Consider the following 142136-nt stretch of genomic DNA (forward strand, 5'->3'; position numbering starts at 1 on the left):
AGGTATACAATAATAGAGAGGAAGCAGCCAGACGGCAACGCATTTCTGAGTTACAATTACTTGCCTCTGCTGTGAGACAAAACCCAGCCACACCTCCTGCATACAAGAACTTCAAAATGCCTAAGCCACAGCAGTCAAGCATTCCTACAAGACTTCCTCCATCAGGATCTTGCTTCAAGTGCCAGAAATGTGGCCACTGGGCCAAGGAATGCCCGCAGCCTGGGATTCCTCCCAAGCCATGTCCCATCTGTGCAGGGACCCACTGGAAATCAGACTGCCCAGCTCGCCCAGCATCCACTCCTAGAGCCCCTAAAGCTCTAGCCCAAGGCTCTCTGACTGACTCCTTCCCAGATCTGCTTGGCTTAGCGACTGAAGATTGATGCTGCCTGATTGCCTCGGAAGCCCCCTGGACCATCATGGATGCCGAGCTTTGGGTAACTCTCACAGTGGAGGGTAAGTCCATCCCCTGTTTAATCCATATGGGATCTACCCACTCCACATTGCCTTCTTTTCAAAGGCCTGTTTCCCTTGCCCCCATAACTGTTGTGGGTATTGACGGCCAAGCTTCAAAACCCCTGAAAACTCCCCCACTCTGGTGCCAACTTGGACAACACTCTTTTATGCACTCTTTTTTAGTTATCCCCACCTGCCCAGTTCCCTTATTAGGCCGAGATATTTTAACCAAATTATCTGCCTCCCTGACTATTCCTGGACTACAGCCACATCTCATTGCCCCCTTCTCCCTAACCCAAAGCCTGCTTCGCGTCTTCCTCTCATATCCCCCCACCTTAACCCACAAGTATGGGACATCTCTACTCCTTCCCTGGTGACCGATCATGCATCTCTTACCATCTCATTAAAACCTAATCACCCTTACCCTGCTCAATGCCAGTATCCCATCCCACAGCACGCTTTAAAAGGATTAAAGCCTGTTATCACTCGCCTGCTATAGCATGACCTTTTAAAGCCTATAAACTCGCCTTACCATTCCCCCATTTTACCTGTCCTAAAACCAGACAAGGCTTAGAAGTTAGTTCAGAATCTGCACCTTATCAACCAAATTGTTTTGCCTGTCCACCCTGTGGTGCCAAACCCATATACTCTCCTATCCTCAATACCTCACTCTACTACACATTATTCTGTTCTGGATCTCAAACATGCTTTCTTTACTATTCCTTTGCACCCTTCATCCCAGCCTCTCTTTGCTTTCACTTAGACTGACCCTGACACCCATTAGGCTCAGCAAATTACCTGGGCTGTACTGCCGCAAGTCTTCACAGACAGCCCCCATTACTTCAGTCAAGCCCAAATTTCATCCTCATCTGTTACCTATCTCGGCATAATTCTCATAAAAACACATGTGCTCTCCCTGCTGATAGTGTCTGATTAATCTCCCAAACCTCAATCCCTTACAAAACAACAACTCCTTTCCTTCCTAGGCATGGTTAGTGCAGTCAGAATTCTTACACAAGAGCCAAGACCGCACCCTGTAGCATTTCTGTCCAAACAACTTGACCTTACTGTTTTAGCCTAGCCCTCATGTCTGCATGCAGCAGCTGCCACTGCTTTAATATTTTAGAGGCCCTCAAAATCACAAACTATGCTCAACTCACTCTCTACATTTCTCATAACTTCCAAAATCTATTTTCTTCCTCATATCTGAGGCATATACTTTCTGCTCCCCGGCTCCTTCAGCTGTACTCACTCTTTGTTAAGTCCCACAATTTCCATTGTTCCTGGCCCAGACTTCAATCCAGCCTCCCACATTATTCCTGATACCACACCTGACCCCCATGACTGTATCTCTCTGATCCACCTGATATTCACCCCATTTCCCCAAATTTCCTTCTTTCCTGTTCCTCACCCTGATCTTGCTTGATTTATTGATGGCGGTTCCACCAGGCCTAATCGCCACACACCAGCAAAGGCAGGCTATGCTATAGTACAAGCCACTAGCCCGCCTCTTAGAACCTCTCATTTCCTTTCCATCGTGGAAATCTATCCTCAAGGAAATAACTTCTCAGTGTTCCATCTGCTATTCTATCTGCTATTCTACTACTCCTCAAGGATTATTCAGGCCCCCTCCCTTCCCTACACATCAAGCTCGAGGTTTTGCCCCTGCCCAGGACTGGCAAATTAGCTTTACTCAACATGCCCTGAGTCACAAAAACTAAAATACCTCTTAGTCTAAGTAGACACTTTCACTAGATAGGTAGAGGCTTTTCCTACAAGGTCTGAGAAGGCCACTGCAGTCATTTCTTCCCTTCTGTCAGAAATAATTCCTCAGTTTAGCCTTCCCACCTCTATACAGTCTGATAACAGACCAGCCTTTATTAGTCAAATCAGCCAAGCATTTTTTCAGGCTCTTAGTATTCAGTGACGGACTAATGGTCTATTAAAAACACACCTCACCAAGCTCAGCCACCAACTTAAAAAGGACTGGACAATACTTTTACCACTTTCCCTTCTCAGAAGTCAGACCTGTCCTCAGAATGCTACAAGGTACAGCCCATTTAAGCTCCTGTATAGACGCTCCTTTTTATTAGGCCCCAGTCTCATTCCAGACACCAGACCAACTTAGACTGTGCCCTCAAATTACTTATCATCCCCACTATCTTCTGTCTAGTCATACTCCTATTCACCATTCTCAACTACTCGTACGTGCCCTGCTCTTGTTTACACTGCCGGTTTACACTGTTTCTCCAAGCCATCACAGCTGATATCTCCTCCTGCTATCCCCAAACTGCCACTCTTAACTCTTGAAGTAAGTAAATAATCTTTGCTGGCAGGATTATGCTGAATCTCCTTAGGCACTCTCTAATTAGATGTCCTAGGTCCTCCCAATTCTTAGTCCTTTTGTACCTGTTTTTCTTCTTCTCTTATTCCATTTAGTTTTTCAATTCATCCAAAACCGTATCCAGGCCATCACCAATCATTCTATACGACAAATGTTTCTTCTAACATCCCCACAATATCACCCCTTACCACAAGACCTCCCTTCAGCATAATCTCTCCCACTCTAGGTTCCCATGCCACCCCTAATCCCGCTTGAAGCAGCCCTGAGAAACATCACCCGTTCCTTCTCCATACCACCCCCCAAAAATTTTCACCGCCCCAACACTTCAACACTATTTTGTTTTATTTTTCTTATTAATATAAGAAGGCAGGAATGTCAGGCCTCTGAGCCCAAGCCAAGCCATCGCATCCCCTGTGACTTGCACGTATATGCCCAGATGGCCTGAAGTAACTGAAGAATCACAAAAGAAGTGAATATGCCCTGCCCCACCTTAACTGATGACATTCCACCACAAAAGAAGGGTAAATGGCCGGTCCTTGCCTTAAGTGATAACATTACCTTGTGAAAGTCCTTTTCCTGGCTCATCCTGGCTCAAAAATCTCCCCCACTGAGCACCTTGCGACCCCCACTCCTGCCCACCAGAGAACAAACCCCCTTTGACTGTAATTTTCCTTTACCTACCCAAATCCTATAAAACGGCCCCACCCTTATCTCCCTTCGCTGACTCTCTTTTCGGACTCAGCCCACCTGCACCCAGGTGAAATAAACAGCTTTATTGCTCACAAAAAAAAAAAAAAAAAAAAAAAATCACATTGTACCAATGTCCTGGTAATTATCTAAAAGTCTTCATAACGAAGTGCCCAGATAAATACCAAATGCAGTAAGAGCTATGTTGTCTTGCTGCTTTGTCTTTCACTCAATACACTTACACTGAAATAAAACATCTTCGATTATTGTTTATTTAAAACTAGGGGATTACCGCATAAAAGATGGCATAGGAGTGCCAAACTTAGGGAGAACTGGGTAGAATAGGCAGACAGAAGCAGGACTTGTGGTTCATGGTTTGGTTTTTGCAAAGAGCATTTTCTATAGTAAATGCTTGATGGTACAATCAAAATGTTTTTGGAAGAACAGTACTGAGAAAATCCCACTGGCCTCCAAGGACAAGAAAAGGTGATTTAATATGGACTCTGGGTCCTGGTGTCGCTGTTTTCCTCAGATAGTGAGAAACCGCACTTGTAGCTGTGAGTAAACTGAGGTGCTAAGAGAGATTGAAGAGAACGTAGGGCCAGCGATTAACATCTGAAAAATGTTTTTCACGGTAAGAAACATCACCACCATCATGGACAACACACATTTTCAACACCAACTATCTGACACAGCTTCAAGATTTCTGAAATGAATTTAAATTGCCTGATGCTTGCAACAAGGAAATTGTATCAGTCTCTGCTTTCTAATACAGCTTAGTAAATACCTGGATCATAGAAATCATGGCTAATTCAATGCTTAATATTTGTTGGCCCAAAGAGAACGCAATCCTACTGGAACATATTATAATAATGAATTTGTCCTGGGACTGCTCAATCTGGGGTCTAGAATCTTACCTGAAAATGACATGGTCAGTCTTTTCTGGACAAATTCTTTAAGGAACTGTTGTTTTAGGATTTTAAAGAAAGCCAACAAAAGAAATTTTAGTCTCTCATTATTAAATATCTCTGGGCTACAGTAGCTGGAATAAGAAATAATGGCTCTGTGAGTTGGGAGTGGGGGTCTGTGCCCTCCTTAAGGGCACGATGTAGGGGAGGCTGGTAGTGGCCATGGCAGTGGTTTGACCAGACCCAATAAAGGCGGTGCAAAGTGTGGTGGGAACAACCCAGGATTCCCAGGCACCCTCCCCTCTGTGCCCCAGCAGCAGGACACACCAGCGCTTGCCCAGGCTGAGGTTCAGGAGTTAACGAGGCTCCCATGGGCTGGCCTCTAGGGTAAGGAAAGAAGAGCGAGCAAGGCGGAAACACATAAGAAAGGAGGGAAAGACAAAAAAGGAAGTGCGGATGGGGCCATCAGCTGCAGCTTCCCGTGCTGGGCAGGTCTGGTTGGGGGATCAAGCCTGGGGGACCCTTGGGAAGGAAACGTCTCAGGCGATTATGCCAAGTGAAATAAGCCATGTACTGAAAGAAAAATACCACAGGATCTCACTTATATGTGAAATCTAAAAAAGCAGAACTCACAGAAGCAGAGTGGAAGGGTGAAACCAGCCCAATTGTCCCATAGAATTGATGTTTAGGGTTTTTTGAATAAACAGAAATTAACCCTCCCTGGACTCAGAACTTGAAGCTTAACATTTGTCTTACCTGAATTCCTTCCTAAGGAAATCCACCCTCTGGCAAGGAACTGAAACTCACCAGAAAACCATATTCAGACAGTGAGACTCCATACCTCTTATGTGTTATGATTGCTTCCTTACCCCTTCCTATTTCCTGTTTTCCCACACGTAGCTACATTCCTCCCATGCTATAGAAACCCCCAATTTGAGTCAGTTGGCAGAGACAGATACATCCCTGGCTGACAGCACCTGAATAAAAAAAGCCTTCTTCCTTGGCAATGCTCTTCTCAGTGACTGGCTTTCTGTGCCATGAGCAACTGAACCTAGATGGAACACCTGGCATTCGGGTAACAAAAGGACAGGAAGTTTCAGCTAGATTGGAGGAATAAGTTCATGAGATCTATTTACAAATGATGATCATAGCTAATAACAATGCCTTGTATACTTGAAAATTGCTGAGAGTAGATTTTAAATGTTCTCAACACAAAACGTAAGTAGGTGTGGTAATGAATATGTTAACTGCTTGGTTTAGCCATTCCACAATATACGCATATATCAAAACATCACACTGTATCCTATAAATATATGTGATATATGATTTTTGTCAATAAAAAAATCAGAAAAAAAGACAAAATGTATGGTAGAACTAAAAAAGAAGACAACCAAAGGTCATGTGAAATTGTGATGGCTCATTAATAAATCCAGGACAAAGTTATCACTACTCAAGCATAAGCTTTCCTAAGACTGCTGCAAAGATGTTTGATATAAAGGCTTGGGTTGAGAATGTTGTGGAATGAACTGCAAGGGACCCCTGTGGCTTCTTTATAGCAATTCTTTGGCCCTTGTTCTACTACTGCTCAAGCAAGTCCATACTGTCCTGGAAATTGGCCAGGATGATTGAGGCCAGAGGAAAGGAACAAAAGAAGAAAAAACATTGAGAAAATATATATTACATAAGGGAAACAACTGAAAAAAGGATTAAAGGAATGAACAGGCTGTGTAAAATTATGTAGCTTTAGAAGGACCCACTAAAGCTTCTTCCTTGGATATTATGACAGTATTATTTAATAAAAGCAGTCTAACCATAATGAAGAATCATGCTAGTTCTTACCTCAGTATTGTAGTAACTTCCAGTCTTTGCAGCAGAAAATTTATTGATGTCTCTTGACAGTTATTTTAAATTAGCATTTGTTATGCTATCAGTTTTTTATAAATGAAGTAGTCATTTGCCATTTTGCAGTGTATGCATTAAAATGAAAACTTCCTGTGGAGAAATATGACTTTGGATTGTTAACTCTATTTAAATAATGGCTTAAAATAAGATCCTGTTCTGGACAAAGGAAATTTAAGAATGTAAAAGTCAGAATTATCTCCTCTGAGATGAAAATTGTCCTTTAGCTCAAAGAAGTACAGTGTATTAGTCACATCTTTTACCATTATTGCTTATTTCTTATAATAGAATTATTTCTGGCTTTCTCAAAGCAAAATAATATTAACCACTTGTATTTTCTGCACTTTTCTAATTTTAGCTTTTGAGATGCTAGTAATTATCCAACATTCTGCATTTTAACCTAATATTATAAGGAGTTCTTTTGACTATGTAGAATACCACCTACTGCATATAGCCATTTCTGTACTTATAAACACTGCCATTTTCTTAGACTTCTTAAGAAGAGTAAAACTAGGATTAAAGATGGCAGTAAAGATGTCAAACATTGTAGTATTTTAGAACCAGTTTATTCTTATTTATGCTTAGTAGAAATATAAAATAATTAAAATTTCTGTTTATTTCTATTACCATTATTCGTTTTAACTCGTGGTAATTATATCACATTTTGAAATTGAACAAGGTGAAAATTAAAATTTCAAATTACATTTAAGAAACTCTTAAAGAGTACAGTTAAGTTATACTTCCAAAGTGATAAAGTCTTACAATTTGAAAAAAAAAATGTGTTGTGGATAGTAGTAATTGAGTGAGAAAGTAAATTATGTCAAAATTAGAATGTGTTTTAACTAGAAGTAAGTAGTAAAAGTGGAATGTTTTACTATTCAGTTAAGTTGTATAACTAGAACTTTTTACTATTAAACACAGCTTTTATGCTGGCTTACTAAAAATAGTTTAGAAATATTCTGTTTTCTTTGATTTTTATGGAGTACTTTGAGGAGACTTGGTATTAGTTCTTCTTTTTAAATGTTTGGTAGAGTTCAGCAGTGAAGCCATTCCTGGGTTTTTCTTTGATGGAAGATTTTTATTACTGATTCAATTTCCTCACTTATTATTGGTCTGCTCAAATTTTCTATTTCTTCATAATTTAAGCTTGGTAGGTTGCATATGTCCAGGAGCTTATCAATTTCTTTCATGTTATCAAACTTTTTGGTATATAGCTGTTCATAGTAGTCTCTTATGATCCCTTGTATATCTGTGGTATCAGTTTTAATGTCTCTTTCTACACCTCTGATTTTGAGTCTTTTCTCTTTTTTTGTAGTTTAGCTAAAGGTTTTTTTATAAAAAAAAAAAGTGGTTATCTTTTTTAAAAATTAACTTCTCTTTTTGCCAACCTTGAATTGTTGTTTGGTTTTGTGTTGTTTTTTAGTCTCTATTTTGTTTATTTCTGCCCTGAGCTGCAATATTTGTTTCTTTCTACCAATTTTGGATTTAGTTTTTTCTTATTTTTCTAGTTCATTAAGATGAATTGTTAGGTTATTTATTAAAAAAATCTTTCTTCTTTTCTGATGTAGGCGTTTATTGCTATAAACTTTTCTCTTGGAAATGCTCTTGCTGTATCCTGTAGGTTTTGGTATGATGTGTTTCATTCTTGTTTGTTTCAAGGAAATTTTTTTCTTTCCTTTTTAATATATTTGAGGATATCATGTTAAGTGAAGTAAACTAGACATAGAAAGACAAATACTGCATGATATCACTCAGAATCTAAACAAAAAATTGATATCATAGAAGCAGAGAGTAAGACAATGATTATCAGAAACTGGAGAGAGGCAAGAGGAGGATGGGGAGAGGGTGGTTAATGGGTACAAAGTGATGATTAGATAGAAGGAATAAATTCTAAATTTCTATTGCACAGTAGTGTGACTATGGTTAACTGTAAAATATTGTATATTACAAAATAGTGAGAAGAAGAGCTTTGGAATATTCCTACCACAAGGAAATAAATGCATGAGGCAAGGGATATGCTAGCTACCCTGATATGATCATTATATGACATAGATATGTGTGGAAAAAATTGTATTCCATAAGTATGTATAATTACATGTCAAATGAAAAGATAAATAATTTTTAAAACCATGGCTTTTATAAATGCATGGTACAATAATTTTACTCACTGTCAGTATTTAATACATAATTCATATTTGTCTCACCTCTTATAGTAAGTGTTAAGTAACAAAAAAAAGTCCAATAGCTCTAATTTTAAAATAAAACTAAATATTAAAATAAATATGCTTTTTAAAAAAAACAAATACATGACTCAGAGCCTCACTTAGAATTTGTCTTTTAGATATTTAAATTTCTTGCATAGGAATTGCACTAAGGTACAATTTGCTTAACAAATTTTTATTGAGATTTAATTCATTTATTAAACTTTTATTGAAAATCTACCTACTATATACTCTGTGCTAAATAGTAAGGATACAAAGGAAGTAATTCATTATTTTTGTTAATTTTATAGTTTAATGGAGGAAGATCAAGTACAGTAGATCCTCAAGAAATAAAAACAGTTCTTGTTTTTTAGATTAAAATATATATATTGTGGAAAATAATGGACTTCCAAAGAATGCAGTCCCATTTATAATAGCCACAAAAAGAATAAAATACCTAGGAACACAGTTAATGAAGGAGGTGAAAGATCTCTACAAGGAGATTTACCAAAAAAAACTGCTGAAAGAAATTAGAGGTGACACAAATAAATGAAAAAAATCTCACGCTCATAGATAAGAATAATCAACATCATTAAAATGGCCATACTGCCCAAAGCAATTTACAGATTCAACACCATTCCTATCAAACTACCATCATTTTTCGCAGAATTAAAAAATCATTCTAAAATTCATGTGGAACCTAAAGAGAACCTGAATAGCCAAAGCAATCCTAAGCCAAAAAATAAAAAACAAAAACAAACAAACAAACAAAAGCCAGAGACTTCACACTATCAGACTTCAAACTATACTACAAAGCTACGATAACCAAAACAGCATGGTATTGGTACAAAAGAGACACATAGACCAATGGAACAGAATAGAAGACTCAGAAATAAAGCTACCCACCTACAACCAACTGAAATCTTTGACAATCTTTACAAAAATAAGCAGTAGGGAAAGGACTTCCTGTTCAATAAATGGTGCTGGGATAACTGGCTAGCCATATACAGAAAAAAATGAACTGGACTCCTATCTATCACCATATAAAAAAAATTAACTCAAGATGAATTAAAGACTTAAATGTAAGACATCAGACTATACAAATCCTAGAAGGAAATCTAAGAAATACCCTTCTTGATATAGGCCTTGGCAAAAAATTCATGGCTAAGTCCTCAAAAGCAATTGCAACCAAAAATTGATAAGGGGGACCTAATTAAACTAAAGAGCTTCTGCACAGCAAGAGAAACTATCAACAGAGTAAACAGACAGCCTACAGAATGGGAGAAATATTCACAAACTATGCATCCAATAAAGGTCTAATATGCAGAATTTATAAGGAACTTAAATCAACAAGCAAAATGCAAATAACCTTATTAAAAAATGGGCAAAGGACATGAACAGATACTTCTCAAAAGAAGACATATAAGCAACCAACAAACATTTGAAAAAGTACTCAACATCAGTAATCATCAGAGAAATGCAAATCAAATCCACGATATATTACCTCACACCAATCAGAGAAGGTTTTGTTAAAAAATCAAAATATAACAGATGTTGGTGAGGCTGCAGAGAAAAAGAAACACATATATACCATTGGTGTAAATTAGTTCAGCCACTGTGTAGAGCAGTTTAGAGATTTCCAAAAAAACAGAATTGGACTACCACTTGATTCAGCCATCCCACTACTGGGTATATACCCAAAGAAAAATAAATTGTTCTACCAAAAAGACACATGCACTTGTATGTTCATCGCAGCACTCTTCACAATAGCGGAGACATGGAATCAACCAAGATGCCTATCTACAGAGGATTGGATAAAGAAAATGTGGTACATATATACCATGGAATATTACACAGCTATGAAACAGAATGAAATCATGTCTTTTATGGTAAAATGGATGTAGCTGGAAACCATTATCCTAAGCAAACTAACACCAAAACAGAAAACCAAATGCCACATGTTCTCACTTACAAGTGTGAGCTAAATATTGGGTACACATAGTCATAAAAATAGGAGCAGTAGACACTGGGGAATACAAAAGGGGAGCAGGCAAGGGTTGAAAGAAACCACCTATTGAGTACTAAGCTCACTGCCTGGGTGATGAGTTCATTTGTATTCCAGACCTCAACATGACACAATCTTCCTTTGTAACAAACCTGCATACTTTCTAAAAAGTTGAAAAACTAAATAAAAAGTAAAGTAGGTAACTTAAGTGTAACTTGGAGAATAAAAAAAGAAAATACTAAATTTTCATGTTGAAGAAACAAGAGCACAAGGCATTGATATTTACAGACATGGGCTCTATATGGTGTACACTAACCACCAAGTGAAACTTGTGTTGTATTAATCAAAGTATTAATGGTTTCTTTGGTGAATAAAGAGACTTTTATTTATTGAGTGCTGATAAAAAAGAAAGTGGGACATTAAAAAGCTGATGGGAAGCTCTTTGCACATATATGGGGCATTTTAAATATAGACAGTTTGTGGGACACCTAACGTCATTATCTTTGCGTACTTTTTCATAGGCTGGTCAGATTCTCCAAACAAGTAGGGTTGCCAGATGTAGCAAATAAAAATATAAGGATGCCCAATTAAACTATATTTTCAGAAAAACAAAGAGAATTTTTTTAGGATAAGTGTGATCCAATTATTAAATGGATTAAATGGGGACATACTTATACTAAAAAGTATTTATTCTATATATGAAATTCAAATTTTATTTGGCAACACTATAGACAAGCCTCTTGTAATCAATCTCCTTCCTGGAGTGTAGAATCCTTAGTGCCAAAATTCATAGAGTGATTCATGCAAAATACTGTGGCTACCATATTTCTTACATAACTTTTCAATTAAATGCCTCTGTTTTTTACATAGTTTCCCACCTTTGGTTTTATTCTCTTTAAATAATAAATTTCCAGTCTTCTGCTGGCATGGGAGAAACCATTTTGTAGTTTAATTTTTCTTAATCAACTTTTAGATTTCACAGCTATTTTTAGCTCTGTGTTTTCACTTATCAGTTCTACCTTCACTCCTGATTCTAGATATACCTGTTACACCCCTTTCTGAAAGTTTTGCCTTCTGAGGTGGTAATTGTGTTTCTTCTCGGCTTCTTTTGCAGCCTGTTTAGGATTCAGATTACTCAATCCATCTGACAATTATCACTTGCCCAACTATTTTTCAGCTTTATAAATCCCTTCATTTTGGGAAGGCGCAGAGGCAAATATGCATCTCCAACCCATCTTTAAGCAAAAGTCAGATCTAGATGTTTTAGTAAATGACATTGAAGGAGCAGATTATCTTTAGGAAACTCTTCCTGAGACTAAAAAATGAAAGAATTATTCTCAACTCATTTTATGAGAGAATATAATTTTGATACAAAAAAATCAGAAAGAATACAAGAAAAATATTTATGAGAAAATGCATTTTATTTTCTCACAAATATTAGGAAACAAAATCAAGCAACTTATTTTATATTACAGTGTTTGTATTAAAGACTGTAAGTATCTTTAGCAAACTGGATTTACACCAGGAAAATAAGATATTTTTAATATTAGAAAATCTGTTAATATAATCAACCAAAAGATACAAAGAAAAAAAAACTATATAAGACTGAAGAGGCATCTGTTAAATTTTCTACTGCAATTCAAAATGTAAACTCACAGAAAACTAGAACTAAAAATAGGAATAACCTGTATTTCTACCAAATATCAAGACTAAACTTGATATTTATCATTAGGAATATTCCAATTCATGTCAAGAATCAAAAAAGGGTGCCTCTAATCAAATTGTGCTGGAAGTTGTAACCAGCTCAGTCAGTTAGGAACAAGAAATAAAGGTGTAATTTTCTTTAAAAAGTAAATATAGCTCTCTACTTACAGATAAAAAGATGGTCTATGTAGAAAATCCAAGAGAATGTACAGGCAAAGTATTAAAACTACCTAAGACAATAGCACAGTAAATACACAAACGTTAATTGCAATTTTATACATTGGCAACACTTTAAAATATAGTTTTTAAACGTAGTATTTAAAAGACAGAAAAGTAGACACCAAGCTAAAATCCAACAAATGTTGTTTTCGATTATAAAAAGGGAAATATGTAGTTTTAAATTGGAAATTTGAAAATAACAAGTATGTAACTTAGCTGTTAATTAATCTTGTTTTAATGCAATCTGACTTAAAATCTCAATAGAGTTTGGTAGTTTTATTACCAAATTGAAATTGAAAAGCTGATTCAAAAATTTTCATGTGTCATTAAAGGATTAAGAATAACCATAAAAATTTAAGGATTACAAATGGTATAAATTCACCTTAGCAATATGAAGACTTCTGATAAAGTTGTAAAAATATAAAAAGGGAAAAATTGATGCAGAGTATGAATACCAAACTAAAGGCATGCAACTGATACCTAAGAATGAAACACATTTTTTTTTTTTTTTTTTTTGACATGGAATCTTGCTCTGTCTCCCAGACTGGAGTGCAGTGGCATGATCTTGGCTCACTGCAACCTCCATCTCCTGGGTTCAAGCAGTCTTCCTACCTCAGCCTCCCGAGTAGCCAGGATTACAGGCACCACCACCACACCCAACTAATTTTTGTATTTTTAGTAGAGATGGGGTTTCACCATGTTGGCCAGGCTTGTCTTGAACTCCTGACCTCAGGTGATCCACCTGCCTTGGCTTCCCACAGTGCTAGTATTACAGGCATGAGCCATCACATCCAGCTGAGACACCATCTTTTGAAGAAGCTTCATAAATTATAAAGGTGTTATTACAAATCCATGGAGGACAAATGGCCTATGAAACACATGGTGCTGGTACAATTGGGACAATAAAATTAAATCCCTATCTCATAGTACACATAAATTCATTTCAGGTAGATTAAAGACCTAAATGTGAAAAAGCAGCCCTTTAAAATATTTAGCAAAAATATTGAAGAAAATCATTATGATTTCAACATAAAGTAACCTCTCTTAAATAAGATGCAAAAAGCACAAACCAAAGGTTAAATGAACTGATAATTAGGTTTATATTAAAATTATAAATTTCTGCATTTCAGAAGATACTATAATCAAAAATAAGTTATATCTTGGGAAAAAATATTTCCATAAAAGGATTTGTATCTAGAATGTATAAAGAATTATATGTTAAGAAAAATAAAATATGTGAAATTAATTTATAATTCATAGATGAGTAAGTTCAAATTGGCAATAAAAATCTAAATTATATGATTATTAAGAAAACACAAATTAAAACACAAATATCATGTCACACTCATCAGGTTGGATTTTTTTTTTAGTCTGAAAATACTAAATGCTTTTAAAGATGTGGTGGAATAGGAACTCTCATACATAGCACTGAAGGTGGAAGTGAAACTTAGTACAACCATTTTGAAAAATAACTTGACCATATTTTCAAGATGCTCAAGACTTTGAACCAGAAATTTTACTTCTAGGTATATATGCATAAGGAAATACATGGCAATAATTTTCACTGAAGCACTGGTTTTAAGTGAGAAAGACTGGAAGCAACTTATTCATCAACTGAATAATAGATAAATTGTAGTATTTTCATACAGTAGAATTCTATTTAGCAGTTAAAGTGAATGGATACTATCACATACATCAATATGGATGATGCTCATAAAGAATATAGAGAATAAAGAATGCAAGTTGAAGAATAAAAGTACAGTTTGATGCCATTATAGAATCGAAAGACATGCCTAGCAAAACAAAATAGTTTATTGATATGCATATATGTAACACAACCATAAAATTATGTGCACAAATGATAAATACCAAATTCAGAATAGAAGTTTTGTCTGAGCAGGAAAAGAAGGGAATGGAATACAGATTTATATGGGGTTTAATTGTATCCGATACATCTAATTTCTTTCTTCTTTCTTTTTTTTTTTTTTTTTTTTTGAGATGGAGTCTCGCTCTGTCACCCAGGACGGAGTGCAGTGGCACGACCTCGGCTCACTGCAAGCTCTGCCTCCTGGCTTCACACCATTCTCCTGACTCAGCCTCCCAAGTAGCTGGGACTACAGGTGCTCGCCACCACGCCGGGCTAATTTTTTATATTTTTAGTAGAGACGGGGTTTCACCGTGTTAGCCAGGATGGTCTCGATCTCCTGACCTCGTGATCCGCCCGCCTCGGCCTCCCAAAGTGCTGGGATTACAGGTGTCAGCCACCGCACCGGGCCCATCTAATTTCTTAAAAAGACTCTGAGGCAAATATGGTAAAATATGAAGATTGACAAAGCTGTTGTTGAATTTGCATATATTATTTTATAGTTTTCTATATGATTGAAATATTTCATAATACAAAGTAGAAATAAAAGAATTAGTCCTAAAAATAAGAAACTTGGAGACGTGAGTTAAAATATTTGATGTATCACACATTACTGTAAGAACTATTTAAGCTTCTTTCTTCACTTTTTTTCAGTGGGCACCTGTTTTCAGCCTTGCCTCTTTAATGAAAATCTGGGTGGTGGAAGCTCTCATTGTATTTTTAAAATACAGATCAAATCCTGTTGCAGCAAGTGAATGGGCCGATCTAACTGTTTTTTAAGGTAAAATAAATATTTTTATTTTTTGTATTTTTAATTGATGTAAAAGATAACTTGTTTAATAATAGTAACAACGTATTGGTTGGTTATAGCACATGGATAAGTGAAATGAATAAATGCTTTACTGACAGTTTGCTTGACAGTTCTCCTCTGATTTCCAATAGTGGCTATTCAGTGCCTTGGCCACCCTTCTCCCTGATGTCTGTCAAGCCCACTCTTCCTCATTCTTGTCAGATGATCTTTCCATGGGAGGACACCAGATGGGAGTTACCTCACTCACCTGCATCTGCACCTATCCTTTCCTTTTCCCTCTAGGCTCAGAGGATGGCAGGTCCCTCCCTCTGCTTATGAACTTGGTGCTGTGCCCTTAGGCACCTCTCCAGCATTTTTTCTCTTTTACTGTATCCTCAAGCTCTTTGACTCATTTACGTTCTTAGATTCTTTTTATCTGTAAAAAGGCAATAAATACTAATTTCCAAGTGAGATCAAACAGAGAACCTGTGTAAATGTCCATTTTTTTCTGTAAAGGACCATATATCTTCAAGGAATTATATTTTATAATCTATGAGTTTTAATTTTTCTTTAAGTTCTGGGATACAAGTGAAAACGTACAGGTTTGTTACATAGGTATACATGTGCCGTGGTGGTATTAGCTAAGATTTTAAGTATGGAAAGATTATATTTACTTAAAGAAGTTCTATTCATATAATTTAGGTCCCCAGAATACCTACAGAAAACATTTGCAAAAATAAATTCATAAACAGAAACCAGGGAAACAAAGGAAAATTAAATGAGTGCTAAATGGCAAGAGGGAACCGCAGTGAAAGACATCTAAAAGTTTGTAGACATTGACTCATTAAATAGTCATTTTGGATTCTCTTCACTTCTTTTTCCCCATAAGGTGATATTTTCTTTCCCAGAACTAATCAGAAGAATGATGTTTGCGTTATGAAAATACATGGTTTTTGGTAGGTATTTTTTTTTTTTTTTTTTTTTGAGACAGAGTCTCACTCTGTTGCCTGGGCTGCTGTACAGTGGCGTGATCTTGGCTCACTGCAACCTCCACTTCCCGAGTTCAAGTGATTCTCCTGCCTCAGCCTCCCGAAAATACATGTTTTAAAATTGATAAAAGTGATGTATTGTCTCGTGTTCAAATTAGTAAACTGAAACAGCACTTTGATGAATAGCAGGCCATAAAAACACTTTTAAAAAGTATTATGAAGCATTACAGATGCTTTTTTTTTTTTTGGACTAGCTGCTCATTTTCTAAATAGATTTATTTGACAGCTTTTCTCATTTAATAAAAGGATGAATTAGAAAAATATGAACAGATTGTGATAACCAAAAATAAATGAACTTGACCACTTGGAAGAGGAGCAATTGCCAATGGACTAGAAAATAATGTAGGAGAACTTTGGCATGCACAAATTATGTATGAATAAAAAATAAAATTGTTGACATTTAAGTTTTGAACAAGCTGCCTAGATGTGAATTTTGGAAAAAATAACATTTTAATTTTCTAAAAAATAACGTTTTACTCTAATATGTATTCAACTATGTTTTACCTAATAATTTAAAATATTCTGTTTCTTCCTCTCTCTCTCTGCCTTGTCCTTTCCTTCTTCATTTTAAACATTCAAAAGTAATATCCTGATGAGGCTGACTATGATGAAGACTATAGTTCTTACTATTTTGATTCCATATTACTCCTAAAAAGGAAAAAAATTAATCTCTTGATTGAATATCTTGATTATAACTGATGCCTTTGAAAATAGAATCTTTCTAGAAGATTCTACTTTCATTCTAGCTATTTTTCATTACCTTTGTAATCTTGAGCAAATTTCTTAACATCTCTAAGATTCAGATACCTCATCTATAGGAAGAAAATAATAATTCAAGAATATTGTGATAATTAAAATGAAACAATGCATCTGACAATGTGTTGAAACTATTAATTTTATAAATTATGCAAAACAAGATATTTTACATATACATTTCACACATTATCATGTCCCCATTGGAATTTTCTGGCATCAGGTATTAGAGCTCTAGGCAATTGAGTTTTTATTTTTCATTCATTTATTTGGCATCGTGCGGAAACATCCAAACAGCCATAAACCAACTAAGCATGAATATAGTTAAGCATTTAAGTAAAATCCTCAAAAAGCTGGTTTACTCTCTTTGTATGATGGTTAAAGAAACATGGGCACAGAGAAGTAAGGGAGAAACCCAAGGGCAAACCAGCAACTTTTCTATAAGAGCAAGATTTAAGACTCAGGTGTTCCCAATCCCTCCTACTGGTAAGTTTTTACTATTTCACACAGGCTTTCTTTTCATAGGATGGACGGGAAGCCAGTGCCTATTGACATAGTGACTTAGTGATTTAGTAGTGATTATGTGACTTAGTGACATATTGACTTAGTGATTATGTGGGTTTTTCCAAACAACAAACATGTGTTGCATACTTTCTGTGATAGGCAATGAGTATTTAACGATAAATAGAGCATAACTGTTGCCCCCAAGCAACAATGTAATAAAGAAACAAATATATATAAAGAGAACTGCAAAAGACTGCAAATATGTACTTTCATAGAAGTGTGTGCAAAAGGTTTGGTGATGATACTTTAAAAGGGACCAGAGAAGTCATAGCCAGGGTTGATTTCCAAAAACGAAGATATTTGACTGATTTTGATGAGAAAGAGTATGGTGTGCGTGTGTGTGTGTGTGTGTGTCTGCACATGCGTGTATGTGGGGAGGTTAGAAAAATCTGATAGAAATGAATGAAAGAGATCAACTCAAATAAAAACGGATACATATATAGAAGTAGCGAGGAATAAAAAAAAATGGTGTAGGCCAGGTGTGGTGGCTCATGCCTGTAATCCGAGGCTGAGGCTGGAGGATCACTTGAGACCAGAAGTTTGAGAACAGCCTGGGCAACATGGAGAGATCTATCTCTACAAAAAAAAAAAAAGACCACATTGTGGTGGCACATGGCTGTAGTCCCAAGCTACTTGGGAGGCTGAGGTGGGAGGTTTGCTTGGGCCTGGGAGGTTGAGGCTGCCATGAGACATGATCCTGCCACTGCACTCCAGCATGGGTGACAGAGTGACACCCTGTCTCAAACAAAAACAAAAACAATCCCTTGGTGTGTTTGTGAAATGGCAGGCAGTTTAGGTGTCCTGGTCCAAGGTATAGAGAGTGTGTGGGAGGGGTCAGCAGGTGAGGAATTTAGAAAATAGAAGAGCTCGAGGGAGGTCAGAACAACTGAGCAGACCTGAGTTAGCATATGGGGTATCAAGTCAAAGCCACTGCACAATGTGGAGCTCAAACAATAAAAACCAATGGAAAGCTATTAATGGGTTCAATGGAGGCAGACTGGTCTCCCTTACGGTTTTTTTTTTTTTTAATTAAAAAAATAATCACCCTGGAATAGAATGGAGGAAGAATTATAGGGGTAAAAACTAGAGTGGGAAGGCAAGTTAAGAGAATATTGAGAGAAACAATGGGGGTTTCTGAAGCAGGAGGAACAGACAAAGGAGAATGGATGACAAAAAGAACAAGGCAGGTATTGATATACTCGTGCTGTAGGTAAACAGATTGAAGCTCTAAAAAGGTAATTAGCCCATGATCACACATTGGTCCCTATTGACTTCAAAGCCAAGATGGGCTTCCAGCTGTATTCCCCTGGGTGGGGCCACATTCACCTAGAGCAGGAGGACCACTTGCCTAGTCACCGAGTGGCATTTAGTACCTTGGAAGGTGTGCTCAAAGACAACACAGTCTCAAAGAGGCACCAGTGCACCAGTGTCCTGGGTTGTTTTCCTGAAGTCTTTATTCAGACATTTTACTTTAGCAATATTATTTTCTCTTTTGACAAAATTGCTATATAAGCATATTTTATCTTCTTTTTGGAAATGCTATTACTAATGATCAAGTAATATCTGAGCCAACCTGAGTCCCTAAGAGGAGAAAAGAAAATGTACTTTCCAAAACCTATTAATACAACCTGCCTTTATATTTGGATAGGCTAGCTGATTCTGAGAATTTCGTTTGTCTGGGCTTTCTCCCTTTTTTTTTTTTTTTTCATTCTCTTTTCTACTCTTCTCTTCTTCTTTTAGAGACAGGGTCTCACTCTGTTGCCCAGGCTGGAGTGCAGTGGTACAATCCCAGCTCACTGTAGCCTCGACCTCCTAGACACAGATGATCCTCCTTCCTCAGCCTCCCTAGTAGGTGGGCCTACAGGTATGTGCCACCATGCCTGGCTAACTTTTCGTATTTTTTTGTAGAGACAAGTTTTCGTCATGTTGACCAGGCTGGTCTGGATCGTTTTTTTCTTTCTTTTTCTTTCTTTCACTCTTTTTGTTTTACTTACAGAATGGCAATGGGAAAATAATCTGTAAACATACAGGTAGAAAAAACATTAATATAAATTTTGGTAAAACCAAAGTCTTGGTTAGCACTTGGATTTTTAAAAATTTTCATTTAAATAAAATTTAATTTACTGTTTAATATACCTAATATCTGATTCTGGGGGGAAACCAAAAACACAACTTTTTTCAAAATCATACAATTTGAATTGCTTAATTCAAATAATGAGATGTTTTGATCTTGGCAGACTTGAGAGGGAACAATTTTAGGAAAGACAACCTTGGTGAAAGAGGTAAAAATTATTGCAGATCTTGATTTTCATGATGACACAGAATAACACTAACAGGCTGCTTTTGTTTACAATTACTCTTAGTAATTTCTTGTCTATGGAATAAATAAAGTCATGTTTATATGGGTGCCCTCAACTATATGATGTGTCTGATTCTCTATGGACTTTGTAGTTCAGTTGCTTTGAACAGTAAGGAAGGAATTTAAGAAATAATAATAATAATAAAATAAATAAATAAAATAAAGAGTCAGAGATTCCAAGTTGATTCAAGACAAATTTGACTAAAATTCTCAGTTTTCTCATCTATAAATAAATAAATAATATCTATCTGTATTAGTCAGGGTCTTCCAGAACCAAGAAGAGGTATGTGATATAATCATAGAGTGCAAGAGTGTGAGAGAGAAAAAGAGAGAGCACAAATTTATTTTAAGGAATTCGCTTCTGTGATTGTGGAGGTTTGATGAGCCCCAAAGCCAATGATGTAGGCTGGTAAGCTGGAGAAAAAGGGAAGAGTTGCTCTTTGAATGTGAAGGCAGTCTGTTGGCAGAATTCCTTTTTGCTTGGGGAACGTCAGTCTTTTTCTACTAAGGCCTTCAACAGCGATTGATTGAATGAGGTTCACCACGTTATGGAGGGTAATCTGTTTTACTCAAAGTCGAACAATTTAAATGTTAATCTCAGCCAAAACACCCTTACAGAAACATCCAGAATAATGTTGGACCAAATATCTGGACACTATGGCTAAGTTGACATACAAAATTAACCATAATACCATCTCAAAAGAATGTCCTGAGAATTAAATGATTTAATATATGCAAGCCACTTAGGACATTTTCTGGCACATAATATTCATTAAATGTTAACTCTTGTTCTTGTTATTCAAGCAACTACAGTGATGTTGAAGAAAATAACTACTGTTTTGTAGCTTGTATTAGAAATACTTCTACTGTTCAAATAATAGGAGACATTTTAAGTAATCATGAAAAACAGCAAACGTGATGTAGAAAAGAGCTTTTTAGTAAATTATTAGATGTTCTCATTCAAATTGAAACTTTGTGTAGAGAAACACATTTATGTATCTATACCAATGCAGGTACACTGAAAAAAAAATTCTTTTATGTTGCTTTCCTTGGCACTTCTACAGATACAACTCTTTCCTTTTCAATGGTTAGAAAAAGGTCAGTTCTTCAAATCTGATCAGGAAAAGTTGCTTGCTTCCTGTTAAAGAGAAGTTTTTTCTTTATCTTTCTCTCTCCTTTTCTTTTTTGTGACTGCTGGGAAATCAGGATAAAATAAAGGCCTATCTCATAAAACCTTAGGCAGCAGCATGGTTGCATTATTCACACTTAGTTTAAATGGAGAAGTTCATTACAACTAGCAAAGTTATGAAATATATGCAGTTCCCAAGTGGACTTGGCTTTCCACCAAATAAATCATTCATGAATGTGCAAGGTTATAGCCTTGCTTTCCCTCTCTGCACCTATTTCATTGTAGGATTCTTAACCAGCTGGCTTTTGCAACTTGCACACTGATCTAACAGCTGAAGCTCAAAGTTCAGAGAGCAGTAGTTTGCCACTCTGACAGTGCAATGTTCTCCCTTTCTTCATTAATTGTGAATTTTCTCAAAGCTTTTTTTTTTAAATCATAATTTGTAAGAAACTCTGTGATTCCTGAATAAATCCTTTCCCCAAAACAATGCTGACTTCCCATTTATTTTGAAATAGTCTGAAATTACTATCTCTGATTATCAATATCCTCGGCTCTCTTTCCCCACCTTCCCCAGCTCCCCCAGCCAAGACTTTGAATTGCTTCCTTTCCCTGTGAGTCCTCTGGGAGTTTGTTCCATGTACAGGCAGTTTTTCATGTTAAGGTATGAAACAGCTGTATTCTGCTGCTTCTCTTTTGTCTCATGTTCTTTGTTTCTCAGCCTCATTGATATGATTAATCTTATGAAGGGCTCTGCTCACATTGCAGCTGTAGTCAGCCTGGGTAGGTAGTGGTGTAACCTACCCACTGAGCCTGCTAGAGTTGAGGGTGGAGTAGCTGATGTAGTCAGTACCAGCCTTGGGCAAATTGGAAAAATGAAGTGAGAGTATCTTGGGTGCCCATACCCCCAACATTGATGCTGTGCTTCTCTCTTGTTCATCCCCCCAGCCAATGCCCTTCCACTGCTGTAAGACCCTTCTGTCTCTGAGGAGCTAATTCTCATTCTGGAGGATCTCCTGTTACCTCTTAATTTCCATTATGTATGAGGGTTATTTGAAGAGAGCAATATTTAACCCAAAGAAACACAAGTTGTGGAATATCCAGCCTCCTGAGATGGATAGTGTGCCTTTTAAACCACATGATGTAAATAATTATGTACTCTATTTGTCTGGGAGTCTTTAAAGAAGGTCTCACTATGAAGTAGATAGTGCTGAATCCCCAATAAGCATGCTGAATGTAATGAGAGCTCCTAGTTTCCTACCCCGATTCGCCCTTCCTGGACTGGTATATCCGTCCTCCAGTTGCTTACAGTGTTGACTGGTAAGGACTTATGGCTGTGAGCGGTACTCATCTCTGGAGATTTCTTATTCACCAGTGGGAACCACTTAGCTTAAACATTCTTGGATGGTTATTCCTGACTCAGGAGCAGCCCACAACTGCAGCCAATGGCTGATATGCAGAACAAAATTCCAGCTGCCTCACCTAGAGCTGGAATGTCTGTGGGCTACCATTCAGGCCCCAGAACTCCTCACGGGCTCAGCCTGAAGCTAGTGTCCAGCTGAACTTGCATCCTTGTCTCTCTTCTTCCCGGACCCCTACTCTGCTTCCTTCACTTCCTTACAGGTTCCTCCTAGAAGAGCTGTCTTGAAATCACTTGCACAGAGTGCATTCTTAGTCTCAGCTTCTAGGGCATGTAAGATCCTGAGCTAAGCTTAGGGAACTGGCAAAGCATGGGACCTAAAAGAGAGGAGAGGGAAATTTTTGCAAAATTTGATATTGCAAATCAAGAAAAAATAGCATTTAAGCCCTGGTCATGGAGAAAAATTAGAATTTTTCTTTTTTTTTAGAGGTTCACATTGTTTTTATATTTTAAATGGCTTTGGGCAGGGCACCTAATCTCTTGAGTGCTTAGTTACATTACATGTCTTAAGCACTGTTAGTAGAAAAGGGTATTTATTGCATACACCAATTTGTTTTCCATTTATTTAAAGATGTATGCCTCTGTGAATTCATGGATGAAAAAACATATATAAATCACAAAGTTTACAAATTTAACTATGCAAATCTCGTAACTACAAATGAATCTTCCCAAAGAAGTGATGTGATAAATTGTTGCTAGGTGACAATTCTTTGTCTACTGAAGGCATCTTGCACTTGGCCACTCTAGGAGCAAACTCTAGTTCAGGGAGGGAGGTGAGGGAGACTCTCATATTTTCTACATATTAAAGGAGGTCAGGCTACTTCCAGGATCCAGTCAGAACCGTGAGCTTATCTTATTTCTTGAAACCTATATTAGAGGCAGAGAAAACCCAAAACCTTGGCAGCAGGCTTCTGATTAACCACAGAACTGTTCACATTTAGGTAACCCCCTTCCTTGAGTCATATCTCTTGTTTTTTACAACCCAGAGTTATACCTGTCTAAGCTCATATCTCATGTTTTAGGCAGCTATTTGCCCATGCAAGGCACACTCTAGCCATAAAAGTGACATCTTCCTTGTTCTCATTCTGCATCTTCTATGATTCTGCACTCATCTCTGCTCCTCCTCCATTCGTTCCTCTCCCCTGTCTCCTCACAGGAACTTCTATGGATGGATAATCCATTTGGGTATATCCAAGGATAACTGGCCAGCAATGGCTCATTCTCCAGCATCCAAATGCCTCACAATATTGTGATCCTAGGCAATGTCCTCAATGTATCCCTTAAAATAGAATAAGATAAACAGAACACAAGAGAAGCCACCATACAAGCAGGAGGCTTTCTACTGCCAAGATTCCAAATAGATTAAGCCTGTCAATTCTGCCACCTTTGCTCTAGGTACTGTGAGCTCCCAATGGGATGAAAGGTGAGATGCTTCCTTGAACTGCTCAATTGACCTCATCCCATCAACTGATGTTTCTTATTAGGGGAATACTAGCTTTAAAAATACCCTCTGTTCATGTAGCAATTATTAGAGCTCTAGAAACAGGGTCAAAATTCTTTTCATGTTATAACTATATCTACTGCTAGCTATCATTTATTGCACACATACAATGTGACAGGCACAATGCCAGATACTTTTGGAGTCATAATTTTTCATCCTTATCGTAGCTTGCAGAGGTACGTATTATCCATTCTGCAAATGAAGGAATTGTGGTTTAAAAAGGGTAAGATATTAAGTGCCAAATCTGAATATAATCCTATGTGGATCTGTCTTCCAAGTCTTTATCCTATTACCCTCCTTTTTATTGTCTTCTAACTTCTCACTAGACAGCTTAACAACTATCCATTTGCATAGCCCCCTCTACTAGTTATCTATTGCTGCATAACAACCTTACTGGCTTAAAACATTTATTATCTCACAGTTTCCACTGGTCAGGAGACTTGCTACGGCTTATCTGGCACCATTGCTCAGAGTCTTAAAATCTGCAATCAGGGTGTCAGCTGGCCTTTGTTCCTTTCTGGAGCTTGGTGTCCTCTCCCAAGCTGTAGGAAAAACTAATTTCCTTGCACCTGTAGGGCTGAGAGTCCCAGCTTTTTACTGGCTGTTGGCTGAAAGTTGCTCTCATCTCCAAAAGGACTTCGCATGGCCCTTTTCATAGGTGTTCACAACATGGCTATTGGCTTCTTGAAGGGCAGCAGTAGTCCCCCCTCTCCAATGTGCTATGATGGAGTTTTATGTAATGTAACCTAAGCAAAGGCATGACATTTTACCACCTTTGCTATATTCTATTTGTTAGAAGCAAGTCACAGGTCCCACCTACACTCAAGGGGAGGGAATCATTCAGGGGCATGAATTATTTTGAGTCACTTTAGGGTGTTTCTGCCATACTCCCTTGGTAAAGATCTCACAGAGCTGCAGATGATTCTCACTGCAGCTGTTACTTCCAGCTGCCATTTTCCTCCCCCATCTATAAAGTGGGGAGGTTGTTATTCATCTGCTTTGCTGGGGCAGGGTGACAATTTGGCCATAAAATGCTTTGATACCCAGAATGAAAGGCTCTTTATAAAGCCAAAGTGTGTTTTTTCCCCAAAGAGAAAAATATAGAAAGAAGTCATCTGTTGCTAGGGAAACCACAACCTTTCACTATGCTTATTTAGAAAAAAAGACATATTCAAGACTCTTCACTGTAGGAACAGAGATTGTGCTTTATGTTGGTAAGAATAAACAAAGAAGAAAAATATCATTCTTCTCAAATGAAAAAAAAATCCATTATCTTGTGTCTTGCTAAAAATATTTTATTCTCCACAGTTCAATTTGAAATTCACAGTCCCCCCCGCCTCTGCCGTTTTCATCCTGCTTCATATGAAATTCCCTTTGAAGTCAGCAGAACCTTTGGGTCTGAACGAAACATGAGAAGCTGAAAGAAGACTGGGCAAACTAGCAAAAACCCATGCCAATATGGCATGGCTAAGAGGCTATGGGATCTCTCCCTTCTGTCCACATTGCGCCTGGGCACTAAGTCAAGAAAGAGTTTCAGAAAAATTTTTTTTTAATACTCACACTTAGTACATCACCAGACTCCTTGTACTATTGCTTAAATGATCACATTTTTTGTACAGATACTGTGGTTCAATTCTTAGTTTTAAAAAAGCAGTTCTATTTTCTGGTGTCTGAAATTTTAGTTAAAATGGGTTGATACAGTTTGACTCTAAAGACCGCCTTCACAGTCCCTTTAGCTCCAAGTCTTTTTCTTTGTCACATAGTAGGATGCTTTCTCTTCAAGTGCCCTGGTGAGCACGTCACTGAGCACAGGCTTCCAATCTGCTTGGCCAAACCACCACTGTCTCCCGAGGAAATTCTATTTAGAATCTCTTCAGGGATGTTTTGTTTGTGAAAGTGTGGAGGAGACACAGGATGAAAGGAGGAGATAAGAAAACTCGAATTTTCTGACCTGGAGAAATACTGTTAAGAGTGACATTTGTATGGAGATGTGAATCCTGTTTGGCCTCCTGAAAACCTGCTGGAACTGTGGAGGGCATCACTTAAAGTCAAAAACTGAAAAGACATCTGGAAATTGAGGAGGATGTTATTTTGGGTTGGCTTTTGTGTATAGTCTATATACCACTGATTCTTCTGCTCTTAGTTGTTGTTGGACAAATACACAAAGTGGATTTTATGTCTTTTCTCCCTAGGTAAGAAGCTATTCGAGGTTGTTTCCACCCACTCCTTCAAAAGGCCCACGATCAGGAAGGAGCTGGGAAGATAGGCAAGGACTCATGAATCCAAGTCATCCAAAACCCATCTGCTGAGCAACCAGTTCATTGTAGAGAGTTAGCACGCAAGTGAGCTACCGATTATTAACTAATAAAAGGATCATTATTATAGTTCTAATTGTCTCAAATATCCCTTTCACATATATATATTTCACAAATATATATATATTTCACAAATTATATATATGTATATACATATTTGCTCTGTGAGTCTGGATGGGACAATATTTTATTCATTATTGTGGTGCTTACATTAAAGCTTGTTAATTCAAGCTGTTAAGCTCCCTGTAGGAAAAATCTCAAATGATTGCAGTCATATTTAAAACTGATCTTATGCTGAGAATCACATACAAATAAATATCAGTAAAAATGCATTTTTATTTCAAGATAAAATCAACAAGTAATATTAAAAACAGTAGTTTGCATCACTATTTTGTCATAGCCATGTGTATTATACCAAGAAAAGACTGTACTAATTAGATTTCTAATTATCATTCAACTTCAACAGGACAACAAGGTTTAAATTCATAACTTTCTATAGGAAAAAGCCATTTTAAACTCTGAATTTCCCTGCCAAGGAAATTTTACATGGGGTCATATGCATGAATTACTGAAGACTCTGCAGAAAATTTTATCTAGGGAATATAAAAAGGATGAGGATTTTTTAAATGTGAACATGTCACTGTACTCCAATTATACCAAACTAATTTTCAATATTATTATACTAATAACTTAAGAATCAAATATTTTGGTTAGAAGCAAGGAGTGAAAATGCTAATATTCTTCTAATTATAAGTTATGGGCAGCATAATTTGTTGCTAATAGCACCAGACACTTTTGTTGGTATTCAGTAGTAAAAGAAAAAAATTAAAACCACTCAGTTTGACATAGCTGCATACCAATAAGGCATAGCTGTTTTTAAGGTCTTCTTCAAAAGTGAACCTGACAAGCTACTCAAGAAATATTTACCACATTCTCTGCCTTATAGGTTTGCATGTTGCTGGGAGATAAAAGGCATCAAAAGGTAAATAAAATGGGCAGGAAGAACGAGAATAATTGGAAACACTTAACTGTAGTTAGCCTGTTCTGCCTGAATGTAACAGTATAGTGGGTTGCAGTGGCAAATTGACCCAAGAAACTTATTTGAGACTATCAGCTCACTATTTTAGATAGATTCACAGCCGATGTTACACTTGGGAGAAGTGGTTTCATAAACTAGAAAAGACAATTCTTGATTTTTAAAAATTTGCTCAGTTTGAGAAAAATATATCTTTAAACCAAAATAAGTTTAATGCTAGTTTGCACAGAAGCATATTTCTTCTTTTCAAAAATGGTTGGCAGTTGAAACAGTCATTAGATTATTTGGAAATCATTTAATTACCTTGAAGGAGGTATCAAGCCGTTGGCATGAGCTGCAGATTTAGCTGTGCTAAGACATAGAAATAAGATTCATTGATCAAGTTTCTTAGCCAGCCTATTCTAATGGTTAATAATAATGTCTATTCCTGATCGCCTCCACACTGCTGCCTATGCAGTTGCCTTGAAAATATCTTCAATAGAAATGAACAATTAAAAAGTGGAGTCTTCACTTCAGCAGCACTTACACTAAAACTGAAACATACAGAGAAGTTTTTCATGGTCCCTGTGCAAAGGATGACATGCACATTTGTGAAGTGTTCTATATTTTTATCGAATTGTTTGTGACACAGAGGATAAATGCTTTAGGTGATGGATACTCCATTCACCCTGAAGTGATTATTACACATGCTTGTATTAAACTATCACATATACCCCATAATTATATATACTATGTATCCATAAAATTAAAAATTAATTAAATGGTAGAGAAGTTTCTAACATCAGATTAGAGACTTTACTAATCTTTTTCATTGGCCCAATAATTTTATATGATTAGTCATTAACCAGTAGATTAATGTAATTACAGATTTATTGTCTCTGCCTTGTTTTGCATTGTGGAAGATGTGCAGAGATGACACCAGACTTGTATTTTTCAAATCCCACACTTATTTCACATTAATATAAATTCAGATGTAACACTTTACAATTGAAAGGGATCTTTGCAATCAACAAATGGTAGATCTGAGATTCAGAGGGGCAAAGCTATTTGTCTCAAGTCATAAAGAGAGACAGTGTGGGACCTGAAGCAAAACTGACGATTTCCTGGTTCCTAGCCCAGTGCATTTACAGTGCACCTCCAAGGCATTAGAATTTTCAAAAATTGTGTCAAGTAGATATAAAATTATTATATTTTGATTTTCAGGACTCTGTGAATTTCCATAGGATATTTCCATTTTCCAAAGAATTTTGGAAGCCTAAGTTAACACCTGCTCCTTTTAAGTAAATGAAAAACATCTTTATTCTTTAATAAATTCTCCTTGCTCCCACTATAAGTGCCAAACAAAAGTACACGAGCTGTCAGTATCTCTATTAAAAAAAAAAAAACATGAAATGGTTTTAAAAGTCTTATTAGGGAAGTGATAAACTGAACTACCACCAAGGTTTGGCTCTATTTTCTCCTCTTGGATGTAATTGGTTCCTTATTTTCAAAGTTTGAATCTTTCACATTCTTGCAGATGCTACGCTATACAGAAACATTTTAAAACTGACCCTGAAGATTAAGCAGTGATTAAGCACCAGGAAGATTAAGCAATGATTTGAACATTTTTTACTAAGTTTAGTATATTTGAAATGAAACAAAAAATACATTTGGTTAGAACTCTGTCTCTTCAGTGAATTGTTTTAATAACAATGCTAGTTCCAGTGAGTTTTGAGTGCACTTAGAAGAGTGTGCAAATACACACCAAAATTATGCAATAGCCCATGGTCACTTGGAGCTAAGTGGATAGTGCCAATGCCAAGAATTCCAGCCTGTATTTTACCCTGAAATCACAAACTCATTTGACAGTTAGAACGTGAGTTCAAGTGTGCCTTGGCAGATAGACAATCTGGCACATGGTTTGCAAGAAATTATACTGGGCAGAATCACTAGATGGAACAGAAGAGTGGTTAGCCTAATTTCTACTTTGACTTCTTGATAAAGAGTAAGTTCTTTCAGGAATTACATTTTAAGAACTGTACTGTTTGGCCCTGACAGCCTCAGGCCAAGTTGTTTTAGCTGCAAATTCCAGCTACCATCTGACTCAAACTTGCTCAGTTTTAGCCTTTTGCATGCCCAGTAACTATGCATCTCTACATCCTCATTCAATATGACTCTGATTGCAGTTAGGTGCATGGGGACTGAAGTAATATAGAATCAAGGAAAACAACTTGCAAAGCTAGGGGTTTGGAAATCTTCAAAGCTCCAAACACTTGACTACTCAAATGTCTTTTGTCGTTGTTGCTGTGTTTTTTCTGTTACCTGCTGATCATATCTATGACACAATATTTGTGGCTTTTAATTCTGAAAAATAAGGCTTTTTAAAAATGAGTAGAGTTTGATGGAAGGGACACTTTCTTCTCAATTTGGTCACCTTGATTTTGCCACTTAGTTTAATACAAGAAGAATGTACCTCAAATTTGAAGTTCGCTGTCTCATTTCAACGGAATAACAATTCTCTGGAGTGACTTCACAAAGTGGGGAAAGGCTAAGTGAGAGACATCCCAGGGGCCCACATTCCCACCATAGAATCATGAAGTCCTGGCCACGGAAGAGCCCCTCCCCCAAGCCTCCCAACCCATGAAACTAACACAGGGAGCTTCTAGGAGGCTGTGGAACAGAACTGCTCCAGGGGGGGAGCTCAGGCTGAGTCCCACACCCTTTCTGAGACCTGTCTTAGACCTAATGTGGCCACAGCAGGGCACCATTTTCAAACCTAGCCTTTGGCAGACTGCACTGGGGCACAGCAGTGTGGGAATCGAGGTATTATAGAAATTTGGGCTATTGCTGCTGCAACTGGGCGTAACCTTGGAGCAGTCATGCAGTTGGGGCTGAGAAGCAAGTGAGATGTGGGCTACAGCTGCTGGTGATGGGAAGCAAGCATTACTGGGAGTGAGACTCTGATGCCAGTGCAAATTGCCACTGGAACTTAGTTGTAAGCTAGGCAAGGGCTCTAGCAGCTGGGGTTGAAGCACAAGCTATGAAAAGGTTATCACCACCAGGGCTAGGGGGCAAGCCCCACTGGCACTAGAACATGAGAGGGATACGCATTCCCCACTTGCCAGCCCGGGCTATGGCCATTGGGGTCAGCCCCACTCTCCCCAATGGCAGGGCCTCAGCACAGCTGCTATTGCCCCTCACTTGAGCACTCTGCTTGTGACCTGAGTATTACCCTATCCCTGCCCACCATGGCTGGTACCTAATCTCACCACTGGGGTGGTTGTAGGGAGGTTCTGAGCATAAGCCTGCAAAGCCCAGCTTTATTCTCCTCTTGGATAGAGCACATAGCCTGCACTCCTGGGGATTGCCAAACCCAATCCACCATGTTGGGCACTTGAGCACTCTTCTCAGGGGCCTGAGGCTGGGCCTAAACTCCCAGCTATTACCATCTCAGCTGATAACTACCTGCAAGCACCACCCATGGGCCTGGAGACTTGCCCACCCAGCTAATTGCAGTCACTGCCAACATCATTGTACATCACTTGGGACCCAGAGAATTATCCTGCCAATGCTACTGTCATTGCCCACACCACACTGGCTTCCTAAGGCCAGGTAACTCACCCACCTACCTGGTCCATGGCTGCTATAATTGGCGTCTGAGCAAGCCATCTGGAGACCCAAGAATCTGCCCACTGGTAACTACTAACAATGTGACCAGTGGAAACTCCCATGAGGCACAAGGACAGGCATGCTTAGTCCACTGTTACCACCACGGGGGACTGAAGACTGGCCCACGTGGCATTTCTGTCCTCAGCACAACCTCACCATAGTCTCTGCTAGTAACCACACCCTAACCCACTAAGGAAATCACAGACACCACTGATGCTGTTTATGCCCCCCCAAAATCCTACAGAGATTATACTCTATACTACTGCACATACCCAGAATCAAAGTGAAAGTGCCCTGGCCAACCAATGTCATATCCATATCTTCAGGAAAAGGACTTCCCCTATGAACATAAATTCAAAAACAGGAAAAAGTGACTGTTATAGCAGATGCACAAACATCAATGTAAGGACACAGGAAACACAAAGAAGCAAGAAAATATGACACTTCCAAAGGAACACAATAATTCTCCAGCAATAGATCTTAACCAGAAAGAAATTCTGGTTAAGAATTTATTGTTTATCTTCAAGATAAATAATTCAAAATATTGACTTAAGTTCGGTGAGATACAAAATAATTCAGAAAAAATACAGGTAAATCAAAAAAACAATTCAGAATATGAATGAGAAATTTAGCAAAGACATACATATTTTTTAAAAAGAATCAAATGGAAATTCTGGAACTAAGGAATTCATTAAAAAACAAAACACATGAAAACTTCAATGATAGACTAGATTAAGCAGAAGAAAGGACCTCAGAACTTGAAGACAGGATTTTTGGAAATCATCTATCTAGAAAAAAAAATAAAGAAAAAAGACAAAAGAATGAGCAAAACCTTCATGATATTTAGGATAACATAAGCAAAAGAATATTTGAATTATTGGTATCCATGAGAGCAAAGAGAAAATTAAAGTATTATAAAAGTTATTTAGTAAATTAATAGATGAAAACTTTCTGAGTCAAACAAGACATTTAGACATTTGGATACAGGAAATTCAGAGATCCCCCAGGCAGGTAAAATGCAAAAAGGACTTCTCCATGCCACATCATGATTAGACTTTCTAAAGTCAAAAGATAAAGAGTGAATCCTAAAAACAGAAAGTAAAAAGCATCTAGTTGTTTATAAAGGAAACCACATCAGGTAACAGTGGATTTCGCAGCAGAAACTGTATAGACCAGAAGAGAATGGGATGATATATTCAGTGCTGAAAGAAAAAAAAAAGACTGATAGTTATGAATACTACATCCAGCAAAATTATCCTTCCTAAATGAAGAAAAAGTAATACTCTTTTCCAGACAAGCAAATGCTGAGGGAATTGATTATCACTATACTGGTCCAACAAGAATGCTCAAGAAATCCTAAACCTGGAAGTAAAAGGATGACATCTACCATCACAAAAACACATGAAAGTATGAACCTCACTGGTAAAGCAATCACAGAGAGGAGAAAAAAGGTACTCAAATGGTTCTACTACAGAAGTCCACCAAATCACAACAATAAGCAATAAAAGGGAAAAAAAGGAACAAAGAATGTACAAAATAACCAGAAAACATGGACAATATGACAGGAATAGAGTCTCACATATCAATAACCTTGAATATAAATGGATTAAATTTTCTACTTAAAAGATAGAATAGATGAATGAATTCTAAAACTTATCCAAGTATATACTCCTTATAGGAAACTCATATTACCAGTAAAGACACATGTAGACTGAAAGTAAAGTGATAGAACAAGATATTCTATGCAAATGGAAACCAAAAACAAGCAGGAGTAGCTACACTTATGTCAGATAAAATAGACTTTAAATCAAAACTAGTAAAAAAAAGAAAAAGAAGGTCACTATATAATGATAAAGCGATCGATCCAGCAGAAGTGCATAACAATTTCAAATATATATGCATGCAACACAGGAGTACCCAGATTTATAAAACAAATATTACTAGATGTAATGAGAGATAAATTGCAATATGATAATAGTGAGGAACGTCACCATCCCTTTCTCAGAGTCAGACATTATCTAAACAGAAAACAAAGAAAAAATGGATTTAAACTGAACTTTACACCGAATGAACTGAACAGACATTTACAGAACATTCTATCCAACAACTGCAGAAGATATATTTTTTTCATCAGCACATGGACATTCTCCAGATTAGACCATAGGTCAGGTCAAAAAACAACTCTCAAAAAAATTTTTTTAATTGGAATAATATTAAATATTTTTTTCAGACCACAGTGAAATAAAGCTAAAAATTAACACCAAGAGAAACTTTAGAACTATACATGGAAATTAAGCAACATGTTCCTGAATGACCATTGAGTCAATGAAGAAATTAAGATAGAAATCAAAAATTCTTAAAACAAATGAAAATGGAAACATAACATACCAAAACCTGTGGGACACAGCAAAAGCTAAGAGGGAAGTTTATAGCAGTAAATGCATACATCAAAAAATAGAAAGATTACAAATTAATGATCTAACAATGCACCGCATGGAACTAGAAAAGCAAGAACAAATCAAACTCCAAATTAGCAGAATAAAAAAAATAAAGATAACAATAGAATTAAATGAAATAGAGACTTAAAAAATACAAAAGATCAATGATGAGAAGTTTTTTTCTTTGGAAAAGTAAACAAGATTGATCAAACACTAGCTAGTCTAAGAAGAAAGAAAACTCAAACAAACTCAAAAATAAAAAAGAAGACATTACAACTATGTGCCATGAACATCTATTTGCTGACAAACTGGAAACCTAGAGGAAACTGATAAATTTCTGAAGACACAAAACCTACTAACATTGAATCAGGAAGAAATAGAAAACCTGTACAGACCAATAATGAGCAACAAGATTGAATCAGTAGTAAAGTTCTCCCAACAAAGAAAAGCCCAGGACCAGATGAATTCACAGCAAATTCTATCAAATGTACAAAGAAGAACTAATACCAGTCATTCTGAAACTATTCCAAAAAATTGAAGAGGAAAGAATTCCCCCTAACTCATACTGCAAGGCCAGCATCAACCTGATACCAAAGCCTGACCAGGACATCCACACACTCACACATACACCCTACAGGCCAATATCCCTGATGAACACAGACATAAAAATCCTTACCCAAATACTAGCAAACTGAATCCAGCAGCACATCAAAAAGTTAATTTACTGCAGTCAAGTGAGTTTCATCCCAGGGATGCAAGGATGGATCAACACATGCAAATCAATAAATGTGATTCACCACATCCACAGATGAAGAACAAAAACTACATGATCACCTCAATAGATGCAGAGTGTTTGAGAAAACTCAACATTCCTTCATGACAAAACTCTCAACAAACTAGGCATAGAAGGATCATACCTCAAAATAATAAATAGGCTTATATGACAAACCCATATCTAACATCATACTGAATGGAGAACAGTTGAAGGCTTTTTCTCTAAGAACCAGAACAAAATAAGAATGCCCACTTTCACCGCTCCTATTCCACATAGTACTGAAAGTTCCAGCTAGAGGAATCAGATAAGAGAAAGAAATAACAGGCATCCAAATTGGAAAAGAAGAAGTCAAACTGTCCTTCTTTGTTTATGATATGATTTTGTATCAGAAAAACCTAGCATCTCCACCCAAAACTCCTAGATTTGATAAATGAATGCAGTAAAGTTGCAGGATTTAAAATCAGTGTACAAAAATCAGTAGTGATTCTATACAGCAATAATGGTCTAGCCAAGAAAGAAATATCTAAAAAAATTAAAGTCCTAGAAATAAATCTAACCAAGGAGGTGAAAAAGCCCATGCTCATCAGAAGAATTAATTTTCTTAAATATCATTAATGCCCATATTCCCCAAAGGAATCTACAGATTCAATACAATCCCTATCAAAATACCAATGACATTCTTTACAAGGTAAGAAAAACAATTCTAAAATTCATATGGAACCAAAAAAGAGCCTTAATAGCAAAAAGAAACAAACTGTAGGCATCACATTACCTGACTTCAAAATATAGTAAAAGGCTATAGTAACCAAAATTGCATGGTATTGGTATAAAAATAGACACATAGACCAATTGCACAGAATAGAGAACCGAGAAGTAAAGCAACTTATTTACAACCAACTCATCTTCAACAAAACTGATGGGAACTTATACTGGGGAAAGGACACCCTTTTCAATAAATAGTGCTGGCAAAATTTGATAGTTGCATGAAGAAGAATGAAACTATGACTCACCATATACAAAAGTTAAATCAAGAGAGATTAAAGACTTAAACATTAGACTTGAAACTATAAAAATTCTTGAAGAAAACCTAGGGAAAGCTCTCCTGGACATTGGTCTAGGCAGAGTTTATAACTAGGACCTCAGAAGCACAGGCAACAACAAAAAAAATAAACAAATGGGACTTAATTAAACCAAAAACTTCCTGCACAGCCAAAGAAATAATTGATAGAGTGAAAAGGCAACCTGTTGAAAGGGAGAAAATATCTGCAAACTATTCATCTGACAGGTGACCAATATTCAGAATATACAAGGAACTCAAACCACTCTGCAGGAAAAATAGCAAACAATCCCATTAAAAGTAGACAAAGATATGAGTAGACATTTTGCAAAAGAAGACATACAAATGGCCAACAGGCATATGAAGAAATGTTCAGTGTCACTAATCACCACAAAAATGCAAATCAAAACCACAAAAGAGATAATCATGTTCCAGTCAGAATGGCTATTTTAAAAAATACAAAAAATATACAAAATATACAAAAAATATACAAATACATAAAAATTACAAAAAATAATGAATGTTGGCAAGGATGCAGAGAAAAGGGGTCTCTTATACACTGTTGGTGGGAATGTTAACTAGTATAGCCACTAGGGAAAACAGTGGGAAAATTCCTCACAAATCTAAAAATAGAATTGCCACTTAATCCAGTAATCTCACTGCTGGATATCTACCTCCCAAAAAAGAAATTAATATACCAAAGGGATACCCTGCACTTGCATGTTTATTGCAGCACTATTCACAACAGCAAAAACATGGAATCAACCTAAGTGTCCAACAATGGAAGAATAGATTTTTTAAATGTGATATATATATATGCATACAATGGAATAGTATTCATCCATAAAAAAGAATGAAGTCATGTAATTGGTGGCAACATGGATGGAACTGGAGGTTATCATCTTAAATGAAATAAGTCAGGCCCAAAAAGACAAATATCACATGTTCCCACTTATATGTAGGAGCTAAAAGACTTGGTCACACAAAGGTAGAGAGAGGAAAGATAGATAACAAAAACTATGAAAGGTGAGTGAGGGGGGAGAAGGGAGGATGAAGGCAAAGGTGTTAAAAGGTACAAATATACAGTTTGATAGAAGGAATAAATTTAATGTCTGATAGCACAGTAGGGTGACTATAGTTAACAAAAATGCATTGTACTCAGGTGACAAACATCCTTGGCTTGATCACTATGTATTTCATATATGTAACAACATTTCATATGTATCATATAAATTTGTATAAATAAGTAATTCTCCTTGCTTGTTTTTGTGATTTCTCAGTGTTGGAGTACTTTTTCTCGAAGGGCTAGGTAGTAAATAATTTAAGCTTTCCAGGCCATGTCATTTCTGTCATAACTACTCAACTCTGTTGCTGTAGTGCAGAAATAGCCACTGACAATAAGTAGACAAATGAGCACAGCTGTCTAGTATGACTTTATTTACAAAATCATGTGGTGAGCTGGATTTGATCTTCACACTATGATTAGGTAAACTCTAGGTGATAGTAAATTATATGACTTGAAAAAATAATGCTTAAAAAAATCCTAAGCTTTAAAGTCATTTTGCTGGACTCTTGGGAGAAGGATTCCATAAAATGAGTTTTGTAAAAACAGCTATTTGTAAGTTTATTTCAATTTATGGTATATACGGAGATATATTAAAGTTACTTGGTGTGAACCAAAGGAAAAAAAATCTACCATTATTCTTTTCATTTAACAAATTATAAGGGAGTCTAAGAATAACTCTTGCAGATATTACAAAATAAATGGAACTGATTTGTCAATGCCAAAAGCTAGAAGTGATCAATTTAGATCACGACAGTATGGAAGTCTGCTAAATGTAATGAATTATCCAGCTCATTAATTTAGGATTTGGCTAGTGTTGTGAGAACATCTCTAGTTATTGATACTCTCATTTGCATTTTGGTGAATATAAAGATAACTTTTCATTAGAACTGACCTCTAAGATCTTGAAAAAAGCATTCCCAGGCAAGATGGATGAATAGGAACAGCTCCGGTCTGCAACTCACAGTGAGACCAACTCAGAGGGCAGGTCCAACTGAGGTACCTGGTTCATCTCACTGGGACTGGTTAGACAGTGGGTGCAGCCCACAGAGGGCTAGTAGAAGCAGAGTGGGGCATTGTCTCACCCAGGAAGCACAAGGGGCCAAGGAACTCCCTCCCCTAGCTAAGGGGAGCCATGAGGGACCGTGCCATGAGGGACAGTGCTACCTGGCCCAGATACTATGCTTTTCTCATGGTGTTCACAACCCACAGACCAGGAGATTCCCTCATGTGCCTACACCACCAGGGCCCTGAGATTCAAGCACAAAACTGGGAGGCTGTTTGGGCAGACACCAAGCTGGCTGCAGGAGTTTTTTTTTCCTACCCATGGCACCTGAAAAGTCAGTGAGAGAGAACCATTCACCCTCCTGGAAAAGGGGCTAAAGCCAGGGAGCCAAGCATTCTTGTTCAGTGGGTCCCACCCCCACAGAGCCCAGCAAGCTAAGATCCACTGGCTCGAAATTCTCACTACCAGCACAGCAGTCTGAAGTTGACCTGAGACGATCAAGGTTGGTAGGGGGAGGGACGTCTGCCATTACTGAGGCTTGAATAGGTGGATTTCCCCTCACAGTGTAAACAAAGCCACCAGGAAGTTCAGACTGGGCGGAGCCCACCACAGCACCACAAAGCCACTGTAGCCAGACTGCCTCTCTAGCTTCCTCCTCTCTGGGCAGGGCATCTCTGAAAAAATGGCAGCAGCCCCAGTCAGGGGCTTACAGATAAAACTACCATCTCCCTGGGACAGAGCACCTGGGGGAAGGGGCGGCTGTGGGCATAAATTAAGCAGACTTAAACATTCCTAACTGCCGGCTCTGAAGAGAGCAGCAGATCTCCCGGCACAGTGCTCAAGCTCTGCTGAGGGACAGACTTCCTCCTCAAGTGGGTCCCTGACCCCCGTGCCTCCTGATGGGGAGACACGGCCCAGTAGGGGTGGACAGACACCTCATAGAGGAGAGCCCTGACTGGCATCTGGCAGGTGTCCCTCTGGGATGAAGCTTCCAGAAGAAGAAACAGGCAGCAATCTTTGCTGTTCTGCAGCCTCTGCTAGTAATACCCAGGCAAACAGGGTCTAGAGTGGACCCCCAGCAAACTCCAGCAGACCTGCAGAAGAGAGGCCTGTTAGAACAAAAACTAACAAACAGAAAGCAATAGCATCAACACCAACAAAAAGGATGACCATGCAATAACTCCATCTGAAGATCACCAGCAGCAAATACCAAAGGTAGATAAATCCACGAAGATGAGGAAAATCAAGTGCAAAAAGGCTGAAAATTCCAAAAACCAGAATGCCTCTTCTCCTCCAAAGGATCACAACTCCTTGCCAAAACTGGTTGGAGAATGAGTTTGATGAATTGACAGAAATAGGCTTCAGAAGGTGGGTAATAACAAAATCCTCCGAGCTAAAGGAGCATGTTCTAACTCAAGGCAAGGAAGCTAATAACCTCAATAAAAGGTGAGAGGAATTGCTGACTAGAATAACCAGTTTAGAGAAGAACATAAATGACCTGATGGAGCTGAAAAACACAGCTCGAGAACTTCGTGAAGCATACACAAGTATCAATAGCTGAAACAATCAAGCAGAAAAAAGGATATGAGAGATTGAAGATCAACTTAACTAAATAAAGTGTGAAGACAAGATTAGAAAAAAAAATGAAAAGGAATGAACGAAGCCTCCAAGAAATATGGGACTATGTGAAAAGACCAAACCTGAATTTGATTGGTGTACCAGAAAGTGACAGGGAGAATGGAAACAAGTTGGAAAACACTCTTCAGGATATTATCCAGGAGAAATTCCCCAACATAGCAAGACAGGCCACCATTTAAATTCAGGAAATACAGACAACACCACAAAGATACTCCTCAAGAAGAGCAACCCCAAGACACATAAGCAGCAGATTCACCAAGGTAGAAATGAAGGAAAAAATGTTAAGGGCAGTCAGAGAAAGGTTGAGTTACCCACAAAGGGAAGTCATTCAGACTAACAGCAGATCTCTCTGCAGAAACCCTACAAGCCAGAAGAGAGTGGGGGCCAATATTCAGCATGCTTAAAGAACAGAATTTTCAACCCAGAATTTCCTATCCAGCCAAACTAAGCTTCGTAAGTAAAGGAGAAATAAAATCCTTTACAGACAAGCAAAGACTGAGAGATTTGGTCACCACCAGGCCTGCCTTACAAGAGCTCCTGAAGGAAGCATTAAACATGGAAAGGAAAACCAGTACCAGTCACTGCAAAAACAAACCAAAATGTAAAGACCATCAACATTATAAAGAAACTGCATCAACTAATGGGCAAAATAACCAGCTAGCATCATAATGACAGGATCAAATTCACACATAACAATATTAAACTTAAATGTAAATGGGCTAAATGTCCCAATTAAAAGGCACAGACTGGGAAATTGGATAAAGAATCCAGACTCATCAGTGTGCTATATTCAGGAGACCCATCTCATGGGGAAAGACACACATAGGCTCAAAATAAAAAGATGGAGGAAGACTTGCCAAGCAAATGGAAAGCAAAAAAAAAGCAGGGGTTGCAATCCTCATCTCTGATAAAAGAGACTTTAAACCAACAAAGATCAAAAAAGACAAAGAAAGGCATTACATAATGGTAAAGGGATCAATGCGACAAGAAGAGCTAACTATCCTAAATATATATGCACCCAATACAGGGGCACCCAGATTCATAAAGCAAGTTCTTAGAGAACTACAAAGAGACGTAGACTCCCACACAATAGTAATGGGAGACTTTAACATGCCACTGTCAATATTAGGCAGATCAATGAGACAGAAAGTTGACAAAGATATTCACAACTTGAACTCAGCTCTGGACCAAGTGGACCTAATAGACATCTACAGAACCCTCCACCCCAAATCAACAGAATATACATTTTCCTCAGCACCATATCGCACTTATTCTAAAATCGCCCACATGATTGCAAGTAAAACACTCCTCAGCAAATGCAAAAGAACAGAAATCATAACAAACAGTGTCTCAGACCACAATGCAATCAAATCAGAACTCAGGATTAAAAAACTCACTCAAAACCACACAACTACAAGGAAACTGAACAACCTGCTCCTGAATGACTACTGGGTAAATAACAAAATGAAGGCAGAAATAAGGAAGTTCTTTGAAACTAATGAGAACAAAGACACAACGAACCAGAATCTCTGGGACACTGCTAAAGCAGTGTTAAGAGGGAAATTTATAGCACTAAATGCCCACAAGAGAAAGCAGGAAAGATCTAAAATTGACACCCAAACATCACAATTAAAAGAACCTGAGAAGCAAGAGCAAACACATTCAAAAGCGAGCAGAAAGCAAGAAATAACTAAGATCAGGGTAGAACTGAAGGAGATAGAGACACAAAAAAAACCCTTCAAAAAATCAATGAATCCAGGAGCTGGTTTTTTTAAAAGATCAACAAAATTGATAGACCGCTAGCAAGAGTAATAAAGAAAAAAAGAGAGAAGAATCAAATAGACACAATCAAAAACGATAAAGAGGAGATCACCGCTGATTCCACAGAAATACAAACTACCATCAGAGAATACTATAAACACCTCTATGCAAATAAACTAGAAAATCTAGAAGAAATGGATAAGTTCCTGGACACATACACCCTCCCAAGACTAAACCAGGACAAAGTCAAATCCCTTAAGAGACTAATAATAAGTTCTGAAATTGAGGCAGTAATAGCCTACCAACCAAAAAAAAAGCCCAGGACCAAAAGGATTCACAGCCAAATTCTACCAGGGATACAAAGAGGAGCTGATAATATTCTTTCTGAGACTATTCCAATCAGTAGAAAAAGAGGGACTCCTCCCAAACTCATTTTATGAGGCATCATCCCCATACCAAAACCTGGCAGAGACACAACAAAAAAGAAAATTTCAGGCCAATATCCCTGTTGAACATCAATGCAAAAATCCTCAATAAAATACTTGCAAACCAAATCCAGCAGCACATCAAAAAGCTTATCCACCATGATCAAGTTGGCTTCATCTCTGGGATGCGAGGCTGGTTCAACATATACAAATCAATAAACATAATCCATCACATAAATAGAACCAATGACAAAAACTACAAGATTATCTCAAGAGATGCAGAAAAGGCCTTCAATAAAATTCAATGCCCCTTCATGTTAAAAACTCTCAATAAACTAGGTATTGATAGAACATATCTCAAAATAATAAGAGCTATTTATGACAAACCTACAGCCAATATCATACTGAATGGGCAAAAGCAGGAAGCATTCCCTTTGAAAACCAGCACAAGAAAAGGATGTCTTCTCTCACCATTTCTATTCAACATAGTATTGGAAGCTCTGGCCAGGGCAATCAGGCAAGAGAAAGAAATAATGGGTATTCAAACAGGAAGAGAGGAAGTCAAATTATCTGTGTTTGCAGATGACATGATTGTATATTTAGAAAACCCCATCGTCTCAGCCCAAAAACTCCTTAAGCTTGTAAGCAACTTCAGCAAAGTCTCCAGATACAAAATCAATGTACAAAAATCACAAGCATTCCTATACATCAATAATAGACAAACAGAGAGCCAAATCATGAGCAAACTCCCATTCATAATTGCCACAAAGAGAATAGAATACCTAGTAATACAACTTACAAGGGATGTGAAGGACCTCTTCAAGGAGAACTACAAACCACCACTCAAGGAAATAAGAGAGGACACAAACAAATGGAAAAACTTTCCATGCTCATGGCTAGGAAGAATTAATATATTGTGAAAATAGCCATACTGCCCAAAGTAATTTATAGATTCAATGCTATCCCCATCAAGCTACCACTGACTTTTTTCACAGAATTAGAAAGAACAAAGCTGTAGGTATCATGCTACCTGACTTCAAATAAGTTGCTACAAAGAGAATACAATTGCTACAAAGAGAATAAAATACCTAGGAATACATGATATAATACATGATACAATACAAGGCTACAGTAACTAAAACAGCATGGTACTTGTACCAAAACAGATATATAGACCAATGGAACAAAACATAGGCCTCTGAAATGACAACATACATCTTTGACAAACCTGACCAAAAAAAAGCAATGGGGAAAGGATTCTCTATTTAATAAACGTGTTGGGAAAACTGGCCAACTATATGCAGAAAGCTGAAACTGGATCCCTTCCTTACACCTTATACAAAAATTAACTCAAGATGGATTAAAGATTTAAATGTAAGACCTAAAGCCATAAAAACCCTAGAAGAAAACCTAGGCAGTACCATTCAGGACATAGGCATGAACAAGGACTTCATGACTGAAACACCAAAAGCAATGGCAACAAAAGCCAAAATTGACAAATGGGATCTAATTAAACTAAAGAGCTTCTGCACAGCAAAAGAAACTATCATCAGAGTGAACAGGCAACCTACAGAATGGGAGAAAATTTTTGTAATCTATCCATCTGACAAAGGGCTAATATCCAGAATCTACAAGTAATTTAAATTTACAAGAATAAAGCAAACAACCCCATCAAAAAGTGGGCGAAGGATATGAACAGACACTTTTCAAAAGACGACATTTATGCGGCCAACAAGCTTATGAAAAAAAGTTCATCATCACTGGTCATTACAGAAATGCAGATCAAAACCACAGTGAGATACCATCTCACACCAGTTAGAATGGGGATCATTACAAAGTCAGGAAACAACAGATGCTGGAGAGGATGTGGGGAAATAGGAACGCTTTTACACTGTTGGTGGGAGTGTAAATTAGTTCAACCATTGTGGAAGACAGTGTGGTGATTCCTCAAGGATCTAGAACTAGAAATACCATTTGACCCAGCCATCCCATTACTGGGTATATACCCAAAGGATTATAAATCATTCTACTCTAATGACACATGCACATGTATGTTTATTGCAGCACTATTGACAATAGCATAGACTTGGAACCAACCCAAATGTCCATCAATGTTAGACTGGATAAAGAAATTGTGGCACATATATATCATGGAATACTATGCAGCTATAAAAAAAATGAGTTCATGTCCTTTGCAGGGACATGAATGAAGCTAGAAACCATCATTCTCAGCAAACTAACACAGGAACAGAAAACAAAACACTGCATGTTCTCACTCACAAGTGGGAGTTAAACTATAAAAACATATGGGCACAGAGAGGGGAACATCACACACCGAGGCCTGTTGGGGGGTGGGGAGCAAGGGGAGGGATAGCGTTGGGAGAAATACCTAATGTAGATGACGAGTTGATGGGTGCAACAAACCACCATGGCATGTGTATACTTATGTAACAAACCTGCACGTTCGGCACATGTATCCAAGAACTTAAAGTATAATAATAATTTAAAAAAAAAACAAACTTATTCTTTGCTGCCTGTGCTTTTGCAGTCCTATCCAAAGGAAATCTTTGTTCAGACCAAGGCCATGGAGCTTTCCCCTTATGTTTTTTATAATAGTTCTACAATTTCAGGTCTTACACAGTCCATTTGAGTGGATTTTTGTATATGGTGTGATAAGAGAGTCTAACTTCATTTTTCTACATGTGGATATTCAGTTTTCTCAATACCCATTATTGAAGAAACTATCCTTTCCACATTGTGTGTTCTTGGTATTGTAGCATCCACAGTATATAAGGAACTCAAACAACCCAATAATAAAAAAACAAATAACCTGATTTGAAAATGGGCTAAAGACCTGAATAAACATTTCTCAAAATATATATAAATGGCCAATAAGTATTTGAAAAAAATGCTCGACATCCCTAATCATCAGGGAAATGCAAATTAAATCCACAGTGAGATATCTCATACCTGTTAGCATGGCAACTACCAAAAAGATGAATGCTAACACTTGTTGGTGAGGATGTGGAGAAAAGGGAATCTTTGTACATTGCTAGTGGGAATGTGAATTAGTACATCCTGGGAAACAGTATGAAGGTTCCTCAAAAAATTAAAAATAGAACTACCATATGATCCAGCAATTCTACTACTGGATATATACCTGAAGGAAATGAAATTGGTGTGTTGAAGAGGTATCTGCCTTCCCGTGTTCATTTCATTACAACATTATCCACAAGATAGGGAATTAAGTATTTGTCAACAGATGAATGAACAAAAAGAAAGTGCTGTCATTTACAATAACATGGATTAACCTGGAGAACATTAAAGAAAGACAAGCACCATATGATCTCACTTATATGTGGAGTGTAAAAAAGTTCCAAGTCATATAAACAGAGAGTAAAATAGTAATTGCCAGTGGCTGGAGGATGGGGGGATTGGAAAGATAGTAGTCAAAAGACCCAAAATTTGAGTTATATAGGAGGAATAAGTTTAAGGGATCTATTGCATATCATAGTGACTACAGTTAAAAATAGACTATATATTGGAAAATTGCTGATAGTAGATAATAAGTATTCTCACCACACAAAAATGCTAAGTACGTGAGGAATGGATATGTTAATTAGCTTGATTTAGCCATTCCACAATATAAACATATATCAAAACATTATGTTGTATTCCATAAATATATACATTTCTTCTCCGTCAATTTAAGTAAATGAATAAATATTTTAAAATTAAAACATTTTTTAAAACTTTATCTCCTAAAAATAATCAAATTCAAATATCTCTATCATAAATCAGCAACCTTTTTCACAGCTCCCTTTGCCTTGTCATTAGTGACCAATTCTTTCATAGAGCTCATGTACAAGAGAGAGGGGACAGGGCATTAGTTTAAAAAAAAAAAAAAGATTTGGGGGGGGGATTGATCTGTTCACTCCTCATTTAAATAAGCAGCCGCTCCAAGGCTGCAGGAATATTTCAAGGCTGAAGGAACTCAAACTTTGCTCTTTCAGAGGAAGCTGATGCTGACACTTTTATGTGGCACAATAGAGGATCTGCACCCTTCTTAAAGCCTCCTGCTGTTGGTTTATAGAGACCCCACTGTGTCCACCAGGCCTATACTGGACCCCAGAGCAGCAGTTCATGCCATAGCTTCTGGATGGAGTTGTCATTCAGGAAAAGGGGTGAGTTTCTTCCCTGGATTTGACAAAAAGAGAGGGAGAAGGGCATGATGGGGGAGGGGGGGAACAGAAAGAGTGTGACTTTGAATTTGGCAGCCAAAGAATGTAATCTACTTTTGTTCTCAGCTATGAGAAATCTCCTTTTGACACTTCCAACTTAGCCTTGGACAAGGTGCTAATCATTAGCTGTGTCAAGAGCAGAGGAAAAGACATATCTACATCACATTTTACATCATCAAGTACATGTAACAGCGGTGAGGAAATTATATCTTTTTCAGAACATTCCCAGTACATTCTGCCACATGAAATCAATTTTAAAACTTTATTTAGTGTCTACTATATATCAAGCATTGTATAAAATTTTACAAATATTATTTCATTTAAAATTTAAGGCAGTTACCTGAGATGATATTTTATTCCCATTTTACGCATGAAACAGAGGATCAAAGAAAAATAATTGTAGCTTATTCAAAGTCATGTAGGTAATAAGCACTGGGTATGAACTGCATATTCTCTCTCTCTGCCCCTTCTCTCTATCTCCCTCTCTACCTCTCTGTTCCTTCCTCCCATTCTTGCTCTTCTCAATATACCTCCGAAGCTTCTGAGTTGTGTCATTTTTGTCCTAATGTGCATACCACATTCTACTGCAGTGTTAGAATACTGTCACCATGAAATTATAACAAACTCAGATGAGGCTACTCTTTGACCAAGTAAGACTTCAAATCAAGGACATAGACAGTAGGCCAGCAGGCAGAATGTAGTCGGAAGACCTGCCTTGTTTTAGCAACATGATGCTTCATTTGATTTTTTAATGGTTTTAGGCAGGTTGTCCACTTGCCAGTTTTTACATTCTACCACACCCTTCTGATTCACACTCGTGTTCTCCACACACCCTCTTCCAACACAGCTTCTGAAGACATTCGAGCTTGGAACCCCCGCTTATGATCAATCATGCAACCACCAGTCCTTCAGTTTGTCTGACTTAAAATCATTTTCTATTCCTACTGAGAAAACAAGCTCTCAGTTGGAAGACAATATGGTAAGTCTAAGAAAGAAATACACATGGAAGCATCTCAAATAAATGTTTGGGTAGGGAGAATTTAGACTTAAAACCAAAAACCAACATAGCTTCTTAAATAAGAACAACTGAGTAAACGTGAACACTACACCAACTGTTAAAGGTTAAACCTGCAACAAATTTACAAGAAAAAAACAAACAACCCCATCAAAAAGTGGGCGAAGGATATGAACAGACACTTCTCAAAAGAAGACATTTATGCAGCCAAAAAACACATGAAAAAATGCTCACCATCACTGGCCATCAGAGAAATGCAAATCTAAACCACAATGAGATACCATCTCACACCAGTTAGAATGGCAATCATTCAAAAGTCAGGAAACAACAGGTGCTGGAGAGGATGTGGAGAAATAGGAACACTTTTACACTGTTGGTGGTACTGTAAACTAGTTCAACCTTTGTGGAAGTCAGTGTGGCGATTCCTCAGGGATCTAGAACTAGAAATTCCATTTGACCCAGCCATCCCATTACTGGGTATATACCCAAAGGACTATAAATCATGCTGCTATAAAGACACATGCACACGTATGTTTATTGCGGCATTATTCACAATAGCAAAGACTTGGAACCAACCCAAATGTCCAACAATGATAGACTGGATTAAGAAAATGTGGCACATATACACCATGGAATACTATGCAGCCATAAAAAATGATGAGTTCATGTCCTTTGTAGGGACATGGATGAAATTGGAAATCATCATTCTCAGTAAACTATCACAAGAACAAAAAACCAAACACCGCATATTCTCACTCATAGGTGGGAATTGAACAATGAGAACACATGGACACAGGAAGGGGAACATCACACTTCTGGGACTGTTGCGGGGTAGGGGGAGGGGGAGGGATAGCATTGGGAGATATACCTAATGCTAGATGACGAGTTGGTGGGTGCAGCGCACCAGCATGGCACATGTATACATATGTAACTTACCTGCACATTGCGCACATGTACCATAAAACCTAAAGTATAATAATAATAATTATTATTATTATTATAAAAATAAATAAATAAATAAAGGTTAAACCTGTATCCAAGTCACAAACATCAAAGGCAGGCAACACAACTAAAATTATTAATTTGATCTTACCTTTGCTTGGTGTAAGATGTGGGGTGTCTTAATATTTAGATCTATCTCTGCATGACAGTTCAGATTCATGTGCAAGAATAATTCAAATCTTCCAGCAGGTTAAACCAGATGTAAAAAACATCCTCTGTCTAGATTTGGAGTGAAACAGCCCTGCTTATAGTGATGTCTGGTTGAACCTCTGACCGACAGACAGAGAGAACTCTTCAGATGTTGAGTATCTCTCAACATTCAGTAGCTAGACTATCTGCAGCAAGATCATTTGCCAAAACACAGATTCCTAGGTTCCCCAGGCCATCTCAATTGGAGTCTCAAAGTATGATTCTGGACTATGTTTTTCAACAAATGCCATCATATAATTTTGTGATCACTTAAACTTGGAAAACACTAATTTAGATTTATGCCATAGGTCCTCCTATCTCATCTCATTGTTCTTGACTTCCATCCTTCTTGGAACATTAGTTTTTTCCAGATTCCTCTTATTTAGCAGAATCTCAGGTACACACTCTTTCTGGCTGGTTCTATCTTATTGCTGCCCAATCATTAGCATAACAACATGATTATATTTTATAATTGCTTATACTCTCCATTCTCTGGACTCATATTCAAATAACTAACTGCCCTGTTAAGTTGTCAGGAGCAGTACCTATGAGTATAGAAGATACAAACTGGGATGCTTTAAATAGCTATTCCTTATAAAATGGTGGAAGAAAACAATTTCCAAACTAAACAAAGGAAAGTCATTTGACAAATAAAATAGATCGGCACAGACACTAAATAAATAGTTTGCTCACCTCTGAGAAAACAAAACAACAACTCGATTGAGTTTTGCGCCTGCCAACTTTTAAACCTTTATAAACAGTAATTTATTTTATGGTTTACTCCATTGAATACCTACAATAAACAAGCAAACTATAGCATTACATTTGCCCGGCTTTCCTATCATGGCCATAGAATAAATGAGCTGTTGGGCTGCCATGTATATATCTTTCTAAAATAGATTGAAAATATATGTAAATAATTCTGTCTCCTGAGCTTAGGCAGCATGCAAAGATGCTTAAGAATGATCACAATAATGCAAAATTCATGACAACTCATTTGCTATAATAGCAACTCTGAGTCACAATGAAGAATTTAAGGATACCTATGAGAAGGAATTTCCGTAGGAGAGTAACCTATGAGTACAAAATCTTCAAAGTAACAAAGTTCTCTGTTAACTTCAATAGCATAAGCGCAATGCTGTCACTTCCTCCTAGGCAGCCAATTGTACTGCAGGCCTCTCCGGGGATCTGAAATACACTGAGTTTGCTAAACATGGCATTTTGTGAAAGTCTCAAAATTGTTGTGAATCCCCAATGGCAGTGAAAAGGTTGTGTATTTTCCCAAAGTCACATCCCATTAGAACACACACCATTCCACATCAGTTGAACAAATACTGACTCTGCAAACAAAACAAACAATGATAAAGAATGACAGTATGTAGAGAAGCAAAATATCTAATTTAAAGAATAGGATTCAACCCTTTTAGAGGGTAACTTGAAAGGAGCATTCAAAATTTTAGATACATATGTCTTTTGATCTCATAATTCTTTTTGAAATGTACTAGCACTACGGAATAACAGATCAATTAAAGATGCATATACAAAGCCATTCATTTCAGCATGATTTGCAATAAAAACACCTTGAAACATTTTAAACTTCCATCAACACAAAATAGTTTAAATAAAGTATGGTATGTATTCTGTTGTGTGACCTTTTTTAAAAAGCAACATTATATGTGTTGATTGGAAAGATATCAAATAAGAAAAAGTTCATTGCAAAGTATTACCATATTACGTATATACTTGTGTATAAAAGAATAATAGACATATGTATATAATGCTTACACATGTATTTAAAATGGCTTAAAAGAGTTACCCATGATTATCTCTGGAGTTGCAAATTAGGGACCTGAAAGACTTGGGAGCTTTCACTTACTATTTCACATCTTCTGTACTATTTTAGTGGTTTTTTTTTTTTTTTTTTTTTTTTTTTACTATTAGCCTATATCAATTTGAAATACAATTAAAAGTCAAAAATGTTTATATCACACAGTGTGGGTAATGGTATACAAATCCTCATACATTTTTAGGGAAAGTGTACATTGGCAGCAGCTCCATGGAAAAAAATTTGGTAGTAGCTTTCAAAATTCAAATGCAGCCCTTCCACATGGCTGGACATGGTGGCTCATGCTTGTAATTCCAACAATTTAGGTGGCCAAGGTGGGAGGATCACTTGAGACTAGGAGTTTGAGACCAGCTTGGGCAACAAGGCAAGACTCCATATCTGCAAAAAATAAAAAAATTAGCCAGGTGTGATGGCGCATGCCTGTAGTCCCAGCTACTTGGAAGGCTGAGCCCAGGAGGTCAAGGCTGCAGTGAGCTGTGTTTCTGCCACTGCATTCCAAACTGGGCAACAGAGCAAGACGCTGTCTTGAAAAAATAAAGATAAAAATAATAAAATTCATACGTTATTTGGTCTAGCATTTCCTTCTCTAGAACTTTATCCTACAGCTATACTGACACATGCACAGGATGGTCATTCAGCGTTATAAATAAAAGCAAAAATGGGAATCCACCCAACTGTCCTTCAAGTGTACATAAATAAATGGACCACTATGTGGTTGTTAAAAAGAATCAAAGAGTTCATTTGTGTACTTAAATAAAATAATCATCGACATGTATTAGATACAAAAAGTAAGCTCAATGGAATGTTACCATTTGTATTAATAGAAAAAGTTATAAATGCCCATATCTTTATAAATGCATAGAAGAATTTATAAAAGAAGTATTTAAAAGACTGGAAATTAGTTTCCTCTGGAGATGACCCAGGGAGAGAATGAAGGAGACTTAATTTTACTGTATATCCTTTTGTCCATTCCAAATTGTGTGCCATGTGTCTGTATGATTAAAAAAACTAGTTTAAACAAATGTTTGATAAGAAATTTACATAGCAGCCACAGATTTTTATTTCATCTCAATAATAAGTTTTATACATTCATTCAACAAACATTTATCAAAAACTTATATGCCAAGCACATTTCTGGGTCCTTAGGATATACTTTGCAGTAAAACAAAATTTCTGTCCTTCTGAAGCTTATATTGAGGGGGAGGGTGCAGCGCAGAGATTAACAATAACAGATATGTAATAAATAATATATTAGATGGTATATAGCATAGTAGACAGTAGTAAGTATCATGGGAGGAAGAAGAGTAGATTAGGGTTAGGGGTATAGGAAATGCAGGGGTCAAGGGTGAAGGACAAGTTGCAATATTCAATAAGGTGGGTGAGGAGGTATCATTGAGAAGGTGAGACTGGAGCAAAGATTTGAAGAAGGTAGATATCTGGTGAGTGTCTAGAGAAAGAATATGTCAGGCAAATAAAAAAAAAAAAAAAAAAAGCTCAAGCAAAGCCCTTGATGTAGAAAGGTACCTGGCACGTTCAAGAAGCAGGAAGGCCAGTGGGGCTGGTGTGGAATGATTGAAGGAGAGTAGGAGATGAGATTAGAGAAATATTGGGGATCGCTTTGGCTAGGACTTTGTATGCCATTGTAAGAACTTCCGTTTTTACTCAAAGGGAAACAGAACTATTGTAGAGTTTGAGCAGAGGCTTGACATAATTTGGCTTACTTTTCCAAGGATCACCCCAACAGCTGCATTAAAAATAGATGGTATCTTTGGGAGGCCAAGGCGGGCAGATCACGAGGTCAGGAGATCGAGACCATCCTGGCTAACACAGTGAAACCCCGTCTCTACTAAAAATACAAAAAATTAGCCAGGCGTGGTGGCAGGTGCCTGTAGTCCCAGCTGCTCGGGAGGCTGAGGCAGGAGAATGGCATGAACCTGGGAGGTGGAGCTTGCAGTGAGCCGAGATCGCACCACTGCACTCCAGCCTGGGCGACAGAGTGAGACTCCATCTCAAAAAAAAAGAAAAAAAAATAGATGGTATCAAAACATCGCATGTACCCCAGAAGTATATACACCTACAATGTACCCACAAATATTACAAATTTTAAACATTTAAGGGGCTGAGTGCGGTGGCTCATGCCTGTAATCCCAGCACTTTGGGAGGGCAAGGCAGGTGGATCACGAGGTGAAGCGTTCAAGACAAGCCTGGCCAACATAGTGAAATCCCATCTCTACTAAAAATACAAAAATTAGTTGGGCATAATGGCACATGCCTGTAGTCCCAGCTGCTCAGGAGACTGAGGCAGGAGAATCACTTTAACCTGGGAGGTGGAGGTGGCAGTGAGCCGAGATCATGTCACTGCACTCCAGCTTGGGCAGCAGAGTGAGACTTTGTCTCAAAAAAAAAAATTAAATATTTAATAAATAGATGGTAAGGGAAAGGGTAAAAGCAGAGAGACCTTGAAAGCAACTACTGCATAACTCAGGTGAGAGATGATGGAGCTCCTAACAGCAGCCATGGCGGTGATGGTGAGAAGTGATCAAATTTGTTTGTTTGAGACAGAGTCTTGCTCCGTCGCCCAGGCTAGAGTGCAGTGGCACAATCTTGGCTCACTGCAATTTCCGTCTCCCAGGTTCAAGTGATTCCCCTGCCTCAGCCTCCTGAGTAGCTGGGATTACAGGCATGAGCCACCAGGCCCAGCTAATATTTGTATTTTTAGTAAAGACAGGGTTTCGCCATGTTGGCCAGGCTGGTCTCGAACTCCTGACCTCAGGTGATCCACCTGCCTCAGACTCCTGAAGTGCCAGGATTACAGGCGTGAGCCACAGTGCCTGGCCAGTGATTTAATTTGAATAATGCTCATGGGACTTCCTGGTGGGCTGGATATGAACTGTGAGGGAGAAGAGCCAAAGATGATTCCAAAACTCATCCAACACTTGGAAACTTTCTCACCCACCATCTTCATGTGGCTTGTATATGATAAATGCAAAGTGGAAAAGAATGATAATAATAGAATGCTAGTTGTCCAAAGGCTTACTTTGTACAAAGATTAGTGTGGGCTGTTTGTCCTCAGGAAGATGGATAATTCCCGTTACTTTGATTTGATTTGATTTTGTCTACATATTGCCAGTTTCATTTTAATAAGGCCTCTGTTTCATTTGAATTTTCTTTCATGTTTATTTCTTTATCATGTCTTCTTGTTTACCTTATGCAAAAAATGTCACAAAGTTCTGTATCATTTTCCATAATTTTTTTTCTAAAATATCCTGAGTGTTACAAATTCTATCTAAATAATCTTGTTAGATGCATCTGCTGCTAAGTAAATGTGTATCTAGTTTTATGCCATTTTCTTATTGACTAAGCATTTGTTGCTTACTCTTTGGCTATTAGTAACCCAAACAGCCTCTTCCCAATTAATAAACAAAATAACATTTCCTCCAACAAGACAGAAAGTTAAAGAAAAACTAACAGGATGATAGCTTCCAAAACTGGTAGTCCAAGATGTGAGGATCTTTTTGCAAAGGATTCCCCACTCTTGCAGGGACACATGTACACAGACTCACACTGTCTGCCTTTAGTTGCCAGTCTTATGTGGGCCCAGGCTGGTTTGACCATTTTCCCAAATACAAAAGTACATGACCATATTTCAGAGCTTTCCTTTCTGTGACTACACAAACTATGCACTGGGTTCCCTTCATCCCTAGACAAAGGGGCCTTTGGGATTTCATGCTTTGAAAATAAGTTTTCATAAAAAAGCCTCAGTAGCCAGCACCATGGAACAGCGGTAATATTTAGAAACTATTGAAAAGATAAGGCACATAGGAGAAAAACTTACTCAAACGTAGTAGTTCTTTGGTCAAAAATACAAATAATATTAAAGGCGTTCTCTGCCTTTGCAATTCAAAGCTGTCAGATGGGATAAATTGTTAAAGCCAGCATGTATTTTGTAACTATGCTGCACTTATCTTATCTTTGGACTTATTTGGATAAGTCCAAATGCACTTATTTTTGTATCTGTATTATTATTTAAGGCAAAGCAGTGAGAAGTCTCTAATATGATACCAATCTCAGATTATCCTTAAAATAAGACTTGTTATTAGCACTTTCTAACATGAGAAGTAATATTTGTGTAAAGCCAAAGATATCAAAAAGAATTAAATGAAAAACAAAAATTTATAGCAGGTGAAAAATATGAAATACAGAGAAGTTATCCTTTATATTTGTGAGAGAAACATAATTAGCTTTTAAGTAATGGAGGTTTAAAATGTGGTCCTTATGTGTCCTTATGTATTCTTAATGAAATTAAACAAAATATTAGAATGTTGTTTATTCACTTCTTCAGCAAATATTTATTAAATGCACATTTCTTTTCAGGCACTCTTCTAAGCAGGAGGAAATAGTAGTGTTTAAAACAGGTGAATAGCTAACTGCCCTCCTGGACTGTACATTCAGTGAAAGAATTACAATCCCTCAAAGTGGTTTCTGGTCCCAAATTGTAATTGGTTCTACTCTCCATAAGTAATTTTGAATAGGATAATGATGGAATTTTATGTTTCAATAATGAAGAGTAAGAGTTAGTTATCATATATTGAGCTACTCAAAAGCTATCAAAAGAGCAAAAATAAATTAGATTTTCACCCAGCAAAACAGATAATAAAAAAGAAAGCCACTCTGAATATACATTACTTCTTAGTCCATATATAGCCCAGAAATGTTCATTCTCTAGCTGTGTGGCTGTGGGCAGGTTTCTTAACCTCTCTGTGCCTCAGGTTCCTCATATATCAAATGGAGATAAAAATATACCTACCTCATAGAGATTTTAAGATCATTTAATGAGTTAATAAAAACACAGTGGCACTGAGCATAATTCTAAGGTATGAGACCACAGGGTAAGTTTTCAACAATGCAAATTCAGACTATGTAAAACACATTTCTCCACACGATGAAGTAAATAACTGGTACTGAACTAAACTTCCCACAGTAAGCAACTATAGAACTAGACAAAATATATGAAGCAACTGTTTGCAGGCAACAACCAGAGACAATACGAGGCTGCAGTCACAAAAGAGGCAAAACTCACAAGGCAATCATTGCTTTTGCTCCCACCTGCTGCCTGGGAACAATTTCCCACCCATAGCATAAAGATCTGGAGTCCACGCAAAGCATGATGTTCCAGCTGAATTGTGCAGGCAGAGATCATAACTCAGAGCAAATAAAATGCCTAGAATCTGCAGGATAGGGTGTGAAACATGAAGAAGCTGTGCAGAAGGGGCCATAGAAGTCCAAGTTGGAGGACACTCCTGTGAGTCCACAGCAGAAAACCATGCTGTATTTATTAATACGTATATTCTCCTGTGAGTCCTGGCTAAAAGCCAGCTTTCAAGATGGCAATGGCACAGCAGATTAGGTTGCTTTGTGCTTGAGGGTAGAATAGAGTTACTAGATGTGAAGCAGAGCTGGAGACAGAGCAGCTCCATGAACTACTGGAATTTGGACTGCCATAGTGGAAAGCATTGCTAGCAGGCCTGATAGGCGTCTGACACACCAAAAAGACCACGCCTCAAAAGAAAGGATCATTCTCTCATCAAACATACTCTAGACACATGTTAAGACAACCTGAAACTAAGTCCCAACATGATCTGCAAAAGACACAAATTTTGGAGGTTGAATCTTTCAAAGTTAGAGAGGCTTAGGAAATAACTTGGATTTTCAACAAATATGCACTAGCAAAGCATAAAATAAAGTCTAGGCAAGTTTAAAGGATTCAGCAAGTGAAATGTCTTCTACAATAAGAATCAACACTTTACAGAACACAACAGAATCTAGAATCGGAATGACATATTTCCCACATATTTAACATTCAATTCAAAAATCTCTGGCATAGAAATTTTTTTAAAAAAATTAGCCAGGCGTGGTGACACACACCTGCAGTCTTAGCTCCTCAAGAGACTGAGGCAGGAAGATTGTTTGAGCCCAGGGGCTCAAGGATGCAGTGAGCTGTGATCATGTCACTGCACTCCAGCCTGGGTGACAGAGCATGACACTGTCTCAAAATAAATTAATTAAAAGAAAAGAAAAATGTGATCCACAGTATAAAAAAAAAATTTTAAGCGGTCAATAGAAGTCAAACATACGATGGCCCAGATTTTTGATTTAAAAGATTGTAAGTCAGTTATTTTAAATATGTCCGAAGAATGCAAAGAAAACATCATCAAAGATGTAAAGGAAAGGAGATCTTATTTAATCATATGGACTGAATGTTTGTCTCCCCAAAATGTGTATGTTGGCATCTAATCCCCATGGTGTTGGTATTAGGAGGTAGGTTCTATGGGAGGTGATTAGGTCATAAAGGTAGAGCCCTCACACATAGGAGTAATGCCCTTATAAAAGAGACCCCAGAGAAAGACTCCTTCCTGTAACCATATGAGGCGAAGATGGACAATGAGAAGATGGACATTTTGAACCAAGAAGCAGGCCCTTACCAGACATTAAATCTACTGGTACCTTGCTTCCAGGCTTCCCAGCCTCCCAGAACTCTAAGCAGTAAATCTCTGTTATTATAAGCCACCTAATCTGTGGTATTCTGTTACAGCAGCCCAAATGGACTAAGACACTTAATGAGTGAACAGATAGGGAATCTTGACAGAGAAATGTAAACTATAAAAAGAACCAAAGACAAATTCCAGAACCAAAAAGTACAATAACTGAAATAAATAAACAATGGGATGGAGGTTGGATGGGGCAGTAAAAAAGGGGGTCATAGGAATAAAACATTGTAAGGCATGATAAAGTTTGAAAATTGGTCCTATAGTATCATTTAAAATGTCTTTCTTTTTTTCCCAACAAATATAACCTATAACTATTTTGAAAATTGTTTTTCAAAAGTTTATTTAAGGCATTTATTTATTAGATACAAATGTAAACTCTAGAATGCTTTCATTTTAAGGCACTTGGGGTGGGGGACAATAGAGTTTATCAGAAGAGAAAAAAGTTCAAAATAAGTTCTTACTCATAAGAGTAAGGTAAAATGGGTACATATATATTGAAAGTAAGAATGGTAACCAGTAAAATCTCCTCCCTCAAACTCACAATATGAAAAAGAGTAAAAACATCTGCACTTTTTGACAGCAATTAGACAACAGGAATTTATTCTAAGGAATTAATTGGAGATGTATAGAAATATTTAGATCCACAAAGTATTATTCCTAATTATTATCTTTGGTTTAGAAAAAAATGGGGAAAAATAAGGGACTGTAACAAATTGGGGTATAGGTACCTGATGCAATACTACATGGTGTTTTTAAATGGTATTGTAAAACAATGACAGAATACTCATCACATATGGGATTTTGTATTTTCTTAAAAGCACATTTTTCACATCTTAACATCTCTGAAATTGAAATATATATTAAAATCAATGGCATCTTACAATTATAATTGGCAGCTTTTTTTTCTTCCTTGGTGATCCATAAAATAATGGTGCAACTTGCAATAGATGGTGTCAGCTTAAATGAAATATGGTGGTGTTAAATTTTAAATATATGTTTCTAAATTAGAATGGTCTCTTATGGGTCAGAGAAAGGCAGTCTTGTGTCAGGAATAAGAGTGTAGTCCATGAAACAGACTGTCTGGGTTCCAATCTCACCTCTACCATTAATAGTTGTGTGATCTAGGACAAGTTTCTTTTTTTTTTTTTCTTGGAATAATTGGACTTCTATATGCAAAACAAAAACAAAAACAAATTGCATGAATGCAGACACAGAACTACTTTTTACAAAATTTAACTTCAAAAGGGATCATAGACCTAAATTGCAAAATGAAAAACTATACAACTTCAAGAAGACAAGATAGGAGAAAATCTAAGTGACCCTGGATTATGTGATGATTGCTTACAGACATCAAAAGCATAATCCATGCAAAACAATTAATAATTAGATTTTATTAAAATTAAAATGTTTATTCCTCAAAAGATAATGTTAAGACCATGCAAATACAAGCTGCAGATTGGTAGAAATATTTGCAAAACACATTTCTGACAAATAACTTGTATACAAAATATACTAAGAACTCTAAAAATTCATTGACAAGAAAATGATTCAGTTAATAAATCAAGAAAAGATCTAACCAGCCACCTCATTAAAGGCATATAAGCACACAAAAGATGCTGAACATTGCTTAAAATTAGAGGACTACAAATTAAAACAATGACATACCACTACACACCTATTTGGATGAATAAAATAAACAGACAATATCAAATTCTGGTGAGAATGTGGAACAACAGAAACTTACATTCATTCCTGCTGGGAATGCAAAATCTTATTTTTTTAATTTTTTTTTACTATTATTATACTTTAAGTTTTAGGGTACATGTGCACAATGTGCAGGTTAGTTACATATGTATACATGTGCCATGCTGGTGTGCTGCACCCATTAACTCATCATTTAGCATTAGGTATATCTCCTAATGCAATCCCTCCCCTCTCCCACCACCACACAACAGTCCCCAGGGTGTGATGTTACCCTTCCTGTGTCCATGTGTTCTCATTGTTCAATTCCCATCTATGAGTGAGAACATGTGCTGTTTCGTTTTTTGTCCTTGCGATAGTTTACTGATTTCCAATTTCATCCATGTCCCTACAAAGGACATGAACTCATCATTTTTTATGGCTGCATAGTATTCCATGGTGTATATGTGCCACATTTCCTTAATCCAGTCTATCATTGATGGACATTTGGGGTGGTTCCAAGTCTTTGCTATTGTGAATAGTGCCACAATAAACATACGTGTGCATGTGTCTTTATAGCAGCATGATTCATACTCCTTTGGATATATACCCAGTGATGGGATGGCTGGGTCAAATGGTATTTCTAGTTCTAGATCCCTGAGGAATCACCACACTGACTTCCACAATGGTTGAACTAGTTTACAGTCCCACCAACAGTGTAAAAGTGTTCCTATTTCTCCACATTCTCTCCAGCACCTGTTGTTTCCTGACTTTTTAATGATTGCCATTCTAACTGGTGTGAGATGGTATCTCATTGTGGTTTTGATTTGCATTTCTCTGATGGCCAGTGATGGTGAGCATTTTTTCATGTGTCTTTTGGCTACATAAATGTCTTCTTTTGAGAAGTGTCTGTTCATATCCTTTGCCCACTTGTTGATGGGGTTGTTTGTTTTTTTCTCGTAAATTTGTTTGAGTTCATTGTAGATTCTGGATATTAGCCCTTTGTCAGATGAGTAGGTTGTGAAAATTTTCTCCCATTTTGTAGGTTGCCTGTTCACTCTGATGGTAGTTTCTTTTGCTGTGCAGAAGCTCTTTAGTTTAAGGAGATCCCATTTGTCAATTTTGGCTTTTGTTGCCATTGCTTTTGGTGTTTTAGACATGAAGTCCTTGCCCATGCCTATGTCCTGAATGGTAATGCCTAGGTTTTCTTCTAGGGTTTCTATGGTTTTAGGTCTAACGTTTAAGTCTTTAATCCATCTTGAATTAATTTTTGTCTAAGGTGTAAGGAAGGGATCCAGTTTCAGCTTTCTACATATGGCTAGCCAGTTTTCCCAGCACCATTTATTAAATAGGGAATCTTTTCTCCATTGCTTGTTTTTCTCAGGTTTGTCAAAGATCAGATAGTTGTAGATATGTGGCATTATTTCTGAGGGCTCTGTTCTGTTCCATTGATCTATATCTCTGTTTTGGTACCAGTACCGCTGTTTTGGTTACTGTAGCCTTGTAGTAGAGTTTGAAGTCAGGTAGCGTGATGCCTCCAGCTTTGTTCTTTTGGCTTAGGATTGACTTGGTGATGCGGGCTCCTTTTTGGTTCCATATGAAATTTAAAGTAGTTTTTTCCAATTCTGTGAACAAAGTCATTGGTAGCTTGATGGGGATGGCACTGAATATATAAATTATCTTGGGCAGTATGGCCATTTTCACGATATTGACTCTTCCTACCCATGCGTATGGAATGTTCTTCCATTTGTTTCTGTCGTCCTTTATTTCATTGAACAGTGGTTTGTAGTTCTCCTTGAAGAGGTCCTTCACGTCCCTTGTAAGTTGGATTCCTAAGTATTTTATTCTCTTTGAAGCAACTGTGAATGGGAGTTCACTCATGATTTGGTTCTCTGTTTGTCTGTTATTGGTGTATAAGAATGCTTGTGGTTTTTGTACATTGATTTTGTATCCTGACAATTTGCTGCAGTTGCTTATCAGCTTAAGGAGATTTTGGGCTGAGACAATGGGGTTTTCTAGATATACAATCATGTCATCTGCAAACAGGGACAATTTGACTTCCTCTTTTCCTAATTGAATAACCTTTATTTCCTTCTCCTGCCTCATTGCCCTGGCCAGAACTTCCAACACTATGTTGAATAGGAGTGGTGAGAAAGGGCATCCCTGTCTTGTGCCAGTTTTCAAAGGAATGCTTCCAGTTTTGCCTATTCAGTATGATATTGGCTGTGGGTTTGTCATAGATAGCTCTTATTATTTTGAGATACGTCCCATCAATACCTAATTTATTGAGAGTTTTTAGCATGAAGAGTTGTTGAATTTTGTCAAAGGCCTTTTCTGCATCTATTGAGATAATCATGTGGTTTTTGTCTTTGGTTCTGTTTATATGCTGGATTACATTTATTGATTTGCATATATTGAACCAGCCTTGCATCCCAGGGATGAAGCCCACTTGATCATGGTGGATAAGCTTTTTGATGTGCTGCTGCATTCGGTTAACCAGTATTTTATTGAGGATTTTTGCATTGATGTTCATCAAGGATATTGGTCTAAAATTCTCTTTTTCGGTTGTGTCTCTGCCAGTCTTTGGTATCAGGATGATGCTGGCCTCATAAAATGAGTTAGGGAGGATTCCCTGTTTTTCTATTGATTGGAATAGTTTCAGAAGGAATGGTACCAGTTCCTCCTTATACCTCTGGTAGAATTCGGCTGTGAATCCATCTGCTCCTGGACTCTTTTTGTTGGTAAGCTATTGATTATTGCCACAATTTCAGTTCTTGTTATTGGTCTATTCAGAGATTCAACTTCTTCCTGGTTTAGTCTTGGGAGAGTGTATGTGTCGAGGAATTTATCCATTTCTTCTAGATTTTCTAGTTTATTTGTGTAGAGGTGTTTGTAGTATTCTCTGAAGGTAGTTTGTATTTCCGTGGGATCGGTGGTGATATCCCCTTTATCATTTTTTATTGTATCTATTTGATTCTTCTCTCTTTTTTGCTTTATTAGTCTTGCTAGCAGTCTATCAATTTTGTTGATCCTTTCAAAAAACCAGCTCCTGGATTCATTAATTTTTTGGAGGATTTTTTTTATCTCTATTTCCTTCAGTTCTGCTCTGATTTTAGTTATTTCTTGCCTTCTGCTAGCTTTTAAATGTGTGTGCTCTTGCTTTTCTAGTTCTTTTAATTGTGATGTTAGGGTGTCAATTTTGGATCTTTCCTGCTTTCTCTTGTAGGCATTTAGTGCTATAAATTTCCCTCTACACACTGCTTTGAATGTGTCCCAGAGATTCTGGTATGTTGTGTCTTTGATCTCATTGGTTTCAAAGAACATCTTTATTTCTGCCTTCATTTCTTTATGTACCCAGTAGTCATTCAGCAGGAGATTGTTCAGTTTCCATGTAGCTGAGCAGTTTTGAGTGAGTTTCTTAATCCTAGTTCTAGTTTGATTGCACTGTGGTCTGAGAGACAGTTTGTTATAATTTCTGTTCTTTTACATTTGCTGAGGAGAGCTTCACTTCCAACTATGTGGTCAGTTTTGGAATAGGTGTGGTGTGGTGCTGAAAAGAAAGTATATTCTGTTGATTTGGGGTGGAGAGTTCTGTAGATGTCTATTAGGTCCGCTTGGTGCAGAGCTGAGTTCAATTCCTGCGTATCCTTTTTAACTTTCTGTCTCATCGATCTGTCTAATGTTGACAGTGGGGTGTTAAAGTCTCCCATTATTATTGTGTGGGAGTCTAAGTCTCTTTGCAGGTCACTCAGAACTTGCTTTATGAATCTTGGTGTCCCGTATTGGGTGCATATATATTTAGGATAGTTAGCTCTTCTTGTTGAATTGATCCCTTTACCACTATGTAATGGCCTTCTTTGTCTCTTTTGATCTTTGTTGGTTTAAAGTCTGTTTTATCAGAGACTAGGATTGCAACCCCTGCCTTTTTTTGTTTTCCATTTGCTTGGTAGATCTTCCTCCATCCCTTTATTTTGAGCCTATGTGTGTCTCTGCACGTGAGATGGGTTTCCTGAATACAGCACACTGATGGGTCTTGAGTCTTTATCCAATTTGCCAGTCTGTGTCTTTTAATGGAGCATTCAGTCCATTTACATTTAAGGTTAATATCGTTATGTATGAATTTGATCCTGTCATGATGATGTTAGCTGGTTATTTTGCTCGTTAGTTGATGCAGTTTCTTCCTAGTCTTGATGGTCTTTACATTTTGTCATGATTTTGCAGTGGCTGGTACTGGTTGTTCCTTTCCATGTTTAGTGCTTCCTTCAGGAGCTCTTTTAGGGCAGGCCTGGTGGTGACAAAATCTCTCAGCATTTGCTTGTCTGTAAAGTATTTTATTTCTCCTTCACTTATGAAGCTTAGTTTGTCTGGACATGAAATTCTGGGTTGAAAATTCTTTTCTTGAAGAATGTTAAATATTGGCCCCCACTCTCTTCTGGCTTGTAGAGTTTCTGCAGAGAGATCTGCTGTTAGTGTGATGGGCTTCCCTTTTTGGGTAACCTGACCTTTCTCTCTGACTGCCCTTAACATTTTTTCCTTCATTTCAACTTTGGTGACTCTGACAATTATGTGTCTTTCAGTTGCTCTTCTCGAGGAGTATCTTTGTGGCATTCTCTGTATTTCCTGAATCTGAATGTTGGCCTGCCTTGCTAGATTGGGGAAGTTCTCCTGGATAATATCCTGCAGAGTGTTTTCCAACTTGGTTCCATTCTCCCCGTCACTTTCAGGTATACAAATCAGATGCAGATTTAGTCTTTTCACATAGTCCCATATTTCTTGGAGGCTTTGTTCATTTCTTTTTATTCTTTTTTCTCTAAACTTCCCTTCTCACTTCATTTCATTCATTTCATCTTCCATCACTGATACCCTTTCTTCCAGTTGGTCGCATCGGCTCCTGAGGCTTCTGCATTCTTCACGTAGTTCTCAAGCCTTGGCTTTCAGCTCCATCAGCTCCTTTAAGCACTTCTCTGTATTGGTTATTCTAGTTATACATTCGACTAAATTTTTTTCAAAGTTTTCAACTTCTTTGCCTTTGGTTTGAATTTCCTCCTGTAGCTCAGAGTAGTTTGATCATCTGAAGCCTTCTTCTCTCAACTCGTCAAAGTCATTCTCCGTCCAGCTTTGTTCCATTGCTGGTGACAAACTGCGTTCCTTTGGAGGAGGAGAGGCGCTCTGATTTTTAGAGTTTCCCGTTTTTCTGCTCTGTTTTTTCCCCATCTTTGTGGTTTTATCTCCTTTTGGTCTTTGATGATGGTGATGTACAGATGGGTTTTTGGTGTGGATGTCCTTTGCATTTGTTAGTTTTCCTTCTAACAGACAGGACCGTCAGCTGCAGGTCTGTTGGAGTTTGCTAGAGGTCCACTCCAGACCCTGTTTGCCTGGGTATCAGCAGCGGTGTCTGCAGAACCGCAGATTTTTGTGAACCGCGAATGCTGCTGTCTGATCGTTCCTCTGGAAGTTTTGTCTCAGAGGAGTACCTGGCCATGTGAAGTGTCAGTCTGCCCCTACTGGGGGGTGCCTCCCAGTTAGGCTGCTCGGGGGTCAGGGGTCAGGGACCCACTTGAGGAGGCAGTCTGCCCATTCTCAGATCTCCAGCTGCATGCTGGGGGAGCCACTGCTCTCTTCAAAGCTGTCAGACAGGGAGATTTAAGTCTGCAGAGGTTACTGCTGTCTTTTTGTTTGTCTGTGCCCTGCCCCCACAGGTGGAGCCTACAGAGGCAGGCAGGCCTCCTTGAGCTGTGGTGGGCTCCACCCAGTTCAAGCTTCTTGGCTGCTTTGTTTACCTAAGCAAGCCTGGGCAATGGCAGGCGCCCCTCCCCCAGCCTCACTGCTGCCTTGCAATTTAATCTGAGACTGCTGTGCTAGCAATCAGTGAGACTCCGTGGGCATAGGACCCTCCGAGCCAGATGCGGGATATAATCACCTAGTGGGCCGTTTCCTAAGAGCGTCAGAAAAGTGCAGTATTCGGGTGGGAGTGGCCCGATTTTCCAGGTGCCATCTGTCACACCTTTCCTTGACCAGGAAAGGGAACTCCCTGACCCCTTGCACTTCCCGAGTGAGGCAATGCCTCGCCCTGCTTCAGCTCACACACGGTGTGCTGCACCCACTGTCCTGCGCCCACTGTCTGGCACCCCCTAGTGAGATGAACCCGGTACCTCAGATGGAAATGCAGAAATCACCCGTCTTCTGCATCACTCACGCTGGGAGCTGTAGACCGGAGCTGTTCCTATTTGGCCATCTTGGCTCCTCCCCAATCTAGGACAAGTTTCTTAACCAAATGTCCCTCAGTTTCCCCAGAGTAAACAGAGATTATAATAATATCCACTTCATATGGTTGTTCGGAGGATTAAAAGTTTTCAGAATAGCATTTGGTACATAGGACACATTCCAAAAGTGATAGGTATTATTACACACAAAGCACATATATGCATGGAAAAAACTGTAAGGAAAGATATTCGCTGTGATTATCTTGGTGTGGTATGAGCACCAGTGATTTTTATTTGCTTTTTAGGGTTTTCCAAGTTGTCTGCAATACATGTGTATTGGTTATGTAATTAGAAAAATAATATTATTTTAAGATAAACTAAAACATATTAAAAAATCTTTGACATTGAAAATGTATATGGTATATGGTTACATGAAAAAAGCATATGGTGATTTGAATTTTGTAAAAGTTATATAGGTATGGAAAAATCTAGAAGAAAATATCTCTGAATAGTATGATTTATATACAGCTCTTTTAAAAATCAATCTCTATTTCTTTTTAGAACTTGCTACAATGAAGACATTATTTTATAGATTAAAAGTATGAATGCTTAGGAGATATACCTAATGTTAAATGACAAGTTAATGGGTGCAGCACACCAACATGGCACATGTATACATATGTGACAAACCTGCACGTTGTGCACATGTACCCTAAAACTTACAGTATAATAAAAAAAGAAAGAAAGTAAATGGAAAAAATATATATGAATGCTATTTTTTAAATTAAATATGGAACATTTTGTGAGGTGGCAGGTAGATTCATCAAGACAACTTGGGCAAGAGCCACAATCTACATGACCAATCCAGTAAAAATGGCTCAGACCTTAAATGAATGACTCAGTTGAATGAATCAATCTACTGTGATCTAACTCTTTCCAAACCAGCTCCTCCCCAGATGATGTCTGGCAAGCTATGTTTTCCTTAGTCACAGCTCATTCAAATCAGAGGGCTTACATAGAAGTCTTTATTATTTTTTCCCCTTGATTCTTACAAGTTCTCAAAAAGATAATTTTTTAAGTACAATAAGCCAGGACAAATTCATCAAGTTCATGATTGGAATCTGTCAAAATATTAATTTCTCTGCTCTGGTTTAACAGAATTTCTTCCTGGAATTTTGAATCCGAAAATCCTGATTCTGACTCACTTTGTCCACAAGTGATTAAATGTGAGCTCTTGATAAAGCCACTTAATCTCTCCAAGGTTAGGATGTTGTGGTTTTTGCTTCTATCTGTAAAATAAAAATAATAAAATGTACCAAACAAGATGTTCAGAGAAATAAACAAGAGAGTGGATGCCAAATACCTAGCTCATAGCCTAGCAAATGTTGAGTTGGAATGAACAACTCTGTTAAACCAAGTTTAGCCTAAAGATATCTCTTTACACATTTTAAGTTTGGCCTAAAGGTTTTTCCGTACAACGTGAATATAATAAGCGGAGGTGTAAACAGACCTTAGCCTCTACTTATGCCAATCACCGAGTTTTGGCCAATCAAATATAGCCAGCTGTTGGAACTGTGTTCAAATAAGGCAAATGCCAGCTGTCATGTAGCTGTTTGTGTACCTCACTTCCATGTTCTGTACATCACTTTCCTTTTCCTGTTCATAAATCTGCCACCACGTGGCTGCATTGGACTGCAGAGACTGGAGTCTCTGAGCCTCTCCTGCTCAAAAGCCTGCCTGATTTGCAAATTGTTCATTGCTCAATTAAACTCCTTTAAATGTAATTAGGCTGATGTTTTTCTTTTATCAACTCAGACACACTTTTAAAACCTCCTTGAATTAAAAATTCCAGAACTGGGCTTTGCATTAAGCTCTGTCCTGGCACTAAGCTTTTAAATACACTTGTTAGGTCTTACTTGGTGGTCTCATATATAGGCTACTTATTCAAATATTAACTCTAAATAGGCAATATGGGGGGCTGAAACATTTTTTAAAGGAGAAAGAGGAATTTGGAAAGCAATATTCAGGGAAAAGTTATGACAAATTGTAATGCACAGTTTATGTGAACAAGGAAAAAGCTAAGCTAATTATTTTATAATCATAAAAGTAGTGTGTGTGTTCTATGTGCTGAACAGTGTGCTAAGCACTTTATATTGAGAATCATATGTCATTATAAAAGTAATGTGGGTTACACATGTAATATCCACATTACAAACATGCACATGTACCCCCCCTGAATCTGAAACTTTAAAAAGAAATTTAATATGGGACCACTAGTTCAAGCATCTGAGATCACATAGCCAGTAAAGTGAAAGAGGGAAGACTCTTATTCTGAGAAAGTCTGTGGAAAGTGTTCATCAGGTTTTAGATAGTATTTCATAAGCCCACATCGGGCTTGGACTAGAAAATGTACATGGAGAGGGGGGCGGTTTCAAGATGGCTGAATAGGAACAGCTCCAGTCTACAGCTCCCAGTGTGAGCCATGCAGAAGATGGGTGATTTCTGCATTTCCAACTAAGGTACCGGGTTCCTCTCATTGGGGCTTGTTGGACAGTGGGTGCAGCACACCGAGCATGAGCCAAAGCAGGGGCAAGGCATCACCTCACCTGGGAAGCACAAGGGGTCAGGGAATTCCCTTTCCTAGCCAAGCAAAGCTGTGACAGAAGGCACCTGGAAAATCTGGTCACTCCCACCCAATACTGCACTTTTCTAATGGTCTTAGGAAACGGCACACCAGGAGATTATATCCCATGCCTGGCTTGGAGGGCCCCATGCCCACGGAGCCTCACTCATTGCTAGCACAGAAGTCTGAGATCAAACTGCAAGTCAGCAGCGAGGCTGGGGGAGGGGTGCCTGCCATCAATGAGGCTTGAGTAGGTAAATAAAGCATCTGGGAAGCTCGAACTGGGTGGAGCCCACCACAGCTCAAGGAGGCCTGCCTGCCTCTGTAGACTTCACCTCTGGGGACAGGGCATAGCTGAACAAAAGGCAGCAGAAACCTCTGCAGACTTAAATGTCCCTGTCTGACAGCTTGGAAGAGAGTAGTGGTTCTCCCAGCATGGTTTTTAAGATCTGAGAATGGACAGACTGCCTCCTCAAGTGGGTCCCTGACCCCTGAGTAGCCTAATTGGGAGGCACCCCTCAAGTAGGCGCAGAGTGACACCACACATGGCCAGGTACCCCTCTGAAATGAAACTTCCAGAGAAACGAGCAGGCAACAACATTCGCTGTTCAGCAATATTCGCTGTTCTGCAGCATCCACTGCTGATACCCGGGCAAAGAGGGTCTGGTGGGGCAGACCTTCAGCAAACTCCAACAGACCTGCACCTGAGGGTCCTGACTGTTAGAAGGAAAACTAACAAAGAGAAAGGACATCCACACCAAAACCCCAACTGTCGTCACCATCATCAAAGACCAAAGGTAGATAAAACCACAAAGATGGGGAAAAAACAGAGCAGAAAAACTGAAAATTCTAAAAATCAGAGCGCCTCTCCTCCTCCAAAGGAACGCAGCTCCTCACCAGCAATGGAACAATGCTGCACAGAGAATGACTTTGACAAGCTGATAAAAGAAGGCTTCAGACGATCAAACTTCTCCGAGCTAAAGGAGGAAGTTGAAACCCATCGCAAAGAAGTTAAAAACCTTGAAAAAAACCTTGAAAAAAAAATAGATGAATGGCTAACTAGAATAACAAAATAACTGATGCAGAGAAGTCCTTAAAGGACCTGATGCAGCTGAAAACCAGGACACAAGAACTACGTGATGAATGCACAAGCTTCAGTAGCCGATGCGATCAACTGGAAGAAAGGGTATCAGCAATTGAAGATCAAATCAATGAAATGAAGCAAGCAGAGAAGTTTAGAGAAAAAAGAGTAAAAAGAAATGAACAAAGCCTCCAAGAAATATGGGACTATGTGAAGAGACCAAATCTACGTCTGATTGATTGGCGTACCTGAAAGTGACAGGGAGAACGGACCCACATTGGAAAACACTCTGAAGGATACTATCCAGGAGAACCTCCTCAATCTAGCAAGGCAGGCCAAAATTCAAATTCAGGAAACACAGAGAATGCCACAAACATAATCCTTGAGAAGAGCAATTCCAAGACACATAATTGTCAGATTCACCAAAGTTGAAATGAAGGAAAAAATGTTAACGGCAGCCAGAAAGAAAGGTCGGGTTACCCAAAAAGGGAAGCTCATCAGAATAACAGTGGATCTCTTGGCAGAAACTCTACAAGCCAGAAGAGAGTGGGGGCCAATATTCAACATTCTTAAAGAAAAGAATTTTCAACCCAGAATTTCATATCCAGACAAACTAAGCTTCATAAGTGAAGGAGAAATAAAATCCTCTACAGACAAGCAAATGCTGAGAGATTTTGTCACCACCAGGCCTGCCCTACAAGAGCTCCTGAAGGAAGCACTAAACATGGAAAGGAACAACCGGTACCAGCCACTGCAAAAACATGACAAATTGTAAAGACCATCGATACTAGGGAGAAACTGCATCAATTAACGAGCAAAATAACCAGCTAACATCATAATGACAGGATCAAATTCATACATAACAATATTAACCTTAAATGTAAATGGGGGAAATGCTCCAATTAAAAGACACAGACTAGCAAATTGGATAAAGAGTCAAGACCCATCAGTGTGCTGTATTCAGGAAACCCATCTCACATGCAGAGACACACATAGGCTCAAAATAAAGGGATGGAGGAAGATCTACCAAGCAAATGGAAAACAAAAAAAGGCAGGGGTTGCAATCCTAGTCTCTGATAAAACAGACTTTAGACCAACAAAGATCAAAAGAGACAAAGAAGGCCATTACATAATGGTAAAGGGATCAATTCAACAAGAAGAGCTAATTATCCTAAATATATATGCATCCAATACAGGAGAACCCAGATTCATAAAGCAAGTCCTTAGAGATCTACAAAGAGACTTAGACTCCCACACAATAATAATGGGAGACTTTAACACTCCATGATCAATATTTTACAGATCAACGAGACAGAAAGTTAACAAGGATATCCAAGAATTGAACTCACCTCTGCACCAAGTGGACCTAATAGATATCTACAGAACTCTCCACCCCAAATCAACAGAATATACATTCTTCTCAGCACCACACTGCACCTATTCCAAAATTGATCACATAGTTGGAAGTAAAGCTCTCCTCAGCAAATGTAAAAGAACAGAAATTATAACAAACTGTCTCTCAGACCACAGTGCAATCAAACTACAACTCAGGATTAAGAAACTCACTCAAAACTGCTCAACTACATGGAAACTGAACAACCTGCTCCTGAATGACTACGGGGTACATAACAAAATGAAGGCAGAAATAAAGATGTTCTTTGAAACCAGTGAGATCAAAGACACAATGTACCAGAATCTCTGGGACACATTTAAAGCAGTGTGTAGGGAGAAATTTATAGCACTAAATGCCCACAAGAGAAAGCAGAAAAGATCTAAAATTGATACCCTAACATCACAATTAAAAGAACTAGAGAAGCAAGAGCAAACACATTCAAAAGCTACCAGAAGGCAAGAAATAACTAAGATCAGAGCAGAACTGAAGGAGATAGAGACACAAAAAATACTTCAAAAAAATCAATGAATCCAGGAGCTGGTTTTTTGCAAAGATCAACAAAATTGATAGACCGCTAGCAAGATTAATAATGAAGAAAAGAGAGAAGAATCAAATAGATGCAATGAAAAAATGATAAAGGGGATATCAACATCGATCCCACAGAAATACAAACTACCATCAGAGAATACTATAAATACCTATACACAAATGAACTAGAAAATCTAGAAAAAATGGATAAATTCCTCGACACATACACCCTCCCAAGTCTAAACCAGGAAGAAGCTGAATCCCTGAATAGACCAATAACAGGCTCTGAAATTGAGGCAATAATTAATACCTTACCAACAAAAAAAAGTCCAGGACCAGATGGATTCACAGCCAAATTCTACCAGAGCTACAAACAGGAGCTGGTACCATTCCTTCTGAAACTATTCCAATCAATAGAAAAATAGGGAATCCTCCCTAACTCATTTTATGAGGCCAGCATCATCCTGATACCAAAGCCAGGCAGAGACAACAAAAAAAGAGAATTTTAGACCAATATCCCTGATGAATATCGATGTAAAAATTCTCAGTAAAATACTGGCAAACAGAATCCAGCAGCACATCAAAAAGCTTATCCTTCATGATCAAGTGGGCTTCATCCCTGGGATACAAGGCTGGTACAACATACACAAATCAATAAACATAATCCATCATATAAACAGAACCAAAGACAAACCACATGATTATCTCAAGAGATGCAGAAAAGGCCTTTGACAAAATTCAACAGCGCTTCATGCTAAAAACTCTCAATAAACTAGGTATTCATGGGACATATCTCAAAATAATAAGAGCTATTTATGACAAACCCATAGCCAATTTCATACTGAATGGGCAAAAACTGGAAGCATTCCCTTCAAAAACTGGCACAAGACAGGGATGCCCTCTCTCACCACTCCTATTCAACATAGTCTTGGAAGTTCTGGCCAGGGCAGTCAGGCAGGAGAAAGAAATAAAGGGTATTCAATTAGGAAAAGAGGAAGTCAGATTGTCCCTGTTTGCAGATGACATGATTATACATCTAGAAAACCCCATTGTCTCAGCCCAAAATCTCCTTAAGCTGATAAACTTCAGCAAAGTCTCAGGATATAAAATCAATGTGAAAAATCACAAGCATTCTTATACACCAATAACAAACAGAGAGCCAAATCATGAGTGAACTCCCATTCACAACTGCTTCAAAGAGAATAAAATACCTAGGAATCCAACTTACAAGGGATGTGAAGGACCTCTTCAAGGAGAACTACAAACCAATGCTCAACAAAATAAAAGAGGAAACAACAAATGGAAGAACATTCCATGCTCATAGATAGGAAGACTGAATATTGTGAAAATGGCCATACTGCCCAAGGTAATTTATAGATTCAATGCCATCCCCATCAAGCTACCAATGACTTTCTTCACAGAATTGGAAAAAACTACTTTAAAGTTCATATGGAACCAAAAAAGAGCCCACATTTCCAAGTCAATCCTAAGCCAAAAGAACAAAGCTGGAGGCATCATGCTACCTGACTTCAAACTATACTACAAGGCTACAGTAACCAAAACAGCATGGTACTGGTACCAAAACAGAGATATTGACCAATAGAACAGGACAGAGACCTCAGAAATAATACCACACATCTACAACTACCTGATCTTTGACAAACCTGACAAAAACAATAAACAGGGAAAGGACTCCCTATTCAACATATGGTGCTGGGAAAACTGGCTAGCCATATGTAGAAAGCTGAAACTGGATCCCTTCCTTACACCTTAGGCAAAAATTAATTCAGATGCATTAAAGACTTACATGTTACACCTAAAACCTAAAAACCCCAGAAGAAAACCTAGGCAATACCATTGAGGACATAGGCATGGGCAAGGACTTCATGTCTAAAACACCAAAAGCAATGGCAACAAAAGCCAAAATTGACAAATGGGATCTAATTAAACTAAAGGGCTTCTGCACAGCAAAAGAAACTACCATCAGAGTGAACAGGCAACCTACAGAATGGGAAAAAAATTTTTGCAATCTACTCATCTGACAAAGGGCTAATATCCAGAATCTACAAAGAACTCAAACAAATTTATGAGAAAAAAACAAACAACCCCATCAACAAATGGGTGAAGGATATGAACAGACACTTCTCAAAAGAAAACATTTATGCAGCCAACAGACACATGAAAAAAATGCTCATCATCACTGGCCATCAGAGAAACGCAAATCAAAACCACAATGAGATACCATCTCACACCAGTTAGAATGGTGATCATTAAAAAGTCAGGAAACAACAGGTGCTGGAGAGGATGTGGAGAAATAGGAACACTTACACTATTGGTGGGACTGTAAACCAGTTCAACCATTGTGGAAGACAGGGTGGTGATTCCTCAGGGATCTAGAACTAGAAATACCATTTGACCCAGCCATCCCATTACTGGGTATATACCCAAAGGATTATAAATCATGCTGCTATAAGGACACATGCATACATATGTTTATTGTGGCACTATTCACAATAGCAAAGACTTGGAACCAACCCAAATGTCCAACAATGATAGACTGGATCAAGCAAATGTGGCACATATACATCATGGAATACTATGCAGCCATTAAAAATGTTGAGTTCATGTCCTTTGTAGGGACATGGATGAAGCTGGAAACCATCATTCTCAGTAAACTATTGCAAGGACAAAAAACCAAACACCACATGTTCTCACTCATAGATGGGAATGGAACAATGAGAACACATGGACACAGGAAGGGGAACATCACACCCTGGGGACTGTTGTGTGGTGGCAGGAGAGGGGAGGGATAGCATTAGGAGATATACCTAATGCTAAATGATGAGTTAATGGGTGCAGCACACCAGCATGGCACATGTATACATATGTAACTAACCTGCACGTTGTGCACATGTACCCTAGAACTTAAAGTATAATAAAAATATATACATAAAAAAAGAAAATGTACATGGATTTGATCACAGTATGGTGTAAACACAATGACAAAACAAGGGAGTAGTGGCCTTATCAAGAGGCTCTGAAGATTCAGAGAGACATTGCATCATTCACCAGGAATATGTCACCACAAAGAGTATATACCTCTTGCCTTTGTTCAAATTTACAGTGAAAAGGAAGTGATTTTGAAAATTTGCTCTATCACAGAAATGTGCACTGGAGTGTCTGGGGAAAGGTGATGGTCTGATCTTGACCTGTAGCTATAAATCTCAATATGAAAAATAAAACCACAATTTACCTTGTGATGAATAACAACTTTCAAAGTTTACTTATTTATTGGATATTATTTTAAAACTAAACATCTCGGTCCAGGACTGCAAAGAATAAATGAATGCTTTTAGCTAACCCAGGAAACCCACCTCGCATGGCCTGCTCTGTTTCCTATAACCTTACTAAGAATCCAAAACTCTCCCCAGAAAGCAGGACTTAGCCTATACAAAATGCTGTATGGGCAGCCCTTCCTAACCAATGACCTTGTGCTTGACTGAGAGACAGCCAACTTAGTTGCAGACATCACCTCCTTAACCAAATATCAACAAGTTCTTAAAACTATTACAAGCAGTCTGTCACTGAGAGGATGGAAAGGAATTTTTCCACCCTGGTTACATGGTATTAGTCAAGTCCCTTCCCTTTAACTCCCCATCCCTAGATACATCCTGGGAAGGACCCTTCCCAGTCATTTTATCTATCCCAACCATGGTTAAAGTGACTGGAGTGGAGTCTTGGATACATCACACTCGGGTCAAACCCTGAGTACTGCCAAAGGAACCCGAAAATCCAGGAGACAACGCTAGCTATTCCTGTGAACCTCTAGAGGATCTGCACCTGCTCTTCAAGCAACAACCATGAGGAAAGCAACTAAAATCGTAAATCCCCATAGCTGCCCCTTATCATATTTTTTTCTTTACTGTTTTCTTACTCCCTTTCATTCTCACTACACACCCTCCATGACGCTGTACAACCAGTAGCTCCCCTTACCAAGAGTTTCTATGGAGAATGCGGCTTCCCAGAAATATTAATGCCCCATCGTATAGGAGTTTTTCTAAGGGAAACCCCACCTTCACCACCCACACCCATATGCCCCGCAACTGCTATACCTCTGCCACTCTTTGCAAGCATGCAAATACTCATTATTGGACAGGGAAAATGATTAATCTTACTTGTCCTGGAGGACTTGGAGCCACTGTCTGTTGGACTTACTTCACCCATACCAGTATGTCTGATGGGGGCGGAGTTCAAGATCAGGCAAGAGAAAAACACCCAAGGGAAGTGATCTCCCAACTGACCCGAGTACACAGCACCTCTAGGCCCTACAAAGGACTAGCTCTCTTAAAACTACATGAAACCCTCCATACCCATACCCCCCTGGTAAGCCTATTTAATACCACCCTCACTGGGCTCCATGAAGCCTCGGCCCAAAACCCTACTAAGTGTTGGATGTGCTTCCCCCTGCACTTCAGGCCATACACTTCAATCCCTGTACCTGAACAATGGAACAACTTCAGCACAGAAATAAATACCACCTCCGTTTTAGTAGGACCTCTTGTTTCCAATCTGGAAATAACCCATACCTCAAACCTCACCTGTGTAAAATTTAGCAATACTATAGACACAACCAACTCCCAACACATCAGGTGGGTAACTCCTCCCACACGCATAGTCTGCTTACCCTCAGGAATATTGCCTACCTCAGCCTATCATTGTCTGAATGGCTCTTCAGAATCTACGTGCATCCTGTCATTCTTAGTGCCGCCTATGACCATCTACACTGAACAAAATTTATACAGTTATGTCATACCTAAGCCCTGCAACAAAACAGTACCCATTCTTTCTTTTGTTATCAGAGCAGGAGTGCTAGGCAGACTAGGTACTGGCATTGGCAGTATCACAACCTTTACTCAGTTCTACTACAAACTATCTCAAGAACTAAATGGTGACATGGAACAGGTTGCCGACTCACTAGTCACCTTGCAAGATCAACTTAACTCCCTAGCAGCAGTAGTCCTTCAAAATCGAAGAGCTTAAGACTTGCTAACTGTCAAAACAGGTGGAACCTGTTTATTTTTAGGGGAAGAATTCTGTTGTTATGTTAATCAATCCAGAATCATCACCAAGAAAGTTAAAGAAATTCGAGATTGAATACAACATAGAGCAGAGGAGCTTCAAAACACCAGACCCTCAGCCAATGGATGCCCTGGATTCTCTCCTTCTTAGGACCTCCAGCAGCTATAATATTGTTACTCCTTTTTGGATCCTGTATCTTTAACCTCCTTGTTAAGTTTGTCTCTTCCAGAATTGAAGCTGTAAAGCTACAAATCATTCCTCAAATGGAGCCCCAGATGCAGTCTATGACTAAGATCTACCACAGACCCCTGGACTGGCCTGCTAGCCCATGCTCCAATGTTAATGACATCGAAGGCACCCCTCCCTAGGAAATCTCAACTGCACAACCCCTACTATGCCCCAGCTCAGCAGGAAGCAGTTAGAATGGTCATCAGCCAACCTCCCCAACAGCACTTGGGTTTTCCTGTTGAGAGGCAGGACTGAGAGACAGGACTAGCTGGATTTCCTAGGCCAATTAAGAATCCTTAAGCCTAGCTGGGAAGGTGACTGCATCCATCTTTAAACAAGGAGCTTCCAACTTAGCTTACACTCGACTAATCAGGTAGTAAAGAGAGCTCACTAAAATGCTAATTAGGCAAAAACAGGAGGTAAAGAAATAGTCAATAATCTATCACCTGAGAGCACAGCAGGAGGGACAATGATTGGGATATAAACTCAGGCATTTGAGCAGGCAACAGCTACCCTCTTTGGGTCCCCTCTGTTTGTATGGGAGCTCTGTTTTCTATTAAATCTTGTGACAGCACAAAAAAAAAAAAAAAAGAATGCTTTTAATACACAGGACACAATCACTCTAACAACAATAAGTTTAAATATAAGATAAAAAGATTTATTGTGGAAATTATAATCATTTTCCTTGTCAATTACATGTGATCACAAATTATAGCAGCAGTATTAAAATAATAACCAATAATATCTTCAGTTATTGGTCTTCCTTGTAAAAATTCATTACCAAGATCATGGATGGTTTCAGACAGACATAGTAGAAACGGAGAAAATATTTGTTGGGGTTAATGAATACGTGATTTCTCTAGGGCAATAAAAGACTCTGATCAAAGATGTTTTTTAACCTGCCAAATGACACAAGCAAGATAAACTTGTCAAAAATTCCACCAAAACGGGAGGAAAACATTGTACTCTGCTGCCTTTTTGGCAGCGTCAGAACATCTCTCCCGAGTGAAGCAATGCTTTAAAAGAAATTTTATTACTCTTTCCTTTGGTGGGCTTATGCTCATGCAAAACTATATTCTCAAAATTACCAGGACTCTGAACCTATTGGGCAAGATTGCTTTTATTCAATTCAGCACCGTTTTCTGAAATTGTTAGATTTAATGCAATAGCATCTTCCTGGCATGCCACTTGACTTTTTTTTTATATAAAAGCAAGCATGGCTATAATAGGAAGTGAGATATTTTCAATATTGTTTTTCTTTTTTCAAAATAAAACATGTTCTTTCAAAGATGTTTTAAACTTTCACCTGGGCACGTGGGAAGAGCACAATGCTATGGACTCTGTTACATGTTTACTCCTTTCCTCTCTCATTAGAGATACCTAAATAGGATTGCAACACCCTCCAACTTGTGATTTGTTCTCTCTCTCTCCCACTCATGCTCACTCACACACACATACACACATGCACACAAACAGGCCCATCCTGTTGCAGACCACTTAGCCATGGTGAGAGTTGCCTGCCTTGCCTGTTTCACTGCTCTGCTCACTTCTGTGGCCATCTCCCCTCCAATGGTTGCTGATTCTATAGCAAATTAATGGGACATTTTTTGCTCATGTTTCAACTAAAAGATAAAAATTTGTGTTGAGATCTCTCTCCTTTCAAAATAGATAGCTTTAATGTGTTTATGATAGGAAGAGGAAAGAGGAACTGTGAATCCTTACATTTTAGAGCAGCATTAATGAATAAAAGAAAGTTTTTGAGGAAAAGATTGCTAGTTTCTATCAGACAAAATACTGGTATCCAAGCACATCTGAAGAAACAACATGGAGGCAGCTTTCTGATCTTTGACTCTAAAATTATAGGGTCAACGGCATCACAGACTGAGGCTCTCGATAAGAATCTTTTCTTCCTAAGAGCACATTGGCTCTAGCCCTTAGGCTGTCTCTCCTGACTTCTACTTCTTCACTTGTCCCCTGGGCTGCCTTTCCCATGGCTCCTTCTACTGGTACAACCTTGACTGTTCAGATTTTTGACACTTGTCCAAGATGACAACTGAAATCATGGTGAATGTGCAGAGTAAAATGAAAGCAAGGTCTGGAAACCACTGAAAAATAGTCAGAAGAGCCCTTTAAAATGAATGAAAAGTAGTAGCTGTAGATGTAGGAAGAGAAAAAAAAAGCAGGATTAAGTGATGTCATCAAAACCAAGAGCCAAGAAAGTGGGAATGGTTCACTATGAAAAATGCACCAAGGAAGACAGACACTAAGACAAAAAATGAATTACATTTAGCTTTAGGGTGATTATTGGTGGCTTGGATAAGATGACAGTGTTGATTGAGAGGTCACTGGGAGGTGAGAAGTACAGACAACACCTAATTCATTTTATTTCATTCATCTAGTGACACATCTGTCTCCTTTGAGAGACTGTAAATTCCTCCAGGGCACTGTCTGTCTTAAATCTGCCTCCCTTGAGAACTTCACATATTCCTTTAGAGCAGAAATAAGCTGACTACATAGTAAATATAAAGATCTGGGAAATGAAAAAGGTACTTGAATTAATACCCCTCTTATTACTGAAAATGTCATTAAGAATGATATAGATTGGCATTTTGTGTTCATATAAAAATCAACACCATTGGAAAACAGGGATGATTACCACTCTCTGATGGGAAACCAACCCAATTAATGACCACCCTTTCCCGAAAGAGAAAGCCATTATTGAAATTTCACATACATTCCATTATAGCATGGATATAAAAGTATTTTCTCCACACTAGAGTCTTCTGCTTTGCTGATAATCTTACTATTACATTAGCACTCTGGATAAATGTGCTATTCATTTGATTATATAAAACAAATATCATATTGAACCATAGTCATATTGACTACACTTTGTGTGCTTTATAAAAACCACAGGGTGGAGGCTTTTTTCATATAGACTTTCTGTGTAGCTGAACATTTGCCGTTCTTGGTTGGTCAAGCACACAATATTTTAATGCTCCAGATATGACAGACTTCAGAGTACCAGAGTTAGAATAAATAAAAACATTCTTCTTTTTCCAGAGAAAGCTACTCTCCTGCATCTGAACTAAGTTACCATCTCAAAGAAGAATCAAGCTATGAAAAGAGAGAAAGAATTAATAGCTATATTGTGTTCAGCCAACCTGATGAGAGCTTTCAGTCCCCAGTGAAAATACAAATTAATGTGAGGCAAAAATAGACCTTGGGAATACTGACTTCCCATGACTCAGTAATTCAAACCAGATCCTTTTTTCCCCTCAACTTGTATTTTAAAAGTGCAAAATGAGATAAAAACAAAACTCTTTCAATGTTATATTTCAGTTCCCAGAAGGCATAATCTATGAGAAACACCTGTAATTCAGTCAATGGATCTTTGTGTTGTACAAATACAGGGTAAAGAATTACAATTAAAATTTCAAAATTATTTATAAATATTGACACTGCATTGCTTTAAGTATGCTCAAGTGGTTTTGAAAGCTAGTGAGTGGAGAAGATGCTAACAGATACAAGACTTTGCTTTGGTTTGCTTGATTTTTAATTTTTGGTTTTACTTGATGCAGCAAAAGATCATTTATGGTTTTGTCTCATTCTGTGCATATTACGGTGGCAGAGCTACAAATAAAATCAGGAGGAGCTATGAAAGTAGACACAGACAAACATGTAAAAAATCTTATTTCTTCCTTTTAGTAACTATTATCTTGGGAAAATTACTTAACCACTCAAAGCCTTCATTTTCCCATTTTAAAAAATGTGCAGATGATTGTACCCACTGCATAGGATAGTGTGAGGACACTTGACACATTATGGAGAGTACTATATAAATATAGAATCATTTTTCCCTCTATGTAAATACAGTTGTAGATTGTATCAACTGGAGAGCTGTGTGATACGAGAAGAGATGGAGAGTGTTCTCTACTCATGTGCAATTCCACCCTCGCTTGAAGATATTCCTCACTGTAGTGGGCTTGGTCCCCAGGGAGAAAGTACGTAAAATGAAGTTTTCTCCTCAGTGTTTGCAAATCTGCATTTATTGCTGGACACCAATGATCCTGGAGAGTGGAAAAGAATACTGGACTTGAAATCCAGAGGCTTGAGTTTGGATTTTGCTTTCCTACTTACAAAGTACCAATGTTTACTTAAGTTGTATATATCTCAACTTGAAATTTCCAGAAATCTCAACCCACTTTAAAAAAATTAAATGCAATTTTTAATTATTTACATTTAAAAAACTACAATATAAAAATGAAGATTAGATGAGGTATTACTAGCCAAATCTTGATACTCAATAAGATAATAAATTAATGTGTGTAACTGTGGATGCTTACATAAAATAGAAATTTGGCTCCTATCTACTGATGCTGGTAAATGTACAAAATCTTAAAACTTAATACTAAGGTATCACTTGATCCATAATATTCCACATGAATTATCCTTTTATCTCTTCCAGACTCAAAAAGTTCTTGGTGTTATTACAAAGCCAGGGTATTTCCTATGTAGAACAAGAAAGGCACTGGCTTCTTTTTTACTATTAGTGTGTTAGACAAGTGAGACAGAATAAAGAGTAAAACCAATCACATCTTTGTAACATTGGTTACTAAACTTCTCTACATTGGAGATTAATTCATGATGTGAAATCCTGACACATAGCTGATCACTGGGCTATTGAAGGGAGTTGAGGGAGACCTATAAAGATGGGGATGGGTAATGAGAGACAAGACAAAGAGTCCAAAGAGCTATTGGAAATAGTATTGTCCGTTGTGAAAGATGATTTAGGGGAAAACTAGGCAACTTGATTCTGCTTAGCTGGATAAGTCCAACTTTAACTAAAATGTGCCCACATACATGCAAACAGGTAAAAATGCAATTTTTTTTATTTTTTGGCTTTTTATAGAGCCTAGAAAGTATATAAACTTTAGCTCAGTTGTAACTCAATTCTCCATAATCCATTAAACAGCATTTCTCTCCCCACACCCCGCCCCCACAATTAACTTCGTGTTGCAAACAGGGTCTGCAATGGAACTTATTCACTAGTGGTCAGGAATCTGTTGGGAAAAAGCTGAGTGTTGGGAGGGAAACAGAGGCAGGGCCTGCATAATGTCCTCTGTAATGTGTCTAGACTTGCTGGCTCCTTGCTTCTAGCCTTCCTAGGCTCCTATTCCCATTATCTCAAGTAGCAGAACACGTTCCTTATAAATGCTAAACCATCACAGCTGTAAATCCTGTGCTTCATGTAAGGTATCCTTTTGACCTCCACACTCTCACCACCTCCGTACACTAGCGATGGCCCCCTGATTTCCCATCTTTCTCTCTCAAACTGTCTTTTTCTCAATCCTTTGACTCCACCAGACTTTGTCACCCCCACAATCTGGTGTTAGGTCTGATCACCCCAACAGAATCCTCCCAGCTCCCTTAGGAAACCTTATTCAAAAATAGTGAAGTACAACCAAAATGCCCTTCTGCTATGTAATGCCTTCCATCATGTAATGATGCAGCTTCTTGCTGCCCAACCAGATGCCAATACCTTGATATTGGACTTCCCAGCCTCCAGGACTGTGAGCCAATAAATTTCTCATCATTACAAATTACCCAGACTGTGATAGTCCATCAATGAAGTTCATAGCTCTACTAATGTAAGAAAATATATTTGATTAGCACATATTACATCCTGTTTACATCCTGTCAACACACAATTACATCCTGTTTAAAAGGAAACTTTTTATTGTTAACAAAGAAATATTTGTTTAAAATTATTTTTAATTTTCATGGCTATAATTCCTGAAATCATAATCATCTCTTCTGAATCTGTGGGGTGTGTTGTGAATATAATCTAAAACAACACCTTACCTTTAGCTATGGGATCTCTAAGTGGTTACTGAGGCTCAGACAGGTGAAATGATGTGATCCAAGTCACCTGACACCAGACCCAGCTATTTTTAATTTGTTCCAAGTTGCTTTATCCATCCTGATGATTTAAAAGGAAGAATCCAAAATAAGACTGAAGGAAAAATATTTCTGAGAAGTCATATTAAATTAAATAGACTTATTCTTTAAAATAGTTTCAGATGTGGAACAGTGCTATAATATAAAAATACAAAAGAGAGGGATAAAAGTAGGCTATGGAAGAAAAGAGCCTTTAAAAGGTGAACTCTGGCAAAGAAATTAAGAAACTACTTTACATCAGAGGCAAAGGAATGCCTTAAGAAGGGAAAAGAAACTGTGAGGAAAATGCAATTTTCTCTGCCAGAAAGAACTTACTTTGAATGAAATCACATTGGTTTCACTAAGATTATGTCATTTCAGTGAATTTCACAGCATTGCTTATAGCCATGCTAACTTGCTCAGTAGACAAAGAAAATATTAAAAGTAAAAACAAAGTAAGAAATAATCTGTGCTTATTGAGCTTATTTAATAATTTGAAGATAATAACTAAAAATTAGTGAAGTCTAGTTGCTGCTTTTCTTAGAAAGCCTCTGTGATCACTTGAACTAAATGCTCAGGACAACCAGATAAAAATACTTTAGAGAAGAAAGCAGAAGAAATTAAGAATCTTGTAACTCCAGCAACACTCTCCCAGATACACAAGAAAAATGGTTCAATTACCTCAACCTTCACTCTTAGCACAATCCTAACCCCACACCTAACTTCTCTCTCCCAGGCTAATTTCTGACTACAATTCCATTGTCTGCTTGGCTTTTCAGCTACCACAGAGCTAGTTTATAAAGTGAGGGTACTGAGAATTAGCTGGAGAGGAAAGATGCCCCTACTCTACATACTATGGTTGACCAAAAGAAGACATCATACTAGTGATACATAAGATTATTCAGTAGAATAGAGGAGCTGACATGAACCAGACCTAGTCAGATTGAAGCACTGCCCTTTACTAGATATATGACTTTGGACAAGTTACCCACCCAATCCAAGTTTCAGTTTTATCATCCATAAAAATAGAGGTAATGGAGGTAATGAACAAAGGTATTTAACGCAGCATTGTTTAAAATGAACTATTGCAAAAAAAGATGACACATAGTGAATTTTCATCAGTGGAAGTACAGAACAACGGTGTTCAATACAGCATTGTTTAAAAATGCATTGTTGCAAAAAAAGATGATACATGTACATTGTCATCAATATAAAAATGGATATGTCAATTGTGTTGTACATAAAGTAGAATATTATACAGCATTTAAAATCTATGTGTATACAGACAAGGAATTATGCACACAATGTATTAAGTAGAAAAAAGTTGCAAAATAATTTATTTAATATAGTACCAGTTTTTCAAACTACCTATGTATGTGTACTTGTATAAGCACAGACAATTGTCTAGTAGTTCAAGTATGAAAGTGTGAACAGTTACTAACACTATGTGGCAGAAAGTAGAGACTTCACTTCCTATTTATATATGCATTATTTAAACTTATATAAATAAAATTTAGAAGTAAAGGTGGAAAAATGAAATCAAATGAACTTTAAAATAGTATCATCTAATATCCAATTCTCAGTGTTGGGCTGCGAATTAAAGATGATACATTCAGCCTAATGTCTAGCACATAGTAAGTGCTCAGAAGATGTTTATCATCGTTATTCTTCTTCTTTTATTTATTTTTTTTAGAGACAGAGTCTAGCTCTATCACCCAGGCTGGAGTGCAAGTGGCATGATCATAGCACACTGCAGCCTGGAACTCCTGGACTCATGTGATCCTCCTGCCTCAGCCTCCCAAAGTGCTGGGATTCCAAGCATGTGCCATCATATCCAGCCAATCATCATCATTATTGTTATTAACATTCAAAGCATCACCCCACTGGAGAATCATTTGTATTCCCATCCTAAGAGTTCCCATTATCATCAGGTTCTTCAGAGGGAATGCATCATTATCTAAGTCCTTGATTCTTTATCATTTTAAAATGAGACAGTAATAAAAATGCCCTCCCTTTAGTCAACAGTGTTGATCAGACAACAAGTGTGACAAATGACCTATTCCCCTGGATCTGCAAGGAGATGCCTCGTGATTTGAGATCACTAACTTCAACACTGATTATTTTGGGTTCCCTGAATGAAGAATATTGACGTTTTATTGTTTTGTTTTTTAAAAGGTATATTGAATACATTTGGAATTGTTCTTTTATCTTAGTTGTTCAGAAGACTTTACAGTCAGCTATTGCAATAAGACAAAATATATACACATGTGCACACATACAAACACACATACACACATTCACTAATGCTTATACATCCTAATTGGCATGTCTTCTAGGAGTCATTTATTCAAAGGTAGGAGCTGAGGAAAACACAAAATAAAAGAATAAGAGTGCAAACCATGCAGAGATGCCAGGGAAGACTGCAGTATGGCAAAGCTCTGGGTATTACCAGGCCCAGGCCAAGACAATGTCTGATGACTGGATTTTAAACTGGTAGCTGCTCTATGGCTTATCCTTCACCTGTTGCATAAAATCCCTGTCTGACCTGAAATGACTATGTTTATCATGGCATCACTCAAATGCCAATTCAAAGACTTCTCAAACCTAAGAGGTCATGTTACTACTTCTATAATACTGCCAAAATTTGTTTGGATGCCCCTTTCTGAAATAACCATCAAAAATAACTTTTGAGTCACAAGAAATAATAATTTTTTACTTTAAAGTCACATCTTTTTTTACTATGTTTGTATTACCTAGATTGATCACTGACTTTGTTCATCTTTCTTGCTGTTTACAAAACAACAAATAAAAATTTACCACCAATTAGTTGACTAAAAGTATTTTGCAACCTTTCACAACAATTCAAAATAATAGTTCCAAAAAATATTTTAAATAATGACAACATGGCCAGGCATGGTTGTGCACACCTGTAGTCCTAGCTGCTTGGGAGGCTGAGGTGGGAGGATCACCTGGGCTTGGGAAGTCCAGGCTGCAGTAAGCCATGATAGCACCACTGCACTCCAGCCTGGGCAATAGAGCAAGACCCTGTTTCATAAAAAAAAAAAAAATTAAATTAAAAAATAAAGATAAAGTGACTACACTATTGTAATATTATACAGCCTATAAATAATACAACTTTGGTCCAGGTGCAGTGGCTCATGCCTGTAATCCCAGCACTTTGGGAGGCTGAGGTGAGCAGATCACCTGAGGTCAGGAGTTCAAGACCAGCCTGGCCAAAATGATGAAACCCCATCTCTACAAAAAGTAGCTGGACATGATAGCAGGTGCCTGTAATCTCAGCTACTCAGGAGGCTAGGGCAGAAGAATCTCTTGAACCCAGAAGGCAGAGGTTGCAGTGAGCTGAAATCGTGCCATTGAACTCCAGCCTGGGTGGACAGGGCAAGACTCCATCTCAAAAAAAAAAAACAAAAACAAACAATACGATTTTAGAGAAAAATGCACCCAACAGGGCTGTTAATAAAAATAATAATTCTTAAAATAGTCATATTACATCTTTTAAATACCTTGAATGACTTATTAAACAATAGTAAAATAAATTATACTTATTGGATTGGCTTTCTACTGGTGATTCTCCATCATACTGTCTTCTAAGGTACCAATGAGTTGCATATGGACACATAAGGCATCATAGAATGCAAAATAGAGCAGCTATTCCTAAATTTCTTTAACAGAATGCTAGTTCCTTCAGATGCTATCATGCTATAAGCATTGTGACGGCATATAAAATTTGGAAACACTGCCTATTATGTTCTCCTCTTGGAGAAATACAATGCATATAGGCATTTCTAAAGGCTCTGGGAAGTACTGCAATAAAGAACACTGCTATCTTTGTTTCACTAATATTTTACAGATTTATTTGGTAATAATTTTGTTAATTCGAGGATTATGTCCAAGATGACCAAATAGGAACAGCTCCAGTCAACAGCACCGAGCGTGAGCGATGCAGAAGATGGGTGATTTCTGCATTTCCAACTGAGGTACCAGGTTCATCTCACTGCGACTTGTCGGACAGTGGGTGCAGTCCATGGAGCAGGGTGGGGCATCGCCTCACCCGAGAAGCACAAGGTGTTGGGGAATTCCCTTTCCTAGCAAAGGGAAACTGTGACAGACGGTACCTGGAAAATTGGGACACTCCCACCCTAATACTGCACATTTCCAACAGTCTTAGCAAATGGCACTCCAGGAGATTATATCCCATGCCTGTCTTGGAGGGTCCCACGCCCACAGGGCCTCACTCACTGCTAGCACAGTGGTCTGAGATTGAACCGTAAGGTGGTAGCGAGGCTGGGGGAGGGGCATCCACCATTGCTGAGGCTTGAGTAGGTAACCAAAGTGGCTGGGAAGCTCGAACTGGGTGGAGCCCACCACAGCTCAAGGAGGCCTGCCTGCCTCTGTAGAATCCACCTCTGGGGGCAGGGCATAGCTGAACAAAAGGCAGCAAAAACTTCTGCAGGCTTAAACGTCCCTGTCTGACAGCTTTGAAGAGAGTAGTGGTTCTCCCAGCATGGTTTTTAAGATCTGAGAATGGACAGACTGCCTCCTCAAGTGGGTCCCTGACCCCTGAGTAGCCTAATTGGGAGGCACCCCTCAAGTAGGCGCAGAGTGACACCTGCGCACAGAGTTCTCCCAGCACAGAGTTTCAGATCTGAGAATGGAGAGACTGACTCTTCAAGTGGGTCCCTGACCCCTGAGTTGACTAACTGGGAGACACCTCCCAGTAGGGGCCAACTGACACCTCATACAGCCAGGTGCCCTCTGAGACAAAGCTTCCAGAGGGAGGATGAGGCAGCAACATCTGCCATTCTGCAATATTTGCTGTTCAGCAGCCTCCACTGCTGATACCCAGGCAAACAGGATCCGGAGTGGACCTCCAGCAAACTCCAACAGACCTGCAGCTGAGGGTCCTGACTGCTAGAAGGAAAACTAACAAACAGAAAGGACATCCACACCAAAACCTCATCTGTACATCACCATCATCAAAGACCAAAGGTAGATAGAACCACAAAGATGGAGAGAAATCAGAGCAGAAAAGCTGAAAATCCTAAAAATCAGAGCACCTCTCCTCCTCCAAAGGAACACAGCTCCTCACCAGCACTGGAACAAAGCTGAGCAGAGAATGACTTTGATGAACGGAGAGAAGGAGTCTTCAGAGGAACAATAATAACAAACTTCTCTGAGCTAAAGAAGGATGTTCAAACCCATCGCAAAGAAGGTAAAAACCTTGAAAAAGATTAGATGAATGGCTAACTAGAATAAACAGTGTAGAGAAGTCCTTAAACGACCTGATGGAGCTGAAAACCATGGCAAGAGAACTACGTGATGCATGCACAAGCTTCAGTAGCCGATTTGATCAAGTGGAAGAAACAGTATCCATGATCAAAGATCAAATGAATGAAAGGAAGCCAGAAGAGAAGTTTAGAGAAAAAAGAGTAAAAAGAAATGAACAAAGCCTCCAAGAAATCAAGAAATATGGTACTATGTGAAAAGACCAAATCTACATCTAATTGGTGTACCTGAAAGTGACAGGGAGAATGGAACCAAGTTGGAAAACACTCTTCAGGATATTATCCAGGAGAACTTCCACAACCTACCATGGCAGGCCAACATTCAAATTCAGGAAATACAGAGAATGCCACAAAGATACTCCTTGAGAAGAGCAACTCCAAGACATATAATTGTCAGATTCACCAAAGTTGAAATGAAGGAAAAAATGTTAAGGACAGCCAGAGAGAAAGGTTGGGTTACCCACAAAGGGAAGCCCATCAGACTAACAGCGGATCTCTTGGCAGAAACCCTACAAGCCAGAAGAGAGTGAGGGCCAATATTCAACATTCTTAAAGAAAATAATTTTCAACACAGAATTTCATATCCAGCCAAACTAAGCTTCATAAGTGAAGGAGAAATAAAATCCCTTACAGACAAACAAAGGCTGAGAGATTTTGTCACCACCAGGCCTGCCTTACAAGAGTTCCTAAAGGAAGCACTGAACATGGAAAGGAACAATCAGTACCAGCCACTGCATAAACATGCCAAATTGTAAAGACCATCAATGGTGGGAAGAAACTGCATCAATTAACGAGCAAAATAACCAGCTAACATCATAATGACAGGATCAAATTCACACGTAACAATATTAACTTTAAATACAAATGGGCTAAATGTTCCAGTTAAAAGACACAGATGTGGATAAATTCCTGGAAACACACCCCCTCCCAAGACTAAACCAGGAGGAAGTTAAATCCCTGAATAGACCAAAAACAGGCTTTGAAATTGAGGCAATAATGAATAGCCTACCAACCAAAAAAAGTCCAGAACCAGACGGATTCACAGCTGAATTCTACCAGAGCTACAAACAGGAGCTGGTACCATTCCTTCTGAAACTATTCCAATCAATAGAAAAAGTAGGAATCCTCCCTAACTCATTTCAAGAGGCCAGCATCATCCTGTTACCAAAGCCAGGCAGAGACAACAAAAAAAGAGAATTTTAGACCAATATCCCTGATGAATATCGATGTAAAAATTCTCAATAAAATACTGGCAAACAGAATCCAGCAGCACATCAAAAAGCTTATCCATCATGATCAAGTGGGCTTCATCCCTGGGATACAAGGCTGGTACAACATACAAAAATCAATAAACATAATCCATCATATAAACAGAACCAAAGACAAACCACATGATTATCTCAAGAGATGCAGAAAAGGCCTTTGACAAAATTCAACAGCGCTTCATGCTAAAAACTCTCAATAAACTAGGTATTCATGGGACATATCTCAAAATAATAAGAGCTATTTATGACAAACCCACAGCCAATTTCCTACTGAATGGGCAAAAGCTGGAAGCATTCCCTTCAAAAACTGGCACAAGACAGGGATGCCCTCTCTCACCACTCCTATTCAACATAGTCTTGGAAGTTCTGGCCAGGGCAATCAGGCAGGAGAAAGAAATAAAGGGTATTCAATTAGGAAAAGAGGAAGTCAAATTGTCCCTGTTTGCCGATGACATGATTATACATCTAGAAAACCCCATTGTCTCAGCCCAAAATCTCCTTAAGCTGATAAGCAACTTCAGCAAAGTCTCAGGATACAAAATCAATGTGAAAAATCACAAGCATTCCTATACACCAATAACAGACAAACACAGAGCCAAATCATGAGTGAACTCCCATTCACAATTACTTCAAAGAGAATAAAATACCTAGGAATCCAACTTACAAGGGATGTGAAGGACCTCTTCAAGGAGAACTACAAACCACTGCTCAAGGAAATAAAAGAGGACACAAACAAATGGAAGAATATTCCATGCTCATGGATAGGAAGAATCAATATTGTGAAAATGGCTATACTGCCCAAGGTAATTTATCGATTCAATGCCATCCCCATCAAGCTACCAATGACTTTCTTCACAGAATTGGAAAAAACAACTTTAAAGTTAATGTGGAACCAAAAAAGAGGCCGCATTGCCAAGACAATCCTAAGCCAAAAGAACAAAGCTGGAGGCATCATGCTACCTGACTTCAAACTATACTACAAGGCTACAATAACCAAAACAGCATGGCACTGGTACCAAAACAGAGATATAGACCAATGGAACAGAACACAGCCCTCAGAATTAATACCATACATCTACAACCATCTGATCTTTGACAAACTTGACAAAAACCAGAAATGAGGTAAGGATTCCCTATGTAATCAGTGGTGCTGGGAAAACTGGCTAGCCATATGGAGAAAGCTGAAACTGGATCCCTTCCTTACACCTTATACAAAAATTAATTCAAGATGGATTAAAGACTTAAATGTTAGACCTAAAACCACAAAAACCCTAGAAGAAAACCTAGGCATTACCATTCAGGACACAGGCATGGGCAAGGACTTCATGTCTAAAACACCAAAAGCAATGGCAACAAAAGCCAAAATTGACAAATGGGATCTAATTAAACTAAAGAGCTTCTGCACAGCAAAAGAAACTATCATCAGAGTGAACAGGTAACCTACAGAATGGGAGAAAAATTTTGCACTCTACTCATCTGACAAAGGGCTAATATCCAGAATATAAAGAACCCAAACAAATTTACAAGAAAAAAACAAACAACCGCATCAACAAGTGGGCAAAGGATATGAATAGACACTTCTCAAAAGAAGACATTTATGCAGCCAAAAGACACATGAGAAAATGTTCATCATCACTGGCCATCAGAGAAATGCAAATCAAAACCACAATGAGATACCATCTCACACCAGTTAGAATGGTGATCATTAAAAAGTCAGGAAAAAACAGGTGCTGGAGAGGATGTGGAGAAATAGGAACACTTTTACAATATTGGTGGGACTGTAAACTACTTTAACCACTGTGGAAGACAGTGTGGCAATTCCTCCAGGATCTAGAACTAGAAATACCGTTTGACCCAGCCATCCCATTACTGGGTATATACCCAAAGGATTATAAATCATGCTGCTATAAAGACACATGCACACGTATGTTTATTGCGGCACTATTCACAATAGCAAAGACTTGGAACCAACCCAAATGTCCATCAATGATAGACTGGATGAAGGAAATGTGGCACATATACACCATGGAATACTATGCAGCCATAAAAAATGATGAGTTCATGTCCTTTGTAGGGAAATGGATGAAGATGAAAACCATGATTCTGAGCAAACTATCACAAGGACAGAAAACCAAACACCACATATTCTCACTCATATATGGGAATTGAACAATGAGAACCCTTGGACACAGGGTGGGGAACATCACACACTGGGGCCTGTTGTGGGGTAGGGGAGTGGGGAGGGATAGCATTAGGAGATATACCTAATGTAAATGACAAGTTAATGGGTGCAGCACACCAACATGGCACATGCATACATATCTAACAAACCTGCACATTGTGCACATGTACCCTAGAACTTAAAGTATAATAAAAAATAATAATAATAATTTCCTTATTTCAAGTAACAGCAGTTGACTTCCCATAAAGCTAGTATTTTGTGTAACACACTTCGGGAAACACTGGATCAGAATCTCTAATTTAAAAAAGACACGTTGAAATAGCTCTGTATCGAAAACTAAGTAAACCTTTTCCTCTTCATCATACATCTCTCATCCCTATCATTTTTTGTCATCCATAAAAAGCATAATAATCACACCTCCCTTTGACTTCAACAAGTCACTGGTACTCTTGATGGATATATGAAATTATTTTGGGAAAAAAAGCTTATGATCTAAAAATTGTAAATGAAAAATAATTTCATTACTACCCCCTGGAGCATAGATTAGGCTTAGTGACTTGCTTCCAAGGAACAGAATATGGAAAGTGGGAGGAAAGTAGCTTTATGGTAGAGAAACCTCGACCAGGTGATCCAGGTTAATAATGTCAGTAATAAGTCAGTTGCTGTCATGGACCCCTGGTATGAGGTGACGAGAGCACTTCACCTCTGTAGTACTCTGTAGTACCATCACAAACAGAAGGAGACTAAGGAGATAGGCTGACTAAATGTAAGGTGGCATCATGGATGGTATCCTGGCACAGAAAAAAACACTGGAGAAAAACTAGTAAAATCCAAATAAAGCCTGGAATTTAGTTAATAGTGATGCATCAATGTTGGTTTCTAGTTTTTGCAAATGGTCATGTAGGATGATAAAACAGGGGAAACAGAAGTGTGGAGCATATGAGAACTCTCTGTACTTCTTTGTAAGTTTCCAGCAAATCTAAAACTATTCTTAAATGTTTAATTAAAAATATTAGTAATTGCATCTACAATTTCTGAGTATATAAATCAGGTCACATTAAAAGGGTAACTACAAGATAAGAGCATGAATCTGAATCCAAACTTCCAACTTTGAATCCCCGTTCTGCCACCTGCTGACTTCACGATCTTAAGCCATGTCTAAATGTACTCATCTTTAAGAATGAATAACATGCTTAATTCATAAAGACTAAAAGAGTTAATGATGCAAAGTACGTGCAGCAGAGCATGGCAGCTGTTAAGCATTCCATTAGCTATAAATGTTATGAGTATTTCTTATTATCATAAGTTTAGAAAACCTAAGAGTGCTAGTTGACAGTAAACAACATATAAATAAGTGATAACATATTGACAAAATAAACCAACTAATATAAATTAAACTACTATAGTAGAGCGTAATAGCAGTAGGGTGAAACAAAGGTAGAAAGTAAAATCTCTCTGCTTCATTAATCAGGCCCTATTAAGAGTATTATACATGAGTCTGGGTGTTAACAAGAAAATTTCTTCAAAGACAATCAAGATGCTCAAAACTGTGCCATATAAAGAGAGAGTTGGAAGACCTGGCAATGTTTAGGCTGGAAAAATAGAAAACTAAGGGATAATGGGATATAACTTTAAAACATGAAATACTGGCCCGGCATAGTGGCTCACACCTTTAATCCCAGCACTTTGGGAGGCCAAGGCAGGTGGATCCCTTGGGCCCAGGAGTTTGAGACCAGACTGGGTGACATGGAGAGACATCATCTCTAAAAAAATAAATAAATTTATGTACCTGGGCCTGGTGGCACATACCCGCTGTCCCAGCTATTTGGGATGTTGAGGTGGGAGGATCACCTGAGTCTATGAGGTTGAGGCTGCAGTGAGCCGAGATTGTGCCACTGCACTCCCACCTAGGCTACCGAGTGAGACTGTCTCAGAGTAAATAAATTAAAAAAATAAAACATGAAATATTTTCACATTAACATCGTTCAATATTTATGTAACAACTTTAAAGCCAAACCTTAAAGAAAATTAAATAACTTATTTATACAAAGCAACTACTAATACTTCATAGTAAGAAATATTGCCACTCAGATGATGCACATAAAGAACATAAAAAATATTAACAGAACTGCTTTCTCCAGAATATTACATTCTATTATAATAAATAAACTCACACTTATGTGAATATATTATGCATCTTTTACATTTTTTTATTGATGTTACTCGTTAACATACTACAATGTCTTCAACAGAACGGTACACACGATGTATTAAAGTGATGACTTTTTAAAAATTGAATTTCTTAAGCTCTGCCTTTATTAAAAAAAGAGCAACAAATGTTCCATGTTTTAAAACCCTAAAGCATATTTAAAAACTGGGGTAAGATTGTATTATAAAAATAAATGCAAAATTGTTCCCACAATTCTTCTCCTATGCCATACCCTTTTTCTTTTCTTGACATTACACCCAGCCTGGTACTTCACTCAATTAGGTGTTAAATAAATATTTTCCATGAAGCTTTGAAACATTAGGATTTATCTGTAGTACATGGATGCAAGTATCTTAAATTCTCCTCTAGAAATGGGAATTTATCAAATAATGATGATAGATAAAGAAAAAAGTAAACCCAGGATTCATCTCTATTTATTGTGCTTTATTTTTTTTTTATTTTATTATTATTATACTTTAAGTTTTAGGGTACATGTACACAATGTGCAGGTTAGTTACATACGTATACATGTGCCATGCTGGTGTGCTGTACCCATTAACTCGTCATTTAGCATTAGGTATATCTCCTAAAGCTATCCCTCTCCCCTCCCCCCACCCCACAACAGTCCCCAGAGTGTGATGTTCCCCTTCCTGTGTCCATGTGTTCTCATTGTTCAATTCCCATCTATGAGTGAGAATATGCGGTGTTTGGTTTTTTGTTCTTGCGATAGTTTACTGAGAATGATGCTTTCCAATTTCATTCATGTCCCTACAAAAGACATGAACTCATCATTTTTTATGGCTGCATAGTATTTCATGGTGTATATGTGCCACATTTTCTTGATCCAGTCTATCATTGTTGGACATTTGGGTTGGTTCCAAGTCTTTGCTATTGTGAATAGTGCCGCAATAAACATGTGTGTGCGTGTGTCTTTATAGCAGCGTGATTTATAGTCCTTTGGGTATACACCCAGTAATGGGATAGCTGGGTCAAATGGTATTTCCAGCTCTAGATCCCTGAGGAATTGCTGCACTGACTTTCACAATGGTTGAACTAGTTTACAGTCCCACCAACAGTGTAAAAGTGTTCCTATTTCTCCACGTCCTCTCCAGCACCTGCTGTTTCCTGACTTTTTAATGATTGCCATTCTAACTGGTGTGAGATGGTATCTCATTGTGGTTTTGATTTGCATTTCTCTGATGGCCAGTGATGGTGAGCATTTTTTCATGTGTTTTTTGGCTACATAAATGTCTTCTTTTGAGAAGTGTCTGTTCATATCCTTCGCCCACTTTTTGATGGGTTTGTTTGTTTTTTTCTTGTAAATTTGTTTGAGTTTATTGTAGATTCTGGATATTAGCTGTTTGTCAGATGAGTAGGTTGCGAAAATTTTCTCCAATTTTGTAGGTTGCCTGTTCACTCTGATGGTAGTTTCTTTTGCCATGCAGAAGCTCTTTAGTTTAATTAGATCCCATTTGTCAATTTTGGCTTTTGTTGCCATTGATGCAAAAATCCTCAATAAAATACTGGCAAACTGAATCCAGCAGCACATAAAAAAGCTTATCCACCATGATCAAGTGGGCTTCATCCCTGGGATGCAAGCCTGGTTCAATATACACAAATCAATAAATGTAATCTAGCATATAAACAGAACCAAAGACAAAAACCACATGATTATCTCAATAGATGCAGAAAAGGCCTTGACAAAATTCAACAACCCTTCATGCTAAAAACCCTCAATAAATTAGGTATTGATGGGATGTATCTATTGTGCTTTATTAAAGCAGAAAGCATTATTGAAAATTGTCATCCTGCCAAACTAAGCTTCATATGTGAAAGAGAAATAAAATCCTTTACAGAAAAGCAAAGGCTGAGGGATCTTTGTCACCACCAGGCATGCCTTACAAGAGCTCCTGAAGGAAGCATTAAATATGGAAAGGAAAAACTGGTACCAGTCACTGCTAAAACAAACAAAAATGTAAAGACCATTGACACTATAAAGAACTGCATCAACTAATGAGCAAAATAACTAGTTAGCATCATAATGACAGGATCAAATTCACACATAACAATATTAACCTTAAATGTACATGGGCTAACTGCCCCAATTAAAAGTCACAGACTGGCAAATTGGATAAAGAGTAAAGACCCATCAGTGTGCTGTATTCAGGAGACCCATCTCATGGAGGAAGACACACATAAGCTCAAAATGAAGGGAGGGAGGAAGATTTGCCAAGCAAATGTAAGGTAAAAAAAAAAAAAAAAGCAGGGGTTACAATCCTAGTCCCTGATAAAACAGACTTTAAACCAACAAAGATCAAAAAAAGACAAAGAAGGGCATTACATAATGGTAAAGGGATCAATGCAACAAGAAGAGCTAACTATCCTAAATATATACGCACCCAATACAGGAGCACCCAGATACATAAAGCAAGTTCTTAGAGACCTACAAAGAGACTTAGACTCCCACACAATAATAGTGGGATACTTTAACACCCCACTGTCAATATTATACAGATCAATGAGACAGAAAATTAACAAAGATATTCAGGACTTGAACTCAGCTCTGGACCAACTGGAACTAATAGACATCTACAGAACTCTCCACCCTAAATCAACAGAATATACATTCTCCTCAGCACCACATCGCACTTATTCTAAAATTGACCACATAATTGGAAGTAAAACACTCCTCAGCAAATGCAAAAGAATGGAAATCATAACAGTGTTTCAGACCACATTGCAATCAAATTAGAACTCAGGATTAAGAAACTCACTGAAGGAAGAATGTTAGTGCTGATGGAAGTTTCATGAGGTTGGGTGTAGTGGCTCACACCTATAATCACAGCACTTTGGGAGGCCAAGGTGGGCAGATCACTTGAGGCCAGGAGTTCGAGACAGGCCTGAACAACATGGTCAAAGACTGTCTTTACAAAAAATACAAAAATTAGTGGGGGAGGTTCCAAGATGGCTGGATAGGAACACCTCCAGTCTACAGCTCCCAGAGTGAGTGACACAGAAGATAGGTGATTTCTGCATTTCCAACTGAGGTACCAGGTTCATCACACTGGGGCTTGTTGGACAGTGCATGCAGCCCACTGAGCAGGGTGGGGCATCACCTTACCCAGGAAGCACAAGGGATCGGGGCATTCCCTTTCCCAGCAAAGGGAAGCCATGACAGACGGTACCTGGAAACTTGGGACACTCCCACCCTAATGCTGCACTTTTCCAATGGTCTTAGCAAATGGTACACCAGGAGATTATATCCCACGCCTGGCTCAGAGTCCCATACCCATGAAGCACTGCTCACTGCTAACACAGCAGTCTGAGATCGAACTGCAAGGCAGCAGCACGGGCGGGGGAGGGGCATCTGCCATTGCTAAGGCTTGAGTAGGTAAAGAAAGCAGCTGGGAGCCTCAAACTGGGTGGAGCCCACCACAGCTCAAGGAGGCTTGCCTGCCTCTGTAGACTCCACCTCTAGGGGCAGGGCATAGCTGAACAAATGGCAGCAAAAACTTCTGCAGACTTAAACGTCCCTGTCTGACAGCTTTGAAGAGAGTAGTGGTTCTCCCAGCACAGAGTTTCAGATCTGAGAATGGAGAGACTGACTCTTCAAGTGGGTCCCTGACCCCTGAGTAGCCTAACTGGGAAGCACCTCCCAGTAGGGGCCAACTGACACCTCATATAGCCAGGTGCCCCTCTGAGATAAACCTTCCGGAGGAAGGATCAGGCAGCAACATCTGCCATTCTGCAATATTTGCTTTTCTGCAGCCTCTGCTGATGATACCCAGGCAAACAGGGTCTGGAGTAGATCTCCAGCAAACTCCAACAGACCTGCAGCTGAGGGTCCTGACTGTTACAAGGAAAACTAACAAACAGAAAGGACATCCACATCAAAACCTCATCTGTACATCATCATCAGAAAACTAACAAACAGAAAGGACATCCACACCAAAACCTCATCTGTACATCATCATCATCAAAGACCAAAGGTAGATAAAACCACAAAGATGGGGAGAAATCAGAGTAGAAAAGCTGAAAATCCTAAAAATCAGAGCACCTCTTCTTCTCCAGAGGAATGCAGCTCCTCACCAACAATGGAACAAAGCTAGACAGAGAATGACTTTGACGAGTTGAGAGAAGAAGGCTTCAGACAATCAGTAATAACAAACTTCTCCAAGCTAAAGAAGGATGTTCAAACCCATGGCAAAGAAGCTAAAAACCTTGAAAAAGATTAGACGACTGGCTACCTAGAATAAACAGTATAGTGAAGTCCTTAAGTGACCTGATGGAGCTGAAAACCATGGCACAAGAAATATGTGATACATGCACAAGCTTCAGTAGCTGATTTGATCAAGTGGAAGAAAGGGTATCCATGATTAAAGATCAAATGAACGAAAGGAAGCCAGAAGAGAAGTTTAGAGAAAAAAGAGTAAAAAGAAATGAACAAAGCCTCCAAGAAATATGGTACTATGTGAAAAGACCAAATCTACGTCTGATTGATTGGTGTACCTGAAAGTGACGGGGAGAATGGAAACAAGTTGGAAAACACTCTTCAGGATATTATCCAGGAGAACTTCCACAACCTACCATGACAGGCCAACATTCAAATTCAGGAAATACAGAGAATGCCACAAAGATACTCCTTGAGAAGAGCAACTCCAAGACACTTAATTGTCAGATTCACCAAAGTTGAAATGAAGGAAAAAATGTTAAGGGCAGCCAGAGAGAAAGGTTGGGTTACCCACAAAGGGAAGCCCATCAGACTAACAGCAGATCTCTTGGCAGAAACTCTACAAGCCAGAAGAGAGTGGGAGCCAATATTCAACATTCTTAAAGAACATAATTTTCAACCCAGAATTTCACATCCAGACAAACTAAGCTTCAAAACTGAAGGAGAAATAAAATCCTTTGGACAAGCAAATGCTGAGAGATTTTGTCACCACCAGGCCTGCCCTACAAGAGCTCCTGAAGGAAGCACTAAACATGGAAAGGAACAACTGGTACCAGCCACTGCAAAATCATGCCAAATTGTAAAGACCATCAATGCCAGGAAGAAACTGCATCAACTAATGAGCAAAATAACCAGCTAACATCATAATGACAGGATCAAATTCACACATAACAATATTAACCTTAAGTGTAAATGGGCTAAATGCTCCAATTAAAAGACACAGACTGGCAAATTGGATAAAGAGTCAAGACCCATCAATGTGCTGTATTCAGGAGACCCATCTCATGTGCAGAGATGCACACAGGCTCAAAATAAAGGGATGAAGGAAGATCTATCAAGCAAATGGAAAACAAAAAAAAAGCAGGGGTTGCAATCCTAGTCTCTGATAAAACAGACTTTAAACCAACAAAGATCAAAAGAGACAAAGAAGGCCATTACATAATGGTAAAGGGATCAATTCAACAAGAAGAGCTAACTATCCTAAATATATATGCACCCAATACAGAAGCACCCAGATTCATAAAGCAAGTCCTTAGAGACTTACAAAGAGACTTAGACTACCACACAATAATAATGGGAGACTTTAACACTCCACTGTCACCATTAGACCAATCAACAAAGCAGAAAGTTAACAAGGATATCCAAGAATTGAACTCAGCTCTGCACCAAGTGGACCTAATAGACATCTACAGAACTCTCCACCCCAAATCAACAGAATATATATTCTTCTCAGCACCACATTGCACTTATTCCAAAATTGATCACATAGTTGGAAGTAAAGCACTCCTCAGCAAATGTAAAAGAACAGAAATTATAACAAACTGTCTCTCAGACCACAGTGCAATGAAACTAGCACTCAAGATTAAGAAACTCACTCAAAACCACTCAACTACATGGAAACTGAACAACCTGCTCCTGAATGACTACTGGGCAAATAACGAAATGAAGGCAGAAATAAAGATGTTCTTTGAAACCAAGACAACAAAGACACAACATACCAGAATCTTTGGGACACATTTAAAGCAGTGTGTAGAGGGAAATTTAAAGCACTAAATGCCCACAAGAGAAAGCAGAAAAGATCTAAATTTCACACCCTAACATCACAATTAAAAGAACTAGAGAAGTAAGAGCAAACACATTCAAAAGCTAGCAGAAGGCAAGAAATAACTAAGATCAGAGCAGAACTGAAGGAGATAGAGACACAAAAAAAGTTCAAAAAATAAATGAACCCAGGAGCTGCTTTTTTGAAAAGATCAACAAAATTGATAGACTGCTAGCAAGACTAATAAAGAAGAAAAGAGAGAAGAATCAAATAGACACAATAAAAAATGATAAAGGGGATATCACCACCGATCCCACAGAAATACAAACTACCATCAGAGAATACTATAACCTCTATGCAAATAAACTAGAAAATCTAGAATAAATGGATCAATTCCTGGACACATACACCCTCCCAAGATTAAACCAGGAAGAAGTTGAATCCCTGAATAGACCAATAACAGGTTCTGAAATTGAGGCAATAATGAATAGCCTACCAACCAAAAAAAGTCCAGGACCAGACTGAGTCACAGTTGAATTCTAACAGAGGTACAAAGAGGATCTGATACCATTCTTTCTGAAACTATTCCAATTAATACAAAAAGAGTGAATCCTCCCTAATTCATTTTATGAGGCCAACATCATTCTGATACCAAAGCCTGGCAGAGACACAACAAAAAAGAGAATTTTAGACCAATATCCCTGATGAACATCAATGCAAAAATCCTCAATAAGATACTGGCAAACGGAATCCAGCAGCACATCAAAAAGCTTAACCACCATGATCAAGTGGGCTTCATCCCTGGGAGGCAAGGCTGGTTCAATGTACATAAATCAATAAACATAATCCATCATATAAACAGAACCAAAGACAAAACCCACATGATTATCTCTCAATAGATGCAGAAAAGGCCTTTGACAAAATTCAACAGCCCTTCATGCTAAAAACTTTCAATAAACTAGGTATTGATGCAACGTATCTCAAAATCATAACAGGTATTTATGACAAACCCACAGCCAATTTCATACTAAATGGGCAAAAACTGGAAGCATTCCCTTTGAAAACTGGCACAAGACAGGGATGCCCTCTCTCACCACTCCTATTCAACATAGTCTTGGAAGTTCTGGTCAGGGCAATCAGACAAGAGAAAGAAATAAAGGGTATTCAATTAGGAAAAGAGGAAGTCAAATTGTCCCTGTTTGCAGATGACATGATTGTATATTTAGAAAACCCCATTGTCTCAGCCCAAAATCTCCTTAAGCTGATAAGCAACTTCAGCAAAGTCTCAGGATACAAAATCAATGTGCAAAAATCACAAGCATTCTTATACACCAATAACAGACAAACAGAGAGCCAAATCATGAGTGAACTCCCATTCACAATTGCTTCAAAGAGAATAAAATACCTAGGAATGCAACTTATCAGGGATGTGAAGGACCTCTTCAAGGAGAACTACAAACCACTGCTCAACAAAATAAGAGGACACAAACAAATGGAAGAACATTCCATGCTCATGGATAGGAAGAATCAATATTGTGAAAATGGCTATACTGCCCAAGGTAATTTATCGATTCAATGCCATCCCCATCAAGCTACCAATGACTTTCTTCACAGAATTGGAAAAAACCACTTTAAAGTTAATGTGGAACCAAAAAAGAGGCCGCATTGCCAAGACAATCCTAAGACAAAAGAACAAAGCTGGAAGCATCACACTACCCAACTTCAAACTATACCACAAGGCTACAATAACCAAAACAGCATGGTATTGGTACCAAAACACAGATATAGACCAATGGAACAGAATAGAGTCCTCAGAAATAATACCATACATCTACAACCATCTGATATTTGACAAACCTGACAAAAACAAGAAATGGGGAAAGGATTCCCTATTTAATCAATGGTGCTGGGAAAACTGGCTAGCCATACGTAGAAAGCTGAAACTGGTTCCCTTCCTTACATCTTATACAAAAATTAATTCAAGATGGATTAAAGACTTACATGTTAGACCTAAAACCATAAAAACCCTAGAAGAAAACCTAGGCAATACCATTTAGGACATAGGTATGGGCAAGGACTTCATGTCTAAAACACCAAAAGCAATGGCAACAAGAGCCAAAATTGACAAATGGGATCTAATTAAACTAAAGAGCTTCTGCACAGCAAAAGAAACTACCATCAGAGTGAAAAGGCAACCTACAGAATGGGAGAAAATTTTTACAATCTACCCATCTGACAAAGGGCTAATATCCAGAATCTACAAAGAACTCAAACAAATTTACAAGAAAAAAACAACCCCATCAAAAAGTGGGCAAAGGATATGAACAGACACTTCTCAAAAGAAAACATTTATGCAGCCAACAGACACACGAAAAAATGCTCATCATCACTGGCCATCAGAGAAATGCAAATCAAAACCACAATGAGATACCATTTCACACCAGTTAGAATGGCAATCTAAAAAGTCAAGAAACAACAGGTGCTTAAAAAGTCAGGAAACAACAGGTGCTCAAGAGGATGTGGAGAAATAGGAACACTTTTACACTGTTGGTGGGATTGTAAACTAGTTCAACCATTGTGGAAGACAGTGTGGCGATTCCTCCAGGATCTAGAACTAGAAATACCATTTGATGCAGCCATCCCATTACTGGGTATATACCCAAAGGATGATAAATCATGCTGCTATAAAGACACATGCACACGTTTATTGCGGCACCATTCACAATAGCAAAGACTTGGAACCACCCCAAATGTCCATCAATGATAGACTGGATTAAGAAAATGTGGCACATATACACCATGGAATACTATGCAGCCATAAAAAATGATGAGCTCATGTCCTTTGTAGGGACATGGATGAAGCTGGAAACCATGATTCTGAGCAAACTATCACAAGGACAGAAAACCAAACACTGCATGTTTTCACTCATAGGTGGGACCTGAACAATGGGAACATTTGGACACAGGGTGGGGAACACTGGGGTCTGTCGTTGGGTGGGGGCGGGGGAGGGATAGCATTAGGAGATATACCTAATGTAAATGACAATTTAATGGGTGCAGCACACCAACGTGGCACATGTATACATATGTAATAAACCTGCATGTTGTGCACATGTACCCTAGAACTTAAAGTATAATAAAAAAAGAAAGAAAAAAATACAAAAATTAAAAAAATAGAAACTCATTCAAAACCACACAACTATATGGAAACTGAGCAACCTGCTCCTGAGTGACTATTGGATAAATAATGAAATTAAGACAGAAATAAATATTTTCTTTGAAACCAATGAGAACAAAGACACAATGTACCAGAATCTCTGGAACATATTTAAAGCAGTGTGTAGAGGGAAATTTATAGTACAAAATGCCCACAAGAGAAAGCAGGAAAGATCTAAAATCAACACCATAACATCACAATTAAAAGAACTAGAGGCTACTCTTTTCTTCCAATCCCATAGAATCTGCAGGTCAGGCTCCTCCTTAAACCATACTGCTGCTTCACGGCCTTCTTTCTCTTTCTCTTTTTTTTTCTTTTCTATTTTCTTTCTTTCCTTTCTTTCTTTCTTTCTTTCTCTTTTTCTCTCTTTCTTTCTCTCTCTCTCTCTCTCCATTCCTGATTCTTTCAAGGTCCAACCTATTGATCCACCCTCTACCACTTTTCTTTGCTGTCATCAACCGAACTCCAGGTCTCTCCCATATTCATTTACGACTTCGCACCTTTTGCTTCCAAGTATCTCCATTGTCCTACGTGACCAAAATGTTTGAGTGCATGATTTGTTCAATGAGCTGACTTTTTCTAAGTTCCTTGACAAAAGGACCTTCTTCACCCCACATCAGCAATCCACTCCCAAGACCACATCAGGCTCACTATTGGAGCCTGAAGTAAAACCTCTAGTGATCCCTCTTAATCACAACCTCCTGTACTTCCTTTTCCATCAGCTTCTGCCTCCATTCTTTAATCATATTAGAATATTATTCTATTCTACAGTCCCTGGTACATTCTCTTTTCTGTCCTGACTCTCATCTGCTCTGAACTAAATTCCGTAGCTCTTGGCAATGCCCTGGTCCTGGTTACACAGGTGTGTTCAGTTTGTAAAAATTCATCGAGTTGTAATTCCATGATATGTGTGCATTTCTGTTTGTACTGTGTACTTCAATAAATTTTTCTTTTAATTCCACAGTCCATCTTTCTTGCCAAACATCCCATCTTCCATGTTCTTCTATCCTTTTCATGTGTAAAACCTCATCTCTGTTTGAATCCAGCTTTCTGCCTTCCCTGTATCTGTTCCCAGGCTGTTCAGCACCACTGGGTAGGAATTGCAAGAAAATATACAGAGATATCATTGTAAATCTATCGTTTCTCACATCTCTGCCTCCAAATCCAAAACACACCAGCATATTTTCTTCTTTCATTAGTTTCAATGAAGGGCAAGTCACCACCTTACCAGGATCAACCCCTTCCTCTGTGCTCAGATCCCATCCCCACCTGCCTCCTTATGGAGCTCAGGTCATTGCACTTTTTCTTTCCACCCTCTATCTTTGACCTCTATTGAATCTTACTGGATCCTCCTCATTAGCATTGAGGCTGGTTCTAGTCTCTTCTAGCTTTTTTCATAAAAGTGTCCCTTTGTCCATGTCCTTCTCACTCAATAATTTATTCATTCAACAAATATTTACTGAGCTTACTATGATGTACCACACACCAGTGACCCAAACAGACAAAACCCTATCCTCATAGAGGCAGACATATAGCTTGAATAAAATAAGCAAACAGGCCAGGTGCGGTGCCTCACACCTGTAATCCCAGCACTTTGGGAGGCCAAGGCGGGTGGATCACTTGAGGTCAGGAGTTTGAGACCAGCCTGGCCAACATGGTGCAACCTCTCTCTACCAAAAATATAAAAAATTAGCCGGGTGTGGCGGCACGTCCCTGTAATCCTAGCTACTCAGAAGCTGAGGCAGGGGAATCTCTTGAACCTGGGAGGCAGAGGTTGCGGTGAGCCAAGATTGTGCCACTGAATTCCAGCGTGGGTGACAGAGTGAGACTCCATCTCAAAAAAAAAAAGCCAACAATCATATGGACTAGCAGATAATAGTACTGTGTTTAAAAATTAAGTAGCAGTAGGAGAAAAGGAATGGTATGAGAGAGCACAGTTTTAAATGGGGTGTTCCAGGAAGGTCCATTGAGAAATAATTGAGCAAAGCTCTGGAAGTTGTGAGGAGTGGAGACCGAGGAGACAGGGAGACCAAGGAGAAGAGCGTTCCAGACAGAGGAACTTCCTCTTTATTCTTTATGTTCTTTCTTCCATTATCATGGTTTATATATTACCTAAACACTGATACTTTAAAATATATATCTGATTTCTCTTCTGAGCTCCAGATCTATATCTCTGCCCCCAACCTCACATCTCAATTTGGATGTCCTCTCCTGTATTGGTGTCCTGTCACTTCCATAACCAATTACCACAAAATGAGTGGCTTAAAGCAACAGAAATTTCTTCTCTCACAGTTCTGGAAGCCAAAAGTCCAAAATCAAGAGTTTGTCAGGCTGCACTCTCTCTGGAGCTCAGCAGAAAATCCATTCTTTGCCTTTTCTAGTTTCTGGTGACTCTAGGTATTCCCTGGCTTGTGTCTGTATAACTTCAGTCTCTGCCTCCATCTGCACATCATCTTCTCTTCTGTTTCTGTGTCTTCTCCTCTTCCATCCTTTTATAAAAACACTCATCATTGGATTTAGGGCCTGCCAAGATAATCCAGGCTTTTGGCTTCTCAAGATCCCAAACTTAATTACATCTGCAAAGACCCTTTCTCCAAATGAGGTCACATTCACAGATTCTAGGGATTGGGATGTGGATGTATCTTTTGGGGGGCCAACTTTCAACTCATATATACTTAAAATTTGTCACCATGTTTAAATATGAAAACTTGACCCCCACCCCCAGCCTCCCCTGCTCTCAATCTTCTCCTCCTCCAGTGCTCTCTCAGCAAATGGCTCTACCAGGTTCAGATGTTAATGCTAGCCACCTCTCATTTATGATGTCTCTCTTTCCCTTACTGCCTCACTTCCAGTAACCTCTCTCTTCTCCCCTTCCCTCCCTCCCCTGCTTCACTGCGGCTGTCCTATCCCAGATCACCATTTTCTCACAAAAGCATTCTATCTAGTCTTCTTGCTTCCAACTTTGCTGCTATTCCAAATCGTCCTGATTTAGTGGCTTTTGGAGGACACATTCCTGCAGGTGGCTTATGAGACCCCACTCCCACCTGCTCCCCACAGGGATCTGGAGACATCTACTTTCCCAGGCTCATTGCACATCCCTCCCTTCCACCCATGGCTTTCAAATCCTCAAACCTGCCATTCCTAATATAACACCTTTGGCCCTTCATTTGTACCAATCTCTCCAACAGAAACGCTCTTTCCAGCCTTTTTTCCAAAATTATTTCCTACTCATCTTTAGACTTCTTCTGAAAAACTGATTATTTTCAATTCTACATTTAAGTGAAGTCATGCAGTATTTGTCTTTCTGCATCTGGTTTATTTTATTTAGCATAATGTCTCCCTGATCATATATCTATATATATATATATATATATATATATATATATATATACACTCACATTTTTGTTTCCATATCTTGGCTACCATAAATAATGTTGCAACGAACACAGGAGTGCAGATATTTCTTCAAGATCCTGATTTCATTTTCTTTGGATATATACCCAGAATTGGAATTTCTAGATCATAAGGTAGTTCTAGTTTTAATTTTTTGAGAAACCTTCATAATGTTTTCCATAAAAATTTTATCAGCTTAAATTCCCATCAGTGATGTACAAAGGGTTCCCTTTTTTCTACACCCTTGCCAATGCTTGGTATGTCTTTTGTTTTTCATAATAGCCATCCTAACAGATGTGAAGTTATATCTTATATGGTTTTGATTTGCATTTTCCTAATGATTGGTGATGTTGAGCACCTTTTCATATGCCTGTTGGCCATTTGTATGTCTTCTTTGAAAAAAATGTCTACTCAGATCTTTTATCCATTTTTTAATTGGGTTGGTTTTTTTCTATTGAGTTATATAAGTTTCTTATTTATTTTGGATATTAACCTTTTGTCTGATATATGGTTTGCAAATATTGCCTTGTATTCTGCAGGTTGCCTTTTCACTCTATAGATTGTTACCTTTGCTGTGCTGAAGATTTTTAGTTCGATGCAATCTCATTTGTCTACTTTTGCTTATCTTGCCTGTGCTTTTGGTCTCATATTCAAAAAAAAAAAGCACTGATCATTTATTACGTAAATGCAATATCTTTGGAGTGCTGCAACTATTTTTTCAAAACTTCATAAATCCAAATAAGTCTTTTCCTAGAAGCAGTACAGACATTCAATTTTTATTTTATTATACTTTAAGTTTTGGGGTACATGTGCACAACGTGCAGGTTTCTTACATATGTATACACGTGCCATGTTGGTGTGCTGCACCCATTAACTCATCATTTAACATTAGGTATATCTCCTAATGCTATCCCTCCCCCCTCCCCCAACCCCACAACAGGCCCCGGTGTGTGACGTTCCCCTTCCTGTGTCCATGTGTTCTCATTGTTCAATTCCCACCTATGAGTGAGAACATGCGGTGTTTGGTTTTTTGTCCTTGCGATAGTTTGCTGAGAATGATATTCAATTTTCAAGCACACAATTCTTTTTTGTTGCCATTAATGGAAGACAACCAGATTGCATCCCCTCAATGGGCTGTTAATGCCAGAAAGGCCTACAGACTAATAGGCCTACAACCTTCTTTTTACAAACAATGAAGACAGCTGAGAGGCAGAGTTACTTGTCCCAGAGCACACAGTATTTTTCATTTCAGTGCCTGAATAAGATCTCTTGACTCTCAATATAGTGGCCTCCCAGTCTGCCTAGCAGTGTCTCATTTAAGAATGTGTGGGAAAAAATAGCCTACCACAGAATTATGTTGCAAATTATGTAACTATTTGTGGATCATTACAGATTTTTCTCATAAAATATAAGCAGTAAGGAAAACTAGTATATAAAAAAAGAAAACTAGTATTTATTGAGCCCCATGTCTACAATCTTTCTAGGTGAATTTCGTGTGCTCTTTCACTTAATTCTTATAAGAATCCTGTAAGTCAAATATTATTACTCCCATATTACAGAAGAGGAACTAAGAACAGAAATTAAGAGAATATAGTAACTTCTCAAAGCAATACACATTGTAAGCGGCATAATTTCTATTAGAATCCAGCTCTGTCTCAAAGCAAAATGTAATCCCTCTCCTCTGAAGTAAAACAAAAAAAAAATGTTTTTTAATGTCCACAGCTACTGACAAACTCTTCTGCTGCACCACTTGTTACCAATGGCAGGTATCTGAGTTACTGGCCACGTACCCATACAGGTCTGCAGTAACCTCAATTCTTGCCTCCTCAGAGGAAAGAATTCAGCTGAGGCGCATAGGGCAGAAAAGGAGACCAAGACAAGCTCCAGAGCAGGAGTGGAAGTTTATTAAAAAGGCTTTAGAACAAGAAAGAAAGGAAAGGACACATGGAAGAGATCCAAGTGGGTGACTTGGAGAACAAGTGCGGTATGTAACCGTGATCCTAGGACTTTGTACGCTGCCATCTTACGCCCTTTTCCCATGATTCTTCCCTTAGGGTGGGCAGCCCACATATCCAGTGCCCTCCTTACCTTTAGGAAGTGAGCACGCACGGTGTGTTTAAGAAGTTATATCCATTCCCATCTGAGGCTTTCTTCCCTCACCCGGCAATGTGCCCCCAGAAGGTCATACTACATGATTTTGTCTCTTAACACGTATGCCCAGGAAGTTGCTTCTCCTTGGTGCCTTCAATTAACACTTTAATGTTAACAGCTGTGGATCATCAGGAGATTGTCTCTCCCTAGCTCCGGCTACTGGCAATGTGGTAATTGTCAAACCATCACCTGACATTCCTACTGATTCAGGGAAAAGCACCCTTTCCTATCTCACTCATGCCTGTCTACCTACCTATAACACACTCACTGGTCCAAAAGCATAAGGCCTTTCTCCAAAAGACTTCTTTAATTTTTACACACAAGTAAAGTACAAGGACTTCCTGAATTGTTAAGTTTACTAAAATTTAGTATTTATAAATTAAAGTGAATGCATTACTACAGTTTGCAGAGAGCTCTAATTCAGTGTTCTACTAAAGGTGAACTAGTATACCAAGCTCCGTCATGCACACCCACAAAAAAGTAGGGAGAATTCCGACCATTTTATGTTATTGGTTTATTGGCACATCATCTGCGTAGTTTTCATATGATCATGATGCCTAGCTGCTGTTGTTTTCACTTATAAACTCTTTATCATCTCTGGATGCTAGCAACAGAGGCTAGAGTATTGGCTCCACAGTCAGACGACCTTCTCCTGTGCCCCTGGCCAACTTGCTCAACATTTTTATTTCCCAGTTTCCTTGCAGGGTTATCTCTCATAGAATTAAAGAAAGTACATATCAGGCACTTAGAGTAGTGGGTGGAACATAATGGTTTCTTAATAACTGTTAGTTATTATTTCGACTTAGTTTTCTGAGACTATTTGGTTAAGTCAATGGTCTATAGTAATGCATATTTGCATAAATAGTTTGGTCTTTCATGGTCTACTAACTGGAATTTAAGACCTGTATTATTAATCATCCATGACACCACTGTTAGACAGATGATTTTATAATCCCCTTAACATTTGCTTGTACACTGATATTATCATAAATGTGGTCTATCTGTGAATTTGTACTATGTAATAATTTGTAACATATTACCAAATGGAATTCAATAAAACCCTTGTCATTTTTGTTTTATATAGAACTGTTTTTTAAAATGTAAAGGCATAAACTTATTTTCTCTTAAATATAAATAATAATGAATAATTTACATATTTTGGTACGAAAAGGTTTTACCTAGTTCTTTCTTGTTTTGTTTGTTTTTTAACAATTCTGTTTCTTTTGGAAAGTGGCAATCAGTGCTCTAGGTGAGCCATAAAGAATTTTGCCCCAATAAGTGAAGCAGAGTCAAAAAAATTTGCAAAGCAAAAAAAAAAATCTATCACATCAAACTTCCAAAATTATCATACTATCATTCGGCCTTGTATTATAGGTGTCTTCCCACATGCATCTTAACTCCTCAACAAGGTTATATTCCCTGGAGGGCAGAACCCCTGCATGAATTGTGTTAATGGATGGCCTCTTGTGTCGTTGAGTGAAGAGTCTTGCATTTAGGAGATTCTCCATAAGAAGTAAGAAGGAGGATTGGAACTACTCCTTGAGTATATCCTTTAATCACACTCCATTAGATATGAAAATGATTTCCTTCATGATTGGGCTTTGGTTGGAAAATTGCTGGAATCAAAACACCGTTATAGACTTTTAGATATGCTATGTGTTTGAACTATTTCTCTGATAATAGCAGCAGCACTGGAAATTTAACTATGAATTATAAATAGTTTTCCAACACCAGAACTTAATAAGACTTCTTAAATGGCACAAGTCCAAAGTTAAAGGTCACAGAGAAAATGAGACTTTGACAGGTACTAATGCCCATGAAGGTGGACTAGCATCATAAGATGTCACTGCCTTTCACTATACCAATAGCACACTCCACCACTGATTGGCAGGAGTTCTTCCATTACTGGGAATTGATTTAAGTCAGTCGAGATCTTTATTTTGATGATGATTGACATCTAAAGTGCCTCTCTAGCAAAAAGTTTTCCTACTCTGACATTCAAAAATTTATGTCACAAGCTCCAAGAAAATGAGCCAGATGGTGAGGACCCACAGAGAATTTAAGGCAGCTAAGCTCATCCCTTCCCTTATTAAATGAGCATTCAAAATTTGGGAGGGAGGGAAACACTTGCCAAAGATCAAGTCTGCTTATTACATAAGCATAAGAAACAACACTTTGACTTTCTTTTATACAAAACACAGTCATGTTTGATAAGGACAACCACATGAGAAACTGGGGAGGACCAAAGCTAGGTAACTGCTTCAGCTTTAAAAGAAAACAATGTACCATGAAGGAAGACTGGACAACATTACCTCTCATATTGCTATTTCACTTCATTCCAATATGTAGGGGGGTCACTCATTCTTCCAAAGATGAATATGGCCTTTATCTGTATCTATATTGGAAGGGGACAGTGACAGAAAAGATAAGAGCATTGTATGGAAGAAATAATTCAGAAATAATTCTTGTTGTACAATATGGAATTATGTGTTTCCAGACAAATTTTTGCTTGTTACAAATACTTGGATTTTTTTATTTGTTCTACATGCACAGAGCTATTACAATTGCCATTGAAAGAAGTTCAGTTTAATTTGATATGTTCATTCCTTAGTATATTAAGCACCATAGGGGGCAGAGATGGGTAAGGGACATTTATTTGTCAAAGAGTTTGTAATCAACAAGGAGGTGAGGAGTGTTGAAGAGTCATCATACTACAAGGTAGGCAGAGGAGAGTGTCCCTAGAGTCCAGGTGCCAGATGATCTCATTCCTGATCTGCAATTCACCAACCCTATAATCTTGGGCAGGTTATGGAATCTGGCAGTGTCTCCTTGTCTTCATCTGGAAATAGGACAACAATAGTTAGTAGAACACAGGTTTTGTCTGAGGATTAAATGAGTGAATACAAGCAAGTTCTTAAGACGATGACTACTACATGAGAAACACTGAATTCATGTTAGCTATTACTATAATTAGAGTTACTCAATTTAAGCACTATGGTGTTTCCTAGGAAAAGACATTGCATGTAATTTAGAGGATTAGAAAATGTTTGGGAAAACAAAATGTGGCATTTGGAATTAGTCTCTTAAAAATCAGCATAATTGGATGGGGAGCAAAGGGAGAGAGAGCATTAGAACAAATACCTAATGCATGTGGGGCTTAAAACCTAGAGGACAGGTTGATGGGTGCAGCAAATCACCATGGCACACGCATACCCATGTAACAAACCTGCACGTTCTGCATATGTATCCCTGAACTTAAAGTAAGATAAAATAAAATTTTTTAAAAATGGGCATAATTTTGACAAGTGTGGGGGGAACTGCGTAAAGAACAGTGTGGAAGTTGGAAACCTTGTAGCATGGTATACAACAGCAGAGCAGCACTTATTTGCAGGACTATGAGGTACTTGCACTGGAGGAAGGAGACATGAGTCTAAAGTGCTGAAAGTGTTAATGGAAGAGTCCACATTTCAGATGGCAGGATTTTAACAGAAAAGTCAGTTGAGACAGTGGGCTATTTTCAGGGCATATGAAGCACAGATATTAACAAGAGGTGAAAATCCCAGTGCCTCTTCCAAAGAGAAGGCAACAATGACTCACTAATGTAAGGCTACATTCGGTATCAGGAGGGTGTGTCTTGGGAGATGAGGAAACTTGGACTTGAATTAGTGTGAGATGTCAGTAAGAGAGCCACAAACGCAGTCAGAAATGTTCCAAGGTGACCCAAAACAACTGACCTGAACACCAAATTGTAGTCAGAAAAATTCAGCTGGTAGTTCTTGCTTTTACAACTTTTAGGAAACTGAAGAGCTAGGTTATTAAATAACTTTCCCATAATCACATATTTCATTGTTTATAATAGTGAAATTATAATTTGTGATTTCTGAATCATTTTTTCATAGGATTTCAAAGATTTCCTTCATAAGAATAAAGTAAAAACTATTCACCAGTTTCTCCCCAAAATGTGATTTCATACTTGAATATCACCACAGATGGGGTTCTTAGATACCTAAGTCACACTGTTTCTTGTTAACTGATTATTCCATGACCCTTTTCACCTTTGAAGGGGCACTGTCCAAAGCAGAGGATGACTATAGCTGATCTGATTGAGTTCTAATACAGCTCTGTAACCCTCAGGATTACCACAGATGACAATAAATATAGACCCTTTTTTATAAACAAAGAAATAAGTATGAAGAAAATAAATTGCCACTTAAGTCACACATCAAATTGATAGGCAAAGGGGCTGTGTGGCTTTGTTCAAGCTACCGAAGCCAAAAACACCATCATTTATTTATCTGCAAAGTGAGGATAATAAGGATGTCTTCTTCATAGGGTAATTGTAAGGGTTAAATGAGATAGTCCACATAAATGCTAAGCACAGTGCCTGGCCATAAATATGCCCTGCTATTTTGACCTGTTATTTTGATTTTATTTCTCTATGCAGTTGAGTAGAACATATGTGACACATAAAATTGTCACCAGAAAGAAGCACAAGCTAATTGTTTACCTGCTAAAAAGAAACAAAAATGAGTACAAGCACTGCAGAAATCTAGGAAAATTTATTTCCTAGTTCAGGCATTGGTAAGTTATTACATTTGCATGTGCTACATCATAAGAAATCAAATCAAAAGGATTTTTCAGAAAAATAAAAGTACTTTATAAATACAAAAAACCTCTTCCTGATCTAAGAGTTTTGTAAGGTTGGATGTTTCTATGTCAAGTGCATATTTGTGTACTATATTGTGACTAAAATTTACATAGGTTGTTGTCCACCTTCTTCATTCAAATGACTCTATATCACTTTGATTTTGGAATAAATATAATGCTAGAACTACATTTTCCCTCTATTTTAAAGCAGTCTGTTAGAAATAACTCTCAGTTTTGCATCATTCAAATTTGTGTCTTAACACTATTATAAATATATCTTAAAGTAATATTTTCTTGCATACAATAACACTACTAGTGTTGTTGATCTATAAAAAGTGAAGAATAAAAATGACAGAGTATTATCCAACTGAAAGTACATCTAATTTAGAAATAAGGTATGATAACATGTTATTTAACCATGCTAGGGTTTAGCTACAGATGAAATTATGTATATAAAGCTACTGTCTCCACCAGAATCAATATTGTTAAATGCCTGAGTTCCCCATCGTATATTTTCTCACACATATTCCTTTAACTGTAGGCAACATTTAACACAATTGCTCCCTCTATTTATAGCCAAAAAGTATGGGACCATCTTCAAGCAACTCACTCTACTTTGTGACATTTCCTCTTTCTTCACATTCTCCCAATATTATTAATTAAACATTTTATTTTGAGGTCATTTCTTACATAATTTGTAAGAAATAATACAGAGAGATCCCATGTAACCTTTACCCAATTTTCCCCAACAATAACATGTTGCAAAATCATAGTACAATGTCACAACCAGGATATTGACATTGATATACGAAGACCCGGAACATTTCCATCTCCACAGGGACCCCTTATGTTGCCTTTTATAGCCACACCCACTCCTCTTCCACTCCCGTCCTCTCCTTAAGCCCGATAGCTACCAATTTGTTCTCCATTTCTATAATTTTGTCATTTCAAGAATTTTATACAAATAGAATCCTATAGTATGTGACTTTGGTAGTTGACATTTTTACTCAACAAAATTCCCTGGAGATTCATCCAAGTTGTTCTGTGCACCACTAATCTATTCTTTTTTTAAAAAAATTTATTGATACATAATAATTATACATATTTATGAGACACGTGATATTTTTACACATGCATACAATAAGTAATGATCAAATCAGGGTAACTAAGTTATCCATCACCTCAAATATTAATCACTCTGTGTTGTGAACATTACAAATCTTCTCTAGATATTCTGAAATATACAATAAATTATTATTAACTATAGTTACCTTACCATACTATTAAACACTAGAACTTATTCCATCTATCTAGTTGTATTTTTGTACCCATTAGCCAAATTATCTTCATTCCCCCAGGTTCTAGAGGAACAGAATATTAAAGATGGAGTTCTTTTGTTGGTTTTGAGGATTCTGGAGTTGGCTGCTTAATGTGATTAGACTCAAAAATGCTAAGGACTGTATTTCTAATAGTATGGAGAACAATGATAGCCCTTGGCATGAACTGTTTACAGAGTTATGCAAAATAAATGCATTTGACACTCCTGATTCACCACTCGTGAGAGGCAAGGAGTTTAGTGACTCAATACGTAATAAATTTGACCATATGTGGAGAACCAAGGACATAATGAAACTGGTTGGTTGCTCCTAAGTTCACTGGACAAAGTGATGAAAGAAAATGATGAACTCAGGAATTCTGTCTCCCAGATTCAGAAGTAGATACTGAGCCTCAAATCTGCCAAGATTGCTCTGAGTGGGAGTCTTATCACCTGTAGCGAAAGAGCTGAAATTGTGGAAAAAAAGACACATGCTCTTATCATATGAGTAGCTGACCTGCAATGAAAGGTACATGCACAGCCTCACCAGGTGTCTACTGTTAAAGTGAGGGCATTGATTGGAAAAGAATGGGATCCTACAACTTGAAATGGGGACATGTGGGAGGACCCTGATGAAGCTGGGGACACTGAGTTTGTAAACTCTAATGAACCTTTTTTGCCAGAAGAAACAGCATCCTCATTCCCATTAGTGGCAATATCCCTTCCCCAATCCATGCTGCCATCAGCCTTTGCACTTTTGTCTGAGGAGATAAACCCTGGGCTGCCTGAAGCAACAGTGATGGCCTCTCCTGAGGCAGTTGCCAGGAAAAATAATGTTGATTCTCCCTAGGAACTACCCCCAGCACCCCTGTTTGTTTCTAGAACTATAACTAGACTAAATCTTAGAGGTGAGGTTGAGAGTGTGACCCATGAGGAGGTTCACTATACTCGAAAAGAACTGCTTGAGTTTTCTAATTTATATAAACAGAAATGTGGAGAAAAGGCATAGGAATGACTATTAAGGGTGTGAGATAATGGTGGACAGAACACAGAGTTGGATCAGGCTGAATTTATTGATTTGGGCCCACTAAGTAGGGACTCTGCATTTAATGTTGCAGCTTGGGAAGTTAAAAAAGATTCTAATAGTTTATTTGCTTGGTTAGCAGAAATATGGATTAAAAGATGGCCCACTGTGAATGAACTGGAAATGCCTAATCTCCCTTGGTTTAATGTAGAGGAAGGGACCCAAAGGCTAGGGGATTGGGATGGTGGAGTGGATTAGTCACTTTAGACCTACTTATTCCAGCTGGGAGTGTCCAGAAGATATACCCTTGACCAAAGCCTTGCGAAATAGATTTGTGAGGGCAGCACCTGCATCTTCGAAGAGCCCTGTAATTACTCTTCTCTGTATGTCAGATTTAACAGTGGGAACCACAGTCACTCAACAGGGGCCAACTGGCAGTACTCAACCATCAAAGGCATAACTACTGTAATGGACGGTGGGCATAACTACTGTAATAGACGGCAGAGGCAAAGTGGCAATCAGAATAGTCTGACTCATGTAGAGCTCTGGCACTGGCTAATTAATCACAGTGTTCCTAGAAGTGAAAATGATAGGAAAACTACTGCATTCCTACTTAATTTATACAAGCAGAAAACTTCTAGGTCAAATGGACAAAAGACTAACTTGAATTATAAAAACAGAGAATCACGGCCCATCAACCAAATTCCAGAATTGAGCCAGTTTACAGACCCAGAACCCCTTGAATGAAGCAGAGGCTGGGTCCCCTTGAGGAAGGACCCCACTACAGTACCAACAGTTTATGCAGTGAATCTTTCTGCCATCCTTCCCCAAGGAGACCTTTGGCCTTTTACCGGGGTAACTGTATACTGGGGAAAAGGAAATCATCAGACATTTCAGGAACTACTGGACACTGGCTCTGAACTGATGTTGATTCCAGGGGACCCAAAACGTCATTTTGATCCTCTAATTAAAGTAGGGGCTTATGGAAGTCAGCTAATTAATGGAGTTTTAGCTCAGGTCTGACTTACAGTGGGTCCAGTGTGTCCCTGGACTCATCCTGTTGTCATTTTCCCAGTGCCAGAATGCATAATTGGCATAGACATGCTTAGCAGCTGGCAGAACCCCCACATTGGCCCCCTGACTGATAGGGTGAGGGCTATTATGGTGGGAAAGGCAAAATGGAAGCCATTAGAGCTGCCTCTACCTAGAAAAATAGTAAATCAAAAACAATATTGCATCCCTGGAGGTATTGAGGAGATTAGTGCCACCATCAAAGACTTGAAAGATGCAGGGGTGGTGATTCCCACCACATCCCCATTCAACTCTTTCATTTGGCCTATGCAGAAGACAGATGGATCTTGGAGAATTACAGTGGATTATTGTAGGCTTAACCAAGTGGTGACTCCAATTGCAGCTACTGTACCAGATGTGGTTTCATTGCTTAAGCAAATTAACACATCTTCTGGTACCTCGTATGCAGCCACTGACTTGGCAAATGCCTTTTTCTCCATTCCTGTCCATAAAGCCCCCAGAAGCAATTTTCCTTCAGCTGGCAAGGCCAGCAATATACCTTTACTGTTTTACCTCAGGGGTATGTCAACTCTCCGGCTTTGTGTCATAATCTTATTTGGAGAGACACTAATCGCTTTTCACTTCTGCAAGATATCTCTCTGGCCCATTATTACATTGATGACATTATGCTAATTGGATCCAGTGAGCAAGAAGTAGCAAACAAACTTATTGGTGATACATTTGCATGCCAGAGGATGGTAAATAAACCTGACTAAAATTCAGGGAACTTTTACCTTAGTAAAATTTCTAAGGGTCCAGTGGTGGGGTGCCTGTCAAGATATTCCTTCTAGGGTGAAGGATAACTTGCTGCATTTTGTACCTCCTACAACCAAGAAAAAGGCACAATGCCTAGTGGGCCTACTTTTATTTTGGAGGCAACACATTCCTCATTTGGGTGTGTTACTCTGGCCCATTTATCGAGTGACCCAAAAAGCTGCCAGTTTTGAGTTGGGTTCAGAACAGGAGAAGGCTCTGCAACAGGTCCAGGCTGCTGTGCAAGCTGCTCTGCCACTAGGCCATATGACCCAGGAGATCCAATGGTACTTGAGGTGTCAGTGGGAGATAGGGTTGTTGTTTGGAGCCTTTGGCAGGTCTTCATAGGTGAATCACGGTGGAGGCCTCTAGGATTTTGGAGCAAGGCCCTGCCATCTTCTGCAGGTAACTACTCTCCTTTCGAGAGATGGCTCTTGGCCTCTTACTAGGCTTTGGTGGAAACTCAATGTTTGACTATGGGTCATCAAGTCATCATGCAACCTGACCTGCCTATCATGAACTGGCTGCTTTCTGATCCATTTGTCCATAAAGTGGGTCATGCACAGCAGCATTACATCATCAAATGGAAGTGGTATATATGTGATTGGGCTCCAGCAGGTCCCGAAGGCACAAGTAAGATACATGAGGAAGTGGCTCAAATGCTCATGGTCTCCACTCCTGCCACCCTACCATCTCTCCCCGAGCCTGCACTGATGGCCTCATGGGGAGTTCCCTGTGATCAGCTGACAGAGGAAGGGAAGACTAGGGCCTGGTTCACAGATAGTTCTGCATGATATGCAGGCACCACCTCAAAGTGAATAGCTGCAGTGCTACAGCTCCTTTCTAGGACATCCATGAAGGACAGCAGTGGAGGGAAATCTTCCCAGCTGGCAGAACTTCCAGCAGTGCACCTGGTTGTGCACTTTGCATGGAAGGAGAAATGGCCAGATGTGCGATTATATATGATCCATGGGATGTAGCCAATGGTTTGGCTGGATGGTCAGGGACTTGGAAGAAGCATGATTGGAAAATCGGTGACAAAGAAATTTGGGGAAGAGGTATGTGGATAGACCTCTCTGAGTGGTCAAAAACTGTGAAGATGTTTGTGCCCCATATGAGTGCTCACCAACGGGTGACCTCAGCAGAGGAGGAGTTTAATAATCAAGTGGATAGGATTGCCTGTTCTGTGGACACCACTCAGCCTCTTTCCCCAGCCACCCCTGTCATCGCCCAATGGGCCCAAGAACAAAGTGGCCATGGTAGCAGGGATGGAGGTTACTCATGGGCTCAGCAACATGGATTTCCACTCACCAGGGCAGACCTGGCTACAGCCACTGCTGAGTGCCCAATTTGCCAGCAGCAGAGACCAACACTGAGCCCTCAATATAGCTTAAAATAACAGAAATGTATTATCTTACAGATCTGTAGGCAGAAGTTCAAAATCAAGGTGTTGGCAAGGCCCTGCTCTCTACAGAGACTCTAGGGTAGATTCTTACTTGCCTCTTCCAGCTTCTGCTGATTCTGGGAATTTCCTGGCCTGTGTATGCATAACTCCAATCTCTGCCTTGTCTTCACATTGTCTTCTCCTTTGGACGTCTCTCTCAAATCTCCCTTGGCCATTCTCTTATAAAAACACTTGTCATTGGATTTAGGGCCCATGCAAATATCAGGATAATTTTATCATGAGATCTTTTACTTAATTATGTCCACAAAGACTATTTTCCATCTAAGGTCATGTTCATAGATTCTGGGTGTACAGGCATGGACATACCTTGTTGCAGGCCACCATTCAACCCATTACAGAGGTTGAACAACATCCTCAAACCCACACAGATAGTAAGGGTCAAATTCTAAATGTCTGACCCCAGGGTACATGCTCTTAATCACTTCACTATTTTTACCTGCTCTCTGACAAGCTATGTGTTCATTAGTGAAAATATTTATGAGTTAGAAAAATACGTGCTATTTTTCTGTAAAATATCAAGCACCTAATACGTGATATGCACAAGGCATTATGAAAATGCTATTTTTAACTTTTGTTAAAATACCCAAAGTTCAAAACCATTGAATATAAATGATATGTACTGTTTTTAAAGGGATTTATTTCATTTAGAAAATATTGAAATGACCACATCATCTTTCTCAGTTTTAGCATTTTAAACTTCTGTTAACTCACTTCTATCTAGTTGATTTAAATACAAATGGACAACTCTGACAATTGCAGTAACTTATTCATCCCCATCCAGGTAGTTTGGTTTATCTCTATGGGTTTAATTATTGTAATGTCCAATCAGAATAGTGCAATAGTCTTATCCTAAAACTGGAAGTGAGTTCCTGTGTAGGTGCTATTGAATGCTGTGGCCAAACTATACTCTACAAAGAAGGAATCACTGACTGTTATAAATTTTCTCACCAAATCTTTTATCTTTTACTTTATTTTGGTTACAAATTAGATAAGAAGATACTTGGGCTGTTGAAACTGTTTCTTGAAGTTTTTTAAGATACTCTAGCCCAATGGCTCTTAAATGATCCATTAGTTTGGAAAAATAAAGAAAACATAATAGTCTTTTGACTCCATTTGTCTAGAGGAGAAATTCATTCTCTGCATGATTGCATAATGATGGAACATTATCAACCTCACTCTTTAATGGTCCATAACAAAATAAACACTAAGAGGGCTGATAAGCATAAGACCCATCCCACCTTCCAAAAAAAATTACAGCTACCTGCTCTGAGCACCATTAAAGCAAATGAGAAAAATAGCCCTTTTTTCCAGAGGGATAAATTTATGTGATAGACAGCCAACCAGAATTCTTTTGGCATGGGGTATCCTTCTTTTAAATATCTTGTTATTGCTTTGGACACAGAAAACATATTTGTATGCAGCAGGCATATAGTAAAAGAGTCAAAAACAAAGGGTAAGACTGAGAGATACTGGCAACTTTCAAATACAGATGTTGCAACTAAACTAAATACAGTTCAGATACAAATATAGAATTTTTTAATCAAATTAGGGAAGGTCATTATCTTTCTTATAAAACTACAGAGCTGGCCGGGCGCAGTGGCTCACGCCTGTAATCCCAGCACTTTGGGAGGCTGAGGCAGGCAGATCACAAGGTCAAGAGATTGAGACCATCCTGGCTAACACGGTGAAACCCCGTCTCTACTAAAAAATACAAAAAATTAGCCAGGCGTGGTGGCGGGCGCCTGTAGTCCCAGCTACTCAGGAGGCTGAGGCAGGAGAATGGCGCGAACCCAGGAGGTGGAGCTTGCCGTGAGCCGAGATCGCGCCACTGTACTCCAACCTGGGCGACAGAGCGAGACTCTGTCTCAAAAAAAAAAAAAAAAAAAACTATAAAGCTTACCGAACCTTTGTTGCTTTGCTTCGACGGGTGAGCCATTTTTTTTTTCTTTCCTGTGACAGATCAGTATATTCTTACCAGATGTCAAAATTTTAACTGCCTTTTTTTCCAGTGGTATGTGCCCAAAGCATCTTTTTTCTAATTGTCCCCTTTGTCTATATAATAACTTGATGTAGAGAAGAAAGCAATGCATTAGCAGCAGTTATTGAGCAATTTATATGGTCATAGATGAAGTAGGAGAGACACAGAAAGCATAGATAAGATATAATTAGATGCCAAATATGTGTTAAAGAAAATCCTCTAGGAAGCAGTAGTAAATAAAAGATTCATAAGGAAGGGATGGACTTGAGCTTGGCCTTGAGGTTTTGGTAGAATAAATATAAGAAAAATGGAAGGCTTTCCAGCACAAGGAAGGGCACGGGGTGGGAACGTACATGTCTGTGTTTTCTCACTAATTTATCACAATACCTAACACAAGGCCTGGCACACAATTGGCACTCAGTAAATATTTGTGGACTGTTAAATGGTGAATAATGAATGCAGACAATATTGATGTAGGAATAGCCCTGCATCTTAAAGACTTCTTGAAGCTACTCTGAGTGCTTTAACATGACACAGTAAGCCACAAAGTGCACCGTTCTTAACTTCTGTATGTTCTCCAGCATACATAGACCAGCTCATCCCCAAGAATGGTGTTGACATTGTGAGGATGTGGACACAGCCAGACTTTTCATTCTTAAGTTAAAATTATTACAAGTCTTCCGCTGGATGTGCTGGCTCAAGCCTGTAATCCCAGCACTTTGGGAGGCCGAGGCTGGTGAATCACCTGAGGTCAGGAATTGGAGACCAGCCTGACCAGCATGGTGAAACCCCATTTCTACAAAGAATACAAAAATTAGCTGGGCGTGGTGGCCTGCGCCTGTAGTCCCACCACTCTCTCGGAAGGCTTAGACAGGAGAATTGCTGGAACCCAGGAGGCGGAGTTGCAGTGAGCCGAGATCGCACCACTGCACTCTAGCCCGGGCAACAGAGCAAGACTCATCTCAAAAAAAAAAAAAAAAAAAGTCTTCCACTGGGTAGCCCAGGTGGGACTGGAGCAAGCAGTCAGTCTGGAAGTGGGTTAGGAGGGATTTTTCGGAGCATCCATATTCCAGCCTTCATCTTGAATTCCACTACCCTTAGCATGTGTCCAGTGAGGTAGTATTGCTATATTAAAATCACTGTATCCAACAGAGGCTTTCCATGAGTGATGGCCAACTGGAGCTATTCTCTTCAAACTAGCATTCAAGCTAAGGATAACATTAAAGAATTATGAACATAGTTTAATGAGACAGCCAAAGTTTCTGTCTGCACTGATGCTAGGTAATGCTCAAGTTCCAAGCCAACCACCTGGAATGAAAGCGTTGCTCATGGACTACCACAAACATTGCTCTTCCTTTCTGATGTCATCTCTCACCTTTGGCAGTATCCACAGAGGAATGAAATGTGCTTTTGGCACTACTCCCAATTGAAAAGTCATGAAATCGACCTAAGTGTCTATCAGTGGTGGACTGGACAAAGAAAATGTGCATAGAATACTATGCAGCCATTGGAAAGAATGACGTCATGTCCTTCACAGCAATATGGATAGAGCTGGAGGCCATTAGTGTAAGTGAAATAACTTAGAAACAGAAAACCAAATACCACATGTTCCCACTTATAAGTGGAAGCTAAACAATTGGTACACATGAACATGGGATGGAGATAGACATTGGGAAAGCCAAACAGGGAGAGGGAGGGAAGGGAGTGAAGGTTGAAAAACTACCTACTGGGTACTGTGTTCACTATTTTGGTGATGTGCACATTAGAAGCCCAAACCTCATCATTATGCAATATATCCATGTAACAGTCCTGCACATGTACCTCAGAACCTAAATTTTTTTAATGTGCTTTTGAGCATTTATTGCATTTATTGGATAAAGGCTTGTATGTTTATGCTCCTTGATTTTAGAGCAGATGGTTAACGGATTTGTTAGTGTGTGTTATATGTAGGCTCAAATGGCTTTCCCTAAAAGTAAGCCAGGAACTGAATGGAATTCTTTTATTTATCTGTGGCTGTTGGTAGATAGCACTACTCATGTGCATCCATAGTTCCTGAAAGAAGTCTATGATCTCTCAGCTAGTTTGTAATTTCTCTAATACTTTTTAATTCTACTTTTTATACATGGTAAATATTACTTATATTGAAATATTATCCATTCTACTTGGCTTCCATAAAGTGCCATCCAGCAAAAGAATGACACCTAGCATACTCTCTCCTCTTCTTCTTCCCATTCCTCTCACTATCCATGATCAACAGTGCTTTTCTAAAGATTTATTAGGCAAAAAATATAGGTAGGAAAACAGCATGACCTGTATACCTCCTTTCCCACCTGTGCCTATTGGTAAGAGTCAAATTTACTATAGTATAATGCTTTTCTAGTGCTAGTATTGAGGACAGGATTAACATCAACACAATAGACTATATTTTATTACTATATCCCCTTGAACCTAGTTCAGCCTGCTATATTCCTGATCTCATGAGCTACCAAACTTTTATGTGAAGTCCTGGCAAAAAATTGGGATAAAAACCTCAATCGAAAAAAACAAGAACATCCCTGGTGTCAAATAAAGGAGAAGGGTAATCAGTATTTATTTCATATTTAAATGTTTCAGTGTATACGATAGAATGGTACTCTCTTCCCAAATATTAATTTTACATTCAAGTATGCATACATTGTGGAATATAGTTTGTCACACTTCAAAATGTTGTAGGATTATCACTGAGATGTATGTGGGTCGGGGAAGAGAATAGATAGATAGTCTCATAGAAGATATGATGAGTAAGTTGGTCTGAAAAGAAGCACTTACCTGACAAGCAGCCTAGGAAGGATGTTTATGAGAGGCTCATCATCATCATATCCTTGACCCAACCACTTCATTTCTTACTTTGAAAACTCATCACCTACACGGCAAACATTTTCTGTTGAATTTTCTTGTCTATATTCTTCCCTAGTAGGCCCCAACCTGTGAGGGCTCGGTTCTTTTTGTGTTGCTTTTCCATAATTCATATTTTTATCTTGGTAACCCTCATCTGCAGTTTTTTAAAACCAATGGTGGGAAGCCACCCAGAAACAAAACACAGTAGACATCAGTAAGACATCTCATGAGCAAAGTAGCCCTAAAATAAATAAGCTCAACCACTCAAGGTCGCCATTGCTCCACTTAAGTGTGGAAGCCTTTTTTTTTTTTTTTTTTTTTGAGACGGAGTCTTGCTCTGTCGCCCAGGCTGGAGTGCAGTGGCGCCATCTCGGCTCACTGCAAGCTCCGCCTCCCAGGTTCACGCCATTCTCCTGCCTCAGCCTTCCGAGTAGCTGGGACTACAGGCGCCCGCCACCACGCCTGGCTAATTTTTTCTATTTTTAGTAGAGACGGGGTTTCACCGTGTTAGCCAGGATGGTCTCGATCTCCTGACCTCATGATCCGCCCGCCTCGGCCTCCCAAAGTGCTGGGATTACAGGCGTAAGCCACCGCGCCTGGCGGAAGCATTTTTTTAAGTACCTTTATGTATGGGAAAATATGCAACATCAGGTCATTTGACATCCACAAATGAAACAAATTTACAATACAAAGTTATCCACCTCCTCCATTCATCAATTTACTGTTGTATCTCCAGATCAGTTCTTTCAATTATAACCAAATATCCATAAAGACTAGTATTACATATTGACAGCACTTCAAGTTTGCTGTCTTAAATTTGTAATGGACAAAGGTAGGTAGAAACGACAAGAAGCTTGTCGACTCTAACATACGACATTTTAAAATTACTTCAATCAGCTGAAAACCAGTTTATAATGCCCAAGATGTGACATATATTTAAATGCAAATTATTTAGAAATGACCTTCTGTTTTACTGTACTTTTAACCATTACTGGTCTTTGTAAGCAAGAAATGGATTAATAACTTCATTATAAAGATGATAGGTACTACATCTTATTCATACTGATCTCCAGCCTAGTCCAGGCCCTGGCATTCAATAATACTTCACTGAACAAAATCATAAATTAATAAATACATGAATGAATGAAGAATAAATGCATAAAATCACCTGCAGAAAATTAAATAAGATATACATTAATAGAAAGCTCTGCATTTGCAATAATTTTAACATATTAAAGTGTTAAATTGCTTTTAACACTCTAGTAATATATTTATATCAAAGATCCCATCTAGGACTACAGATGGGGATCCTTGCCTTAAAAATAATTTCATTTACATTATTCAACAAATGTTTCTTCAAAAAGATGATGGCAGAAACATCACAAAATGTGGAATTTTGCACAATAGCACTGACACTGTACAAGTAGTTAAGATATTTATCCAAGGCAAAAACAATTATCATTAGGGCAAAGAGAAATGTTCATGTTTAGGGAACTGGCTAGAATGAGCTAGGTTACACTAAGTAACAAACAACCCCAAATCTCAGTGGCTTGGAATGACAGAGGCTTATTTCTCACCTATATGCTATGTCTTTCCCAGAGTGGCTGAAGTTTCTGCTTTATAGCATCCCATTCTAAGACCTTGTTGATAGAGCAGCCACCATCTCCTGCATGTCCAGTCCTTGAGTAAAAGAGGAAAGAGAGCTCTGAAGAATCTTGCACCAGCAATTAGATGCCAGTCACTTGATCCACAGGAAGCCCAATCTTACAATGTGCCCAGAAGAGAAAGGTAGCTAAAATATTTCATAATGACTACCACATTTAGAAAGCAAATTCTTGCTGATTACCATTCAAACTATAAAATCCTATATAATTCCTAGAAGAATAATGTACTAAAAATATGTATTTGAACACTGCCAACTTCATTTTCCTGGTTCGTAGGTAAGTAAAAGGAGCTTTACGGTTCAGGATAAAATCATGTGCCTTCTGGTGTGCCTCCAAGGTGACAGACTGAGCCCAAGCAGGATCTCTGCACCCACCTAGGTACAGCTCACTGGAAATATTGCAGTTGTTTGCAGAACACCTAAAAGGAACACAGAACTGCGAACACTGTACTTAGGGGACACAACTTTTTGCAAGTTATCAGGAGCAGAGATACTAGAGGGCAAAGATTTAACAATAATGCAGATGTCAATGTTTTCCAGATGGGAGAATGATATGTGTGTGTGTGTGTGTGTGTGTGTGTCTGCTCACACTTCACCTGGCGGCCCTTCCCAAGGAACCAAGAGAAATTGGGTACAGCCCAGTAAAGAGAAAGAAGAATAAGGTGGTCTCAGGTTGTAAATTCCAGAACTTCTGAAAGATTTAAATATTGAATATCTGATCTCTTTGCAAGAACCAACAAAGATTTATGAGGAGAAAGTGTGAAGGGGACAGCATTTCTAATGAGTTAATGTTCTGAGCCGACCCACCTACCCCCATGAAGAGAACAAGGGGCCCCATTTACTGCTCCTCCCACCTCTGCCTTCAGAAGAGATTCTGTCTCTGACCAACTAGTTCAAGGACTCTTGCAATCTGAAAAAGAAAATGGGCAGAAAACAATTGAACCTAAAAATATGAAAGAAAAGAGAGGGATGCCTAAGGAGAAATGGAAAAGTAGGTAGAAGAGAAGAAAACAAAGAGAGAGGCCAGTTAACAGAGAAAGAGAAAGAAACCGAGAGAAGAAAGTACGCTGTGGGATTCAAAATGATAAGAGGATTTATTTTATGAGCTTCTGCTTGTGTGCTGAGGGTGGAGGGTCACACACAGATGAGAGGCTCAAACAAAAATGATATGAAAGGGAATTGAGAAGAAGCGGAAAAAGGAGCATGAGAAATATTCCCTGGGTTTATGAATTGCATTCCCTTTATTGTTTTCCAGAGACTGAATGTTTTCATTACTTTTGGTTATTTGGATATGCTTAGATGAATAGGACTCTGTAAGGTTTTCATTTATCTTTAAATACACAGATAAGAAACTGCTGTAATTTATTTAGAAATGTATGAATTAATATGTCATAATACATTTAAGAAATATCGAAGAATGTTGGTCTTTGGTCAACAGGAAAAAAAAAAAAAGGTTGTCAGCATCCTTTTAAAGGTCCTCTTTTCATAGACTGAAAATAGCCTCCAGCCTTTTTTGCGATGCTGTTATTGGCCTTCTTCACTGCTTTTGGACCCTGGGTCAAGTATCAATTTATTGTCATATGGGTGCAAACACACCCTTCAATACAGTGCGTTGTGACCAACCACCAATTCCTTTAAGCCTTTCTCCTTTTAAGTGAGCGTGATGTTAAACTGTGTCAGTAGAGAGCGCTGGAGGAAGGGTCCAAGAAAAAGAGGCTTTCATGATTTGTGGCACAGGCAGAGGAGTTGAGTGTCAGCCATGCTGGAGCCTGACCAAACCACAGGACCAGGACACAATCCCTCGGCAATCTTGCAGCCTTGGCCCGGGGATAACCTGTCCTCATCTCTGAGCAGCTTTTCCCAGACCCCTGCCCCAGTGCATCCCATGCACTCTGAAGGCCCTCTTGTCCTGCAGCCACGTAGCACTGCACCCCCATTGCACCAGTTGCTGTTCACCTGTTCCCAGCTGCAATCCCGAGGGTTGCCTAGTGTTTGCACATAACTCCGTACCAGCTAACTTTCTCTGCTACCGAAGGGCCAAGGCAAACCTCATCCAAGAGGTCTGAACACCTTCCAAATGTTTCCTCCCTCAGCCCTAGGCTACTACCAGTAATTTTCTTAGATCTATGGTTACTTTTTTATTAGAGTTTGGAATTATTATACTACACTTTCCCTGTTAAACCTACTATGTGGTTTCTCTAGAGCCCAGATTGCTACAGGCTCCGATGTAATTTGCTATACCAAACTCCACACCTAATACTGTTTCTTGTGCAAAGGTGTAACTGACTCATTCACTTGGAAACATCCACTTTATGAATACTGAAAAATGAGCAGATAAAATAACTTACATCGAGCCACAGGAGTCTGCAGTCGATCCAAAACCAGATCTTTGATGACTAAAGAATTCCCTTTGGCCAGATGTGGTGGCTCACATCTGTAATGCCAGCAATTTGGGAGGCCAAGGCAGGTGGATCACTTGAGGCCATAAGTTCGAGACCAGCCTGGCCAAAACAGTGAAACCCCATCTCAACCAAAAAATACAAAAATTAGCTGGGCATTGTGGCAGGTACCTGTAGTCCCAGCTACTTGCGAGGCTGAGGCAGGAGAATCACTTGAACCCAGGAGGCGGAGGTTGCAGTGAGCTGAGATTGCACCACTGCACTCCAGCCTGGGCAACAGAGTGAGTGAGACTCTGTCTCAAAAAAAAAAATTTTTTTTCCTTTAATCCACTGCTGAGTAAACAGTTGAAAAATAGTTATAGATCTATGGGGAAACATGTTCTGTGGAAGGCAAGACACGGAGATGAAATGACATATCCAAAAATGTAATTGAGGGTGAACTTCAGTCTAGATCTTGTGATTTTTCACTCATCCTGGGCCTAGATAACACCAGCTACATCACGTGCAGGTCTGTTTATTAACATGCAGCACGTTCTAAAGGAACACTCAAGATCTGTTTCTCCTCTAGACATCCTGCCTCACTGCTTCAGAGATGTAATGTTTCACTGTGAAAGTTAACCGCTAAACAGTTAAAAGGGTTTTCCCTATCCACACCATGACCACACACACACACAGAAAAAAGTTTTGGTATATCTGACTTCTGAGTTGCACTTATTCCTATCTCCTATCATTTCATGTTTTTCTTCTTATTTGTAAATGCCAACATTGCTTTTGAAAAACCAGGTTATAATTTACTATATTTTTAAAAAGTCTTAATTATGCATTTTGCAGCCTTCTTAATCCATATCTTGTGAGCAATTATTTGAGTTTTCTTTTTTCTATTTGTCATGTCACATGCCTAAGAGTAGAATTTACATTAGTAGTTCTCAAGCCCATGAGTCCCAAACTAAGAAAAGAGAACCTACGGGTTATATCAGCTTTTGACAGGTAAAACAACATCCTGTTGCAAATATCTTTAATTCAATTTGTCATGCTCCAGAGGGCTCATCTCTTTCAAAAGTGCAGAACTCAGAAGGCCAAGAAATGGCAGTAGAAGGTGTGATCTTGAGTGTGAAATATCTGTGCAATTACTACATTAAATATTCATGCATTTCAGAGCAAATGAAATTTCTCTCATAATCAACTTGCAGTCACAAACTAGCATGTATCTTGTTAATCTCTTAACAGGAATGAGACCAAATATAAATTTGAACCATACTAGCAGTTATTGTCTGATCTGCTTTTCCTTAACTTAAGAAAAAAAAATCAGCATATGAAAAAAAATGATACGAGACTTTATTAGAAAACACTGGCTGAGTCAGACCTTGGAAGATACTATCAACTGAAAATATCTGAATGCATTTTCAGCAAGACTTATGATATTACAAACCGACATCAAGTTACTTGAAATGCATCAGATGTAAAAGTTGAAAAACCTATTGCTAAGAATGTCAAAAACTGAAAAATAATATTAAACAAAGTGGAGCCATGCCTAATTCCTATGTTAATACATTTAACAGTTTCAGATCAACAGCAAATCTTCTTTCAAAGGTCTCTATGCTTCTGATTTTTTTAACTTTCTGAAATTTTACTGTTGTAAGTTTACCACATAGCCTGCGGGTAGCCTGTTTTGAAGCAGTTTCTTTCCATTTGCTATCCTCTCTTTGGTATATTTACGTAATCTTTCTCCCCCAAAGCCTATTTCCTTACATCGTTTTGAAGCAAAGATTTGGCATTCTTTCCAACTACTTTAAACTCCTCTTCAACCCCCACCCCCAACATTGCTATTATCGTGATCCTAATACAAGCTCTCATCTTCTTTTGCTTGAATGATTCCAGTAGATTCCAGACTTGTCTTTCTGCTTCCCCTCTGATCTATTCTTCCATATTGCCTCTAAAGTTGTTTGCAGTTAATGATTCTGGAATAAGTATGTATTCATTTTGAAAATAATGAAATTGCATCTTCACCTCACATTAAAGACTCAACACCTGATGTGTTATACACTTAATGTAAAAGACAAATCTGTAAAGCTTTCAGGAGGATATGGGAAACTATCTTCAAGGCCTTAGGGTAAGAAAAGCTTTCTTTAGTAAGTCATCAAAAGCAGAAATTAGACATATCTTAGTTTATTAAAATTAATAACTCATCAAAAATACATATTAATAAAGTTTAAAAACACCCAAGAGTGGGGAAATCTATTGCAGCCCATAAAACCAGCCACCATTCAGGTCCAAAGTATGTAAAATCTTCTACAAAGCAATAAGGAAAGACATACACAATTTTTTTAATAAAAAAAAAGGACAGAAGACCAGAACATGCACTTCATAAAAAAGAAATCCAATGGCTAAAAAATATGAAAATGTGTTACATATTATATATAAAGCATAGATTATGATTATATTTATTATAGAATCATATTATATGTATGATTATAAATACCTCATTAGTAATCAGGAAATGGAAATTAAAATCATAAGAAGATTCTGTCCCACAGATTGGCAAAAATTAAAAGTCTGACAATAACTAGTGCTAGCAAGGATATGGAGCATCAGGAACATTCAAATACAGCTTGTGTCAGGGTGAAATGGTTCCCGGCACTTTCGAAAATAATTTGGGTCTCTTTCACTTAATTTGAAGATATGCTTATTTTATGACCCTGAAAATTTGTTTTTCTGGAGAAACTTGAGTTTCTACTAATATATGTACCAATAGTAAATTGTATAAATACTGTACTTATAAAATGGAAACCTATCTGTCAATGAAAATGAATCAACTATAGCTATCCAAAGCAAGTAACAGCATTATTCAAAAGAAGCAAGACACAAAAGGACAAATATGGAATGACTTCATTTACATAAAGTTCGAAAACAGGCAAAACTAAACTATAGTGTTTAGAGGTACACGCCTCTGCAGAGGTGGTAAAACAATACAGCTAATCAAGGTCTTGATCATTATCATAAGGTCAGGATTATAGTTTGCATTAGGCTGAGAGGGGAGGGTATGAAGAGGAAGGAACTTCTGGCATTCAGGCAACATCCAGTCTCTGACCTGGGTGGTGGGTATATGGGTGTCTGTTTCATAATTTTTAAATAAACAGTACCTTTATGTTTTGTGAACTTTTCTCTATATGTGCTAGACTACAATAGAGTATAACCAAATTTTAAAAAATTTGTCTAGTAGACAAATGTGAATAGAAATATATAAACCTAGCCGGGCATGGTGGCTCACGCCTGTAATCCCAGCACTTTGGGAGGCCAAGGCAGGTGGATCACCTGAGGTCAACAATTCAAGACAAGCCTGGCCATCATGGTGAAACCCCGTCTCTACTAAAAATCCAAAAATTAGCCAGTGTGGTGGCAGTCATCTATAGTCTCAACTACTTGGGAGGCCAAGGCAGGAGAATCACTTGAACCCAGGAAGCAGAAGTTGCAGTGAGCTGAGATTGCTCCACTGCACTCCAGCCTGGGCACAGAGCAAGACTCTGTCTCAAAAAAATAAAAATAAATATATATACACCTATTTTTCATAGACCCAGTTGGGTCAAGTGTGTTTTCAGTTAAGGAAATATTTGTACCATTTTTGGTAATCTCTTGCGACCTTGCAGTCCCTCTTCTCATGGACTGTGTCTGCTGCTTTTGTGGGTTGTGAAGGTTTCTTCTGTATCTCCAGATTTGGTTCTCAACAATTTTTTATTATGGACTCTATGACCATCCCCACTGAAAATGATATTCAGATCGAACCCACATATCCTGAGTATTTAAAAAAAGATAGATGAAAATCAAATAAGTGAGAAAAGTCTGATCATTTGAACTTTCAAACTCAAGGAGAGAGAATGCAATTGGAAATATCTTTCTGATCATAGTGGGAAACCCCAGACAAGTGCAGGCTGCCACCCTGGCTGGGATGAGAGCTTCAGAGAAACCACTGGTCCTGTCTGCCAGCTGTTACTAACCCAGGTGACTCAGATCACCTGCTTCATTTTGTTCTTTCCAATTTTCTCTGGCATCGCTATTATAATGTTTAAAGAGAAAATGAAATATCTTACTTGGGGAATTTTACATATTTGGCTATTCTATTGCTCCAACTACTGTTACCTTGTACTTGCATAGCTTATTATTATTCACTTGTTCAGTGTACAACATTGAATTGCTGGCGAGACACAGGTACTATGCTGGGCACAGATCTACAAGAAGCCACTTGTTATGCACAGCCACTGCATTCTTTCATGGACTCTTCCAGCAATGTGATGGGGAAGGCAATGGATAAGTGGTTATTTTTATTATTACTAAAATTAGACTTTGTATCAGTTGTCTTTTGCTTTAAACAACCTACCCCAAAACTTAGGGGCTTAAAGCAGCATTTTTTTTTCCAGCTCCAATTTTGTAAATCAGCTAAGCAGTCTCCTCTGATCTGGTCTGGCTGTGCTCATATTGGCCAGGCTCTTTAGTGATGCAGCTAGCACCTAGCTGACTTAGGATGGCCTTGCTTCTATGCCTGGCCAGGATGATAGGGAAAATGGGTCACATGTATCTCATCATACTGTAGGCTCACCTGGGCTTCTTCACCTGGCAGAGTTCCAAGAGCAGCCAAAGGACAAGCCAAACTGATAGAGACAGGAGGCAGAGAAATTCTGGGAGGACAGGTCCCTGGTGAAGGCCCCATCCTCAAGCTGAAAAGCCTGATACCGTGACCCAAAGTGAGAACTTACATACCTGTTTTCTTGCTTGAATGTTGCCTTTTCCAAAACCACCCATGGCCAGCCCCACCACCCATCCTGTGCCCATAAAAACCCCAGGATTAGCCGGCAGAGAGAAGAGAAGCAGCTGGACATTGGAGACTATGGTTGGATGTCAGAGAGAAGTGGTTTGACTTCAGAGGGACAGCTTGACAATGTAGCTTCAGAGAGGAGTCTGGCTGGGGAGGGTCAGACTTCAGCAGAAGATAACCTTCCCACTCTGTCCCCTTTTTAGCTCTCCTTCCTGCTGAGAGCCACTTTCATTGGCAATAAAATCCCCCACATTACTGTCCTCAATTTGTTTGTGTGACTTCATTTCTCCCGGCTGGACAAGAACTTGGGTGCCATGAGTGTGGGTGCGAAACGTTGTCACATTGACCCTCCACTGAGCTGCTAATACTTAAGCCATCTGCAGATGGCAAAGCTAAAAGAGCACTGTATCACTCCTTCTGGGGCTTCAGAGGTCTTTCTCCCTAGATGCTGCTATGGGGCCGACATGGAGTTTTGCTCCTGCTGGCATCCAAAAGCACTTGCCCTGGCTCCTGTGCCCACTTGCCTGTGCTCCCCCTCCTGCAAGGGATGGAACGCAGTGGGACAGAGCAAGGGAGTGGAGTCCAGCCCTGACAGCACTGAAGCAGCCGGCTAGTTCTAGCACCTATGCACTCCAGTTCTTGCCCACAATGGGGTCAGGGAAATATCCTGCTTCAAAATGAGCAAGCACGTTTGAAGGCTCTGCTTACATCACATTTGCTAAAGTCCATTGGTCAAAGCAAAGCACATGATTTAGCCCAGAATCAGGGCAGCAGGGGACTACCAAGGAATGTGGCTGCAGAAGATGATGAATCCATGGCCATCCTTGCAACCCAGCACAGCCCTAGAGAAACTTTACTAGGGTCACACAGTTAGTGTATGGCATTGGGACCACAGCTCATGGCTCCTTTCAGTTCAATGTTCTTTCCACCAGGGCAAATAAATGCAGGGAATAGGGAAGCAAATGGAGCCGGAGCTGGGGAGGATGTGCAGGGGAAAATGATTAGGAAGCTGCACAGAATAGTTCAGATTGCAAAGTAATCTTTTTGATCTGAATTTTTTGGTTAATGTGCTTATCTTGTTGAAATCAACTGAACGATTGCACATGTTTGTTCACAATGCTAATCAATTTCAGAATACTCAAATCATCAACAACATAAATGTGACGATAAACATGCATCCCAGCTTCCTATATCTTTTCATCCTCTTCCCATCTCCCCAGGGTCAACATCTCAATACTGCTTTGCAGAGCTTAGGCAGAAATCCTTTATTTCTTTTGTAAGTACTTTTGTAAGTACACATAATATTTAGCTGGGTTTCACAAAGTGAATGTTCCTTAAGTTTGGTTGACTAAATGATCATTAGCATAAAGAATATATTAAAATATCAAACTATTTTCCCTGGTAATGTTTACTTTATTATGAGTGTTGTTAATGCTACAAAGACTGTTCAGGCCCCGCAGTCCAAGGAGGGCCTTCATTTGTGTTTTTGGTTTTCTATCACTCAGATGTCACATTCAAAACATGACAGCTCCGCCCACAGGTTTGGAAAAGCCAACAGGCATAAATGGTTAAGAGGGCCATGGAGTCAAACACCCCCACCCCACCCCACTGGTGTGGCTCTCACTCTCACCCTTTCTAGCTCTTCATCCTCAAGCCGATTGTTAATGCTTTGAGACTAGGTGTTCACATCTGTAAAGTGAGGATCATGGTACCTGCCTCAAAGGTTATGTGAAAGATTGAACAGTATCTGTTTCCAGCATGCAGCACAGAGCTTGGCTTATGGTGAATATTCTTTAAATGATTACCCCTACCATTATTAATAGTATTATCATTACAAAACAAATTATTTAAAGAGGGATTCGCTCACAAACTTAGATTGCAGGAGAAACTGGAAGATCTATCTCTAAGGAATTCTAAGTTTCTTTTTTTTTTTTTTTTTTTTTTTGCTTTTTTTCTAAAGTTCATTAAATCTCATTTAAAGCAAACCAGAGAAGCTATTTCCCAAGTCTTCTGATATATTAATTAGTTCATCCAGGCCTTTCTTTCATCTCCCTATCTCCTTTTCCCTATTCAGACGACAGGTGTTGTTGACCTACCTTTATGCACTTCCTAGTACCCAGTCACTCACTGCCTTTCCACATATATTCAAAATCATCACAGGTATGAAAAAAATCAGACTGATAAAAATGCAGGCTAGTCATTTGTTCAAAAAAAAGTCACCTTTCTGAATAAAGATGAGAGATTTTACTAGTAATATTCTTCTTGAAAAAAAATCATGTTTTCATTCATATATAAGAAAGAGAAGGCAAACTCTCTGCAAGGGGCAAGTCTTATTCTTCTTTGGGTTCCCATTGTTTCTATATATATATATATATATATATATATATAAAATACTTTAACAGTCATTTGCATCTACTAGGAGGAGAATATCTTGCTGAAACAATAAACGGTTCCTGAATAACTCAAAAGACCCCTGAGGAAATTGTTATTAATTTTTCAATCACCGTTTTAACAACAAAAAATTTCAGATTCAAAAAATTAAAATGCAATCCCAAGAGTCATATGGCACTTGTATAGTGAACAAGTCTCAGTGGACTGGTTTTCCAAAAATAACTTGGTCATTTTCATGAAGGGCTTTTTGAAAAATAAATACCAACAATACAAAAACATACATATACACAAACATACACACACACACATATATAATAGAGGTAGTTGTGTATAAGTATGGCCTACTTCAGAGACATGGATTAAAAGGCTACTCTGTGTAAAATTGTTTAAGATACACAAAAACTGGCTGGGCACAGTGGCTCAAGCCTGTAATCCCAGTACTTTGGGAGGCCAAGGTGGGCAGATCGCTTGAGCCCAGAAGTTCAAGACCAGCCTGGGCAACGTGGCAAACCCCATCTCCACAAAAAATACAAAACTTAGCCAGTTGTGGTGTTGTGCACCTTTGGTCCCAGCTACTTGGGAGGCTGAGATGGGAGGAATGCTAGAGCCCAGTAGGTCAAGGCAGCAGTGAGCTGAGATTTAGCCACTCCACTCCAGCCTGGGTGACAGAGTGAGGCCCTGTCTCAAAAAATAAAATAAGATACACTAAAGTCTATTCAAGTTAAAATTATTTTCTACAACAACTGCTAGTATGTTTATCATTTGTTTAAGTTAATTCACCAACTCCTATAGTAGTAACTCTGGGAGAGGTAACATAATGAGTCACTATCTGTGGAATATATCAGTGTGAATTAATTCATCCAAAGAAAATGAAACAGACTAGCTGTTTTTATGTCAAAGGAGAGGGATACAGAGATTCTGAGCATATCTGGCAGGACATCACCCTGATAAATCTTTTTTGTTTGTTTTATTGAGACGGAGTCTTGCTCTGTCACCCAGGCTGGAGTGCAGTGGCATGATCTTGCCTCACTGCAACTTCTGTCTTCTAGGTTCAAGTAATTCTCTTGTCTCAGCCTCCTGAGTAGCTGGGATTACAGGTGTGTGCCACCACACCCAGCTAATTTTTGTATTCTTAGTAGAGACAGGGTTTCACCATGTTGGCCAGGCTGGTCTCGAACTCCTGACCTCAGATGATCTGCCCATCTCAGTCTCCCAAAGTGCTGGGATTACAGGCGTGAGCCACACGCCCAGCCCACCCTGATAAATCTTAAGCTCACAGGAGACGGGGTAGGAGGGCATGAATATAGGCAATGTAATACGACTCAGTTGGTAGTTAGGAAACTTTCTCTAAGCCTCAACTTCCTCCTTTGTAAAACAGAAATAATTATATTTTTTTAGCTCACAGATTCACTATGAGAATTGAATTCAATAATATGGTTGAAAAACTTTAATGTTTTATTCAAATGTACCAAATTAATAAATGGGTCCTAGAGGTGGGTGGCAGAGGGTCGTAAGCACAAAAAATTAACATGTATTAAGATGGGATAGGAGCGTTGATATAAGTAAATGAATACATAAATACATAATATAAGAAATGTCAGTTACTAAAGTTCTGCCTGAAATTACTCCTGAAAACACAGTGTAGATATTGTATTCAAAGACATATCATAAAATAAGGATTAAAAATAAGACACGTTGCTGCATTAAACAAAGTTTCTCAAACGTGTTTCTGAAGAACCCTGGAGACATGGAAGTCAGTTTCTTTCCTTCATCTCTCCTTTTAAAAAAAAAAAAAAAAAAAAAGCAACTGCTGAAAAAAAAAGTGGTAGATTTTTAAGCCCTGGCGTGCACAGATGCCCATGAGATATGAAATGAGAAAGCTAACTGCTGAACCATATTCATATATAGATTCTATTATTTATATGTATGTTTGTAAATGCAGACAAAAATATCTAGAAACCACACCAAACTTTTTTTTTTTTTTTTTTTTTTGAGACGGAGTCTCGCTCTGTCGCCCAGGCTGGAGTGCAGTGGCGCAATCTCGGCTCGCTGCCAAGCTCCGCCTCCCGAGTTCACGCCATTCTCCTGCCTCAGCCTCCCGAGTAGCTGGGACTACAGGCGCCCGCCACCACACCTAGCTAATTTTTTTTTGTATTTTTAGTAGAGACGGGGTTTCACCATGTTAGCCAGGATGGTCTCGATCTCCTGACCTCGTGATCCACCCGTCTCGGTCTCCCAAAGTGCTGGTATTACAGGCGTGAGACATCGCGCCCGGCTGAAACCACACTAAACTATTAATAGTAGTTACCTCTAAGGGGAAGAGTAGGCCTGGGGAAAGGGAGGAAGGAAGACTTTCTTTACATGTTTATATTATTGAAAAATTTTGCAATCAAACCCTTTATAATTTCAAAAATTTTTTTTTTTTTTTTTTGACAGAGTCTCACTCTGTCACCCAGGCTGCAGTGCAGTGGTGCAATCTAGGCTCACTGTAACCTCCACCTGCCAGACTCAAGTGATTCTCATGCCTCAGCCTCCCAAGTAGCTAGGACTAGAGGCCACCACACCAGACTAATTTTTGTATTTTTAGTAGAGAGGGGGTTTCGCCATGTTGGCCAGGCTGGTCTTGAACTCCTGGCCTTAAGTGACCACCCACCTCGGCCTCCAAAAGTGTGGGATTACAGGTATGAGCCACCGTGCCTGGACTATGATTTCAAAAATTTACTATAACATATAGCCTTATAAATCACAGTTATAATTTTCTTACCATTGGGAAAGGATGGAGGGTAAAGCCTTGAAGACTAAGTGGGAGCTGGTCAGAACACCTATATGGCAGAGGTGTTCAAGTTTCACACGTAATGTTGTAATCTGAATAGGAAAAACATTGAAATGAGATACGAAGTTCTCACCATAGGATTTGGTATTAGTTCATCGCATCGGTATGAACCCCCTCAAATCCCTTGCCATTCCAGCCATGGTTCATACTCTGCACTTCAAGAAATATGAGCTTCAACTATATCTGCAGGCTAGATAAACCTTGAGAATGCACAAGTTTAGATCAGGAAAAGCCCCAAAATAGAATCCTCATACTTAAGAGGTGAGCATAAAAAGAAAAGCTAGCGAAGGAGTCTAGGATACCACACCTGGTCTGAACTGAGAAGGAGACTCTAAAGTGGCAGGAGAAAAGTTCAATGCAATTGCCATTGAAACCAAGAGAGAAAAAAAATTAGAAAGAGAAAGCACCAGTTAAGAATGAAGAACTAGGCCAGGCGCCGTGGCTCACACCTGAAATCCCAGCACTTTGGGAGGCCGAGGCGAGAGGCTTGCTTCAGCTCAAGAGTTGGAGACCAGCCTGGGCAACATAGTGAGCCCTCGTCTCTATTAAAATTTTTAAAAAGGCATAATCACAAGAATCTGCCTTCCAATTGGCTCCAAATCCCAAGCAATGACATAAAATAACAACTTTGTAAAAGTACTATCAGTAGAACCATAATTTTAAGAAATTCCTGAGAGCAATCAGATGACATCAAATGCATGGAGAAACAAAACCATGCCCCATGTGCACACTGAAGATGATTTAACAGATTTAACAAGCGTTAACAGATTAATCAAGGTCGAACAGGGATTATTTCCAGGAAGCAAGCATAATAGATGCCTCCCCCTTTTCTTATCTATATTATCTTAGTTCCATAATAAACAAGCAGCATTGTGTGATATTAAGCAATATTTTTAATTAAAGGAATATATTCATTATCTGTTGCTGAGTATAAAATTACTCTACAACATAGTATGTTAAAACAGTACTTATTTATTATCTCATAATTTGTGTAGGGCAGGAATCTGGTCATGACTTCTTTGGGTCCCCTGGTTCATGGTCTCTCACATGGCTGTAATCAAAGTGTGGGCCCAGGGTTTGTGGTCTCATCTGCAGTCTCAACTAGGGAAGGAGGTGCTTCCTGGTCACTCAGTGGCTGTTGGCAGCATTCATCTCTTTGTAGGCTGCTGGACTGATGGTTTTAATTCTTTACTAGTTCTTTTCTAAAGGCAGCTCTCAGTTCCTTGCTTGGGGGCCCCTACAACATAACATCATGCTTTATCTAAGTGTGCAAGCCAAGAAAGCAACAGAGCATCTGCTAGCAAGAAAAAAGTACAAATATTTTATAACCTAATTATGGAAGTGGCATTCCCTCAATGTTGCCATGAATAGCAGAGGCAGGAATCATTGGCACCTATCATAGAGACTGCCAACCACGAGGAGTCCTTCTTGCCCAAATTATTACATTTAGATCCATCTGACTCTAAAACTATACCCAAGTGCTTCAGTTTACAGATGAGAAAACTGTGACTCAAGCAATTCCTTTACTCACCCAAGGTCAAATCTAGAGTGAGAACCAAGATCTCCTCAGCTCCATTTTAATTTTCATTACCTATATTTCAGCTGCTTCCAAATCCAAGCACAGATCCTACATCCCAACAGCTTTAGGGTTTGCCTGTGGACAACCCTCCTTCTGAAGATTCACCAATAGCATGAAGTCTATGTTACTGACATCGTATTGAATCACATAGTAGCTGAGTGACTGTTTAAGGTTTTAGAGTAGCTCCCTTACCTCCCCAAAAATGTACCTCCCAAGTAAAAATAATATTTCATGCATCTTTATTTTCCTTTAAATCCTAGGAGCTTCCTACCCACAGGAAGAATTTAGTGAACAGTTTGCTGACTGACGAAAGTTTAAAACTTCAAGGAAGCATAAATGTTAGAGAAAGAAACATGGTACGGCTTGCTACTGAGAGTCATATAACATCCTCAAATTGTCAAATAAAAATTTCCTTAAGTAATTTTTATGGGATAATATGGGGTCAATGAATTAATAAGAACAAGGGTCAGCGTTGCCCACGTAGTAAAGTTCAATGTGAGGAAATGTAAAGACCTAAACTAATTCCCACCTCTCAGTCTCTGGCCCTGGGATAGTTAGCATTTCTACTCCTTGGGGCCTTCATTTGCATGAGGAGGTCTTCAGCTTAACTTTTAAGAGTGTCAAAGATATATAAATGACAGTGAAACATTTGGAATGTACAGACCAATGAAAATTTGTAGTAAACATTCAATATTTGAGAAGAGAGTAATCACACTTATTTTTATTATTTTTCCAGTGCCCCAATCCACTCCCTTTTCCTCCATACAAAATAAAATCGATCTCTAAATAAACTGCAGAGGAGGAGGTTAAACTAATCATCCTTTTATAACAAACCTACTCCCTCTGTAACTAATCCGTTCATGAGGACGGAGCCCTCATAACCTAATCACCTCTTAAAAGTGCCACCCTCCCCAACATTGCTGTGTTGGGGCTCAAATTTCCAACATGTGAAGTTTGGGAGCTATATTAAACCATAGCACTTGGATATCTATGTGGATAAAACAGGTACTTGCAAACTTCTCAGTAAAAACAATAGCTGCACATTTTGTCCAAGGCATTATGAATTCCTCCACATTATAAATTTGCCTCCAAAAAGAAACAAGAAGGTAGGTTGTAGGAAGAGAAGCCGTTTCATTTTTGTGACACTCTGGGAAAAAAAAGAAAATATAATTATAGCTTCCTCAACATTCAAAGATGAAGAAAATGTTCTGGCATATATTTAGTCATTGGTAGACCTGCTGTCCTAAGCACTGGTACAGCAAGCAATACTAAAACAACAGCTTGTTGCTGTTAAGACAGGTGATTTTAACATATGGGCAGGTGAGGATAGCAGTACAGCAGTATATAAGCAATTAATTCTAATGATACTACTGATGGAAAACTCCAGAAACACATCAGTGATGTAACTGAAGTTTTTACAACATTTATACTTTTATTTAAAAGATAGCTTTATTTCACATTTGTCTCTACAATCTTATCAAGGGAGACTGGGTTTTTATTCCAAGATGTGAACTAGTTCTTATATGCTTTGCAAGATTTGAACAGACCAAGTTCTGATTTCCTACATTAGTATGTTCATGATAAGCAAATTTGTGATTAGCTATTGGCAGTACAGAGACCAGACACACCCTTCTTTACCTTGGGTTGACATTATGCTTTGATATATTTTTAATGGCTTGAATTCCTTATTTTTGGAAAGGCTCAAAGCAAAAGACTAGGAAAATACTATTAATGCCAGGCCTTTGTCCTCCCTCAGAAGATTTGTCTCTTTCCATTCAAATAAAGTAAAGAAGATTCTGGTTTCCCTCACCAACATCCTTGTAGGTGCCTGAAGCAGGGCAGACCCAAGGTGGGAGAGAGACTGTAATTTCTAGGAATTTCTTCACATAAAAAAAAAAAATGCATCAGGATTTAAATATTCCTTCCTCAACAAACACAGGTATCCAAGTGCTATAGTTTAATATATCTCCCAAAGTTCACATGTTGGAAATTTGATCCCCAGCACAGCAGTGTTTGGGGGTGGGACTTTTAAGAGATGATTAGGCTGTGAGGGTTCTGCCCTCATGAATGGATTAGTGCTGTTATGGAGGAAGTGGGTTTGTTATAAAAGGGTGAGTTCAACCTCCTCCTCTGCTCGCTCTCTCTCTCCTTCCCTCTCCCCCAGCCCCACGTTATGCCTTCCACCATGTTATTAAGCAGCAGGAAGTCCCTCGAAAGATGCTGACTCTGTAATTTTGGACTTCCTAGCCTCCAGAAATTGAGAGGAAATAAATTTATCTTCTTTATAAATTTCCCAGTCTCAGGTATTCTTTTACAGCAGCACAAAACAAAGACACCAAACACAATTTAGCTTACAAAAATTTTGCACTCAAATTGATGCCCTAGGGAAAAATCAGTCAAACTAACAGATGCTCAGTCATTTTAGTGATCTTTTAGAATATTGGAATTTAACAGCAGTTTATTGTCATCACCAATAACAACAAAAATGATGAGACTCAAGATCTGGTCTTTAAGACAAAATTATTCCTACTACATTATCCATAACATGACAATTGCAAAAAAATAAATTGTCAAGACTAAGTAAGAAATGTTTTCTAATAAAGGTAGCTATTGTGTTAAATGAGATTAATAGGGGCTTTGAATTTTAGAAACATTGAATTAAATAGCAGGTGATGAAAAATAATTATCCTAATTAAGCAGAAAAAAAAAATAAAATCACACACACTGGTCTTCTTTACTCCTGAAATGCCCTGATGTGTAGCACTAAAACCGTCATGTGATTTCTATGCTACCTTCTAAAAAGCAAAAACTCTGCTTAGTTCTCTATATAACGTCAAATAATAGTTTCTCCCTGATTAGTCTCTTCAATTTTTCAACCAAAGAAAGATATAAGTGAAGATAAAATTCCCTAATGATAAGAAGTGGACATTTAAGAAGAAAGATTATATAGAGGCACATCAATTTTAGAGAAATCAAATATGTGGGCTTGGGAATGGATCTCTAACTCATAAAATCTCCTCAAAAACACACATTGGGTTGCAGATTGACTGATGGTTCTGGCAGTTTTTGAGTCAGAGATTCGAGGCTATGGCGAGGGCTGGATGGCATACTTATACTCTAGATTGCCTAGAGTGAGGTCCATGAAGGATCATGTAGATGAGCTTTGCCCTACCTCTTATTTCATTCCCATCTGTGAAATAACTGAAACCCCTTCTGAGGACCTCAACAGAATCGGAATGTTAGAAAAAGTGCTTTTGGGTAGATTTCCAAGGTAAATAAAGATGTGTGACCATTAACTAGACATGGTATATATTTTATTCTGATATCTAACCTTTTATTATGGTTAATACATGTTAAATAGCCTCAGAAACATTTTTTTTCTGAGAAGATAACTAAAATTTTCTAGGTGTTGTGCATCCCAGGTACTCTGTTAAGTGCTTTCACATTTGACGTGTTATCCAATTTAGTCTTTCTAACCCTGTAGGGTGGGTGTTTCACTCTTATTTTACAGGTGGAAAACCCAAGTCTCAGAGAAGGGCAAAAAATAGAAGATTGATAATAATTTCTTAAGATAGACTATGAATAAGGCATGAGCAGACTATCACCAACATCTATAAAGGCAGTCATTTCAAACATAACCAAAAGGTTTTTCATTTTTCACAAGATCATGACTAATAGAAAGTATCCTTTCTAAGCAGCAGGCTGTTCAGTTCAGAGTAAAGATTGTCACAGCTTTCAGCATCTACTGAGAACAGTTCCCATGATTCAATTTCTTAGCTCTCTCTGTACTTCTGAGAGGGTAAAGGCTTCATGCTCAGGCTAGACTGTCTGGATTTGAACCCTATCTGTACACTGGGGTTAAATCCTAGGGAAAGAATTACTGGCTTGATTACCTAAGGAAAATTACTCAACATTGGAGTTTGTAGTAGGCCATTAAAAGGGGAACAGGATGATATCCACGTTGGTAAGTTTAACTAGATCCTGACATCATTCTGCAAAATGACAAGTGAGCCATGTGCATACAGCTGCTCATAAAAGGACTCTCGGGGACAAGATAGACCCTTGTCACAGCTTCTTCACCCAGGCAGCATACAGTACTCTCTCAGTGGCAGTCAGTGCTCTTCAGAACATTGGCTGGGTTTCCAGTATGGGCCAACCCTTAATGTGTGAAGTCTTGTGAAACTGACCTTGTGCGTTCTTCTATCTCTCAGCCAGGGCTCAGGGTAGAGGCAACACTGCTCTAGCATAAGTTTGTCTAGTCTCCTTCAGCTACTTCTATGGTATAAATTATGTTTGCTTCCTACATTTTTCAGTCCTTCTCTTTTGAATCTCAAAACTCTGTTTTGGAAATCCAGAAAATGAAACACAGACTCTTTCTTCTTTTAGTTATTTTTTTTAAGAGACAGGGTCTCACTCTGTTGCCCAGGCTGGAGTGCAGTGGCATGTTCACAGCTCATTGTAGCCTCAACCTCCTGTGCTCCAGCAATCCTCTCATCTCAGCCCCCTGACAACCTGGGACTATAGGCACACACCACCATGCCTGGCTTTTTTTTTTTTTTTTTTTAATTTTTGTAGGAACAAGATCTCTCTATGTTGCCCAAACTAGGTCTCCAACTGCTGGCCTCAGGCAATCCTCCTACCTCAGCCTCCCAAAGTGCTAGGATTACAGGCACAAGCTACTGTGTCCATCCTTTTCTTTTAGTTGCCTTTATAACATTCCCACTTCTTTTTGGAGTAGTATGGATGCGTCTGAGAGCCTCAGCGAAAATAAATTGGGAAAAAGAAGGGCTCAACAAATAATGTCTCAAGATATCATCTCAGTTTGTAACTACATAAAATAGGCTGGAATGTAAGTTTCTGAAGCTAGAGTTAATTCTAATCTTATTTATATGGGCAAGAAAAACAAAAGTGTCAGATTCACTCAATTATATACATTTTGCTTGTAGCTGCTCCCTTGCAGTTCCCTTTTTAAAAAAATCTCTCCCATCATTTGTACACTCATGCATTCCAAAAG

At 38.5% G+C, this 142136-nt stretch overlaps 1 non-coding gene and 1 pseudogene across 1 annotated transcript; both read left to right on the top strand.

Moving 5' to 3' along the window:
• The first annotated feature begins 416 nt into the window (after positions 1 to 416).
• LOC129034626 (syncytin-1-like) lies at positions 417 to 74858 on the top strand (annotated as a pseudogene).
• LOC129035913 (U6 spliceosomal RNA) lies at positions 27701 to 27807 on the top strand. The gene has a single exon (XR_008502402.1). It is a non-coding gene; the product is annotated as a U6 spliceosomal RNA (small nuclear RNA).
• Positions 74859 to 142136: the final 67278 nt, after the last annotated feature.

The sequence above is a fragment of the Pongo pygmaeus genome, chromosome 3, assembly GCF_028885625.2.
Source record: "Pongo pygmaeus isolate AG05252 chromosome 3, NHGRI_mPonPyg2-v2.0_pri, whole genome shotgun sequence".
NCBI classification, from domain to species: Eukaryota; Metazoa; Chordata; class Mammalia; order Primates; family Hominidae; genus Pongo; species Pongo pygmaeus.